This window comes from Rutilus rutilus (assembly GCF_951802725.1).
Source record: "Rutilus rutilus genome assembly, chromosome: 4".
Taxonomy (NCBI): domain Eukaryota; kingdom Metazoa; phylum Chordata; class Actinopteri; order Cypriniformes; family Leuciscidae; genus Rutilus; species Rutilus rutilus.
Genome location: NC_140212.1, coordinates 39,148,315 through 39,270,210, shown reverse-complemented (window position 1 = coordinate 39,270,210; position 121,896 = coordinate 39,148,315). Strand labels below are relative to the sequence as shown.

Sequence of the window (121,896 nt, the reverse complement as noted above, 5' to 3'; positions counted from 1 at the left end):
AATCAGTAACACTTTACAATAAGGTTATATTTATTACATAAATTATATAAAAAAGTACAGTTTGCTAACTCAAGCTTAAACTTCAAAAAAAAGAAAACCACTTGTTTTTTTAAAAAAAAAAAGCATATGACTACATTTTTCCACACAGTGCTATCAAGAATCGATAAGAGAATCGATAAAGAATTGGATCGATAATCAGAATCGTCAGTGGCATTATTATTGATAAAATCTTATCAATTCCCATCCCTATGTGAAGACCGTAAAATTATAATTAAACATTAAAGAACATACATGTTTTTTTTAAGAGTTTTTTTTTTTTAAGAGTTAAAAGATTAAAACATTTTGCTAACATGAGGTCTTATTGTGTCACTGTCAGTCTTTTTACATCAGTGCAAAACTAGGGTATGCAGATTAATTATTATTATTATTATACATTATTCATCAGCATGCATTGATTAATCCCATGGCATGTAGCAAAAAAAAAAACATGCCATACCTCCCCCCCCCCCCCCCCCACCCGCCGGCGACACTGTCACCTTTTTTAGTCTGAGGAGTTTGCAGGTCTGATAAAGTGCTTTGCTATAGCCTACTGAGATGAGTAAAAATTGACAAAAATATGTTGAAATAAAATGTATTTGTATAAGCAACGTATTAAACTGCAAATTAACATTTATATGCCCTAATATTTCATAAAAAATACGTTACAGTCAGGCGAAGTATGAAAGACAACATTTTGTTGACTAGATTTGGGTAGTTTTTACTGTAGAATATACTGCCACATCAAATAAGCTTTTGTTTAGCAATTTCTGCTCATATCTATATACATATATATATATATATATATATATATATATATATATATATATAAAATACTATTTTTGTCAAAAATAAAGTCATAGACTAAGATGTTAGATGTTCCAATGTTGGCTATATTCAAACTAATGAATACATATGATAAAATGTAGGCCTATAATCTTTTTTTTTTTTACAAAGAAAGAGTACACTTGAAATATTGTTGAAATTGTAATTATTGTTGTAATTGTAACCTTTTTAATAAAATAGCAAAACATATTTACAAGATAGATGTAAGCGAAATCTTAAATGGTCAATATAAGTCTTCTTCTAAATATATCTTTTGTCCTTGCATTGTGGCTCAGTCAGTGTCACACCTGAATGAATGGCTCATTACACATAGTGGGTCTCATTCATGAAACACGAGCAGAATGAATTTTTGTGTAAATCGTGTGTAAAGTGGTTCTGGCGTAAATTTTCGGATTCATTAAAATGTTCGTATTTTCCAAATGTTAGTTGGTACGAAAGAAATCTACACCTGCTCCCAGCCACGCGTAAATAGTGTGTTTAACATCCGAACGTTTTGCTCATTAATAAGGCTGCCTTTTAATTCACCGTAATCGGGTACATATTTACACAGCATTTTGAAAAAATATTATATATAGTAATTACATACGGTTTTTCTTTTTACTTTTATTACGAGAGCCAGTAATAGCATCTGCAAACGGAACACAAGTCCACAAGTCTTTTTATTTTATTTTTATTTATTTATAATATTCAAGCTGTTTATTCTTTTTTTTTTTTTTTTTACAAGTCCGCAAGTTACAAGTGTTGCAGTCAAGCTTCATGTCGAACCATTTTCTTTTCACTTCTGGGACTGTTCGATTAACAGATGAAACTCCATTGACTGCATCTGCTGCCAAGCATTTTTACCTAAAGCATTTAGGTAAAAGCATTATTACCTAAAAAATCCTTTTTTTAGGACCTGGTATGCCACTATATACGCTTGAAAATAAAATGTGGCATTTTGAATGAACTTCTGATAATAAAACTTCAATTTCTGCATCTGAGAAATTTCTCTTCTTCATTCGCTTTGAGAAGACATGTTGAAATCCTTTGTTTCGTGTCGTAATATGATGCCCATATATAGTTGTCAGTCGGTTTTAATGGGCGGGATTTATGGTAATTAAGAATGAGCGTGCACGCGCGTCCCATTTACGACTGATTGGAATTCATTAACCCACATACACATTTCACTATCAAATCTGACGTTTACGAAGTATTTGTGAATCAGGAGAAGAATTTTCGGGAATGTCTCTTTACGCGCAAATCACTCACATATTTACTTGTATATTTACGAATGTTTCATGAATGAGACCCAGTGGGTGGGACATTGTATTCTCAGGTGTAAACCACTCCTCCTTCACGCCCCCCTCGCATATTGGCTTTCCAAGCAAAACCTGTTTTACACCATTTAAATCAATGTATTTTTTTTTGTGAACGATAAAGCAAGACTATTTTCACATAATTTTGAAGCCAGAACTCGAAGCGACAACATCCATTAGTCAAAAGTCTTGTGGACACATATTTAATATGTGTTTTGTGGTCTTATTTCAGCAACTTTCATTTTTATTTTTTCCAATAACTAGGGTTTGGGAGAAGCAACAAATAAATAAGTAAATGATTTGGCTTTCCCTACTAAGCTCCCATCTCAGCTTTTTAGACCACACATTAATGTTTTTGTAACAACAGAAAAAATAGGCAAAATAAAAAGAACAAAAGTAAATGGTGCTCAACTCCTTATATCTTCCTCACAGTTAAAAAAGTCAAACCACAAGTAAGCTTTAAACAGTAAGATTAGCAAAGAGTCGTTACAACTTTTGGGCTTCAGTTCCAGTAAACTCTACCTCCAGCCAAGATTTCACAATCACAATACAATCATACAACATACAGAACACATGAATACATCAACTCAGTCTGGGGCAGAAGGGAGAAAGGCAGCTCAGTTAGAAAAATAAACAAACATATATAAAGTGAGAGTATTTTCTTTCAGTCCGGAATGTGGGATGCCTCTGTTGTTACTCATTGGCTTTTTTGTTACTTACTGACACAGAGACAATGAATCAAAAACAGTAAATCCAGCATAGAGAGACTCAGTGAATGCGTTGTTGAATGTGTGTAAGTGTGTGAGTGTGTGTGTGTTAGAGACACTGTAAAAGGACAGAATGCCAGCTGACACATCCACATATATTCCTACTCTCCGACAGGAGTGTGAAGGGAAACATATGCCAATTGAAATAAGATTGTGCCAGACGGTAAATTTGTCATTAAAGCATATCAGACTCCAGGAGTTTTTATTGTATCCAAATTCACAGGTACACCTTCCTCCTTTCCTGTTGATTCCTTTATATGTCACAGCTATAATAGCATTTCCACTCCATTCAGCCTCCCAGTAACAGCGTCCAGACAGACTCTCTTTACACAGAACCTGAGGACACCCATCAAATCTCTCTGGATGATCAGAATATGACTGATCCTCTTCTACATGTGTTGCCTTTCTGTTCTTCTCAGATAGAATGAGACGAGTGTGTGCTGTGTTTGGATCCAGTGTGAGATCACCAGCATCTGAACATAAAAAGAGAAACATAAAACAATCACAAAAGGCCTGTGTGTGTGTTCTTTTATACATGGTTTATGAGGACACATATGTGTATAATGACATGGATATTACAACATAAACAAGGTTTATGATAACACTCCCTGTGTCCTTGTATAGCAAATGGCTTAAAAATACTAAACAGTGTTTAGGGGTATGGTTAGTGTAGGAGAAGAGAATATACAGTCTGTACAGTATAAAAATCATTATGTCTATAGAGAGTCCATGTAAACCACATATACAAGTGTGTGTGTGTGTGTGTGTGTGTGTGTGTGTGTGTGTGTGTGTGTGTGTGTGTGTGTGTGTGTGTGTGTGTGTGGACATACATTTGTGTAGTCCTGCTGTAATCCTCAACTCTCCTCTATGATCCACACTGTAATACACAAATGTAAAACACATTCTGCAGATCTGATACATTCATGAAACACACACAAGCATACACAGTAGTGTCAACATACTTAAGTTTGTCTAGTGTGCAGCTTGAATTGTTCAGTCTATCAGAGAGCAGCTTGACTCCTGAATCTCCTGGGTGATTGTAGCTCAGATCCAGCTCTCTCAGGTGTGAGGGGTTTGAAATCAGAGCTGATGCCAGAGCAGCACAACCTTCCTCTGTCACCATACAGCCAGACAGTCTACAGACATACACAACAACAGTCCAATTTGTCAAATAAAAATCACTACTTATCACTACTTGCCTGGGGTGCATTTCCCAAAAGCATCGTTAGCCAACTATGGTCGAAAGTTCCATTGAACTCTATTGGTAACGACGGAACTTGCTACCATAGTTGGCCTTGGCATTTCACACAGGTTATATCCCACCCCCAGTGGGTTGCAACGGTATTGCAGGGGGGCCAGAAATTATTATTAATAAATATAAGTTTGCTAATATATGTAAAACTGTCATAATTAAATATCCTTATTCAATATATAATCAAATAATGATAAATGTTAAACATTTACTGTGCATTCACTATTCAAACTTGCTGATTGGTTGTGTTAACCTGTTAAGCTGCAACCCCACTTTTGAAAAATCCCCAGAAATGACATACCCAAACTGAAACAGATACAGTTCATGAACCATTTGTACTAAAAGCACAAGTATGATCTCATTTGAAAGCTGACACCTGGCAGTTTATTGTAAATGTAGAATTAATTATTGTCATAATGAAAATTTTTTTTATAAATAGCTTTAAAGTTTTGTAAAGTTATTAGAAATTTATTTTTATGAAACATCTTCATGAAAATAAAATTGAAGTTGACCCTGTAGCAATCTAGAAATGCACTACAGCCAGGGTTCGAATTACGGGGGAGCTAAGGGGAGCTCGGCTCCCCTGAAAAGGACCTGGGCTCCCCTGAAAGCCTACTTTGAGACATTTAGGGGGAGCTCTAAAACACTGTCCATTTTTTGTGTCGCATATAGATTTTGATTTTCTGTGAATTTCTTGTACATTCTGTACAAGGGAAAACTCCTTTTCTCGAGAATATTGAAGCAAACGAGAGCATCAGAGCTTGCGCGAGCGCGCTGATAGGCTGTGCTGAGGCAACTGCACAAACCAATGGCGAGAAAGCAGAAGCACGCGATCCAATAGGAGCGCTTGGCGCCCTGCCAGACTCTGCGCGCCAAATAGAAGAGTATAAATACAGAGAAAACTCGCCGTATGACCGATCTAATCGACTGAAGCGAAAACACCAGACGTGAGAGAAATAGCAAGGCAAGGCAACGCAGTACTCGTTCCCTTATCTCTAGTTTAAGGGAACCGAGGTTACGTAAGTAACCAAGTACGTTCTGTACTGTTTACTGTAAACCTATTGTTTTAAATGCCCGAACATGCACCAAAAGCGTTAAAGTCAGTCAGGGAGGATCGGAAAATAGGGCTCCCCCGAAAGCCACTTTGTAATTCGAACCCTGACTACAGCTAAAGCCATCTGTCTAAACATTTTATGTTTAAAATCTGAAGATGATAAGTCTAAAACTCTGTATTTAGTTAATTTTTTTTCAAGATAGAAGCACCTAGAGCTAGCTAGCATGTTAGCTTAGCACACCATCAATACATGACAATTTATGAGATTAAAACCATGTTTGTGCTCCAAACTTACTTTAAAACGCAAGTGAAGTGTTTTAAATAATCTTCTGTGATCTAATTTGACATCAGATAAAAAAAAATCAGACAGAAAATATACTATTTGATCATATTCTGCACAATGATGGTCTATAGATTAGCATTACATTATAAATATAATCTATTATTATGAAAATACCTGGCATGGCTTGAAAAACACAACTCAAATATCATTGCAATCATGTTTATTGTCTTCAAAATATCTGTATCTGCATGATACAGCGATCTCTTGTTAGCTTTGTGTGTATCAGTGACGTCCTGGAATGTCACATGATCATGGCTCTTCTTCATGTCCCATATATGGGTTATTATTGTGCATATAGCGCCCTCAGGCTATTGGTATGAATTGAAAACCCAGTAAATGAGAGTGCCAAACGCTCATAAAGATTACATCGACGCATTTGGGTATAAATTCAATAAATATTATTCCTGTCAATAGAAATCTGATGTAAACCTATGAGAATCTATCAATATTTCTCCAAATCTGCACAGTTTTGAGCTAAGTTGTTTTGTGTATCGCTGTCATGACGACAGCACGGAGTTTTTTTTATGAATGAAAGCGGCTGACGCGCATAATTCATATTAAAGGTATCGACTCATTTTTTCATTTCATAACTCCTGACAGAAATTAAGAAATAACTGTCGCTATAAGTTTCTCAGAATACAATAGTGGTCAAATACTGAAACTTGAGTATTATATCTTTTTAATGATGTATAGTTTGTCAAGGTATAACATTAAATCTGATAGTAAATTTGAACTAAATAAAAAAAAAAAAACGCTTCAGTGCGCGGGCGCACTGGCAACGGTTAACAGGTTAAAGGGATAGTTCACCCAAAAATGTTTTTTTTCTTCTTCCATAATTTACTCATCCTCACAAGAAAGATATATTGAAGAAAGTTGGTAACCAGACATTTGATGGACCCCACTGACTTTCATAGTAGCAAAGAAAACACTATTTAAGTAAATGGGGTCCATCAACTGTCTGGTTACCAACATTCTTCAAAGTATTTTTCTTTTGTGTTCAACAGAAGTAAGAAATTCATACAGGTTTGGAACAACATGAGGGTGAGTAAATTATGAAAAAAAATTCATTGTTTGGGTGAACTATCCCTTTAAGAATAATTCATCAATTTACTGACCAAACTTTTGTGACATACAGTAATTGTAGGCTACAATAGATTTAAACATGAATAATGGTTATAAACAGGGTCGTTGAACAGGAAAAATACATCTACAATCTACTCATTACAAGTAAGAATAAATCTTAAACAATGCCTGATATCGAAAAAGCTAAACTTAAAGCTAAACAGAAATTACAGTAGTGGCTAGTTTTCACATGTGTGGGAGTGGAGAACGAGCAGCTATCACAAAAATTAAGCTTGTCCACGTTATTTTATTGGAATAAGCTTCATGTCAAACATGATCTCCATTTGCAACTTTCTTTTCTTCAGCCTGACATGCTGCACTTAGTAAATGCAAAACAAGTACCTTCACAACCTGGATTGCGAGTTGAAAAAGGTTGGGAACTACTGATCTGGATAGGGTTAGGGTTAGACTGAAATGGTGAAAACAGAGCTTATTGAAAACACTCTCCCAGGGGGAGGGATGCTGGAGAAAACTTTCTCCAGGGAAAATGCTGTTTGCTGATGTAGTGTGGTCTGCAAAACTGGAGGTATTCAATAACAATGGCACATACTTAGTAATTTGATTTATATTGTTCATATAGGTCAGTGCTTCTCAAAGCCTTAGGTGAGATTTTAATCTGTGTTGATGTTCAGTTAAAAAGGCACTGCTAACAGCATTACTCCAGCATTTGAAGAAGTATGAATAAAATAAAGGCAGTGAAAAAAAAGCTGCAATGTATTCTGTATTTACTCACCGAAGTATACCATCATACCTCAAACCTCTCTAACATGCACTATTGGAGTTTCATGTTAGTTTAATGACATTTCAGGGTGTTCTTAATGAATGCATTTTGTCAAATGAAGTCAACAAACACCTGTGTATCTTAATCATTGAGACAAGCATGTTAATGACAGGATAAAAAACAAGCAGCCAGAGGGACCTTGCAATGCTCAGGCATCTTATATGTGGGTCTTTTACGTGGTGTACAGTATTGCTAGCCAAAGGATGTGAGGAAAGGAGCATTAGCACACAGAAACAAAAAAAAATAAGGCTAATTGCATTAATAATTTTTAATGCATTAAACAACAAATATTAGTCAGAAATTAAATGTTATTTTTGACAGCCCTATTATAAATATCACTTTGTTTATTAAACTAAACTTAGTAATCTGGTGCAATTCTTATCTCTTGTATCTTTTATAAATATCTAAAAAATAAGAGTCCAGAGTGCATTTTGATATCTGATGCTTAGGTGCTCAGTTGTAGCTCTGTTTTTGATTTCGATGAAATGCAACTCCACATGATTCTCAAATCATCAGTCTCCATATACTATGCATGAAAATATACTATATCTATACAGTTGACATGTAAGAGTACATCTAAATCTGTTAAATACCTCAGTATGTGCAGCTTACAGTGTGAGCTCTTCAGTCCAGTCGAGAGCCACTTCACTCCTAAATCCTGCAGGTCATTGTTACTCAGGTCCAGCTCTCTCAGGTGTGAGTTTGGTGATTGTAGAGCTGGAGACAAACTTTCACAGGACTGACCAGTGATATTGCAGGTGACCAATCTAAGCAAAACAATAAAGCAGTAAGAAACTCCTGTCACAATAACCATTAATGACACATTCTGACTGACATTTGCAGTGATCACTTCTACCTTAAAGGAGACCTATAATGTAAAATTCACTTTTACATGGTGTTTGAACTTAAACGTGTGTCCGCAGTGTGTAACCACAGAATAATTAGAAACAATGTCTCAAAACCAGCTTCCCAGTTTTTATGCCTACTGTGATGTTACAGTAGAGCAAGCCCCACCCACGACCGGAGACGATTTCTACCCTATTAGCATAGATCATGCTCTGAGTGAGCCGCACACAATTTCCCATGTTTATCTCCTTGTTAAAGCAGCTAGTGATATAATGTTTCAGCTACCTAAACATAACTGTTCTATTGTTGCCTGTAATAATGGACATAAGAGTCTCCACAAATCCCCGGTCTCTGAGCCACTGAGAACACAGCATATTACCACATTGTTCTAAATATATGACGACTGCATTGCTTGACCAAGGTCTGACATAGCTCTGCTGATGTGAATGTTCCAGTGGATAGCAGTTCATGTCTGTTTTGGCTATGGACTGTTGCATGAGACCTCTCCAGTGCTAAGTCAACTCAAGAGTACCTCTCATCATATGTGGAAATTCAGTCACTTATCCTGTTGATATAGTGCTGCTCTATAACAGCTGAACATGACCTTCTTGACAGTTTGTTAGTGGCAGACATCCCTTGGTCAGCAGATACCTAAGGGACACCAGATGGCTCAGGCCCTCTCACTTTGCTAATATCCCATTTTGGGACCTAGCACTGGAATCAATCACGGTATTGTCACATCTTTTTTATTTTGGCATAAATTAGTAACATTAATTTAGACATCATTAGCTTGTACTGCAGATAACTGCTTCAAATTTTCTGTAAATGAGTTGAATAACTTGACATTATGAGTAGTATCTAACTAGTTGGTTTCCTTGCGGTGAGCAAGAGCTTAGTTAAGGTAATGGAGTGGTGGGAGGCTTTGGTTCAAGTAAAGGAGGGTAGTCTGGTGACCATAAGTTCCCCTATGGTCCAGTGCATTAGGGTTGGCAACTTCCTTCAGCGGTGCTAGACTCCTTAGGGCTGCACTATATAGGAGGACTTGCAGCATGCCATTCTAGCCTATCAGTCACAATACATGCCCTTCTGGGAATTGGGTCCAGTGGCACAGCCAATTTGGCGTTGTTTTGTTGTTTTAAGTTTTTCTGGACAAATTTAGCTGATGAAATCATTATACCACCCCTGCCTCTGGGGAAAGGATGACAATCATTTTGTACAGGGTCCCTTGATCATTTCAGTCTGTAAATGTACAGTTCACTGCTGATTGTTTTGTAATTAACTGTCGCAATTCAAAGCAGCTTTGCAACAATTTTTTAACAATGAGCTTTTGAAAACACATTTCATTTTATTTAATAATGTAATGTTTGTACAGCGAACTACAGTTTGCAGCACTACAGGGAAGTTTTGGAAGCAGTTTGCAGATATGAGGGGACGAAATGCTGCATCAGTAGCTGAAGCTATGGGAAATCTGCCCAGAAGTGACCATCTCTGAAACCTGTCATAATGGGTTAAGGTAAATCCTGAGTACTTTTTTAAAGGGCAAAAGAGGTACTGTTAGTAAATCTGGCAAATAACATTTAAGAGATTTATTTTCCCTTCCAATTGCCTTACATGGGAATAATTTATTTAGTTTGGAATGCAGTGCATATTCAATATGCAAAAATCACTGAAGAACAGGTGGCCACACATGTACATGGCACATGTAAACAAGCACAGAAGATGTGGGGAAACAAGTGTGAACTCACAAACTGATCAGAACAAAAATCCAACATTTTGTGTGTTGCTTGTAGTGCATTTCTTTTTTCTTATTTTTTCTACTAGGCAGTTTTATGTTAAACATTACTTGCCTGCATACAACTGTATTATGTACATATATTAAAGTATATAATTGGATGGGTATACATAAAATATACTATATTTTATGTATACCCATCCAATTATATTCTTTATTATTTTATCGGAGCAGTAGTTTTTTTGGGTGATGCAAATTGATGTCATTAATAGCATTTCAGTTTGATTCTTCTTCCTCTGCTACAACCATGGGTGTCACAATTATTTTTTTAACTGAATTTGTTTTTTTACTCACAAGCTATTGTTTGTTAAAATCTCCCATTTAGAACTAAATGTGAAAGACAAACCTCAGTATGTTCAGTTGACAAAATGAACTCTTCAGACCAACAGAGAGCTGCCTCAGTCCTGAATCCTGCAGGCAATTGTTACTGAGGTCCAGCTCTCTCAGATGTGACTGTAGAGCTGAAGACAAACTTTCACAGCACTCACCAGTCAATCTACAACCTGTCAATCTGGAGAAAAACAAATTAATCAGTAATTATAACATGTGAGTACACCCAATAATTGGCAATTACAAAATCTGATATTAAATCTGTATTAACCCTCTGAGGTCGGCAAACGCGCCCGCACGTTTTGCTGGATTTTCTTCACATTGTAGAACTATAAACTTAAATTACTCCGTCATTTATGGTCATACAGAAAAAAGAAATATAAAAAAAGAATCTGTGATATTTCTACTTTTGTATATGTCCACTTACAATCAAATCAAAAATTGTGCTTTTGTAAAATAAAGAAAATAAACAGGGTGTGCGTTCTGCCTCTCCGTCACGGTGAACTTTTTTTTCTTGAGCACGTCTATAAACTGAAACAAAACTCAGCGAATACTTGTCACACATTTATGAGCCATATACCTTTTTAAACATTTAAGTGTGTACTTTTAAGTGATCGGATTCAAACTGAAAACAAATATTCTCTGTTTAAGTAATTTGTATAAAACCAACAAGATGTCCAGCTTCTCAAACGCTTCCTAATTACTTTTAATTTGAACACGCCTACTCGCGCAAAAGATATTCACATGCAAATCTCTACATGGAACGCGATCGCGCTCATTACCTCAAAAACAAAACACCAAAACACTTCACAAGTCTCTGCTTTTCGTCGAGTTTGAAAGGCGCACCGTGAGCTTACATTGGATTTAGGCTACCTCAGAAGAATGTAGCGACAATGCCTGACATGCGGTCACATGCTGTTCCAATTAGTAAAACCTTGTCTCCAAACACATCCTTCGCTGTCCATGGCGTCGCTAAGTCTGCTTGGACATGTCAAAGGTGCAACCTTGTTGCCCCCCCAGAGGGACATTTGAGTCACAAAGGAAACCCTGTTTTTAAGAATCCCCTCTAAAACCCCCCAGCTCAGCGTGGACCCCTAGTGATTTTATAGCCACGCAGCAATTTGCCAGCGCCGGTTTGGCTGGTGTTTCCCCCAACCTCACAGGCTCGTGACATTCCACGCACACACACACACACTCGTGGACTTTCAAACAGAAATCCACCACAGGAAAAAGACTTTTCACCAATAAAGTCGCTTTTAAATGTACTAAAATATATCCCTTTTTGTGTTAAGAAGTGTGTAAACCATAGGAACGCATATATGTCCTATTGTAACATTAATAGAACAAAAATGCCTATACTAATGCATAATGATGTATCTGTGCATTGCTACAACTGTTACATGTATGGTGTTTCTGAGTTCTGTTTCTGTGATCCGTTTTCCCCTGTTCTTTGTTGATTTTGGTCTAGTCCTTTGTTTCCATGGTTCTTGTAATCAGTTCATCTGCGTCACCTGTTCTGCCCTCGTTAGTCTAGTCAGCTGTGTCTTGTTTCCCTGATCTGTTCTCCTGTGTATTTAAGCCCTGTGTGTTTCAGTCTCCAGTGTCGGTTCTCGTTTATATTACGTTAATGTATAGTGTGTGTTCTGCCCGTTGTTCCTGTGTTTTGAGATCTTTTGAATTAAACTCCTTGTATTGAAGAGCTCTGTCGTCTTCACCTTCCTCCTGCACTACACTACCGTAACAGAAGAACCGACCCAAAACAGATCGACTAACATGGACCTAGCAGCGGGATGGAAGATTTTACGGCCACGCCTAATCCTGGTACCCAGGGTGGCCGCCTTAACATCGCCGGTGAGTTACCAACCAAGGAGGCGGCCACACCTAGTTCTTATCCCCAGGGTGGCCGCCTTCCCACCACCTGAGATTCTCCACGCCTGCCCGCCAGAGCCAGAGCCCGTCGCCTGCCCGCCAGAGCCAGAGCCCGTCGCCTGCCCGCCAGAGCCAGAGCCCGTCGCCTGCCCGCCAGAGCCAGAGCCCGTCGCCTGCCCGCCAGAGCCAGAGCCCGTCGCCTGCCCGCCAGAGCCAGAGCCCGTCGCCTGCCCGCCAGAGCCAGAGCCCGTCGCCTGCCCGCCAGAGCCAGAGCCCGTCGCCTGCCCGCCAGAGCCAGAGCCCGTCGCCTGCCTGCTAGAGCCAGAGCCTGTTGCCTGCCCGCTAGTGTCTGTGAACGTCGAGACAGAGCCTTCATCTCCGCTGGTCCCGTCCAGCATAGTGCTTCCATCTCCGCTGGTCCCGTCCAGCATAGTGACTTCTTCTCCGCTGGTCCCGTCCAGCATAGTGACTTCTTCTCCGCTGGTCCCGTCCAGCATAGTGACTTCATCTCCGCTGGTCCCGTCCAGCATAGTGCATTCTTCTCCGCTGGTCCCGTCCAGCACAGTGCCTTCATCTCCGCTGGTCCCGTCCAGCATAGGGCATTCTTCTCCGCTGGTTCCGTCCAGCACAGTGTCTTCATCTCCGCTGGTCCCGTCCAGCACAAAGCCTTCTCCGTTGGTCCCGTCCAGCACAGATTCTTCACCGCTGGTCCCGTCCAGCACAAAGCCTTCTCCGTTGGTCCCGTCCTGCACAGATCCTTCACCGCTGGTCCCGTCCAGCATAGAGACTTCTTCACCGCTGGTCCCGTCCAGCACAAAGCCTTCTCCGTTGGTCCCGTCCAGCACAGATCCTTCACCGCTGGTCCCGTCCAGCATAGAGACTTCTTCACCGCTGGTCCCGTCCAGCACAAAGCCTTCACCGCTGGTCCCGTCCAGCACAGATCCTTCACCGCTGGTCCCGTCCAGCATAGAGACTTCTTCGCCGCTGTTACTGCACAGCTCCGAGCCCTCTTCGCCGCTGTTCCTGCACAGCTCCGAGCCCTCTTCGCCGCTGTTACTGCACAGCTCCGAGCCCTCTTCGCCGCTGTTACTGCACAGCTCCGAGCCCTCTTCGCCGCTGTTACTGCACAGCTCCGAGCCCTCTTCGCCGCAGTTACTGCACAGCTCCGAGCCCTCCTCGCCGCTGTTCCTGCACAGCTCCGAGCCCTCTTCGCCGCTGTTACTGCACAGCTCCGAGCCCTCTTTGCCGCTGTTACTGCACAGCTCCGAGCCCTCTTCGCCGCTGTTCCTGCACAGCTCCGAGCCCTCTTCGCCGCTGTTACTGCGCAGCTCCGAGCCCTCTTCGCCGCTGTTCCTGCACAGCTCAGAGCCCTCATCGCTGCCCTGCACCGAGCCCTCTTTGACACCCGGGACTTTGCCCAAGTATTTTTTGGGGGGGGGCCATATACCTCTGTCCTGGCATTCTGAAAAAGATTCCCCGCCATGGCCGCCCGAGGGGGTTTCCCCGCCATGGCCGCCCGAAGGGGTTTCCCCGCCGTGGTCACACCCACAGCCTGCTCCGCCGTGGTCACACCCACAGCCTGCTCCGCCATGTCCACGCCCACAGCCTGCTCCACGCCCACAGCCTGCTCCACGCCCACAGCCTGCTCCACGCCCACAGCCTGCTCCACGCCCACAGCCTGCTCCACGCCCACAGCCTGCTCCACGCCCACAGCCTGCTCCACGCCCACAGTCTGCTCCACGCCCACAGCCTGCTCCGCCCTGGAGGCTTCCCACTGTGTCTCCCTTGCCTGGTCTCCCCTGTCAGCCTCCAGGGCGCCCACCCTCCCACCCCTTTGGATGTTATAGGCGCGAGGACGCGCCTTTGGGGAAGGGGGGAGTAATGTTACATGTATGGTGTTTCTGAGTTCTGTTTCTGTGATCCGTTTTCCCCTGTTCTTTGTTGATTTTGGTCTAGTCCTTTGTTTCCATGGTTCTTGTAATCAGTTCATCTGCGTCACCTGTTCTGCCCTCGTTAGTCTAGTCAGCTGTGTCTTGTTTCCCTGATCTGTTCTCCTGTGTATTTAAGCCCTGTGTGTTTCAGTCTCCAGTGTCGGTTCTCGTTTATATTACGTTAATGTATAGTGTGTGTTCTGCCCGTTGTTCCTGTGTTTTGAGATCTTTTGAATTAAACTCCTTGTATTGAAGAGCTCTGTCGTCTTCACCTTCCTCCTGCACTACACTACCGTAACAACAACGTCTATATTCTATTTTTGATATCTCTGTAATCCTCTCCATCTCACGGAGACGAATCTTGACTGCAAAGTACAATAATATGCATTTGTTCCAGGAAATATCATATTTCTAAGTATGAATCCTTTCTTTCATAAGACATATGGTCAAAGTAGGCGTGTCTTCTTCACACAAAGAAGACTTCTTCCCGCTACAGATCAGAAGATCTGATTGGCTGTTGTCACCGAAAACAGGGCGTAAACAGATGTCTTTAAAAAGCAAGAGACCCTGTTTCCTCCCTCTCTTCTCTCATCGATCCCGCTGATCCCACTTCCCACCTTGCCTTGGCCTCTGGGACGCAAACGCCCGCGTCATGTAGAGTTGCCTGCCGTCTTTTGCAACTAAGATCCGGCCTCTCCCATCCCGGGAGACGAATTGAACTTTCTCGGTAACGTTACATTTCAGTGAGCCTTTTTAAACTTCGCGGCACTGGAAGACCCAGCAGAAAGAAGACACCGTCCGCGCTGGCCGCTTCCTGCCTCAGCCTCAGCCTCACCCGAAAGAGCACAGAATTCTGAAAGTATATTGAGCTGATAAAAGCTGTTTCCAGGGGTCTCGTGAACAAAGGTTTCTGTATGTAATAATTACTAATTTTCCCTTCTCTCTATTTCTCTCTTTCTTTCATTTTGTTTCATTCTGATCACTTATGTTATTGTTTGGTTATATGTTTGTTTGTTTATTGTTTGCATTTTTACGTACGTTTATATTCGTAGCTCATATAATCTCTAGTTTTGCATTTATTAAAATTCATAAATACTTTTCACTGTCTCTGTGTTTGAAAATCCACCTTATAAGTCAATGAAACTTAAAAGATCCAATTATAAGCTACAAAGCTCGATATATAGACTACTTGAGTAGTTTTAATTAATAAACTCAGAAAGTTTGATGTCCGTGGCCAGAACATAAAATTTTCTTGGAGTTTGTGAATACCTCTTCTTAATTGTAATGATCTTACATTTATTTCGCTGGACGAATTAAATATTGGTCAGACCAGTTACAGAACAAGGTAATCTCGATAATTGATAAAATAAATGTACATGCGACTTATGAATCATGACCATGAGTCATAAATATTAATATTCCCAAAATTCCCCATATTCTTGAGCTAATTCATATTTACCCAGAGTCGTATATGCTACAAGAAGAAGAATGCGATTTGAAGACAAGAAAGATGTAAGGTAAGAAATTCTTACATATTAGTTTGTTATTGTTGCATAAATTTCACATTGCAGTTGAACTGTTGCTAGATATATGGTGAATATTATAATATTTAGACCCGTGTTTACTGTTACTGTGTTTGTGGATATCTGCTCAAACGTAGATATGTATATGGTAACCATAATGTTTTATATTTGAGCGCGATCGCATTTGAATGTATCATATTTGATACATTCGAAAAGCAAAACGCACCAAACGGCTTCATGTTTTTACTATTATCTCATTTCATATCATCATAACGAATGGAAACATTTGAAGTAACATGATAATCAATATATTTTTCTCTAGCTTAGTTGTTACTGAAATATTTTGGAAGATTTATAGGCTGCTATGGTTATTGTTATTATTATTTTATGCAGCACTGCGCATAGCTTATGCCTACAAGGCACAACAAACCTGGTGTTCATTATATTATTGTTGGAAACATTTGTGTGTGTGTGTGTGTGTGTGTATTCTGTGAATTTTAAAAAGCAATTTTAACCAGAAAAATCTAAAATGTATTCCCAAAATCGTGCAGGCCTTTCTCTTGATATCAGTATGTTCACTTTTTTTTTCTTTCAGGGCCCAGATGCCACTGAGTCCTGCTGACTTCAACATTCACATGAGTCTCTGTACATGAACATGGTAAAGTGAAAATCAAACACCTTAGAAATGAAAGGTATGTACAATGTTTTAAGGAATGGCACAAAGGTCTCTGTCTTTGGATCATTGTTTTCAATAAGTGCTTTTTTGTCATTTGTTTTGTATCTTTGGATTATGTTGTGTTGTAAATAAATCCAAACAATCAAAAAGCCATTCTTTTTTAAATCTCCTCATTCTTTGTGCAAGGTTGCTCAGAATGATAGGGCCTGATAGCTCCTAATAGGGCCGTTAGGGGAGGGTCTTTGTCTTTCTCAGGTGTGAAAAGCTTACGATTCCCAAAATCGTGCAGCCCTATATTTTCTCTATTGGCCCTATTCCACCTGATAGGGCCAATAAGGGAGGGTCTTTGTTTTTCTCAGGTGTGAAACACATCAATATTCATGATGATTCACATCAAGCTTTCTCTCATCAAGCTTTCTCACACAAAACACGTTGTACAAATTTTAAATCAATATATTGTCTTATCTGAATGAGCAGTCATGGCGATTTTCACATAGTTTTGGAGCAAATATTCTAGGCAACGTGATACAATTTTCAAAAGTCTTGTGAAGAAATAATCAGTATGGGTTTCATGGCCTTATTTCAGTGAGAATTATTTTTGTATTTTCACAAACCACGCATAAATGTCATTATCTCAAAACTACAAACTTTTACATACATGCTGCTGATATATTATTGTAGCAGAGTTTGTGCTGAATACAGTGTAATCAGACTTTAGCCATGAAAATGTCACAAGTAACAGAAATAAGCACAAATGTCAGAGCATGTCAGAACACCTCCAGGGCCCAGAAAACAGCTCAGACCCCAGAGGGTTAATATATTTCAACATGATGAATGAATCAATGTAAAACTCAAACCTCAGTATGTTCAGTTTACAGTCTGAAGCATCACTCCTGAATCCTGCAGGTTATTGTTATTCAGGTTCAGCTCTGTCAGACAGGAGTTTGATGATCGCAGAGCTGAAGACAAACTTTCACAGGACTGAATAGACAGGTGACATCCATCAAGTCTGTAGCGAAGGATAACAATGGAGTGAAAAAAAAAATACTAAAATTGATTGCATAACTAATATTCTGTCACATGGCATTAGCTCTAGTCTGAATATTAAGATGAGTCTATAAATAAATACTCACAGAGCTTTTCTGCAGTTAACCACAGCTGGTATCAGTCTCCTTCTTCCCACATCTGATGTGTTGTATTTCATGAGATCAAATTCATCCAGCACTTCCTCTGACATCTGAAGAATGTAGGTTATTGCTGAGCATTGACCAGGGGAGAGTTTATTATCTGAATGTTCACCTGATTTTACAAACTCCTGAATCTCTCTGTACAGAGTCCTATCATTTACTTCAAGAAGACAGAGGAACAGACTGATGGATCTGTCAGCTAAAAGACCATAACTTTCCTTTATTTTGTCTTTAATGTACTGTGTGGTTTCTCTGATGGCCTCTGAGCTTTTTTCTGTACGTGTCAGTAGATCCTCTATGAGACTCTGATTAGACTCCAGTGTGATGCCCAACAGGAACCGCAGAAAAAGATCCAGGTAACCATTTTTACTCTGAAGAGTTTTAGTAACTGCTGATTTTAGAAGCTCACACAAAGACTTTGGCTTAGACGTGTAGCTCTCTTTTCTTTTATCCAGAAAAAACTGCAATGACTCCATTTTCTTCATCAGATGGGAGTAAAAAACATATAAAGCAGCTAGAAACTCCTGAAAGCTCCGATGTATGAAGCAGTAGACTTTCCTGTGATGAATCACAGATTCCTCCTTAAAGATCTCAGTGCAAATCCCATAATACACTGATCCATCATTGATGTCTATGCCACACTCGCTTAGATCCTCCTCATAAAACATAACATTGCCCTTCATCAGCTGTTTGAAAGCCAGTTCAGCAAGTCTCAAAATCACTTCTTTGTTGGACTGCATTAGTTTCTTTGGATCTCTCCCTTCATACTTCTGATTCCTCATGTTAATCTGAATGAGCAGGAAGTGGATGTACATTTCAGTCAGAGTTTGAGGGATTTCTGCCTTGTCATCTTGTTTCAAGAGATTTTGAAGCACATTGGCTGAGATCCAGCAGAAGACAGGTATGTGGCACATGATGTGGAGGCTTCTTGATCTTCGAATGTGTGAGATGATTCTGACTTGATGCTCATCACAAATTTTTTTCCTGAAATATTCCTCCTTCTGAGGGTCACTGAATCCCTGAATTTCTGTCACACGGTTGATGTATTTGGGGGGGATCTGACTGGCTGCTGCTGGTCTGGAGGTGATCCAGATGTGAGCAGAGGGAAGCAGTTCTCCTTTCATGAGCTTTGACATCAACACACCCACGGATGAAGACTCATTTACATCAGAAACTTTCTCACTGTCTGAAAACATTAGTGTAATTCTGCTTTCATCCAGACCATCAAAGATGAACACAACTTCGCGCTCCTCATACATTTTTGAGTCAATATCTTGAAGTTCAGGATGAAAGTCCAGCAGAAGTCTGTGAAGACTGTACTGATGATCTTTAATCAAGTTCAGCTCTCGAAATGGAAGCACAAATATGAAATCTACATCCTGATTGGCATTTCCCTCGGCCCAGTCCAAAACGAACTTCTGCACAGAGACAGTTTTTCCAATTCCAGCGATGCCTTTAGTAAGAACAGTCTTGATTTGCTTTTTCTCCTCACATCCTGGTTCAGGCAATGGTTTAAAGATCTCATTGCAGTTGATTGGAGTGTCTTGTGAGTGTTGTGTTCTGGGAGTTCTCTCCATATGTAAAACCTCATGTTCTTCATTCACCCCTTCACTCTCTCCTTCTATGATGTACAGCTGTGTGTAGATCCTGTTTAGGAGAGTTTGATTCTCTTGTAGTTTGATTCCCTCAAATAACCTCTCATACTTTTTCTTCATGCTGGTTTTGTGTTGGTCTTTGACTTTCTGTTGTTCATCATATACTGGTAGGTGAGAATCCTGCAGTTCTCCAGCCTGATCATCTCTATCCACACAGCAGAAACAAGAAGAAAAACACAATGAATGAATGAGTGCACAAGCAACAAAATTTTCGAGTAAAGCCATGTGTGTCACTCTCAAAACCAACTGAGACACAACCCTGCTGAAAAATCCAGCATGAATTTCATGTTGGTCGAGGCTGGTTAGAGCTGTCATAATGCTGGTCTAGCTAGTGGACCAACACAGTCATGCTGTTCTCAGTCAAAACTGAGCAGATGTAGCTGATCCACCAGCACTCCCGCTTCCAATGCTGGTCCCAAATATATATATATGTATGTATATATATGTCATATATTGAAATTCCATCATAATCTATTATTATATACAACTGGAAGAAAACAAAACTAGACGTTTTTCGAATTTCGTGGAAAGAGAGAGCATGATTGCATACAGAAAAGTCTTAAAAATTGCTAGATCTTCTTATTTTTCGACTCTCTTAGAAGAAAACAAACACAACCCAAGGTATTTATTTGACACAGTGTCTAAATTAACAAGAAATAAAGCTTCTACTTCAGACGTTTCCAAAGAGCATAGCAGTAATGACTTTATGAACTTCTTTACTTACAATATTGATAATATTAGAGAGAAAATTATAACTATGCAACCAACTACTACAGTATTGCAGTGCATTGTAGTGTCCCTGAGGAAAAAATCCATTCATTAAACTCATAAAATCATCTAAATCAACATGTATGTTAGACCCTATACCGACTAAGCTACTGAAAGAAATGCTTCCAGAGCTCATAGATCCTCTTCTTAATATCATTAATTCATCTTTGTCTCTAGGATATGTACCGAAAACTTTTAAGCTGGCTATAATTAAACCTCTTATTTAAAAAAACACAACTTGATCCTAGAGAATTAGTCAATTACAGGCCGATCTCAAATCTACCCTTTTTGTCAAAAATACTAGGAAAAGCAGAATCCTAACAACTATGTTCCTTTTTGGAGAGAAATTGTATCTGCAAGGATTTCCAGTCAGGATGTATACCTTATCATAGTACTGAGACAGCTCTCATTAGAGTTACAAATGATTTGCTCTAATCATCCGATCATGGTTGTATGTCTCTATTAGTGTTACTTGATCTTAGTGCTGCATTTGATATATATATATATATATATATATATATTGTAATTTTTAAATAGCAATTTTAACCAGAAAAATCTAAAATGTATTCCCAAAATCGTGCAGCCCTATATTTTCTCTATTGGCCCTATTCCACCTGATAGGGCCAATAAGGGAGGGTCTTTGTTTTTCTCAGGTGTGAAACACATCAATATTCATGATGATTCACATCAAGCTTTCTCTCATCAAGCTTTCTTACACAAAACATGTCTTACAAATTTTAAATCAATATATCATTTTATCTGAATCAGTACGCAGGATGATTTTCACATAATTTTGAAGCAAATATTCTAGTCTACATGTACAATTTTCACAAGTCTTGTGAAGAAATAATCAGTATGGGTTTCATGACCTTATTTCAGTGACAATTTATTTGTATTTTTTTCACAAACCACGCATAAACGTCATTATCTCAAAACTACAAACTTTTACATACATGCTGCTAACATATTTTTGTATTTTTGCAGAGTTTTTGCTGAATACAGTGTAATCAGACTTTAGCCATGAAAATTTCACACGTAACAGAAATAATCACAAATGTCAAAGCATGTCAGAACACCTCCAGGGCCCAGAAAACACCTCAAACCTCAGAAAATTAAAGCAAGGGGAGTACAATTTTACGCTACCGGACTATAGAGGAGGCCTACTGTAAGGCCTACAGCTTCTACAACAGAGTCTCTAACATTAAATGCCTCACTTTTGGAGACATCTGATAGGGAGGACTGCAGATAGTGGCAGTAATCTCTCACAGACCGGACCATAGAGACGGGCATCCTGGAGAACAGATCTCAGCAGCGCTTTCTAACCCTTGCAAACGAGGGGAATAACTCTACTCGATCCTGGATCTACACAGTGCCTGTGAAGGCTGGGCACTCTAAAAAGGGTACCCTAATAAGGGGATCTCTAGAGTTTACATTGCCAAGAGGCAGTGTACTCAGCAGAAGTGCTATCGACCCTTTAAAGCAAGGGGAGTACAATCTTATGCTACCAGACTATCGAGGAGGCCTACTGTAAGGCCTACAGCTTTGAATGCCACAGGCGTCAGCCCGGGCAGTGCTTTGGCTCTAAGGGAGCATACTCAAACATCCTAACTGGCAGGGAGTAACTAATCTGTCTCTACCTGAGTCTGGGTGGTGAAGGATGATAACATACAAGCTATGGTTAGCAAAGTACTCTAATTAATGACCCTATCAGCATGACCCAGAGAAATGTATCAGGGTCAAGGCCTATTGTCTTGTATTTTTTACAAGACAGATTTTATATTCTCCACCAAACCCAAGGAAATGGAGGCCTTAGTAACTGGCCAACGGCATTCAACCTTGATTCTTTCATTCAAGGGGCTCAGGGGAAAAATAATTTTTCAACTTAAGGCCTTGCTGAATATACCAGCTACTATACTCGATGCTGTAAAGGGTTGAGGCCTGAGTATACTGCTTCTTACTTTCTAGAGAGAAAGGCCTGTCAACTCCCATGAGATATCAGCATGGGAGGCTTTCTGAAGATAGCCTGCAACCTATGCTGCTATCTACCCTGTAACACCACAAGCATTTTTCACCATGCATTTTTCAATGCAAAAGGCGGGCCTTGTCGGAAGTTCAAAGCTATACGCTAATTTCACGCAGCCGTTATTTTGAAAAGCGAGGCTCCGGTGGGAAGAAAACCGGAAGTGTCGCCTTTAATCACAGGAGAGTCGTGAATGCGATGGCGTATTGTTGTGTTTAATGATGTTGTGTCAATTCTAAAACTGTACATACTTTTCTTTCATACTTTAGACTATATACAGTGAAATTCATTTATAAATAAAATATTTTTTTTTATATAATTCAGAAAGTAAAAAAAGAAGCAGGAATGAACTATATACATATCCTATATTGGATATTAACATCCAAAAGTGTAAATCGCGGCAGCAGCTTCAGGTTGGTAGTCCAAAGGCATTGTTGTTTATCTTTACTTCCAGGGTTTTTCCCACCGGAGCCTCACTTTCGATTTCAAAATGGTGGCTGCGTGAAATGGGCGTATAATCTCAAAACGACTCTCTAAAGTGAGAGAACTACTGCTGTAGTATAAGGTGACTATCAAGGTGGCCCGACAAGGGCCAACGCTTGATTTTGTAGTTCTATCTGGAGCTTGACAGAGCGATGGCCTTAGTAGAATAACTCCGATAGGGAGGAAGCCATCTCACACAGAAATGTCTGTTTGATGCTCGGATGAACGCTGGCCTCACAAGAAATTTTCCATATAATAAAGCCAACCTGTTCACTACCACAGATTGGCACTACCCACTATGTAAACCTGACGACTCTAAATAAGAGGAGGCCTATGGGAAGGGTATGCATAGCCTACCTATATATGAGAACTTCAGGGCCCTATTTTTACCTATTCTATAAAAACCCTACCTAACACACCCCTAATACTTTTTAACAGGGTCTACTGTCCAACCTTACTAAAAACTCTTGTACAGGGAGGAGACCTGCATAGCTCAACCTGGTGCCTGTAGAACAATGGCCTAAACGACATTCAAAAAATGGATGCCTATCACCATTAGGAACTTGAAAGTGTGTACTTACTACCAAACCTGTCGCCAGACCTACGTTTTTCTGCACCCTTTTGATTGATAGGATATCGGCCCAGTCAGTCAATAAATGGGAGAAGAAACAAAATAACTCTGTTCAAGTAATTAGTAAATTAATATACTATTTTTAAATTTACAATAAAATATGTTATATATTTTATATATTTGAAAAAAGTACATAACGTACCCCCCAACACTGCTCACAACACTAGAAGTGTGACAGCTGGCTTTCTGTTCACACGCCTCAGAAAATTGCAAGTCAGAAGTTTAAACCAACAAGGTTTTAAAACCCATGCAAATAATAAACTTTAATGATGAAAAAGAACTGCGATGTTATGTGAGCACGAGCGCGATAGAGATGATAATCAAAAACAGACAGATGATTTGTTTGTTGTTACCGGCATATCTGAAGCTTGAGTACAGTACTGGTTATTGTCTTACCTGGGGTTGAAGATGTCTTTTCCATCACTGAAGGTGACAGGGAGTTTCATGGATTTATCACTCCTCATAGACACACAGCTGGGCTCTGGTGATGTTGCTCTCTGGTTCTGAACAACATCTCCCTCCTCTCTCTCCTCGTAGAGACTCGATGTTCTCCTAAAATTTAATCATGATTTTAAGCATTTTAGAAACACTGACATAGAGGTTTTCACAGTGAACCCGAGACTCGTCGACCCGGGACCCGACCCGGGACCTGTACAGGTTCAGGTCTATATTTTAAATGATCAGCCGGGTCCGGGTCGGGTCCGAATCTATTACTTCGGGTCCCGGGTCTGTTTAACATTGTGTGTATAATACCCGTGCAATCGGAGTCATCAGATCAGACTCGGAGAAAACCCGGCCGTGATTAGACACTGCTTGTGTTTTTTTTTGTAACTTGCAACTTGTAAAATTAGGACACTCAAAATAAATTGCTTTAAAAAGCATATTTTAGGTTGATCCAGCTAGCGTGCATGTGCAGTCTCAAGCGTGTGTCATGTTTCTATGGCAACCAGTTACCAGAGCTTCAGTGAGGGACCGCCAAACCGCGCTTTAGATTTTACAATATAAATTAACAACCGTCTTGTTTAATCTTAAATTTTAAGTGGTCAGATTCAGACTCGATGCAGAGCAGAGAGCACGGAGATGATAGCAAATAAATAACGTCAGCGGCCATGGCACTGAACGAGCAATCGTTATTATAACGTTAGTTCAGAAGGGCAAACAGTCAAAGTTATTATGCGAGTTAACTCGAGTCAGAATGTAAGTTACATTTGTCATCCGTCACCGTGCCATCAAGTGGACTTTTGAAGCTGAAATAATGAGTGGATTAAGCTTGGACTTGGAATAACGAGAGGAATAACATGAATAACTTTCTTGTCGGAGGATTGTAATCCATGATCACAGCCAGTCAGGTACGTTACAAGGAAGGGAGAGGAGACTACTAAGCTACCACGGCTTAAATTAGGCAAGACAAAAAGTTGTATTTTTCGCAACAGGTTTATTGACTTGTAATAGCAGTTTAAGGTGGAATATGTGACAATCGGGTCCAGTCGGGTCTGTGTCTTTCCGGCGGTTTCGGGTCCAGCTTTCAAATAATAGACGGGTCCAGGTCGGGTCCGTTTAGGCATTTCTCGGATCTGCACGGGTCCGGGTCCAGCTTTTGTAATAATAGACGGGTCCGGGTCGGTTCGGTTTAGCACATTACGGGTCTCTTTCGGGTTCGGGCACGAATTTTTGGACCCGTGAAGACCTCTACACTGACAACATTAATGATACATCAGTGGAAAATAATAAACAATTCTAATAAACAATATCATTCTTTAATGCCGAATTTCACACAATCAACAAGAAAAAAAGAAAATATATATTTTTCCCTTTTCTGGAAAAGGGGGTGAGAAGCAGCAGGTTATTTTTCATTTAACCCTTGTGCATTGTTCAAATTTACTACCTTTCGTTATGTTCGTGGCTGAAAACAGCCACTACTTTAAACTGCTTTAAAAATGTATCAGATAAATATTTTTTTCAATTTTTTTTGCATAAATCTATTAATCAACCTCCTGCTCAAAAATACTAAATGTTTAAACAAAAATTCAGGATTTTAACTCTTTAATTGCCAAATTCGTAAATGATGTCACTGATTTGGGAAAAAAAAAAACACACAAAATGACTCATTTTCAATATAAAATGTGATTGTGGACTGGATTTTTTTTACCTTTTATCACAGTCTTGGACATGTCAAAGATTAGAAACAACATTGGTTTTGATGCATTGTTAGTTTTTGTGCAGCATCAGATTTTAACTTTTTCTCCCTCATTTACTGTTTGTGGCTGTTTTTGCCCCATTGACTTCCATTATAACCACATTTTTTGATTGCAAAGCCATGACACCATATAATCATGCATTTTTGATTCTTGGTGGTTTTCCCTGTTGGGAAGAGGTAAAATTTGTAATTTTTACTGTTGATAACCAGGTGGAACCATTAACCCTTTAGATAGGCCTGTGCAAAAAAAAGCTTAGTTTCTGGCTTTTACATGGAGTTATATGGAGTTTATATGGAGTATAATAGTATAATAAAGTGTGTGTTTTAGTGTGTTTTAGTATATAGAACAAAAAGAGTTAAATAAATGTATCACTTCATCTAAAACAACAACATGTTTACTAGATCCTATACCAACTTATCTATTGAAAGAAGTGTTACCTGTAGTGGAAGAGCCTCTCCTCAATATTATTAACTCATCTTTATCTTTAGGTCATGTTCCAAGAACATTTAAACTGGCAGTTATAAAACCTCTCATTAAGAAACCACAATTAGATCCACATAATCTAGCAAATTATAGACCCATATCAAATCTACCTTTTATGTCTAAAATACTAGAAAAAGTTGTGTCCGCTCAACTGGGCTCTTTCTTGCAAGAAAATGACACCTATGAAAAGTTTCAGTCTGGATTCAGGCCGCACCATAGCACTGAAACTGCGCTCGTTAAAATCACAAATTATTTACTTTTAGCTTCTGACCAAGGCTGTATCTCAATATTAGTTTTACTTGATCTTAGTGCTGCGTTCGATACTATAGATCATACAATACTCTTAGATAGACTACAAAATTATACTGGTGTTCAAGGACAAGCATTAAGCTGGTTTAGATCGTATTTATCTGACCGCTACCATTTTGTTTATTTAAATGGAGAAAAATCGATCATAACTCCAGTAAACTATGGAGTGCCGCAGGGATCTGTGTTAGGCCCTCTGTTATTTTCAATATATATGCTGCCACTTGGAAATATTATAAGGAAACATGGAATTAGTTTCCATTGTTATGCTGATGACACTCAAATCTATATTTCATCACGGCCAGATGAAAACGCTAAATTATCCAAATTGACAGAGTGTGTTAAAGATATAAAAGATTGGATGACGCGCAATTTTCTTTTATTAAATCCAGACAAGACAGAGGTACTAATCATCGGTTCAAAAAACCACTCACAAAACAACTTTAACATAGTAGGATGTCCTGTTACTTTATCCTCTACAGTAAAAGACCTGGGTGTTATATTAGACTGCAACCTGTCTTTTGAAAATCATATTTCATATGTTACAAGAACAGCCTTTTTCCACCTTAGAAACATTGCTAAGCTACGTAACATGCTATCAGTTTCTGACGCAGAAAAGTTAGTTCATGCATTCATGACCTCGAGACTAGATTACTGTAATGCTTTATTAGCTGGTTGTCCTGCAACCTCAATAAACAAGCTACAGTTAGTCCAAAATGCCGCCGCTTGAGTTCTAACTAGATCAAGAAAATATAATCATATAACACCAATTTTATCATCACTACATTGGTTACCTATAAAGTTCCGTATTGATTACAAGGTATTGCTACTGACTTATAAAGCCCTGAACGGCTTAGCTCCAGTCTATTTAACCGATCTTCTATCGCCCTATAATCCATCGCGCTCTTTAAGGTCACTAGATTCGAGGATTTTGGTCATACCCATACCTTCTGACACCACAGACTCAGGAGAGTCAGATCCTGATTTGGATGTGGCACCCTCATCATCCTTTCTAGTTTCCACTGAAGGCGAGGAGGATTCGGAGGATCCTGGATCTGGGTGGATTGGGAGAAACGGCGAAGTGTGGTTTTCCACTAACGCGGAGACAACTGCCTTTCTTCAGCCTGCCAGAGGCGTGACTCCAGGGCCGACGCGCTATGCCATCACAAAGCATAGTCATACATGTTTGTATGACTGTAAAAACATGTATGTGTTGACGCAAGTCATGCTGACAATGAGGTCAATCATCTCCTCCGTAAAAAACAGATTGAACACGGAATCCATGTTCTGGACCCTTGCGAAGGCATAGCATGTCGGCCCTGGAGTCACGCCTCTGGCAGGCTGAAGAAAGGGAGTTGTCTCCGCGTTGGTGGAAAACCACACTTCGCCGTTTCTCCCAATCCACCCAGATCCAGGATCCTCCGAATCCTCCTCGCCTTCAGTAGAAGCTAGAGAGGATGATGAGGGTGCCACATCCAAATCAGGATCTGACTCTCCTGAGTCTGTGGTGTCAGAGGGAGAAGACAATACATCCTGCAGCTCGCTGGAAGGGTCAGGCTGCATAATCATCTCTAAAACTTCACTACAAGTCAAGCCCTTTCTCATGTTGCTTGCTGCTCTTCTCACCATCAAATGACCAGCAGGCTTGCATGCACGCATTTAAATCCACTTGCTTTGTTTTTGTTTAGTCTGCATTTCTCACCATCAAAAGGCAGCAGATGCATAAATACACTTACTTTGTTTTTGTTTACTCCACGTAGTTCTGACAGCTGAGGTGCATATTTTGATTTTCTCAGACGCATCAAGGTGAGTTCACACACACACACACACACACACACACACACACACACACACACACACACACACACTTTATTATGCTATTATACTCCATATAAACTCCATATAACTCCATGTAAAAGCCAGAAACTAAGCTTTTTTTTGAACAGGCCTATCTAAAGGGTTAATGGTGCCACCTGGTTATCAACAGTAAAAATTACAAATTTTACCTCTTCCCAACAGGGAAAACCAACAACAATCAAAAATGCATGATTATATGGTGTCATGACTTTGCAATCAAAAAATGTGGTTATAATGGAAGTCAATGGGGCAAAAAAAGCCACGAACAGTAAATGAGGGAGAAAAAGTTAAAATCTGATGCTGCACAAAAACTAACAATGCATCAAAACCAATGTTGTTTCTAATCTTTGACATGTCCAAGACTGTGATAAAAGGTAAAAAAAAATCCAGTCCACAATCACATTTTATATTGAAAATGAGTCATTTTGTGTGTGTTTTTTCCCAAATCAGTGACATCATTTACGAATTTGGCAATTAAAGAGTTAAAATCCAGAATTTTTTTTAAACATTTAGTATTTTTGAGCAGGACTGAGGTTGATTAATAGATTTATGCAAAAAAAAAATGAAAAAAATATTTATCTGATACATTTTTACAGCAGTTTAAAGTAGTGGCTGTTTTCAGCCACGAACATAACGAAAGGGTAGTAAATTTGCCCACAGTGTACTGTTGAGTTTTTGAAAAATTTCAAAGCATTTTCCCAAAATATGTGTCAAAATAAGATTTGTCACCAAAAATCATTCCATTTGCTGAAACACAGAGAAAGTTATGGCCAAATTAAGACTCAAAAATACCCCATAGTGGATGAAAACATCCCCAACAGCACATAAGGGTTAAAGAAACACTCAAGCACAAAAAGTCATGTGAGCATGAGCACGATAGAGATGATAATCAAAAACAGACAGATGATTTGTTTGTTGTTACCGGCGTATCTGAAGCTTGAGTACAGTACTGGTTATTGTCTTACCTGGGGTTGAAGATCTCTTTTCCATCACTGAAGGTGACAGGGAGTTTCATGGATTTATCACTCCTCATAGACACACAGCTGGGCTCTTGTATTGTTGCTCTTTGGTTCTGAACAACATCTCCCTCCTCTCTCTCCTCGTAGAGACTCGATGTTCTCCTACAATTTAATCATGATTTTAAGCCCTTTAGAAACACTGACAACATTAATGATACATCAGTGGAAAATAATAAACAATTCTAATAAACAATATCATTCTTTAATGCCGAATTTCACACAATCAACAAAAAAACAAGAAATTATATATTTTTTTCCTTTTCTGGAAAGAGGGGTGGGAAGCAGCAGGTTATTTTTGATTTAAAGAAACACTCAAGCACAAAAAGTGAATTTAGAACATGGTATAATAAGTGATTTGTGTCATATTTTGAGCTGAAGCTTCACATACACATTCTGGGGACAACTGAGACTTACATCTTGTAAAAAAAAAAGGCCATAGTAGTTCCTCTTTAACCTGTTAACCGTTGCCAGTGCACTGAAGCGTTTTTTATTTATTTAATTCAAAATTACTATCAGATTTAATGTTATACCTTGACAAACTATACATAATTAAAAAGATATAATACTCAAGTTTCAGTATTTGACCACTATTGTATTCTGAGAAACTCATAGTGACAGTTAAGTCTTAATTTGTGTCAGGAGTTATGAAATGAAAAAATGAGTCGATACCTTTAATATGAATTATGCGCGTCAGCCTCTCCCATTCATAAAAAACTCCATGCTGTCGTCATGACAGCGATACACAAAACAACGTTCCTCAGGGCTTTAGCTCAAAAATGTGCAGATTTGTAGAAATATTGATAGATTCTCATAGATTTACATCATATTTCTATAGACAGGAATAATATTTATTGAATTTATACCCAAATGCGTCGATGTAATCATTATGAGCGTTTGGTACTCTGATAATCTGTTTTCAATACCAATAGCCTGAGGGCGCTATATGCACAATAATAGTCCATATATAGAACATGAAGAAGAGCCATGATCATGTGACATTCCAGGACGTCACTGATACACACAAAGCTACAGAGATCGCGCTGTAACATGCAGATAAAGATGTTTTGAAGACAATAAACATGATTGCAATGATATTTGAGTTACATGTGTTTTTCAAGCCATGCCAGGTATTTTCATAATAATAGATTATATTTATAATGTAATGCTAATCTATATAGACTGTCATTGTGCAGAATACTATACCAATAGTATATTTTCTGTCTGATTTTTTTTTTATCTGAAGCCAAATTAGATCACAGAAGATTATTTAAAATACTGGACTTGCGTTATAAAGTAAGTTTGGAACACAAATATGGTTTTAATCTCATAAATTGTCGTGTATTGATGGTGTGCTAAGCTAACATGCTAGCTAGCCCTAGGTGCACCTGCCACTAGCAGTTATACTTTAATGATTTTTTGTATGCTTACTGAACTGTATCTTTATTCAAGAAATGCATTTGATACAGTTTAAAATGTGAGGTGAACTTTGAGAAAAGAAATTAGGGACTGAAACCCAATGAATAGCCTGTGAATAGCCAGTCGTTAGTAACTATAATGCAGACAAAAGAAATGCATATTTCGAGCCATAACCAGTCTGGAGAGGTGTGAATGTGTGCAGGGGGAGATTGAGACTGAATGGGGCTCGACTGCACCACAAAACAACAGAGACAATATACTGGATAGATGCTTAGAAGATGACAATAAACATCAGTAGCATTTTAACGTCAAATCAAAATAAAGTAATTTGACATGGTCTTGAAAAACATTTAACTAAATACAGAGTTTTGGACTTATTATCTTCAGATTATAAACATAAAATGTTTAGACGTGACTTTAGCTGTAGTGCATCTCTAGATTGCTACAGTGCCAACTTCAATTTTATTTTCATGAGGATGTTTCATAAAAAATAATTCATAATAACTTTACAAAACTTTGAAGCTATTTATAACAATTTTTGTCTTTATGAAAATAATTAATTCTACATTTACAATAAACTGCCAGGTGTCAGCTTTCAAATGAGATCATACTAGTGCTTTTAGTACAAAGGGTTCATGAACTGTATCTGTTTCAGTTTGGGTATGTCATTTCTGGGGATTTTTCAAAAGTGGGGTTGCAGCTTAACAGGTTAAAGGGATAGTACATCCAAAAATTTTAATTATCCCATAATTTACTCACCCACAAGCCATCCTAGGTGTACATGAATTTCTTCTTTCAGCCAAACACAATCAGAGTTATATAAAAAAATATCTTGTCTCTTCTAGGGTTGGGTACTGAAACCGGGCACCGATATAGAACCGGTATCTAAATAACCGGTATGTAACCGGACTGAATCAAAATGCAGATTTCAGTGCCACTTAATGCCTCAGCTGTCGGTTGAAATATCTGCCCTCTGGTTCTCCGAAACGGACGTAAGAAACATCATCATTGCATGTGATTACTAGTTAACCCTTTGACGCGTACGACTGTTCACACTGGTGTGCTTAATGTTCAGATCGCGTGATCATCAACTTCTAAATTCAAAACTGTGTTCGTGTGTTGGCTGGCGCTGAGCCAGAGACAGACACGCTCAGCATTGTGTCATGACAACTATTCAGTGTTTTCAACCACACAAGCTTTATTTTAGGTTTCAGACATTAAAATACACATAAGTACTACCAAAACAACATTTATAGTTCGTAAAATACATAGGCCTACTGATGTTTATGGAAGCGGCAATAACAATCCTTTAAATTATAAATTGATGACGTGTTTAGACATTGTGTAGGTAACTATAAAATTTACTCTATTCTTCTCACACTTCGCCAGCCACTTACTTTAATGTATTTTGGGAGTTTATTTGTTATCAGATTTTCAGGTGAGATTCTCAATTAATTCAGTTAACGTATGCTCTGAGGCAAAGTCCTCCTTAAACTTTTTAGAGTGGCGTACCCCCTTGGCGTGACATCCTTCTGCTTACCCCATTCTCTGCAGTCACACCTTTTTCAGTAATGGCGAGTTCACACTGCACAATTTTCAAAGTAGTTAGGTCACTGTTCTTTTCACACTGCACGACTATCTGGGGCAGCATTCAGTTGCTGCTGTGTTCACACTGCACGATTGATCGGCGACAGGAGGTTTCCCAATGCATGACTTTACAATAGAAAGAATCGCCGACAACTTGTGTCTTTTCCACAAACTACGTTTCACAACCAAACACACACAAGAAGTGATAAGGAAATAACGCAAGTTCATGGGTGTGTAAGACCGGAGTTCTCGCGCAAGACTGAAATTGTTATTAAAAATTATAGCTTGCAAGAAGTGTGCTGTGTGCTGATTTGTATCAAAAAGGATAAAAAGAAGAACAGATTATGCAGGAGGAAATGGTTGGGGAGACGAGGGGAACAAGGATTGTGTGTTCTGCAAAGAGAGTTGGGGGTAAATATATAAGTTTGCAATGTGCTGCTGTTGCTGCTGGTCAAGCAAATGTGTGTGCTTTGTTTCTCTTTGATATAATTGTAAATATATATATTAAAATATTGATATTCTGATCTATAGCTCCTCGCCGAACATCCTGCTGTCCTGTTTTTTGCTCTCTTATTGGCTGTAGATCATCGCCAATGTAGTTTTCAGTCAGAACAGCAGGATTTTGTTTCACCTACAGGTCCAGATATTTAGCATGGCAAATATCTCACAGGCGTCAGCAACTCGTCAACGATTCTTTCATATAGCGTCTTCGATAATGCACACTGCGTGATTGTCACTCGCGTGAACGAGCACCGATTTGCCTATGATTTTGGGTAGGTATGATTTACCTTTACAAATACCTCTATAAAATAAATAATGCTTTAAATAAATACAAAAATGTTCAATAGAGAAATAGGCAATGATGGTAAAAACAAAATTATGCTTTTAAATATTAAATTAAAACCGCCAGTAGGTGGTGGCAAGTCACTGTCTTTACGAGCGAGTCATCGAGTCATTCATTCATTAACGAAGCAAGTAGCTCTAATTATGAATGAATCATTGAATTATTGACTCACACGAATTGTTCAAAGCTGCAGATTCGTTCACAAACACTGCTGTGTGCTGCAGTTCTGCTGTGGCTTTCGTTTTGTGGTTTACTATTTTGTTGCAAAAAATACTGACAATACTGTGTTTAAAATGAACATTACTTAATATTAATACCTTTCGTTTGTTGAACTGTTGTATAAAATCAATGTCACATTTGCAGTCGTGTGGATATTCGTATAATGTGATCAACATTAAACAGAGGAACTCACACAGGGTATGTTTTTGTATTGAATAGAGATTGAATCTTAAATTGATCTCTATGCAGTCTGTGTCTATATTTGTTCTTTGTGTTAGTAAGTGCTAAATCCCCACTTTTACAAAGGTACACTTGTCGAGAACGGCAGTATAGTGCGATTTACCAAGGCAGCGTAATCTGCACGCAACCTATCATATGCAAGCTGCTTGTATGAATGCAGTCAGTTTTAATCGCAAAATATGAGGTAATTTGATCGGATGTCATGTATTCACAGCATTTTACCAAGAAATACATGCTCAGTTTTAATGTTAAAGTCGGGTAAAATTAAATGAATGGTAAAACTCTGCATTTTGTTCACATACCCCCTTCTGTCACCCCATGTACCCCAGTTTGAATGTAAAATGTATTTAATTGTACCGTACAATCATAACTTACAATATATACATTATTTTAATTTCATAATGGCCTTTAACATAACAATATTGTTGACCATACATGTAACGCTGTTACGTAATCAGGATACAAAAAAAGGTAACTGTAATTCGTTAGTTACTTCAAATAACAAAGTAATCAGATTACATTTACATTTTGTAAAAAATGGGAATGCTATCAGGATTACAATGGTTTTATTTAAAAAAAAATGTATTTTAACATAATAATGACATATTAAGCACCAGGGACGTAGCCAACCTTTTTAAAAGTTAGGGGGACAGAATGTCAAGCGTTATACTTATACCTTTGTTGACAGGTTTTTGCTTAATTGGCTTAATATGCTATTTATGTTTAAAGAAATAAAACAGAAAGAAAGAAAGAAATATGTTTTGTGCTATATATTGCACATAGTATTGTATATTGTACTATATTGTACTATGTATATTGTACTGTACTGTATTATACAAACTTCAAGCTTTTAAAACTACTTCAAACTTTCTGGTTAGGCTTTTTCAAGACAACTTAAAGTTTGTCTACAAACTTTTATATTTAATTGTAAAGTGATCAAATTATATATGGTAAACATCATGTAGGCTACACATTACAACACTGCCTGATTCAAGCAGATAAGATAGTGGCTGTTAATGCATGAAAACGTCCCCCGCGTAATCTACGCCCATGTTACGTACTGATTGATTATAGTTCCTGGTTCTGTGTAACCTTTCTAGCAGAAAATTAGATGGTAAATGTAGAAATTAACACGAGAGTCCCTACAAACAAAGGGGAACTCCCATCTCTAACGCCACAGGGTCAGTCAATGAAATTAATAAATTTCACGGCCATGTATTTTGAAATAGACTACTATGTAGATGGTGTAGAATTTTTTATGTTGTGTTTAAACTATAATTATTTTTTTCCTTGTACATTAAAGAAATAATAATTAAAAAAACATCTGTAATATAATACTGTAGCCACTAGATGTCTGTACAGCCTTTTATATAAATACATATACAGGGTTGTGTAATCTCTAGTTGGTGAAACAAGACACAGTTGCTTAGTTTTAATAGCCTAGTTTTTTATTAGTTTTATTTTAAAATTCATATTTAATAAAAGTACTTTGATGATATTGCTTTTTACTTGACTTTATTTACATATGTGACCTTAAAGGAATCCAAAAGTAATTACATCATATACCCAAATCTCCCAATCCTGCTCTTCATAGACACAGCTAGATACTGAACATGATGCATTCTGATAAATTCTAACATTCTAACAAAACATCATTCATTTCCAATGATCTCAATTTGGCACTGATATTTAATGAATAATTATTTCTCTTGTCTCCAGTACTGTCTCACTGTCTTATTGTCTCACCTGGTGTTGAAGATCTCTTTTCCATCACTGAAGGTGACAGGGAGTTTCATGGATTTATCACTCTTCATAGACATACAGCTGGGCATTGGAGATGTTGTTCTCTGGTTCTGAACAAAATCTCCCTCCTCTCTCTCCTCGTAGAGACTCATTTTAACAAACGGTGTTCTCCTACGATTTAATCATGGTTTTCAGCCCTTTAGAAACACTGAGAACATAAATGATACATAAGAAGAAAATTAAAAACAATTCTAATAAACAATATCTTTCTATTATGCAGGGTTCCTGAATCTCACATAATTAACAAGAAAACAAATAATACAAATAATAAAATAAATCAAGAAATCTGCTCATAGGATTTTCAAATTTCTTTGCACTTCGCAAAGTGACTACGACATAACTAGCTGTAAACAGTATCACATGCCAGGCAGGTGGTAATTTTGTTGTGGATTAGAAGAATATATCAACTGTGGCATGAAGAACCTCTGTCACTAACGTAACCCACTAAAAAATAATTCTAGGATTAATGGGTTATGTACCTTCATTTAATATTATTTTGGTTTTGTTATAGTATAGAAATTAGAGATGAAGTATTAATGGAATCTAAAGGAATGCGTATGCTACTTTATACATGCATTTGTTTTATTGCCGACAACATATGTAAAATATGGTTAGATTAAGTTAGATTTTTCTTTATTTTTATTGTTTTCTGAGTTCAAGTACCCTCACTCACCTGTCTATTGCGAAATTATAGTGGTTGTTTGGGGGAGAGTAGAGGAGAAGTGCAGCAGATCAGAGATGTGCCGAGAGATTTTGGTAATGAAGTTAATTTATTGTATTAAAACATTCAATTAAGTAAATAATGTCAATACCAACGCCGGCTATATATATACCAATATACCAAAATATATAAATATATAAATATATATAATATATATAAATACCAATATATATATTTTACAATGCTATAACTGCCTACATGCGCCGGAGGCAAGCTATTATTCGAGCGATCTGTGACAATTCCCGTGTGCAGCGGGACCGTACATGGAGCGTCGGTTTTGGGTTAACCCGTGAAGAACCAGCGCATGGTGGGATAATTTTTTCAATGAAGTTGTGTTTACACCGGCACGCGCATGCCCAGTGTTGGTGAATGGTCACGTGATCCGCGTTTTCAGTCGTTTTAATGTGGACGGAGATCAATTCTAATGCGCAGCTAAAACGCTGGTGTGGACGGAGATCGTATTCGTTTTAATTCTCCGTTTCTAAACTAAAACGCAGTAGTGTGGTACCCATGAACATTAATACATAGAGGCAGGAAGATGTACTTTAGAAACCAGCCTTTATTCATTTTTAAGAGATTGGGTTTGGGGCTGGGTCCGTGGGTTTCTGGGGGACGTGTCTGAGGGAAGAACAGGAGACAATGGTAAGGAGAATGCAGAAGACAAAAGGTAGGCAAAATAAAAAGTGAATCCCAGAAACAGTCCCACAGACCCATCCCCATCTCTGCAATAATAATTAATAAAGGCTGGTTTCTAAAGTACTTCTTCCTGCCTCTATGTATTAATGTTCATGGGTAGCCTAAATGGGTTCCATTCAGACCTTAACATTAAATATTTTACTGTTATTTCTTTCAAAAAGGAAACGTTGAAAATATACATTAAGATGTTTATTTTATTACATTTTGTTTACTTGCGGCAGTAAGTTTCTCCTGAATTTACCAAGAAGTTAGCATTCCAATGCGACATGCCGAGATCCGTCTGTTTACTGAAGTCTGTCATGACCGGCATCGCTGTAAAGCTCTGAGTCTCCTGCACAATACTATGTAAACCAAATATGGGCATTTGCTTTCTATCAGTAACAAATCGTGAATGTCCAAAGGGGGATTTAAAGTTAACGACGAAATCACATTTAGAACTGCCGTTTTCTCAAAATGAGTTTTTTTGTCATTCTCCAGTACAAACATCTCAGCCTATGTAGCACCTATGTCCGTGTACTTTTTGTTCACTTGATTTCCTGTTTGGAATGGAATAACGAGAAATGAAAACCAGCCCGTTTATTCGTTTTTTTTTTAGTTTAGTTTAATAAACGAAAAATGAGATTTTGGCTCGATTTTTCATTTTTCGTTTGTGGTTTACAAATCGGTTTATGAGTTCGATATTTCATTTGCACACGTGGGCGGCGCTGAAACGCCCCTTTCATCTGATTGGTCGAAACGCTCCGCCTTCAGTAAGCTACGAGCTTTTCTTTCTGTCAGGCAGAATAAGAGTCAGTACGAGTCAGAGCATGTGAGCGGAGTGGAGCGGGAGCGAGCGGGCGGATCTTGGACAGAGCGCAGAGCGGCAATTTCAAAAGGACGGAGCGTCGCATTTCCCGCTCCAATTTCGCTCCGCTCCGCTCACACCACGAGTCTGAAGCATGCTCAGTCAAGCCTGACCCTGAATCCATTTGTCTTGCACAGTCATCAACAGTAGACTATTTTCAGGCAAAACTCGGCTCAATAATGGAGTTCAAAAAGTAAAATGAGAATTCATACAGGTGTAGCCTATCAATATAAGTCGCTCCGGAGTAGCCTATAAGGCGCATCAGTCAAAAAATGCGCCATGAAGAAGAAAAAACATAGGCCTAGCCTCGCACTGGACTATAAGTCACATTTATTTAGAAATTTATACAAAAAAAAAAAAAAAAAATGTTATGGACGGGACAGTTCTCCGTTACGGACGTGAGCGCTCTGAAGGCGGCACTAAGACTGCTTTAAAACTTTCACTCAGACCTCAAACAGAAAGCACAAAGCCTGTCTTTAAAATTAATTTCGTTTTGTATTAATTGTATCTTAATTTTAATCAAGGTTTCATCAACCATTGTCTGGATTTAATATTATTAAATATTAGAAATATATTAGAAAATAGATAACCACGATACGAAGGCGCCGGCGTGAACCTGGAGTTTGTCTCATGAATGAACCGAAACTCAGCGTATAGCCAACTTGCCTCACACACCTGAGACATATATATAAAGCTTGAAATGTCTACTTTTAAACAGAACAATTCAAAACGAAAGAAAACAGACTGCTCTCCCGTATGAAATGTGCATTTCTCTCAGGCGCGTTCACTACTGCGAAGATCACGAGTCAGCATCTTTCCAGCCGACAGACATAAAAACAATTAAAATGTCTTCTGCTATATTTTACATATTCATAATCATTTTGCCGGTTCGTTGTGACAGCTTTTAGGTGCCCTTACATGTTACGTGAACGCATCAGCACTGAAAACATAGAGATTTTTTTTCTTTTGGGGGCATTTTGTTTGTTTTCAGACTTTCTCATTTGCCTGCGCGATGTTAGAGGACGCTGTTAATAAAATTGCGAGTAGGCCTACACATTGGATTCACGTTTATTATTATAGGATATTTAAAAAAATACCCCAGTTTTTATGCCAGTCGTATCATTTTAATCATTTTTGTTGTATTTATCCGCCACACACCTTGAAGGCCGGTCCGTGTCTGATATTGTCTGATTTTAAACCGGTCCGTGGCGCAAAAAAGGTTGGGGACCGCTACAAGTAATATAGCCTACATGTAGATTTTTTTTCCTTTTTTGGAGCGAGCGGGGGGTGATTTGAGTGGAGCGCGAAGCAAACTGGGTTGAGCGCTGAGCGAAAATGAGCGGAGCGGCCTGATGTAGCTTTGAGCGGGGGAGCGGAGGGGTGAACAGTTCAGTGAGCGATGAGCGGAGATTCTCACCGCTCCACTCCGCTCACATGCTCTGGTACGAGTGCGGCACTGACAAATGCACTTTAATAAGATAATGTCCGAAACCACCAATCACTGTTAACTATGCACAATAGTTATCTATTGCACAATACTGTATCGCACAATACTGTTATCTATAAGCTAGTGTGCACCAAAACAAGGGCAAAATTCTTATTTAGAAGACCAAACCCAACGTTGAAAATGAAAATCAGTTTCAAGTACAGATACTCAGAAAGTGTACTTAAGTACAGTACTCAAGTAAATGTTTTTGTACCTCTGTATGTTTTACAAAATTAGGATATATTCCCATTGGGTTGTTGGGTTTTCATGTTTAATGGGAACTTTAGACAATGATATACTGTACAAACTGTTATCCCCTAACTCTAATGTAACTGTTATGGCCGGGTAGGCTATGTCATCTACGGACATCTAATATTACGGACATATTATCATGGTACAGTTCAGCCTATTAGGCTTATTGATTTTGGGGATCATTCATTTAGTGATTTTTATTTCCACTTCCCTTTTATCCAAAAAGACGGATCTATTTGCACTGTATTTATCAATGGGAAATAGCCTACATTATGCTAAAATAATCTGTCATAGGCTATACTGTGGCTCACATTATTGGGGTTGCTTGCAGCAGCACGAATTACGTGACCAGCAACATATTTCTGCTTCAAATATTGTGCGTAGTTAACAGTGAGTGGTGGTTTCGGACATTATCTTATTAAAGTGCATTTGTCAGTGCCGCACTCGTACTGACTCTTATTCTGCCTGACAGAAAGAAAAGCTTGTAGCTTACTGAAGGCGGAGCGTTTCGACCAATCAGATGAAAGGGGCGTTTCAGCGCCGCCCACGTGTGCAAATGAAATATCGAACTCATAAACCGATTTGTAAACCACAAACGAAAAATGAAAAATCGAGCCAAAATCTCATCTTTCGTTTATTAAACTAAACTAAAAAAACGAATAAACGGGCTGGTTTTAATTTCTATATATTCAACAGGAAATCAAATGAACAAAAAGTACACGGACCCACCTACAACAAACTTTCCAGTTATACACTTAGCAGTATTCTGAAGATATTTTCAGAGGGATTTGTTAATAAATCATTCCTGACCTGATTTATGTGACATTTGAATAAAAAAAATATGAAAATCATATTTAATAAAAAACGAAAATCAATTTTTTAAGGCTATGGACAGTATTTAGATTTCCTAGGTATCCTGAAATCCCTCTGAATTTTTTTTCCCATCTTGTGTATAAACAAAATGAAAAAATAATTGTGCACCTGGCTTTATCATATGTTCAGATCTATCTACAGAAAATATATGCAAAATAGTGCATATTTAATGAGATAATGCCTAATTTGCATAATTAAACATACACATTTCTAAAACTTTTTTTAGTTTAGTTTTGATATACTTGTGTAAGTAGGCTAATCAACTGAGGAAGTTTCATGGTGATATCTATTATTTTAAAATTTTACCCTATTCACCTGTAGTGTCTCGCCTTAAAATGACTATAAGTCTGCTGTTTAAAACAAATAAAGAACCAATGTAGGAGAATGGTTATTATGCGCAAACAGCAGGAAAATCTATATTCACGCAGTGTGCGCATGTCAAAAATTCCGATTTGAAGCTTGTGACATATTAAACATGCACATCAACCCGATCACATGTTTAGCGTTCATGTAAACACTACATTCGGATTCATCATTTGGAATGAATTCAGTTTGATTGAAACAAAAGTTGTGCATGTAAACGTAGCCACTGAGGAAGAATGCCTGCCCAACAAGGCTGTATAACACTATAGGGGTGGTGCCGCTCTTCTCTCTAGTATAGAGCTGGTAAGTCCCGCCCCTTCCGTAAAACCCCGCTGGACCTCAAAGTTGAAAAACCGTCAATGCAAGTGAATGGGAGAAAATAATTATTTTCTGGTCCCGTTTGAATTGTGCCATGAATCTAACATATGTTGTCTGTGAATTTTTTATATAACTTTTCATGTTACGAGTTTGACAGTATATGGTATGATTCTTCAGCTAGCAGTTGTGGAAAAGACATAACGAGAAAGACTACATGTCGCCTATGTGACGTCACCCCATAAAGTTGACTTACCCGTGTTTTTCGCCAACCTCAACGATTTTGTCCTCTCCCTGAAAGAAGGCGGTGAAGTGCACCAAAGACACAGCCATGTTTAGCGGGATCCGTGAGCTAGTGTCCGTGTGCGAGTGGTGGAGACGTTTCAAACGCGTCGAAAGCAGCGAGAGTTGTAGTCCACAAAGTGCTCTCACACAAAGTCTAACCGTATCAAACTTCTACCCGCTAAATTCTAGCATTCTTTACACGAAAAGTTAAAATTCACAGACAACATATGTTCACATTCATGGCAAAATTCAAACGGGACCAGAAAATAATTATTTTCTCCCATTCACTTGCATTGACGATTTTTCAACCTAGAGGTCCAGTGGGGTTTTACGGAAGGGGCGGGACTTACCAGCTCTATATGGGAAGTAGTCTTGAACTTGAAACTTGACTGACAGGGGCCCAGGTAAAAACAAAAACAAAACAAAAAAACGGATAGACTGGCTAAACCAACTGCAGATACATAAAGAAAAAAGATAAAAAGTTAAAAAAGATAAAAAAAGATATCTTCTTTTTAAATGTGAAACAGGTTTTTGACTACACACCTGCACAAATAGGCCTGTAACAACACTTCAAAAAAACTTCAGTACACAGTAATTCAGTACACATTAATTTAAAGGGTCAACGATGGTTATGCAGAATGTAATGCAGAAATGAAATTACGCTTTTATTGTGATTCAAACTTTAAAAGTGCATTACAAATAAAAACAATAGGCAAAGTCATTGAATATGGAAACAATAGAAAATACATGAAATGTTGGAAGTAAGCCAAGGACAGAGCCATCTCTCTTGTCAATATCTTTGCGTTTTCTTCCAACGTTCCAAAGCAATGAACACTGATCGCAAAACAGAATAAACCGACATATGGCAGTTGAGTAAAGTTGGCAGTAAATTCACAGATTCGAACTTCCCGGGTCAATAACTCGTGAGCTAAACATTGTTACTGCACAAATATCACCTCTTTTTAATCGTAGTAATGTAGACAATCAGCTACAACCTAATTTTCCTCCAAACGAGCTTTCCCTCGCAGTGGTCAAAACACATTGATCTCTATGCGCAAGCGGCAGAGAGACAGATCCGAAGGGACCGTCTGCAAAGTGCAAAACCCGAAAAGCGTTACTACGAAAACAGTCAATAACTTCACTGTCACACAGTATACTGTCATCAAATTCAGTTCACACATCACTGCTGCCCTGATGGTTATACTACAACACTTATTTTGGGAAAAATATGTATTTTAATTGTATATACAATTGTAAATATATGATTTTTTTATGATTTTTATGAAAAATATTCAATAACTTCACTGTAATTTACTGTATTGTTGCCAAATTCAGTGCACACATCACTGCTGCCCAGATGGTTATACTACAACACTTATTTTGGGAAAAATATGTATTTTAAGTTGTATATACAATTGTAAATATATGATTTTTATGAAAAAAATTCAATAACTTCACTGTAATTTACTGTATTGTTGCCAAATTCAGTTCACACATCACTGCTGCCCTTATGGTTATACTACAACACTTATTTTGGGAAAAATATATATTTCAAATTGTATATACAATTGTAAATGTAGATTTTTTATGATTTTTATGAAAAATATTCAATAACTTCACTGTAATTTACTGTATTGTTGCCAAATTCAGTTCACACACCACTGCTGCCCGGATGGTTATACTACAACACTTATTTTGGGGAAAATATGTATTTTAAGTTGTATACAATTGTAAATATATGATTTTTATGAAAAAAAATCAATAACTTCACTGTAATTTACTGTATTGTTGCCAAATTCAGTTCACACATCACTACTGCCCTTATGGTTATACTACAACACTTATTTTGGGAAAAATATGTATTTTAAGTTGTATATACAATTGTAAATATATGATTTTTATGAAAAAAATTCTATAACTTCACTGTAATTTACTGTACTGTTGCCAAATTCAGTTCACACATCACTGCTGCCCTGGTGTTTATACTACAACACTTATTTTGGGAAAAAATATATATTTTAAATTGTATATACAATTGTAAATGTAGATTTTTTATGATTTTTATGAAAAATATTCAATAACTTCACTGTAATTTACTGTATTGTTGCCAGATTCAGTTCACACATCACTGCTGCCCTTATGGTTATACTACAACACTTATTTTGGGAAAAATATGTATTTTAAGTTGTATATACAATTGTAAATATATGATTTTTATGAAAAAAATTCTATAACTTCACTGTAATTTACTGTACTGTTGCCAAATTCAGTTCACACATCACTGCTGCCCTGATGTTTATACTACAACACTTATTTTGGGGAAAATATATATTTTAAATTGTATATACAATTGTAAATGTAGATTTTTTATGATTTTTATGAAAAATATTCAATAACTTCACTGTAATTTACTGTATTGTTGCCAGATTCAGTTCACACATCACTGCTGCCCTTATGGTTATACTACAACACTTATTTTGGGAAAAATATGTATTTTAAGTTGTATATACAATTGTAAATATATGATTTTTATGAAAAAAATTCAATAACTTCACTGTAATTTACTGTACGGTTGCCAAATTCAGTTCACTCATCACTGCTGCCCTGATGTTTATACTACAACACTTATTTTGGGAAAAATATATATTTCAAATTGTATATACAATTGTAAATGTAGAATTTTTATGATTTTTATGAAAAAATTTCAATAACTTCGCTGTACTTTACTGTACTGTTGCCAAATTCAGTTCACACATCACTGCTGCCCTGATGTTTATACTACAACACTTATTTTGGGGAAAATATATATTTTAAATTGTATATACAATTGTAAATGTAGATTTTTTATGATTTTTATGAAAAAAATTCAATAACTTCACTGTAATTTACTGTATTGTTGCCAAATTCAGTTCACACATCACTGCTGCCCTTATGGTTATACTACAACACTTATTTTGGGAAAAATATATATTTCAAATTGTATATACAATTGTAAATGTAGATTTTTTATGATTTTTATGAAAAATATTCAATAACTTCACTGTAATTTACTGTATTGTTGCCAAATTCAGTTCACACACCACTGCTGCCCGGATGGTTATACTACAACACTTATTTTGGGAAAAATATGTATTTTAAGTTGTATACAATTGTAAATATATGATTTTTATGATTTTTATGAAAAAAAAGCAATAACTTCACTGTAATTTACTGTATTGTTGCCAAATTCAGTTCACACATCACTGCTGCCCTTATGGTTATACTACAACACTTATTTTGGGAAAAATATATATTTCAAATTGTATATACAATTGTAAATGTAGATTTTTTATGATTTTTATGAAAAATATTCAATAACTTCACTGTAATTTACTGTATTGTTGCCAAATTCAGTTCACACACCACTGCTGCCCTTATGGTTATACTACAACACTTATTTTGGGAAAAATATATATTTTAAATTGTATATACAATTGTAAATGTAGATTTTTTATGATTTTTATGAAAAATATTCAATAACTTCACTGTAATTTACTGTATTGTTGCCAAATTCAGTTCACACATCACTGCTGCCCTTATGGTTATACTACAACACTTATTTTGGGAAAATATATATATTTTAAATTGTATATACAATTGTAAATGTAGAATTTTTATGATTTTTATGAAAAATTTTCAATAACTTCACTGTAATTTACTGTATTGTTGCCAAATTCAGTTCACACATCACTGCTGCCCTTATGGTTATACTACAACACTTATTTTGGGAAACATATATATTTTAAATTGTATATACAATTGTAAATGTAGATTTTTTATGATTTTTATGAAAAATATTCAATAACTTCACTGTAATTTACTGTATTGTTGCCAAATTCAGTTCACACATCACTGCTGCCCTTATGGTTATACTACAACACTTATTTTGGGAAAAATATGTATTTTAAGTTGTATATACAATTGTAAATGTAGAATTTTTATGATTTTTATGAAAAATATTCAATAACTTCGCTGTACTTTACTGTACTGTTGCCAAATTCAGTTCACACATCACTGCTGTCCTGATGGTTATACTACAACACTTATTTTGGGAAAAATATATATTTTAAATTGTATATACAATTGTAAATGTAGAATTTTTATGATTTTTATGAAAAAAATCAATAACTTCACTGTAATTTACTGTATTGTTGCCAAATTCAGTTCACACACCACTGCTGTCCTGATGGTTATACTACAACACTTATTTTGGGAAAAATATATATTTCAAATTGTATATACAATTGTAAATGTAGATTTTTTATGATTTTTATGAAAAATATTCAATAACTTCACTGTAATTTACTGTATTGTTGCCAAATTCAGTTCACACACCACTGCTGCCCGGATGGTTATACTACAACACTTATTTTGGGAAAAATATGTATTTTAAGTTGTATACAATTGTAAATATATGATTTTTATGATTTTTATGAAAAAAAAAGCAATAACTTCACTGTAATTTACTGTATTGTTGCCAAATTCAGTTCACACATCACTGCTGCCCTTATGGTTATACTACAACACTTATTTTGGGAAAAATATATATTTCAAATTGTATATACAATTGTAAATGTAGATTTTTTATGATTTTTATGAAAAATATTCAATAACTTCACTGTAATTTACTGTATTGTTGCCAAATTCAGTTCACACACCACTGCTGCCCTTATGGTTATACTACAACACTTATTTTGGGAAAAATATATATTTTAAATTGTATATACAATTGTAAATGTAGATTTTTTATGATTTTTATGAAAAATATTCAATAACTTCACTGTAATTTACTGTATTGTTGCCAAATTCAGTTCACACATCACTGCTGCCCTTATGGTTATACTACAACACTTATTTTGGGAAAAATATATATTTTAAATTGTATATACAATTGTAAATGTAGATTTTTTATGATTTTTATGAAAAATATTCAATAACTTCACTGTAATTTACTGTATTGTTGCCAAATTCAGTTCACACATCACTGCTGCCCTTATGGTTATACTACAACACTTATTTTGGGAAAAATATGTATTTTAAGTTGTATATACAATTGTAAATGTAGAATTTTTATGATTTTTATGAAAAATATTCAATAACTTCGCTGTACTTTACTGTACTGTTGCCAAATTCAGTTCACACATCACTGCTGTCCTGATGGTTATACTACAACACTTATTTTGGGAAAAATATATATTTTAAATTGTATATACAATTGTAAATGTAGAATTTTTATGATTTTTATGAAAAAAATCAATAACTTCACTGTAATTTACTGTATTGTTGCCAAATTCAGTTCACACACCACTGCTGTCCTGATGGTTATACTACAACACTTATTTTGGGAAAAATATGTATTTTAAATTGTATATACAATTGTAAATGTAGATTTTTTATGATTTTTATGAAAAATATTCAATAACTTCACTGTACTTTATTGTATTGTTGCCAAATTCAGTTCACACATCACTGCTGCCCTTATGGTTATACTACAACACTTATTTTGGGAAAAATATATATTTCAAATTGTATATACAATTGTAAATGTAGAATTTTTATGATTTTTATGAAAAAAATTCAATAACTTCACTGTAATTTACTGTATTGTTGCCAAATTCAGTGCACACGTCACTGCTGACCTTATGGTTATACTACAACACTTACTTTGGGAAAGATATGTATTTTAAGTTGTATATACAATTGTAAATATATGATTTTTATGAAAACAATTCAATAACTTCACTGTAATTTACTGTACTGTTGCCAAATTCAGTGCACTCATCACTGCTGCCCTGATGTTTATACTACAACACTTATTTTGGGAAAAATATATATTTTAAATTGTATATACAATTGTAAATGTAGAATTTTTATGATTTTTATGAAAAATATTCAATAACTTCACTGTAATTCACTGTATTGTTGCCAAATTCAGTTCACACATCACTGCTGCCCTTATGGTTATACTACAACACTTATTTTGGGAAAAATATATATTTTAAATTGTATATACAATTGTAAATGTAGATTTTTTATGATTTTTATGAAAAAATATTCAATAACTTCACTGTAATTTACTGTATTGTTGCCAAATTCAGTTCACACACCACTGCTGCCCGGATGGTTATACTACAACACTTATTTTGGGAAAAAAATGTATTTTAAGTTGTATATACAATTGTAAATGTAGAATTTTTATGATTTTTATGAAAAATATTCAATAACTTCGCTGTACTTTACTGTACTGTTGCCAAATTCAGTTCACACATCACTGCTGTCCTGATGGTTATACTACAACACTTATTTTGGGAAAAATATATATTTTAAATTGTATATACAATTGTAAATGTAGAATTTTTATGATTTTTATGAAAAAAATCAATAACTTCACTGTAATTTACTGTATTGTTGCCAAATTCAGTTCACACACCACTGCTGTCCTGATGGTTATACTACAACACTTATTTTGGGAAAAATATATATTTTAAATTGTATATACAATTGTAAATGTAGAATTTTTATGATTTTTATGAAAAATTTTCAATAACTTCACTGTAATTTACTGTATTGTTGCCAAATTCAGTTCACACACCACTGCTGCCCGGATGGTTATACTACAACACTTATTTTGGGAAAAATATGTATTTTAAGTTGTATATACAATTGTAAATGTAGAATTTTTATGATTTTTATGAAAAATATTCAATAACTTCACTGTAATTTACTGTATTGTTGCCAGATTCAGTGCACACACCACTGCTGCCCTGATGGTTATACTACAACACTTATTTTGGGAAAAATATGTATTTTAAATTGTATATACAATTGTAAATGTAGATTTTTTATGATTTTTATGAAAAATATTCAATAACTTCACTGTACTTTACTGTTTTGTTGCCAGATTCAGTGCACACACCACTGCTGCCCTGATGGTTATACTACAACACTTATTTTGGGAAAAATATATATTTTAATTGTATATACAATTGTAAATGTAGAATTTTTATGATTTTTATGAAAGATATTCAATAACTTCACTGTAATTTACTGTATTGTTGCCAGATTCAGTGCACACACCACTGCTGCCCTGATGGTTATACTACAACACTTATTTTGGGAAAAATATGTATTTTAAATTGTATATACAATTGTAAATGTAGAATTTTTATGATTTTTATGAAATATATTCAATAACTTCACTGTAATGTTGCCAAATTCAGTTCACACATCACTGCTGCCCTTATGGTTATACTACAACACTTATTTTGGGAAAAATATATATTTCCAATTGTATATACAATTGGAAATGTATAATTTTTATGAAAAATATTCAGTAACTTCACTGTAATTTATTTTTGGGAAAATGTTTTATTATGAAAAATAACAAAGATGAAAAAAAAAATTAACAAAGATTTTACTGTGATAGAAACTTACAACCTTTGTACAACCTTTGCATAATCCTGGGAGATTTTCTATAGAGCCAAATATAGTCAATGACAAGAGATATTGTCAAACTCTCCTATGGCCTCTTAACTTGCTTTGCACATAGCACAATACCAAGGGATAGCTTTGCGTGGTATTTGTGCTGCTAACAAAGATTTTACTGTGATAGAAACTTACAACCTTTGTACAACCTTTGCATAATCCTGGGAGATTTTCTATAGAGCCAAATATAGTCAATGACAAGACATATTGTCAAACTCTCCTACGGCCTCTTAACTTGCTTTGCACATAGCACAATACCAAGGGATAGCTTTGCGTGGTATTTGTGCTGCTGTCATTCCAAGACATCGTATGTGAAACCATCTCGCACAAGCTCCACACTGAATCTATAAGGGGATAAATAATTATATCAATTATATGCTTTAGGAATCCTATGCATAAAAGTGTTACAATAATGAAAGATTTTAAAATAATCCATGGAATTTCACTCCAGATGTTTTACATAATCCACTACATTATCTACTGTACATTTTAAAACAATTAAAGTATAAATCTCACCCAAACAGCATCCACAGTTTTTGGCAGGTCTTTATTTCCACAGAAGGAACAGAAGTCAATGTTTGGAACTGAAATACATTTTATACATACACATGAACTGTTAAGTTTGTAATAAGTATACATAATTGTAATATATATGATACCTGATCCTTTTAGAATGTCGTCAGCCATGTCTCTTCTTAGATTTTGAAGAGCTTGCTTTGATGAGTCAATCTCAAACATCCGTGGAATGTTTGGAAACTCCATCACTGTCATCTTGGCCATCTGTACGGATGGCATAAGTACATGTATTGTGTCTTATACAGTAAAAATACAGTATGTGTTATCACATCTATCCTAATATTAATATGTTTCATAGAATTACCTGCATCACAAAGACCCCACAATTGGTACCATCTTTTTGGAAGGTGTGGGTTATCTTTCCAGGCTTCCACTTGATGTTAACCCAGTCCTCCTTTCCAAGTCTATTCCGTCGCATCTTGAAATACTCTCTAAAAAGTAAAGGTTTAGTGTTTTTTATTTCCATTTTTAATAACTTTCCCAATAGTTTCCATAATCCATCTTATATTACCCAAATTTGTAGCAGGCTTTTTTGGAGTCCTTCACTTCGTTTGACCCTTGCATAGGGTCAACCACAAAAATGTGTTTTGAAAGGGCATGAAGATACTGTTGAAAAAAAAAAGCATATAATTTTACCATTCCATTAAGACTCAAATCTTTACATGAATAGGGACCAGTAATCCAATGGTGTCAAGGCCACCTCATTACTGATTTTCTACAGCTCAAGACAAACTGTCAACACAACATGTAATAATTTCTTTCTTAAAATGTCTGTACATTTTAAATGTAAAACTGTAACAATTTTCACTGTTATCCTACTTTTTTTTTAACAGAACATACATGTATGTTTAACATTTGTTAAACATGATAAATGATACATTTAACATTTTAATTATTACTTCATCCATAAAAGTACCTTGAAAAGGAATTAATTAAAAAAATTGGTCCTTTTAACATTGTAAAGGACTCACATACTGTCAAGTTTTGCTAATTTTGGCCTCCATACACATAACTGTTTTCACATAAATTGATAAGACATACTGATAGCAATATAAAATAAATATATTATTTGTGATATATAAAATATTTAATAATAATAATAATAATAATACAAAATATATGTATTTGTAGTTGAATTTACTTCACTATATTCATATAAATATTTATAGCATTGTAAGGCTGATGGGCTTTAAATACACAAACCATGAACTGTGCAGAAATGCTGTTAATAATAATAATTTTGAAAGACGAATGATATGTTAGCCACAAATTATTACACGATGAGCTCTATACTCACCACAAACTTCCAGTGTACTTTTGCTGTGTTGACAAATCCAATGGCTCCATCATAGTCATCAAATGTGACCTGATACAATGTGTGAAAATGAAAAAAGAACAACTGCATTTTGTATACAGAAACAATAGAGACATGCTTGCAATGAGTTGTGAATTCCTTTCAATTGTTTGTCGTTGTTAGATATTTAATATCAAACGCGATTAATCACGATTCATCCTTTGACAGCGCAACAAAATACATATTAAATAAGTACAGAGGTTCTTACATTTCTTAACCCTTGCCTGGCCATTTCTTCTCTCGATTTGTGTAAAATGACATCGATGGTGTAGTGATTCAGGTGGTATAGCCGGCCAGCAGTACTTGTTGAATTAAGGATGGCTCCAATGTAACATTCAATCGCCTAAAATATTGTACAGAAGATTAATGATTCAAAATCGTCAACAAATAGATTAAAGTGGTACAACAGTTTTAATGAGAAACTTGCCTCGCCTACAATGAACTCATCCGGCCTTAAAGTATGGAACTCTTTGTGCCGCAGGGTGAAATTCAGGCTCTGTTCATGCCTTATAACCGCAACAACTATTTCAGTTGGTTTGCATTTCCAAAGGGCATCAACCTACAAGGATATGAAGAAGAGAACTGTAATTACTTCACACAGTATTTGAAAATTCCATATTAATTAATTACATATTAATTAATTACATTTTAAATGTTAGCTACTCTGACAGCACATTCTACTGTCCTTGTACAGACAACTGTCATTAAACTAACCCATTTCATTTGGTGTATGAATATGAATGAATATTTTTCATATTTTTTAAATGAGAAAAAATTAGAAGATAAGATAAAAATACTATTTGTATAGCTCCTTATAGTGCTATAGGTGGCTTTAGGCTCTACAAATTACCATGAGTTGATTTTAGTAATTTAAATGATCATACCTCTGTGGTAGTCTCTGACATTTTACATTTGAAGTCAATACTACTGTTATTGACATCTTTGCTTTTTTTCTTGGTTGCCTTTGTTTTCTTTGGAATTGGAACAGTGAGTGGAGGAGTGTAAAATTTGGAGTTGGCGGTTTGAGGCTTTGAACCATCTCTCTTTGCCCAACCTTCCTGAGATTGAGTTATGTCTTTTCTTGAGATGGGTCTAAGTAGCAAATGTTCAGAGAAGTTATGAGCCATGATGTGTTCTCTGTACCTCCCCTGTAAAGAGCCATACATTTTTCTGACAAATGCTCCTGGTCTCAATCGCCTTTGTTTTTTCAGAATTGAGTGTTTCACGATTCCGAACCATCGCTCAACATGGCAATTTGTGTCCCTTGTTTTACTTGGCATGGAGCTGTCATCTTCTTTGCCATCTGCATACCTTTTCAAATCCCCTAACAGCAGACCACTCCAAAGTGGAAAAATGCCAAGATAGTTGTCAAAAAGGACATCAACAATGCCAGGGCAGAAGTACACATTTTCTTCATCATTTGTAGTCTTTGACTCCTCTTTTCCAAGCTCTTCCTGTACCTCCTTCAAGACCTTCTTGAATTCGTATGTGAAGGGAGATCTGCCAACAATTGTGCGGGCATTTGCTCTGTCCACATCATTTTCTTCCTGAGTTAAGGGGCTGTTCTGTAAGTTGTCAGTCTCTTCCATGTCGGGAATCTTGCCTTCTTTTATTAAGTCCTGGATGGCCTTCAGATTAATCCTGACAGTACTGGTGCTGTATTTCCCCATTAATACAGTGCACAGTGAGCGGAAGATTTTGAGGGCTGTGGTCATTGAGGTAGTGTTTTGCAACCTGGCAAATGCAAATGTTGCAAAATCCTTCAAACCTTTGTCTGCCGTTTTTCTCCCAAATGACTGAGAGACAGCTTTGAGCACATGTGCAGAACATATATGTAGCACTGTAAATGCTCCGATATCCTTCCATGTCTTCAGTTTTGAACAAATGTCAAAAGCCCTGTCCAAGTAGCTGACAATGCTCTCCCTGTTGAATGCCAGAAGAACACTTTGGAGTAGTGCCCAGCTATAGTCTGTTTCTATCTGATGAATTCTTAGTTTTGTATACTGTGATAGTTTTCGGAGGAACTGCATCATCCAGAATGTGATTGGTGGTATAGAGTGTTCATTTGTCAGCATTTCACAGACGGGGAGGGGAGGTGCATTTTGACCACATCCAGGCAGAGTGAGAGAGTAGTAAAGGACTCTTTTGGTCTGACCAGGAACTTTTGATGCAACATTTCCTGTAGCATCTAGGTATAAGGCCAGTGGAGTCTTTTTTCTTAGGTGTTGCACCACTATGCTTACTCCTGTTTCAGTGTACATGTGCACACCGAAGGGGTCCACTTGAAAGTGCTGTATGTACCCAGGCATTTTGTGAAATTTGATGTCACATTCCTTCATGATATTTTGAGTGAGGTACATCTCAATGAACATGTCGTCATGAATTCTTTTACTCTTTCTAATTTCTGAACTTATCACTTTTAGAACATTTTTGTTCAGACTTCGGGTTATGTTTCCTGAAATTAGTTCAGGAACGGGTGTTTGTTTTAGTTTTCTGTAGAAGAATTGGCTAACTCCTTTGTGTAGGGCTCTTGCAATTCTCCCTCTTCTTGTGTTTGATGCTGGTCTGAATTTTCTTTCACTTTTTTTGTGTGCAATTTTTCCTCTTTGTAGCACAGATATCTTCACTGGGTTGTCTCCCACTGGCTCCTTTTTCTTTTTAAAGAAGTATTTTGCACTGCAGGAAGGAAATGTACAAACTGCTGTAATATTTAAATATGGACTATTAATTTTCCGGCTGTGAGGAGTTTTAATATGCTGGCTCTTGAAGGCAAGGGTACAACAGGGGTTTTTCTGTCTGAAACTGTTGTAGAATATATGGGTCCACGGTTGTCTTAGTTTCGTTGAACCACGCCGTGGAACAATTGTTTGCCATTTCTTTCTGTTCACTGTAATTATGAACCTTTTTGAAACCACTGTCATCTTTCTCCATTGTTTTTTGTTCCCTGTTTCTCCACGTTCAGATGGGACTCTGCTCTCCAATGACACATTCTCCGGTTCACCTTCTGTGTCAGTTTTGTCTGATACTTCAACAACATCAGTGATCACTTCCTCCACTTGAACTATACTATTTAATGACACATTCTCCTGTTCATCTTCTGTGTCAGTTCTGTCTGATACTTCAACAACATCAGTGATCACTTCCTCCACTTGAACTATACTATCCAATGACACATTCTCCTGTTCATCTTCTGTGTCAGTTCTGTCTGATACTTCAACAACATCAGTGATCACTTCCTCCACTTGAACTATACTATTTAATGACACATTCTCCTGTTCATCTTCTGTGTCAGTTCTGTCTGATACTTCAACAACATCAGTGATCACTTCCTCCACTTGAACTATACTATCCAATGACACATTCTCGTGTTCATCTTCTGGTTCAGTTCTGTCTGATACTTCAACAACCTCAGTGACAACTTCCTTCCTTCCTTCTTCTGTCCCACTGTCTTTAGTACATGCTTCTGTAACATGTCTCTCTTCATTAGTTTTGTCTGTGTTGCATACTGATGTCTCCTCAGTTTTACAATCAGTTGTTTTTTTATCCATTACCTGAGCATCATTCATCTGTGTGTTACAAACCAAATCTCTTACTCCATTTCGATTTGTGGTCCACATGACCCATAGCCAATGACGGTTTTTATTATGATCTTGACCAAACAGAGTCTGAGAGAGTTCAGACCAGATTTCTGAGGAATATCCTGTATCTCTCTTTGTAATGTTAATACTCTTCATTGTTCTGACCAAAGCATCCATTCCACCAGTCATTGCACACAAGTTTTTCCTCTGAACTCTCTGTCCTTTTTTAACTCTACCCATATTGTTTCAAATTGCCTTTCGAAGCTAGGACAAAGGGAACAGACAAATCTTTTCATCAAGATACAGTCAGTTTGTGTAGTAAAATATTTTGTCAATAAGACAAGTAGGCCCATGTATGTAAGGATACAGTAGGCACTTTTAAAAAAACTGATTTAGGGCTGCCCATCAATTTAAATCATTCATCAGATTAATTGCATATCTTTTTTATTAATTCATGTTGATTTTTCACAAGTAATCAACATGATTGCATGAATAAAATTGCATTCATATTTGCTGAAAGAACATCCCAAAGTATGATACATCACCTTATTGTTACAGAGAGAATCATTTAGATGCCATAAAAAAGCCTATTAATAAGTTAATGTAAATGTAATAATAATAAATCATAACTGTGCAGGGAACTGTTCATCCATAGGGTAATCATATGTCCCTTTTTATATACATATAAATGCACGTGTATTTATCAATATGTAGAGCAAAAAAAATTGTGATTCATTTTGAGAATCCAGTAATTTATTTATATTTTGAAAATGCATTTTCAACATTAAATTACACTATTTAATCATTCATGCATTTTTAACGGTTTTGTTTGCTTTTTTGTATTATTTTTGATGTTTTAAATTTCTCATTTATTAAATCATTTTAAATTTACTCTTTTTATTATCCATTAAAATGTCCAGACAATTACTTTGTCACTTAGTAAATTAATGTTTAGTAAATTTACTAGTCAACACCTTTTAAATTCCTATTTTTATTGTATAATTAGTTATTTATGAAATGCCTATTTACGAGACACTGCCTCACAATTTTTTTTTCTTTTTGTTTTCCTTTATTTGTCAACAAAACAAATGCGCGGCAGGAATTTACATGTTATGCTAAGGTTGCTGTCCCTGTTCACGAAGTGCTGAAATGTCAATCAATTCATGATACTCCTTTTCACGAAGTGCCAGTGCCAATGTCAATGAAAATGTCGATCACTCTTCATTAACTTGTTAAAAGTGTGCAAATGACAATCGATCATTTCCCTTTAAATATAATATCAGACCTCCCTCAGAATTGGTTAAACACATTCATTTCTGATTTAGTTCATTTTGCTATTTTGTTACTAACTTAACATTAGATGGACAGCCCAGATTCAAGTATATAATTTGATTAATAACTTAATATATGATAGGTTAGACAAGGTATATATATATATGTGTATATATATATATATATATATATATATATACATACATAATTACAGTCTGAACAGGTAAGAATCATTCAACTAACTACATTATAGGCCACAAAAACAAAATATTACTTACATGTAACGATGGAACTTGACTGAAGAAAAAAATGTCAGACGATTCAAAATGTATGAAAAGATTCTTTTCCGAAAGTAGTTCTTACAGACAAAAACAAAAAATCTAGCTCTACCAGACTTCACTAGCCAATCAGGAGCAATTTTAATGTGTGCATGCAGTGATACAGGTAGTGATTAATTGAAAGTTGCTACTGACTGGCTACTGATTTAGTCACACTCTGCAACTATCATTTGATTGGCTTATGGGCAAAAGCCATGAGACAAGCATGCACCCCTTTTTTTTTTTTTTTTTTTACAATTATGGAAAATGTAGAAAAATAAAGAAAATGTAACGTTTTGTCTTCATAGATTTTCATGTTTGTATAAAGAATAAATAAACATTACTGAAAAATTAGGCTCTTTTATCATGCATTTGAAAAACAAAACAAAAAACTATTTGTTTAGTTTTGTACTTTGTCTCAAACAAAGTACTGCGCATCAGTGATGTATTTAAAAAAGGATGACCCCAAACTTTTAAAGAGCGATTGGGGGTTAAGCTTGTTCCAAGTAGCATATGTGACATTTTTCAGATTTATGCCAGTTTAGTTGATTTTATTTTCCAATTTCTATAAAAATTGTCTCTGTTGCAGTGACATACGTGTGTGTGTGTATGTGTGTGTGTGTGTATGTGTGTGTGTGTATGTGTGTGTGTGTGTGTGAGATAGAAAGTTCGTTCCACTTTGGGTTTATGCTCTAGGACCAGACCTTGATTTAAATGTAATTTTTTTTAGATTTATGCCAGTTTTGTTTATTTTATTTGCCAATTTCTGTAAAAATGCTCTCTGTTGCAGTCACATTCATGTCTGTGTGTGTGTGTGTGTGTGTGAGTGTGTGTGTGTGTGTGTGTGTGTGTGTGTGTGTGTGTGTGTGTGTGTGTGTGTGTGTGTGTGTGTGTGTGATAGAAAGTTCGTTCTACTTTTTATTTATGCTCTAGAACCAGACCTTGGTTTATTTGTAGAAATTTTCATATGTATAATGGATTTACTTTTATTCTTTTGACAAACAAAATTAAAAAAAGTCATTTTTTTCATTTTCCCATTTAGTTTCAATGTGGGGTCATTTTGACCCCAAACACGTTAAGTGGTAAAAAAAAATGTACACACCTTTAGAACAACCAAATCAAGCCCAGTTTTTTTTGTGCATGTTTAGATAGATTATTTAGGAAAAGGCACAGAGTTTTATGCCCCTGAGATGAAGGTAACACTGTTAAAAAATGAAGGAAAAGTCCAATGGGGTCATTTTGACCCCCAACAGTGAATAAGGGTTAAATGAGGCATTAATGCAGTATGTAAAAGTAAAGTTATTGAATATTTGTAATAATAAAAAAATCATAAGATTATACAAAAATATTTTCCCCAAAAAAGTGTTGTAATATAACCACCTGTAAAAAGTGAACAGTTGGATCAACTTAAAAAAATTACTTCAATTGGTAACACCTAAAGAAATTAAGTTTTCTCAACTTAAATTATCACGTTTTTTCACGATAAAATGTGATAATTTACAGTATTTACAGTAAATTACAGTGAAGTTATTGAATATTTTTCATAAAAATCATAAAAAATCTACATTTACAATTGTATATACAATTTAAAATACATATTTTTCCCAAAATAAATGTTGTAGTATAACCATCAGGGCAGCAGTGGTGTGTGCACTGAATCTGGCAACAATACAGTAAATTACAGTGAAGTTATTGAATATTTTTCATAAAAATCATAAAAATTCTACATTTACAATTGTATATACAATTTAAAATATATATTTTTCCCAAAATAAGTGTTGTAGTATAACCATCAGGACAGCAGTGGTGTGTGCACTGAATCTGGCAACAATACAGTAAATTACAGTGAAGTTATTGAATATTTTTCATAAAAATCATAAAAAATCTACAGTTACAATTGTATATACAATTTAAAATACATATTTTTCCCAAAATAAGTGTTGTAGTATAACCATCAGGGCAGCAGTGGTGTGTGAACTGAATTTGGCAACATTACAGTAAATTACAGTGAAGTTATTGAATATTTTTCATAAAAATCATAACAATTCTACATTTACAATTGTATATACAACTTAAAATACATATTTTCCCCAAATAAGTGTTGTAGTATAACCATAAGGGCAGCAGTGATGTGTGAACTGAATTTGGCAACAATACAGTAAATTACAGTGAAGTTATTGAATATTTTTCATAAAAATCATAAAAATCATATTTTTACAATTGTATACAACTTAAAATACATATTTTCCCCAAAATAAGTGTTGTAGTATAACCATCCGGGCAGCAGTGGTGTGTGAACTGAATTTGGCAACAATACAGTAAATTACAGTGAAGTTATTGAAAATTTTTCATAAAAATCATAAAAAATCTACAGTTACAATTGTATATACAATTTAAAATACATATTTTTCCCAAAATAAGTGTTGTAGTATAACCATCAGGGCAGCAGTGGTGTGTGAACTGAATTTGGCAACATTACAGTAAATTACAGTGAAGTTATTGAATATTTTTCATAAAAATCATAACAATTCTACATTTACAATTGTATATACAACTTAAAATACATATTTTCCCCAAAATAAGTGTTGTAGTATAACCATAAGGGCAGCAGTGATGTGTGAACTGAATTTGGCAACAATACAGTAAATTACAGTGAAGTTATTGAATATTTTTCATAAAAATCATAAAAATCATATTTTTACAATTGTATACAACTTAAAATACATATTTTCCCCAAAATAAGTGTTGTAGTATAACCATCCGGGCAGCAGTGGTGTGTGAACTGAATTTGGCAACAATACAGTAAATTACAGTGAAGTTATTGAAAATTTTTCATAAAAATCATAAAAATTCTACATTTACAATTGTATATACAATTTAAAATATATATATTTTCCCAAAATAAGTGTTGTAGTATAACCATAAGGGCAGCAGTGATGTGTGAACTGAATTTGGCAACAATACAGTAAATTACAGTGAAGTTATTGAATATTTTTCATAAAAATCATAAAAAATCTACATTTACAATTGTATATACAATTTAAAATATATATTTTTCCCAAAATAAGTGTTGTAGTATAACCATAAGGGCAGCAGTGATGTGTGAACTGAATTTGGCAACAATACAGTAAATTACAGTGAAGTTATTGAATTTTTTCATAAAAATCATAAAAATTCTACATTTACAATTGTATATACAATTTAAAATATATATTTTTCCCAAAATAAGTGTTGTAGTATAACCATCAGGGCAGCAGTGATGAGTGAACTGAATTTGGCAACAGTACAGTAAATTACAGTGAAGTTATTTAATTTTTTTCATAAAAATCATATATTAACAATTGTATATACAATTTGAAATATATATTTTTCCCAAAATAAGTGTTGTAGTATAATCATAAGGGCAGCAATGATGTGTGAACTGAATATGGCAACAATACAGTAAATTACAGTGAAGTTATTGAATTTTTTCATAAAAATCATAAAAATCATATATTTACAATTGTATATACAATTTGAAATATATATTTTTCCCAAAATAAGTGTTGTAGTATAACCATAAGGGCAGCAGTGATGCGTGAACTGAATTTGGCAACAATACAGTAAATTACAGTCAAGTTATTGAATTTTTTTCATAAAAATCATAAAAATTCTACATTTACAATTGTATATACAATTTAAAATATATATTTTTCCCAAAATAAGTGTTGTAGTATAACCATCAGGACAGCAGTGATGTGTGAACTGAATTTGGCAACAGTACAGTAAAGTACAGCGAAGTTATTGAATATTTTTCATAAAAATCATAAAAATTCTACATTTACAATTGTATATACAACTTAAAATACATATTTTTCCCAAAATAAGTGTTGTAGTATAACCATCCGGGCAGCAGTGGTGTGTGAACTGAATTTGGCAACAATACAGTAAATTACAGTGAAGTTATTGAAAATTTTTCATAAAAATCATAAAAATTCTACATTTACAATTGTATATACAATTTAAAATATATATATTTTCCCAAAGTAAGTGTTGTAGTATAACCATAAGGTCAGCAGTGACGTGTGCACTGAATTTGGCAACAATACAGTAAATTACAGTGAAGTTATTGAATTTTTTTCATAAAAATCATAAAAATTCTACATTTACAATTGTATATACAATTTGAAATATATATTTTTCCCAAAATAAGTGTTGTAGTATAACCATAAGGGCAGCAGTGATGTGTGAACTGAATTTGGCAACAATACAGTAAATTACAGTGAAGTTATTGAATTTTTTCATAAAAATCATAAAAATTCTACATTTACAATTGTATATACAATTTAAAATATATATTTTTCCCAAAATAAGTGTTGTAGTATAACCATCAGGGCAGCAGTGATGAGTGAACTGAATTTGGCAACAGTACAGTAAATTACAGTGAAGTTATTTAATTTTTTTCATAAAAATCATATATTAACAATTGTATATACAATTTGAAATATATATTTTTCCCAAAATAAGTGTTGTAGTATAATCATAAGGGCAGCAATGATGTGTGAACTGAATTTGGCAACAATACAGTAAATTACAGTGAAGTTATTGAATTTTTTCATAAAAATCATAAAAATCATATATTTACAATTGTATATACAATTTGAAATATATATTTTCCCCAAAATAAGTGTTGTAGTATAACCATAAGGGCAGCAGTGATGCGTGAACTGAATTTGGCAACAATACAGTAAATTACAGTCAAGTTATTGAATTTTTTTCATAAAAATCATAAAAATTCTACATTTACAATTGTATATACAATTTAAAATATATATTTTTCCCAAAATAAGTGTTGTAGTATAACCATAAGGTCAGCAGTGACGTGTGCACTGAATTTGGCAACAGTACAGTAAATTACAGTGAAGTTATTGAATTGTTTTCATAAAAATCATATATTTACTATTATATATACAACTTAAAATACATATTTTTCCCAAAATAAGTGTTGTAGTATAACCATAAGGTCAGCAGTGACGTGTGCACTGAATTTGGCAACAATACAGTAAATTACAGTGAAGTTATTGAATATTTTTTGTAAAAATCATTAAAAAATCATATATTTACAATTGTATATACAACTTAAAATACATATTTTTCCCAAAATAAGTGTTGTAGTATAACCATCCGGGCAGCAGTGGTGTGTGAACTGAATTTGGCAACAATACAGTAAATTACAGTGAAGTTATTAAATATTTTTCATAAAAATTCTACATTTACAATTGTATATGCAACTTAAAATACATATTTTTCCCAAAATAAGTGTTGTAGTATAACCATCCGGGCAGCAGTGGTGTGTGAACTGAATTTGGCAACAATACAGTAAATTACAGTGAAGTTATTGAAATTTTTTCATAAAAATCATAAAAATTCTACATTTACAATACAATTTGAAATATATATTTTTCCCAAAATAAGTGTTGTAGTATAACCATAAGGGCAGCAGTGATGTGTGAACTGAATTTGGCAACAATACAGTAAATTACAGTGAAGTTATTGAATATTTTTTATAAAAATCATAAAAAATCTACATTTACAATTGTATATACAATTTGAAATATATATTTTTCCCAAAATAAGTGTTGTAGTATAACCATAAGGGCAGCAGTGATGTGTGAACTGAATTTGGCAACAATACAGTAAATTACAGTGAAGTTATTGAATTTTTTTCATAAAAATCATAAAAATTCTACATTTACAATTGTATATACAATTTGAAATATATATTTTTCCCAAAATAAGTGTTGTAGTATAACCATAAGGGCAGCAGTGATGTGTGAACTGAATTTGGCAACAATACAGTAAATTACAGTGAAGTTATTGAAATTTTTTCATAAAAATCATAAAAATTCTACATTTACAATACAATTTGAAATATATATTTTTCCCAAAATAAGTGTTGTAGTATAACCATAAGGGCAGCAGTGATGTGTGAACTGAATTTGGCAACAATACAGTAAATTACAGTGAAGTTATTGAATATTTTTCATAAAAATCATAAAAAATCTACATTTACAATTGTATATACAATTTGAAATATATATTTTTCCCAAAATAAGTGTTGTAGTATAACCATAAGGGCAGCAGTGATGTGTGAACTGAATTTGGCAACAATACAGTAAATTACAGTGAAGTTATTGAAATTTTTTCATAAAAATCATAAAAATTCTACATTTACAATACAATTTGAAATATATATTTTTCCCAAAATAAGTGTTGTAGTATAACCATAAGGGCAGCAGTGATGTGTGAACTGAATTTGGCAACAATACAGTAAATTACAGTGAAGTTATTGAATATTTTTCATAAAAATCATAAAAAATCTACATTTACAATTGTATATACAATTTGAAATATATATTTTTCCCAAAATAAGTGTTGTAGTATAACCATAAGGGCAGCAGTGATGTGTGAACTGAATTTGGCAACAATACAGTAAATTACAGTGAAGTTATTGAATTTTTTTCATAAAAATCATAAAAATTCTACATTTACAATTGTATATACAATTTGAAATATATATTTTTCCCAAAATAAGTGTTGTAGTATAACCATAAGGGCAGCAGTGATGTGTGAACTGAATTTGGCAACAATACAGTAAATTACAGTGAAGTTATTGAAATTTTTTCATAAAAATCATAAAAATTCTACATTTACAATACAATTTGAAATATATATTTTTCCCAAAATAAGTGTTGTAGTATAACCATAAGGGCAGCAGTGATGTGTGAACTGAATTTGGCAACAATACAGTAAATTACAGTGAAGTTATTGAATATTTTTCATAAAAATCATAAAAAATCTACATTTACAATTGTATATACAATTTGAAATATATATTTTTCCCAAAATAAGTGTTGTAGTATAACCATAAGGGCAGCAGTGATGTGTGAACTGAATTTGGCAACAATACAGTAAATTACAGTGAAGTTATTGAATTTTTTTCATAAAAATCATAAAAATTCTACATTTACAATTGTATATACAATTTGAAATATATATTTTTCCCAAAATAAGTGTTGTAGTATAACCATAAGGGCAGCAGTGATGTGTGAACTGAATTTGGCAACAATACAGTAAATTACAGTGAAGTTATTGAATTTTTTTCATAAAAATCATATATTTACAATTGTATATACAACTTAAAATACATATTTTTCCCAAAAATAAGTGTTGTAGTATAACCATCTGGGCAGCAGTGATGTGTGCACTGAATTTGGCAACAATACAGTAAATTACAGTGAAGTTATTGAATATTTTTCATAAAAATCATAAAAAAATCATATATTTACAATTGTATATACAACTTAAAATACATATTTTTCCCAAAATAAGTGTTGTAGTATAACCATCAGGGCAGCAGTGATGTGTGAACTGAATTTGATGACAGTATACTGTGTGACAGTGAAGTTATTGACTGTTTTCGTAGTAACGCTTTTCGGGTTTTGCACTTTGCAGACGGTCCCTTCGGATCTGTCTCTCTGCCGCTTGCGCATAGAGATCAATGTGTTTTGACCACTGCGAGGGAAAGCTCGTTTGGAGGAAAATTAGGTTGTAGCTGATTGTCTACATTACTACGATTAAAAAGAGGTGATATTTGTGCAGTAACAATGTTTAGCTCACGAGTTATTGACCCGGGAAGTTCGAATCTGTGAATTTACTGCCAACTTTACTCAACTACATATGGCTTAATTAATGGGCTCTCACGTACCTCTCTTATTCAGCACGAATCCAAATGTTTCCATGGTGACGATGTAGCATGGTAACAGCAAACAATTAAAGAATGGAAGCACGTTTCCTCGGAAGGCCCAACCCGAACATGTGGCTACACTGAGGGAAATAGAAAACAAACGTTGACCTCGATGTGAATGTTGAGAAAACCTGGACTGATTCATGTTTTGCAGAAATGTACTATGATTAACGTTCTCTTTTGCCTCATGCCTCGAGTATACCCTGCAGTAAACTCTCAATCGAGTTTTATCATAAATAAAAATACCACACGCACAAGCATGCACACACACGTCAAGATATGTATATGAAAACTTCTTGGAAGTTATGAGAAGGACATTACTGGACTTACCAAGAAATATGATAGAACTTGTAGTCGTTGGTGCAGCAGTCTAAAATGGCGCTTTACCAAATACTTTTGGTTTCGATTTCTAAGCTGTGACTGAAGGATCAAATAACAAGTATTATCATGACTGTGACTGGTCTATCCTGACAGCAGAGGGCTGTGATTGGCCGATAGTAGGTACATGAGACTGCCACTCATCCTTTTCCTGTAACCTTCTATTTTTTGGAGTTAAACATATGATCTGTCCAAGCATACTTACACTTTACATAAACGCCAATCAGACATTGGCCTCAAGTTTTATATCGTAGAGTTATAAAAAGTCATGAAATGTTCTATTTGGGTTGGATTAGGGAATCCCTCAAAACATTACCACTGAGCAAATGGGTCTTACATAATTATCCATGAATGACAAAACGTGTTTGAATCTGTCAAAAAAATGATTGAGCAAAAGTTCCCTTCACATTATGTCAGTAGTAGTAGTAGTAGTAGTAGTAGTAATAATAATAATAATAATAATAATAATAGCATTTTGCTGAAACAACAACAACATAAAATTACACATGACTTTTAATCCAAAATATATGTCCTGTTACTAAATCATATATATATATATATTTAAAATATATAGTTTTCCATCTCAATTTCAAAGTATGGGCATATATATATATATATATATATATATATATATATATATTTGGGCCTTGTTACTGGTTCCTGGAAGAACATTTTGACGTGGGTTTTATTGTTAAAAGTGATGCGGAACATACGCTATTACATCCTAGAACAGACATCAATGGTATCAAATGAAATGGACGTAGGGGGCTGTTTAAACTGTCATGAGCCTGCACAACGACAGGAAATAAAAACACAGAACAATATGGTTGACAAATTATTTCAACACACACTGCAACGGTCTCACTATAACATCTCACTTTGCGAGTATGTTTTAAAAAACATAATTATAACACTTAAATAACACTTTAACATATAAATAACATGTATTAATAGCACACTTAAAACATTACATGTGTTGAGAACAACACTTTTAAATGTATTAATTTTACGCACATTTTGCCAATCTTGAAAATTACAGTAATATAACATTTGTCTATATTCTTTAAAAAATATCAATGAATATTAGCTGGTTATTTAAAATGATTAGAAAATAATTCAGTATTCAGGGATTAACTTGATAGCTAGTGTTGAACCTACTGTATTGTTCATGCCTACCCTAGTATACAAACAATATATTAAATTATATATATATTATTTAAATCATACCCTCATTGGGGGCTGAGCTCCCCTAATATTGAAATCCTAAAATTGCCTCTAGGATCGCTGCGTCAATGTATCAACACTGTCACCTTTTAAGTTATCTTCATTAATAGTTGTTAATACATATGCAACTGTTCATTATTAGTTCATGTTAGCCCAAAACAGGTATATTAACTAACTAACATTAAGATTTAACTAATGTTAACAAGTGGAATCTTCTTGTAAAGAGTAGATTTGAAAGAAGCAAATCATTTCTTCATGATTTTCATGTGATAGTCTATGAATTTAGAATTGCCTGCGTTGCCAATGTCCTTTGCACCTTAGGGCCACTTCTTAAGTATATTCCACAGAATGTACAAGTATCTGATGAAAGTTGCCACTACATCAGCCTCCAGTGCAGTTGACACTAACTCAGCCTCTAATGGGAAGTTTGCCAAACGATGGGCTGCATCTGACTCCCAGCATTACATATAAGTAGGGGTGTAACGATATTCAAACCAAACCGAAAAAATGCAATACACCACCCACGGTAAGAACCGCGATACTTAAGGGGGCCGCACACCGGACAGCTCAGCACCGCGCCGCGCCACGTCTAGGACAACTCTCACCTGAAAATCCGATAACATCAGCAATTTTCTGATTTCTGTAAATAAATATAAAACTAAATTTATATTGCAGCACAGGGTTAAGTCCGTATATACATTAACTACGATTTGAGACACATAAATGTAAATTTAATATAAAACTATGTAAATGGCTCTCTGTGGCGCGGCAGGATTTTGAACACTGTCCGCGGCAGGACAGACGGCGAAAGGCGCCGCCGGTGTGTGTACTCTCATAGAGAATAATGTGTTCGAATTTAAAAGACGTGGCGCTGCGCAGCGCGGCGCCGAGCTGCGCGTCCGGTGTGCGACCCCCTTCATGTCGAACCGAACGCGCCCTGCTCACCCAGCTCTCACTTCACCTTATGGCACAAAAACTATTTTTATCTTCCTTGACATTGGATTAAATAGTAATTAGTACACTTCTAACCACTAATAAGAGCTGTATTTTTACTAAATATTATAATAATAATATTTACAACATTTTTGTCTTCCAACCAAGTGCATGTCATGTGATTTGGGTGATCGATCACGCTCGGCAGTTTATATACACACTGCAGGATGGCAACTCTGCGTCATAATGAGATTACAGACCCTCCAGTCACATTTACATTTCTTGTGTGGGCACATTTTGGTTTTCCAGTGGAGTACAATAAGGTAAATTGTGTCATAGACAAAACGCATGTCGTCTGTCGTGTCACAAAAGTTACTCATAGAACGGGAAACACTTCTAACATGCATGTGCATTTCCAGAGACATCATCCCGACATTGATATCAGCAGCACATGTAAGAGACCTCGAAAACAGGAAACTCTTCCCACTGCATTTAGAATTAAGCTACAGGCTGACTCTGGCCGTACTCAAGCAATTACCATGGCAATTGGTGATTTCATTGGAAATGGATATGGGCCCATTTTCAGTTTTTGAGAACAACGGATTCACGCATTTGCTACGTGTGTTAGAGCCCAGAGGAGGTGCAGCGTTACAAGGAAGTCCGACTCTTCCAGTGGAGTCAAATCCACTTGCATGGTGGAAGGACAAAGAGAGCCAGTTTCCCCATTTAGCCAGGTTGGCTAAATGCTACCTTGGAGTTCCAGCAACGTCGGTCCCCAGTGAGTGGGTGTTCAATACAGCAGGGGACATTGTTACAGCACAGAGAGCAAGCCTCTCACCTTAGAATGTGGACATGATGGTGTTTTTGAAGAAGAACTTAAACCTTAATTTTACATTTTAGATGTATGTTAAAATTAGTAGATAAACCAGTTTATTTCTGACTTGTCTACAGTGGAGGCATTTATTTAAGTTTAGTTTACTCAAGTGTGCTAACTGCTCTAAAGAAAACATGAAGCCAGTGTATAAAGGTAATAAAGATAAATTCAATAAGTTAAATTATTGTTGTTGTTTTTATTAAGTTAAAAGTGAATCTAGTGTTATTATTGCTGGTGCCCTGCCATGAACCCTGTATCGTTACACCCCTACATATAAGTTACCAAATGTTTTTTTTTTTTTTTTTTTTTTTACCAAGGGTCTTTATTCACATCAGCAGAGTTTGTGCACCAAATTTAAAGGTGGGGTTAACAATATTTCAAAAACGCTGTTGGATATTGTTGATTGTGGCGAGCAGGACGACGTCGACGGCCGTGGGAGGACGGCGCGAGGTCGGTGGCGTGATTGATAATGAGCGACACCAGCGCGACGCACCGGTCTCGTATCTCTCACGGAGGAGCGGAAGAATAAAGGAGGAGCGACGACAGTGAAGATCGAGAGTGGCCAGGCCTTGATTTATGTTGTGTTTATTTTGCTATATGTGACAGCAGTTGTCCGTGAGGGGCTGCTGTCTTTTACTTTGGGTTTGTATTTGTATTATTTTATTATGAAAGTCTTTAAATGTTTGCGGGTTCCCAGCTCCTTCTTCCCACAACATTGATAATTGAAACTGACCCAAACAAACACAATCCTCTCTTCATTGCTCCACCTCCAAAACTCATTCTTCAATCCTAACAGCCCTGCTCCAAGTCGGTCTCGAACCCCGATCCCCCAGGAAGCGAAGCGATTGCACTAACAATGACGCTAAACACTGTGTTCACTAACAGTCATCAGTGTGACTCTCACTAGCTGACCTCCGTTCGCACACAATCCAAGAGTGGATGCCTGTTTATCTGTTTTCAGGCCTTCCCGCTTCTCCCTCTCCAGCGCTGGAAAGCTTTTCTAATATTAAAGCGAGTCCTAAAACTCTTGCCCAGTCATATAACCCTTCATTTTCCAGTGATTTCCTCTGAACTTTTCTCTTTTGTATTGTGTCTCATCTCTATTTCTGCAGTCTACAGCGTTTTTCAAATATCGCTTACCTTTAATGCTGGGTACACACCAAAAGATAATCGGGCTGATTTTGGGCCGATTTCCCCCCTTCTGACAATCCTAGCTATGTCCCGATTATGTCGATGGTTCAACAGATTATCTTATCAGATTTTCTCTTGGTGTGAGGTGTGTTAAGAGTGTCAGGACCTACTCGGAAGAACGTCGGAGCCGCCCAGATCGCGAATCGTAAATATTCAACATGTTTAAAGGTCCCCTATTATGCAAAATTCACTTTTGCATGCTGTTTGGACATAAATGTGTGTTGGCAGTGTGTGTACACAACCAGCCAATAGTGATAAAAATCCACTCACTCCTTTTTTATTAATCCCCATAAATCATCAGCAGTGTCTCCCAACGACCTGTTTTCAGAATGCTGTTTTAGTGACGTCACTAAAGCCACAGGCCCCGCCCACGAGTGTTGACAGACACTGCCGTTTCAACATAGACCCGCCCTGATCGAGTTCACAGCTGCTGAAGCGTTGTAGGTGTTGTGTGGCTGGATGTATTAATCCACATAGCTCTCTCTATTTACTCCCGAAATCTGAGGCAGCCGCTGAAGACGAGGTGGAATTATTTAGTTTTTAAAGAATATGCTCCCTCAACTCTACCGAAATTCGTTTATGTACTTGCGCACTTCTTATAACTTACTGTGTTTACTCAGCTCTTACGGTGATTTTCTGAAGTAAAACTGACGCTTCATCTTTTGTGTGATGTACAATCAACTTTATTAAACTCATCAGTATATGTTTGATCATCATTCGGACCTGGTCCGAAACAGCAGACTTGTAGGCTATTAATGGATACATACAAGCAGATGACAAATACGTTATAACCGTAATTAAACTACTAAACTATACCTGTTCCATCTCTATACAGCACTCTGACTCTGCATTATTGTCCGACTCGAAATGAACACCGTTACTGAGAGTTTCTGATATTATCATCATTCCGTGAGATGAAATTGTCCTGAGAGACTGAGCGCGAGCTCATGAAGCTCCGCCCCCTGTGCCGTGCAGCAGCAGCTTATTTGCATTTAAAGGGCCCAAAAAATGTAAATTTAAACATGCTGTAAAAAATTATCTGTTGGGTATTTTGAGCTAAAACTTCACATACACACTCTGGGGACATCAGAGACTTATTTTACATCTTGTGAAAAGGGGCATAATAGGTCCCCTTTAATATTTACAATCAGAAATCCTGATGTGTGGGGGGAACCCCGAGGACAAACGCAGGCACATTCTGGAGATTATCACATGAAACAAAACAATATCCAATCAGAAAGCGAGATGATGGAAGACACGGCCACTCTCAAGCTGAGTGTTAAGGGTTCAGTGAGGTTCTATAGAGGGATTAAATAACTTTTTCCAAAGAGACAATAAATCCAATGAAAAGAATAACTAAAGACAATAAAGAATGAATATATTTCTGTATAAAAGGTTATAATGGTGGGTACAATGTTTTTTTTTCACATGAATTTTCTGTGAAAATCATTCCAAACACTATCATCGCAATTTCTTCCTGCATATCATCCGCCATGCTTATTCTGAAGTCTCGCAAGATTTTGCGAGATTTCCTGTGTTCACAGTCGAGACTCTGGTTGAAAATCTGTGGTGTGCTGTCTTTGTCACATCTTGGCACACCACACACTATAGGAGCAAAACGCTTAAATCTAGGATTTTTTGTCCTCATGTTTGTGGTCTATCACATTTTGAAAATCTTATAAAATGTAAAAAATCTTTTGGTGTGTACCCAGCATAAGGCTGTAGATCGTAATTGATGTGACCTGTGCTAGGGCTGTGCCGGTAAACTTGATAATCCGCACCCGTGGTGGTATGTAAAACAATTTTTTTGTATGTGTATCTGTTTTACGTGAATATTATAACACGAGTGAAGCACAAAACTTTGTTTACAAAAGAAATAATAGGTTAGCAATTAAATGTTACATCGCAGCCATGGAAACATTTGGATTCATGCCAAATAAGAGATGTACGTCACGTGAGCCCATAAATTTAAGCTTTGTCAGCTTTGTGTTCTGTTTTGCGATCTGGTCACCCGATTATCAGCGAATTTAACAGTATTCCATTAGGCTAGTTATTTCACTGGACATGAAATCCTTTCTTTTTCCATATCTTCACTCACATCTCACCTATTTCCGTAGCGGATTATAAACGTTTCTCCCTTTTGGTTCACGTCTAATTACGCCAATTATATTCGCATTCTTTACTGTGGTAAAGTAGGACAGATACATTTTCGCTTGCACATCAAATTCTATTTAAAAGGTTTGTGCTTGTTAGACATGGCGTCAAGTTTATTTGTATAGCGCATTTCACACACAATGGTGATTTTAGTTTCAGTTTAGTTTAGCTTTCTATGGCAGCACAAAATCAAACATAGCCTAAATGTGCAGAAGATAAAATTCAGACTTCAGACCTTTTACTTCAAGTGTCAGTTGCTTGGAACATCAGGAGAAAACATGAAGATATTAGAAAACTTAGAGATGGTCTTTACTGCTCGTGTCCCACATCCCTCTCAAAGCGCTTCTTATGGGGAAATATAAAACAAATGTTTTTTAAATAATCTTATTTTATTTAGATTACCATTATTTACTTATATTTATTTCAAGGTTTTACAGGCCGTAGTATGTTGTTTCACTGACGGAAGTGCTAAAATACATTATGAAATGGATGATTGAGCCTTGCTGGTTTTTAAAAATATTTTTCAAAACATATTTAATTGAGGTATATATAATAGAGTGACCATATTTTTGTTAGGTTTCTGGTTGCAGCAATAAGGAAACAGGATTGAATGGATGAATGCATCAAAAAATACTTGACAAATGCATTCACAACCTTGCAACTATACATAAAGTAATACATCCTTTCCATTCAACATTTGGCCTGCAACAATAGGATAATATAGAGAAACAATAATAATAGTTTAGCTTTTAATACCTTTTACATGACACTCTTTCTTTTCATGGCCATGGGTTAAAATGAAATAAAATATCTACTACACTATTTCAGTAACAAATAATTTAAATCCTCCTGATCTCCTGATTTCCGCCGTAACCCTAACCCTCTTGTATACTTTCCTTATGTGGGCTTCTAGGTCGCTAGCACCTTTATTTGACACTGACACGTACGTGCCAGCTTTGCAGGTCATGCATTCTGCTTTACACGGATCCTGACCGAAACGAAAACACCAGAATTTTCTCTGTAAATCATCTGTGAATTTACATTTTGGCTTTTTTTTTTTACGCTGTTCAGGAGCCATGTGCCACTGTTGATAAGCAAGCACTGCTCTGTCTCTCTCTTGTGCTCTCTGCTGAGGGTAATGACTGAGATACAGTTTGACCAATGTTTGCATTACGTACATGACCGACCGACCAATGGTGGCGTGCAAGAAGGAGGGACCTAAAGCAATGCAAAAATGGCGACTGTAGAAAGCAAAAGCCAAATCCCGGACATTTAGGTTCATCTAGAAATCCCAGCTGGACGCATTTTTTTAGTTCCAAAAAGAGGACATGTCCGGGAAAAATATGACGTATGGGAACCCTAATATATACATTACTGTCATGTTTCCTGTCTTGTGTTCCTTCCTGTCTTGTCATGTTTTGTACTTCTTTGTAGTTTTTCATGTTGAATAGTCTCCCCAGGTGTATCATGTTTCCTAATTACCTTGTTAAAGGGGTGGTTGAGTATGATTTCACGTTTCTAACTTTAGTTAGTGTGTAATGTTGCTTTTTGAGCTTAAACAAACAAAATCTGCAAAGTTACAATGCCCAAAGTTCAAAGCAAAGGGAGATATTTGTTTTTAAAGAAATTGTTTTTTAAGGACTACAACAAACGGCTGGTATGGACTACACAACACTGTAACATGAGCATGAGCTTAACGTCTTACCTTACGCAAAGCCTCATTGATGTGACATTTTTCTATTGCAATTTTTATGTTGAGATGTTTTCATTATTTATTAAAGAAAATTATGCAAATAATAACAACCTACTGTAAGCCTATTTAATTCTTAATTAATCCAAAAACACAAATGCTACCGACTAACATCGGTTAGCAAGTCCTGACAATGTTTTAATTTTACGATCATTTATTTTATTTATTTCACTGTTTATTTATTTCAAAGGGCAGCAAATACACATCCCCAATTTGCCGCCGCAGGAACGGCAAGAAGTATTATTCTGGTCGAGTACCAACTGTAGCAAACACTCAATATGACTCAAGGAAGAAATGTAAGAAAATGAATCGTAAACGGATTTGTCTGTCTTCGTCAAAATAGCCTATTAGAAAGATTACGCAAAATGCGCATAGGCTTATTGCCTATTGCCCAGCCAGCAATGACACGTGGGGCCCAGATGGGTTAACTACGGGTTCCATGGGTACTGTGTGGGCATGGGCTTTGGCTGGGTGAAATCAGCGGGTCCCATGTAGGTTTTGTAGTACGAGTCCCACATAGGAAGCCCATATGAGCTGATTACATGGGCCCCATAAGGGACAGGCATGGGCCAAGTGGGCATGGGTTTGATCTGGGATCACATATATGGGTCTTGCATGACATATTTATGGGCCAAGTGGGCATGGGTTTGATCTGGGAACACATATATGGGTCTTGAATGGCATATTTATGGGCCAAGTGGGCATGGGTTTGAACTGGGAATGCACATGTGGGTCCTGCATAGAATTTTTATGGGCCAAGTGGGCATGGGTTTGAACTGGGAACACATATATGGGTCTTGCATGACATATTTATGGGCCAAGTGGGCATGGGTTTGAAATGGGAATGCACATGTGGGTCCTGCATAGAATTTTTATGGGCCAAGTGGGCATGGGTTTGAACTGGGAACACATATATGGGTCTTGCATGACATATTTATGGGCCAAGTGGGCATGGGTTTGATCTGGGAACACATATATTAAGCTACGTAAAATGCTATCTGTTTCTGAGGCAGAAAAATTAGTTCATGCATTCATGACCTCGAGACTGGATTACTGTAATGCTTTATTAGCTGGTTGTCCTGCATCCTCAATAAACAAGCTACAGTTAGTGCAAAATGCAGCCGCTAGAGTTCTTACTAGATCAAGAAAATATGATCATATAACACCAATTCTATCATCTCTACACTGGTTACCTATAAAGTTCCGTATCAATTACAAAGTATTACTACTGACCTATAAAGCCCTAAATGGTTTAGCTCCTGGGTATTTAACGGAACTTCTATCGCCCTACAATCCATCGCGCTCTTTAAGATCACTAAATTCGAGGCTTCTGGTCATTCCTAGGATATCTAAGTCCACTAAAGGAGGGAGGGCGTTTTCACATTTAGCTCCTAAACTCTGGAATAGTCTTCCTGATATTGTTCGAGTCTCAGATTCGCTGTCCCAGTTTAAAACTAGATTAAAGACGCATCTCTTTAGCCAAGCATTCACATAATAATTACCTTTTATACTACAGTTGAATCAGATTGAATGCATTAATATTATGAACAGCAGCTACGCTAATTATTTCCCATCTGCTTTTCTGTTGTTATCTCGGGACGCTAGTCCCGAGGTAAATACAGATCGTCAGCTCCAGTTTGTATCCAGCCTCCCATGGAAACTACAGATGCCCCAACACCCGTGAAGAGACGACTCGACGCCCGCGAAGAGACGACTCGACGCCCGCGAAGAGACGACTCGACGCCCGCGAAGAGACGACTCGACGCCCGCGAAGAGACGACTCGACGCCCGCGAAGAGACGACTCGACGCCCGTGAAGAGACGACTCGACGCTGGCGATATGTTTATGCCCTAAATCAATACATGATTAACTAACTGTATTTCTCTATGTACATTTCTGAAATTCTGGGAATGCACATATGGGTCCTGCATAGAATTTTTATGGGCCAAGTGGGCATGGGTTTGAACTGGGAACACATATATGGGTCTTGCATGACATACAGGCCTGATAGCACTCCGGCACCACGCCGGATTTCCGGCGTACAGACGTGTCTGCAAAAAAAAAAAAAAAAATTCAGTTTAGCATTCGCGTGATCTGACAATTATCCCAAGATCTGAGAGGCGCTTTCACTAAACCACACCAGACCAGTAAGCCTACTTCAGCCAATCGGTAATAGGGTAGGGGCTGGTCTTGGGTTTTGGCCAATCAGATTGATACAGCAGTCACTCCACGTGCGAATTTGTTTGTTTTTCCCATACACTACGATTGTGTTTCCCTCACTGGCAGCGCGAAACGTAGCCAAAGTCATGGAGTGCAACTTTATGAAGCCAGGGGAAGATGCCAAACTTGTCGATAAAGGCATAAAGAATAAATGGTCTTGGATAGAGGTGGTGGGTAGAGACGAAGTTTCTGCACTTTGTGCGCAAGGAAAATATTATGGAACTAGCGGGAAAAAAGTGCTGCCACGGCGCGAGTTAGACCCTGGTCATCAAGCAGCTGTAGCTCGTAGCCTGATTTGAGGTCGCTCGCCAACAGGCCGTTCACATATCGCGTCTTTTGCGCGCTCAAATTCATTCAAATGTAGGCGCGCGGTAAGCGCGCTCATAATTGAAGCGACGCGCTCGTTTTTTTCCAGGCGGTTTTCGGTGGTGGAAATCCATTAACCACTGAAACTTTGTTGTCATTGTGGAGAGCGCAGTGCATGGTTGCATAGCAGGGTAAATCTGACCTAATTTTACTATTAATAATAAAAGATAAGCTAAAGTTCATTGTAAATGTCAATAATTTATCTTTTTTTGACTCATTCTTTTTATAAAAATAATTTAAAGTCTGAAATATGTGAGGTTTATCTTTTTATAAACTTTTTTGTCAAAACTTTATTTGAACTTGTACATGTTAGTAGGCTATATAACATGTTGCAAGACACTTTTAAAATCCGGCTATCATTAATGGTAGGCTATTATTTTAATGTTTATGTAAACAAAAAGGGCATATTGATGCTTATTTTATTTGTTATTTGCTGGTTTTTGACATAAAACTTGGTGAATTGATTTCATTGTGTAGTATTAGGCCTAGTACTTTTTGAACAGGATTCTGTGATAACCGTGATAATTTTTGTCACTATAATCATGAAATGAAATGTTCATGCCATTTCATCTCTAGTTATGATCAACTAATTATGTGTTTTTTACAGTATAATATGCAAAGCACAATGTTCTATAAAGAAAATGATATCTGATTCTGTTCTTTTCTCTGACACGCGTTGTTGGGTGTGGAAGGTTACTAATGTGATTGCTTAATCTGTAAATTAAATTAATGCTTTTTCAATTACTGAATTCATTGAAATAAAATGAATTCTTTGATTTGAATATTTTTGGGCAATATGTCGTGTAGGTCTTAAATTTCAATCTTTATGGTCTTAAAATGTCTTAAAAAGGTCTTAAATTTGACTTACTGAAACCTGCTACTGTAATATATAGGCTTGTATTGGGTTTGTTCATCTCATGTCTGAATGATGTCCATTTATATCCACAAAAGTCACCAGAATCTATCATTTAAGGGACTATTTATCAAAATGTTCTCATAGGGGAGCACACCCCTGGATCCCGCTTGACAATTATGTTGATCAGGGCATATATCTTGGCTTACCTCCCAGGGAAAAAAGTTCAGGCTCAGGATTTTTTTCTACTATCACCCCTGGACATATTTATGGGCCGAGTGGGCATGGGTTTGATCTGGGAACACATATATGGGTCTTGAATGGCATATTTATGGGCCAAGTGGACATGGGTTTGAAATGGGAATGCACATATGGGTCCTGCATATAATTTTTATGGGCCAAGTGGGCATGGGTTTGAACTGGGAACACATATATGGGTCTTGAATGGCATATTTATGGGTCAAGTGGGCATGGGTTTGAACTGGGAATGCACATATGGGTCCTGCATAGAATTTTTATGGGTCAAGAGGGCATGGGTTTGAACTGGGAAAACATATATGAGTCTTGCATGATATATTTATGGGCCAAGTTGGCATGGGTTTGAACTGGGAACACATATATGGGTCTTGCATGACATATTTATGGGCCAAGTGGGCATGGGTTTGATCTGGGAACACATATATGGGTCTTGAATGGCATATTTATGGGCCAAGTGGGCATGGGTTTGAACTGTGTACATATAAACCGGTCCTGCATGGCATATTTATGGGCCGAATGGGCATGGCTTTGATCTGGGAACACATATATGGGTCCTGCATGGCATATTTATTGGCCAAGTGGCCATGGGTTTGGGTGATTGGTTCAGGTCCAGCAATATTATGTAAAGCTCATCTACAAACAAGCATCAAAAATTAAATAAAATCAAATCAAATAAGCTTAACTTAGGATATCAAGGGGAGCCTTATCATTCAAGCTCCTCTTGGCAAAGCAAAATCTGCTCGTCACAACATGGCAGACAAAGCATCATTCTGCTTGCTTCGATGCTGGACAGGACAAGAGGAGGCCTCATCATCAATCTGTCTGCCACGTCTGTGTTGTTAGATGTCCTTGGACCAAGGAGTAGCATGTGTTTCTATCAAGGTGTAGCTCATACACCAACAATGACTGATGTGTTGGCTGTAAAAGGTACAGTAGATCTGTTTGGTTAGGCTATCTGAAGATCTTCAGGATGCATTGACATATACATGGTTTATGGTTTAAGACGGTAAAGGGAGGGGCTGAGGTAGTTAAAGAAGTAGGCCTGTAAGGACAGAGGCCCTTTCAATTTAAGTAAAAGAATAAAGCTGCAGAAAGCCTTCCGACAGTGCATGGAACATTCACATAAACTCTTTCATTGGTGCAGTGACCCAGATTGGGACAGATTTATGGGGATAAGTGTAAAGGAGACAGCATTGCTACTGCTGGCATTTGAATATTTACAATATTTATATTGTATGAATATTTTGCTAACTTAACATAAGTTGCTTATAACATATAGTTGCCTGTAGAATGTTGGGTAAATCCCTCCCTGATGCCTCATAGGACCCATTTTGCTACCCGATTGGCTTTTGGTCAGTTTGCACATCCATCTACCACGCCGGATACCCAGATTCAAGACCCGCTTGGGGAGTGGTTTCTGGTATCAGAGGTGGAAGTCATTAATTACAAATACTCAGATTACTGTAATTAAGTAGTTTTTTGGGGTACTTGTACTTTTATGAGTAGATTTTCAAGCCTGTACTTTTACTTGTAATTAAGTATTCATTAATCCATGTAATCTACTAAATTAGTTAGCTAAGTCAGTTGAGTACTGAGTACAATTTTAATTCATATCCAAACCTTTTATCTGCATTTTTGTAGCCAGTAAGGTGATTTGATAGCAAACAAGCCGATGAAAACCGGGTCATGACGGAAAACAAAACAAAACAAAAAAAGGACGTTAATGATTGATCTTTCATTGATTCTGAATGAAGAATTTAACCAGTTAAAAATTCATGGATATTTAATCAATAGTCGTGGCTCCTCATGTAATTTAGTTTTTTGTCTGCCGGAGACATTTGCTTAATAAGGAAATAAAAACTTAAATGAGGGAAAAACACTTGTTTTGCATCTTATCAATTATTAATGATTAATAGATTGTTGGCATGTTAACTTCTGGTAAAGGAAAACACACAATTTCCAGCCCTAGTCTGGAGAAGTGACGGTGACATCAGTGGTTAAAAGTAACTAATACTCTGCATTTTTTTTTTTTTTTTTTACAAACTGTACTTTTACTTGAGTATTTCTCTAACACCGGTACTTTTACTCGTAATTGAGTAATATTTTAGCAATGCACTTAATTGTACTTGACTACAGATTTTCAGTACTCTCCACCACTGCCTGTTATGCACAACAACACCTAATTAGGCTCATTCATAATGAAGCCAGCGAAGCAGTTAAGTCGTTTGTTAATTCTCTCACATATCCTTTAATTTACAAATTTTACTGTATTATGTAGTTATTTGGTCAGGCAGTTCGGACATCTCTGGGGCCTGTATGCAAAGACCGTTTGTTTCGCGCTCAAAACGTTAACAGTCCATTCGGAAAGCAAGCTGGCTGTGACTTGGAGGTGAAGTGCATATTTCTTCCGACCAACGCCGAATTTCCATAAAATTAAGGTAAATTTAAATATTATGTTGCCATAAAAATAACACTGCAGATTGTACAGTAGTCTGTATTTTTGGTTTGTGCTGTTTAATCTGATGTAGAATCTAACCAAAATGAAAAACAGCAGGTTTGGTTTAGCTATAGGGCTGGACAATAATTCAGTATCAATATATCACAATATACTTTTATTCAATAACGGTGATATGATATAAAATATATTCATCATTATTTCACTTCAAATTCATCTGAGTCAATATCAGATTCAGAGTTTGGTTCCCTCCCGAACCCTTCCTCATGCTTTAAACATAAAAACATATTGCACATATTGCATAACACATACTTCAACATATTGCACTGTCCCCACCTTTTGCTCTAATAATAAATTGGAACAAATCAAATCAAACTAAATGTGTAAGCAAACAGTCTCAAATGTTTTGGGCTTGTAAACATCATAATGTTTGTTATACAGTAACTCCTCATTAACAGTGTCCCTTTCTGCATTTTCTGGAGGCAAAATCATCAATAATGTCGTCATGATATTTGCTTCCCAACATCACGGTTGATGCTCATGATGCCAAACCACTCAGATGTTCCTGGGAGTCATAAGGCTGATATTAATTCAGCTCTCCATCAAATTGGCTGTGCTTGTTTTACTTTCATATACTTAAAATGTAGGTAATTATATTATTATTATACAATTATCATTTATTTAGCTCCTTTGTCAGAATATTTTACGAGTTTGAATAATTCTTATATTTTTATAATAAGATATCTGCAGCTATATTTGCTCTTTGGGTTATGGAAGCAAACAAAATTCAACCTTAGTCAATATTTATCCTTCATTTTGTATTAGTGCAGTTGTAACTGCAACACTACAACTAACGATAGAAGCCAGCAAGATGCACAGGGAGACTTTTTATGTAGGTAAAACATGGCAGAGAGGGGAGAGATAGGCCGATTCATACAAAAAGTAAATAAAAATGTAAATCTAAAACCAATTAGGCACAGTGTTCGGTCAGTATAGACATAAATCCATAAACAAATAAACATATCCATTTTTTAAGGACAGGCTAATGTGTTTTATAAAAAAATAAATAATAAATTAAAATCAAGTGAACATGTTTTCCTGTAAACCAAGAGCAGGCACATAGCAGCAGTTAAACAGTGAACACAACAAATATTAAGTGAATTTTGTGAAGTACATTCAGTGGACAACTGCACAGTCTGTTGCAAAAGAACTTTACAATTCTCACCAGTCTGAAATTATTCACTGTATCCAGGCTAAAAAGCTCTCAAACTTTAGCTGCTGTATAGGACACCGCCATTACTGTACGCTACCGCTCGGCAGAGATGCTATTGTGCATGTGCAACTCACGGCAGAGATTGTAGTGAGATGCCTCACTCCGTTGGAAAAACATATCTGGCGACAATTGTCCACAATGGAATTCATTGTCGACTATTTCTATTATCGATTTTTGTCGAAAACGTTGACGAATCGTTGCAACCCTAAACTACGCATATTGCTGAGTGACACGTGAGCCTTGCTTATCGTGGACGCTTGCACACACTAATGTCCCTGTGTGCTCTGCACGCATACACATGCACACAGACACACGCACACACACACACTTAGTGTCATGTAAGCTGGTTATTTGATGTTAAATGGTTACTTATCTTTTTATTGAAAGCTCCTGTTGAACACTGATTTGCTCAATTTTTGTCTAATTTCATTAAGGTCTTGCCAGCCAGGAGACAGGAGCCAACCAGACAGGAGCCAGCCAGACAGGAGGAGGTGTACCCTGTTGTTCATAAATATGGCGTAAGTTTCCATACATCGACCTTAAAGTTTCCTTTAAATGCTCCTGATATGTTACAAGACGTTGACAAATTATGTTAATTTCAAATGCTTATGACTTATATCACAGTAGTTTAACCAGGATATTCTCATTTCAAAAGCAGAGGTGCAGCCCACAACTGATATTGTTTACATTTGATATTTGATGAAAGTTCCCAATCAGGGAGAGGAGGGCTCTAAAGTATTCAGAATTTGGGTGGATATTTTATTTAACCCATTTTGCCCATTTTTATCAATTTCTTACATGAAGGGTTTTTCCTCCATAGAGATTTCGGTGGCGGCCGCCACCACATTATTTCTTGCCACCACCGCCTCACGATGAGGAAATCCAAAAATAAATACTTCAAGCGCTGTCTGTCGGGTGCGCTGGTTTTTCTTATTCTGCGCGACCCATGCTATTTCTGGATCTTACAGTTACGCTAGCACCCCCCCACCGTTGTAGCTATGATCGCACCATGCCGCGTGCTCCGCGAGGGGTTACCGCCACTCTCCTTTTTTGGCCAAGGAAAAACCCTGATATTGCTCAATTAAACATGATTGTAGTATCAGTTCTGGCCACAATCTTACATATGACTCCTTTAAACAGACCATCACAGTTTAGGGATGTGTCACGATCTTTGGATATTGGAATATATTATCTCTGAGCCTCAATCAATTTCACACACACATGTGTGTGACAGTCAGCAGGTCTTTAACTTAAACACCTCAATATGTCTGTCGGTTTTATATAGTACAAAAGCTTTGTCTGTTACAGATCAAAAAGAAAAATGGATTATGATGACAGTCGTTGGACTAAACGAAGACGTGTTAAAATGAAAGTACAGGAGCACTTGAAGGTTTTGGAAGACTGCCATAATGACGAGGACATTGTGCCAACCAATATGGATTTCATTGCATCAGAGGAAGAGTTGGAGTCTCATGGAAGTAACAATTCAAATGACAGACAGATCTGTGGACATCATAGTGAAGAGTTGGGGTCTCAAAGTGATGAATCACATTCTGAAGTTGTTTCCAAACACAGTTTTGAAGCCACAAATGATCAGACTGATTCGGAAAGCACAGGTGACAAATCAGACCCTTGTAGGAAATTGGGAGACTGGGCAGTAAATCACAATATTTCACATAGTGCCCTGTCAGAGTTGTTGCACTTATTAGTGCAGTGTGGCTTAGAGTTACCAAAAGATCCAAGAACTCTTTTGTCAACCTCAACAACCTATGAAATCAAAGACATCGGAACTGGATGCTACTACCATATTGGAGTGTCTAACTTAATCATTTCAGCGCTGTCAAAGGAAGCACATTCCTCAGTAGACACTATAACACTGCGCATTAACATTGATGGTATACCCCTCTCAGGCAGCTCTAAACAGGAGTTATGGCCTATTCTGGCTAAGATCAAGGAACTTCCCAGAGCTAATGTTGGTGTCATTGGTCTGTTTGCAGGCCCAACAAAGCCTCAATCGTTTCATGAATACCTAAAGGATTTCATTGAGGAGTTGAAGCTATTAATGCGTGATGGTCTAGAATACAATGAAAGACATTACAATGTTGCTCTTCCATATGCATTTATTTGTGATGCACCTGCTCGTGCCTACTTGAAATGCATCAAAGGTCACACTGGCTACAGCTCCTGTGAGCGATGTACTGAGTATGGGGTTCATTTAGGTACCGTTGTGTTTCCAGAATTGTCTGCACCGCTTCGGACAGACTTGACCTTTGATCAGCAGCTTGATAGTGAACATCACCATAATGATATAGTCTCACCACTACAAGAGCTTGGCATTACAATGGTCTCAAGCTTTGTCCTTGACTATATGCATTTGGTATGCTTAGGACATGTTAGAAGAATTGTACATCTTTGGACCAAGGGACCTTTAAGTAGTCGTCTTTCTGCTTCCACAATCAACATGATTTCTGATCACTTGGAATCAATCAGAGCAAATCTCCCACAGAATTTTTCACGTAAGCCAAGGTCACTTCGAGAATACAGAAATTGGAAGGCCACTGAATGTCGGCAGTTTCTGTTGTACACAGGTCCTGTGGTACTGAAAGGACGCCTACCAACAAGGCTGTACAAAAACTTTATGCTACTCTCAGTTGCAATGAGGATACTTCTCAGTCCAGCCTTGTGCTCTAAGCACTGTGAATATGCAGACAAGCTACTGAAATGTTATGTGACAAATTTTGGACAGATATATGGATCAGAGCAGCTAGTCTATAACACTCACTCACTCATCCATCTTGTTGATGATGCCAGAAACTTTGGTGCCCTAGACAACGTGTCATGTTTCCCTTTCAAAAACCATCTGGGGACTATGAAGCGGCTAGTGAGACGGCCCCAAGGCGCAGTTCAACAACTCGTAAGACGTCTCAGTGAAAAGCAGCGTTCACTCTCCCTTAAAAGTGGAAAAGAGAGGGCAAATAAGCCTCTACAACCACATTTCTCAGGTCCAACTCTCCCTGATGTTCCTGTCCACATGCAGTACATGAAGTACAGACATGAGGGCAATATCATTTCTCGTCGTGAAGGCAGCAATTGTTTTAATGTTAAGGGCAAAGTTGCTGTGGTGCGGAACATTGTTGAGTTGGTATCAGGGGGTATGTACGCAGTCTGTCAGTTTTATGAAAAAGAAGGCAGCTTTTACAACTACCCTATTGAGTCAACGTGTGTGGGGATTAGAACAGTGACACGGCTGTCTCACCAGCTGCACGGTGTGTCAGTCACAGATTTAACTGAGAGACTAATACTTCTGCCATTGCAGGATGGAGCTGTTGCATTTGTCCAATTACACAATCAGTAACCATTATGAACTTTGCAGCATGCCCCTGTTCTGTGTTGTCGAGTTTATTGACGAGACCTACGATGGCCAATCTGTGGTGGATATAATTCCAACATGTTGGATGACCGAAGAACAAAATGAGTGTTTCTGGCCATCAGGCCGTAATGTAACCAAGGCTGTGAAGGACCGACAGAAGCCAGAGGAATCGTGGCCGAAATACTCCATCAGGGTACTTGGATGGGCAGGTAAGAGGTTCTTTTCTGAATTTGACAAATACTCTGTCTGTCATCTATCTAGCTCAATGTCAATAAGGCATCAATTTCTATAAGTGCCAAAAATTTAGGCTGTAAAATTGTGATTTCTATATTCAATTGTCTTTTTCTGAACCAACATCAGTCATCATAAATGGTAAACAATATTTTTTCATGTTTACTCAACTCCAGGCATTTGAGATTATTTATAGGTGCAAATACCAAAATGATTTTTTTATCACGGTCAGTATAGATTGCATACTAATACCCTTTTTCCTTTTGTTATTAAGACACTTTCGAGGCTGCTCGCAAAAAATGTAAAAAAGCGGAGGCAACATCTGACTTACAGACAGATGGTGATGATTTGCCTGCAAGGCGAAAAAGGAGGTAATGTAATACACAGAATATATAATGTTATATAATTAACGTTGCAGAATTTCTGGCATTAAAGGAAAAGTACTGTTTTTTAACCTGTACTGTTTTTTTAAACCTTGTTTCTAGCATGTTTCTTTCATAAACTTACCTGGGGAAGTTTGGAGTGACTTTTTGTCCTTCTGGAGATATTTAGATCCATGTCATTCCAGCAAAACGGTAGAGGTTGGGGCCAGTAACATTTCAGCCTAAATAAAACATTATCAGTGACAAAACATCTTCTTTTCACCAGTATGTAGTTATGCATTGCTAGTGCTATCTCTCGATGACTTCAGAACAGCTTGTTTGTCATCCAGGCATTTAAAAAAAGATTTGTCAATACGAGCCGATGACGTCATTGCCGTTTGCCACCACATGATTATTTTATTTCAGCCTTCTACACTACATCCAATGGCCTGCTAACTTGCTACTGCTAGTACAATATAGCAGAATATCCGATTTTGAGGATATGTTGGACATCTTCATTGTGCACAATTTTGTGGAAGTGACGTCATCGACGTCTTCTGTCAACCCAAAGCTATCTAGAACTAACCTTAGGCTTGTTTGCTGAATTTTTTAAAAAGCCCTGGAAGACAACCAAGCTGCTCCAAAGTCAACGAGGGATAGCACTAGCAATGTATAACTACATATTGGTGAAAAGAAGACGTGTTGTTACTGATAATGTTTTATTTAGGCTGTAATGTTACTGGCCCTGACCTCTACCGTTTTGCTGTAATAGCACTCACTGAGATGGATGTAAATTTCTCGCGAACAACATCAGGTTACTCCAAACTTCTCCGGCTGAGTTTATGAACTTATTTCGTGCTAGAAATAAGGTCCAGGTTCAAAAAAACGTTTCCTTTCCCTTTAATTTCCATTTTTCATTTACGTCAAATATGGCAGTTGTTAGAAAAATTCCTTGAGCCACGTATAAAAAACTCCTTTCGGTGGGAATAAATCATAAAAAGCAATATTGATGCCAATATTTTAGAGTCCAAAACTAGATCAGTATGCCTCTAATGCCGCTTTTCCACTGCAACACAGTACAGCACGGTACGGCACGGCACGGCACGGTATGGCACGGTACAGCACCACACGCTTTGGACAACCAGGACGGTTTTTGTTTCCATACAGAAGGTAGTGTCGTTACGACCTGGAAGTGGGTGTAGTTGGCGTGGCGACACTGCTGTGACATCGTTTTTATTAGACGGCATATGTACTGTCACACCGTGGTCAGTAAAGTTAACACAACAATGGAGGCATTAGAGGCGTTACTGCTGCTGTTGTTTGCTCTGTGGCTTGTAGTCAGCAAAAACGCCAAAAGACAGAGCCAGGAACATTTAGAAGAGGCGAGGCTGTTGTGTTGTGTGTTCTGTTGTGTTTTACACATATGGCGCGCTTGCTAAAAATCACGCTCGATCTGCTGCCCCCCTGTTTACACCAGACACGTATTTCTCCGCGACGGTCGGCAAGCGCTTCTGATCAGCTGTTGTCCTTGTAGAACATGTGCTGGGGATCATACAACTCCCTGTACTTCTCCACTTCTAAGATTAATTTTACACCGCTCATCTGGACTTGTCATCAACTCCTCTGCCTCTCTCTCACTTCCTTGTTTGTGTGTTTAACCCCACCCCCCCAGTGGAAAATGGGCATAACAAACACCTCTAACTGCTTTTTTCAGTGTATTCTATTGTAAAAGTTTAAATGTATGCTTTTAACTGAATATAGAGCACCAAAACCTCTGCTGGCTTCCAGTGAGGAGGAAACGGACATTGAGGGAGATATCTTGCCACCTACTCCTCCCGAGGCGTTTGTGTCTAAGAAAATGTGTGGTGCAGGTGAAGCCCGGACAAAAAACAGGGTTAGTGATTAAGTGTGTGAAGTGATTAAGTGAAACAAGACCTTCAATAGGTATATTGGCCTACAAAAGGAGAAGTGAAAATGTCCCTCCTTCAATGAGAAATGTAGATATACTAGGCTATATGGTCAGGATTTAATTTATTTTTAATTTAATTGATGCACTGACCCATCCATTGACTTTCGAGTGATTGCCCGCATATCGCCTAGCCAGTGGTTCTTAAAACTTTTTTGTCAGAGAATAGCTTATCCATTCACAAATTAAGGTGAATCTGCAGCATTCTGTCACAGAGGGGAAATATCACATGCTGAAAACGTCGCCTACGATAAGATAAATTGTCTCTTTGCATTCGATTGTTTGTAGTGTTTCGTTCTGTTTCGTTCATTCAGTAGGCTATATTGTAAGACATTAATATTTTAAGACACCTTATTCAAATCTTCATTTTCTCTTGCTCTTTTCTCAACAATATACATGGGAGAGCATCTCGCGACCCATCGGAAACGTCTTGCAACCCCCTTGGGGGTCGCAATCCCTAGGATAAGAACCATTGGCCTAGGCTACGTTTTGTCGCCCAATGATAAAGATCCTTAGCTCTGGTAAAAGGCAAGCTCGATTTCAGTAGCCTAATCTTCCAATGAAAGCCGATAGTTATTGAAATGTGAATCTGCAGACTTGTATGATTTAATTAAAGCAACCTACACGATGGCTAAATTGCTGCAATTTGTATTTTGACAATGTAGCCTATATTTCTGCAGAATCATAAAGCTCCTTAACTTCTAGCGCTGCAACAGCCTTTGGTGACATGTAAAAAAGTAGGCTAGTCTAAGTATCCTAAGCTGAGACGGAACAATGTTCTGCAGCACAGAAGTCAGCATCAATCCTATCTTAGATTAGATTAGACTATCTAGATTTAGCCAATCTAGCCGCAAACCCTGCAAATCACCATTAACCACTGACATTGCGCTACAAGACCCCGGTCTTTGACCTATGATGTGTTGGTCTAGTTATTTAATGGTAGTGTTGTGTTTTTAATTTGCTGCAGTGTTACCGGTATTTCTTCCTCTTAGGATATTGAAATGGTGTTAATGCTGTACTTCTGCTTTCATATTGTGCAGAGGAGAAGCCGCAGCCCTCATGTGTCCCAGAGGGGAAGCCGCAGCCCTCATGTGTCCCAGAGGGGAGACCGCAGCCCTTGTGTGTCCCAGAGAAGAAGCCGCAGCCCTCGTGTGTCCCAGAGGGGAAGCCGCAGCCCTCGTGTGTCCCAGAGAGGACTCAGCAGCCCTCATGTGTCCCAGAGGGGAAGCCGCAGCCCTCGTGTGTCCCAGAGAAGAAGCCGCAGCCCTCGTGTGTCCCAGAGAAGTCGTCGCAGCCCTCGTGTGTCCCAGAAGGGGACTCAGCAGCCCTCATGTGTCCCAGAGGGGAAGCCGCAGCCCTTGTGTGTCCCAGAGGGGACTCAGCAGCCCTCACGTGTCCAGGTGGCGGAGCAGGTCCCAGGGATCCCGCAGCCCCAACGTTTCTGGGAGGGTGAGCGAGTTCACAACGCCTGATGTTACAATGCATTATGAGCTTGTAGATCTGCCATTTCAGTATTTGTATTAGTTTTTTTGTTTTCGTTTAGAGGTATTGAAATGTTCCTTAAAGTCAAAGTTTCTGCTTCCAAATTGTATAGGTAACCAGGGTCAGGCCAGCAAGACAGAGTCTGACCCCGAGAAACCCCTGTGGGTCCCCCACAAGTGACCTCAGCATGAGCCTACTTGGCGGCAGCCCCACCCCGTCTCCTGGCCACAGAGCAGCCCAGTTACTGCGTGGCCAAAGTTTAGCCCCCCAAAACATTGATGGAGCAATGTTCATCACACTAGTGACATTGCTAGAAGAAGGACACACTGAAGCTGCATGGGCAGATGCTAAACACACTGCTCAAAAAAGATTCCATGCCAGTCATGGCGATACCGGATGGTGCTGTTTTCCCCATGGCCAACGTTGAGGACGTTATCGCCATGAATGAGAAGCTCTCAGACCCTGAATTCATGTCTGCAGTGGTAAGTTTTTGGGGGCCAGATCCTGTTGTTTTCCTGTGTTTTCTTTTTCTTTCTTCTGACAAAATCCTTCCCATGCATAATGAATCACTAAACTTTGCAGAGTTCAAGTCCCATGCCAGGTTGCTTCAAATCAACCATGTCTGCTACAACTTAACATTTTTCACCTACATGTAGTCCCAATACGGAAGAGACTTAAGTATACTTGAACATCAGTTCACTGCTGCATTGACTAATCTTAATTTCAAATCTGATGGTAATTGTCTTCAGCCAAACAGTCCTTAGCTAAATAGACAAGTTATTAAGACCCTTATACTTGTATAGCTACAGTCGGAAAAATTGGATACGCCTCAACAGCCTTGCTCCCGCCCCCGCCACGTGCACCATATTGGGGAAAACAATGCTGATTTGCCCATTGACTCCCGTGTTATAATAGGCATTTTTCCGAACGCAGGATTGAGGACCCACGGTGATATTTTCACTCAGCAACCCACCCCCTCAATAACCGGATAACCCCAACAACAATATTGTCGTCGCTGACTGGTAATCCTCCGATTTCCACCAATTTGACTGGTGTAAAAGAAGTGTGGTAGGCACTAGGTAGGGATCACAAACAATATAGTCGTACAAGACTTCAACATTACATGACTACTGATTGAAATCGCCATAGCGTTTGGCGGGGTGCACAATTTTGACCTAATTGCAGTTTTTCTGACAAATATTGCGATGCGATTTTCGATTTTTATATTCAATACTTTTAAGTGCATAAAACTAAAATTATGAATGAAATATTATATCATTACTTACAAAACACAGTCTTGTACAACTTGACACACATGAGAACAATATACAATAACCTAAAAAATATTTATGTGGCCAGCACCCTCTTCTGGCTTTTGTCTGCTGTTGAACCTGAAAAATCTCTAATATAAACTACGTAGTGATTGAGGTAATGAGATTGTTGGTTCCACCTGTTATTTTTGCTCCGCGTGTTTGTCATATAGGCTATTCATGGTCGATTATCCAGAGTTTAAGAATCTTAATCGAATCGTCACGTGTCGTATCAAGATCTTTATCGACTTTTTGGCACACCCCTACTGGAAAGTGCCAAAATAACTTCCAGTCAAAAATATTGAGGGTGGACTTCTACACAAAATTATGCTTGATGGAAAATGTCTTCATTTCCCCATGGACATAATCATGGTCATTCTGTAGTAGATCACCCCCTTGAGGCAGTTTGGCTGTGAAGCTCTATGCTGAAAAGGGAAGACTGGCATTGTGAATATGGCCTATAGACTACGGTCTATAGGCCATATTCACAATGCCAATCTTGTAGGTTTTAGGGAACTGGTATTTTATGCTATCAAGCACATAATTGGTTTAACACTTTATTATTATTATTATTATTATTATTATTATTGACATGCCAAAAATAAGGATGCCAGGTTTAAAGCGGGGTGTTTGGCTATGTAATGGGGACAGAGAATATTTTATGATATTTACTGACTTAATATGGTGTTTTCTGATCCTGTGACTTTAAATGTACTGTGCTCTATTACTGTATACTCTTAAGGTTGCCATGGTTGCAGACATAGGGGGTTCCTCACTTGAAGATGCCACCAGGAGGATAAAGTTCCTGATGGTGCCAGAACTGCAACGGCAGTACAACGTGACCGGACGGATGGGCAAGCTGTGCTTCAAAGATCTGCGTCTTTTTGAAGTTTTCTATGGTAAATTCAGTTTTTTAATTGCTCAATGAAACTTGTCTTTGGCCTTTCTTTTATTTATCCAAAGTTAAATGATACAGTAGTTTGTCAAAACACAATTTAGTTGGAGATTATCAACATTTTAACATAACATTAAGGACAATTTCAGCCTTATAACCACTGGTCTGTTCCACATGCAACTCTCTAACCACTCGCCCAATCGATCTCAAATTTGGTAGGTTTCGTTCTACTGGCATGAGTGTAGTGGCCATTTTCGTGTCTTGTCAAAATATACCAAATTTATGACTTGAATTATTACATTAATTTGCCTTAATGGCCGAAAAATCAACTTCAAGAATTGTTCTCTCCGCAGAATCAGGATTCTTCTCTGCAAAATCCACACTTTAACAGTTAGTCTTATCTTTGAAGTATACTACAACTTTTCTCCAATACACTGTGTTTAAAAAATTCAAAAATGTGTAAGTGAACTGAACTAATCCAGTGATACTTTAATTGTTTCTAAGGGGGGCCCGTCAACACTTTAGCAACATTGTGTAGGCCTATACTGTGTGCAGGTCTCCTACCTAAATCACTGGCGAATAAAATGTAGGCCTATAGACCCATTTTGGACCTACGTCATTGTGACGTTCCGATGGCATTTAGTAACGGAAGTAAGAGCCCCTCCATAGACTCTCGATAAGATTAGTTTAAGACTAAGGCAGTCAAAATCAAAAATGTTAACTTTTTAAAACAACATTCATGGTCTTGGAGAGATAAGATAAGAAAAACTTTATTGTCTGTCACAAGTGACAGAAATTTGTCTTCAACAGGCTCAACAATATATAGATTTGAAAAAAAGAGAAAACAAATACACTCACTATAATAGCCACACAGTGGTACACAGTAACAAACAACAATAACCAGACAACAACAACAATGAACACAGGTCGGAGTTAAGGTGCTGGTTTCAGAATATTCAACTTAGTGATGGCCGTGGGAATGAAGGACTTCTTATAAACATTTTTACGGGCTAGTGGGACCTTGTAACGGCGACCTGATGGCAGTAACTGAAAGGATTGGTGAAGAGGGTGGGTGGGGTCTTGTGTGATGGTGGTGGCTTTCCTAAGTACTGAGTGAGTGTAAATATCTGATAGGGGGGTTTAGGGGGAGCCAATTATTTTGCCAGCCTGTGTTATTATTCGTGTGAGGTTTGTTTTGTATTTAGTGGTGAGTGCATTGTACCAAGAAGAGATGTTAAATGTGAGAGTGGATTCTATCAATGATGTGTAGACTGTGGTTAAAATGTCCTTGCTGACATTAAAAGTCCTGAGCTTTCTCGGGTGGAGGCGCTGCTGGGCCTTCTTGTACACATATTCTGTGTGTTCGGAGAAAGAGAGGGATCCGTCTATTTCTGTTCCGAGGTATCTAAAAGATTTGACCTGTTCTACAGGTTGGCCATAAATGCTGATTGACTGGAAAAGCTGTGTTTGTGTCGTGGCAAGTGTTCCTCTGCTACCACAACACAGTTCCTTGGTCTTTCCAATGTTGAGCTCGAGGAAACTTGCCTTAAAAGTCCTGGCCAGATTGCTAACTGCCTGATGGTAGTCAGACAGCGCATTGGCACCTGTCAGATGGGCTACTAAGGCCATGTCGTCTGCATATTTAAAGAGTCATTCCTTCAATGCTGCAAGAGATGGACAGAGAAGAGAATGGGAGATAAAACACAACCTTGTGGGAGTCCTGAGTTTAAAAACAGATTACTGGATTTAAAACCATTTACTAAAACCTGCTATTCTGTAAAAAAACCTTAATCCATAAAATCAGTGCTGGATGGACCTGAAGCTCCACCAGACGGTGCAATAGTGTGTCTGTGTGTACAGTATTAAAAGCAGAGGAAAAGTCCATAAATAAAATCCTGGTGTGAGGGTGCACTGAATCCAGCTGCCTGGTCACCCTGTCCAAAAGAGTACTGAAGGGTAAGAGTACTCACAATCACAGGTCTACTAAAATCTGCGTTCTTGTGAAGTTTCACAAACCTGAAGTTGTCACCAAATATGAATGTCAAGCAGAATATTTTAAAATATTTCATTTTCAACTGCTACCTATTATGCCTGAACACAGTGGGATTGCATTTAGCCTACACAACAGTGGAATTCTCACATTTGAAACAGTTTCCCTGTATTTGAAATAGCCTAGTCAAGTGTAGGAATGTAAATGCAATTAAGTAACGAGCATTCTATCTTGCGCCGCAGCGGTTTAGCATTTCTTGTGACACATCCGATGAAAAAATGGCTGCAACACGTCCTTTTCTCCCTCGTTGTCATGGTGAATCGCTGTATCCGAGCTCCATTGATGATAGCTTTCCTTAGGCTGCGGACACAAGAACAACCTAGGGTTTTTGTTTGCAGGGTAAATCAGCTCAGAGATCGGGGTTGGTTTTACAATTTGTTAAACCTTCTACTTGGAATGGGGCCCAGGACTTTTGACTGATTATGTGTAAGGTTTATATAGGTAGTATGTTATTCATTCTGTTTTATTGTTGTGATTCTACAGCAAGGGAATAATAGAATTTAATCAGAACATAAAACGATTTATAACACACCATTTACATATTTTGGGCTCCTGTGAGTTTTACTTGCACACAGACATCAAGAATCAGCATATGAATCTCAACAATGGTGACATGCTTCAATGGTGCAATGCATTCTGGGAGCCATGGATAAGTTTCGTATGATGCACTCAGAATGCATTGCACCATGAAGCATGTCACCATTGTTGAGATTCATATGCTGATTCTTGATGTCTGTGTGCGAGTAAAACTCACAGGAGCCCAAAATATGTAAATGGTGTGTTATAAATCGTTTGATGTTCTGATTAAATTCTATTATTCTCTTGCTGTAGAATCACAACAATAAAACAGAATTAATATAAGTCACTTTTGATCAATGTAATGCATTCTTGCTGAATAAAAGTAATGTCTCTTTTTTAATCTGATCACAAATGTATGAATGGTATCATTATTTCCACAAAAAATGTTATGCAGCCAAACAGTTTTCAATAATGATATTAATCATAAATGTTTCTTGAGCATCAAATCATCATATTAGAATGATTTCTGAAGGATCATGTGACACTGAAGACTAGAGTAATTGTCACCGCTAGGGCCGAGGACAACCACCACTCCGGGGGAGCTACACCAAGGAACACCAACGAGGCGAGACAACGACGTGAGTTAAAAAGATTGATTTCTTTATTGAGTATAAAACACTTTAAGGCAATGTCACTGACACAAGACTTCTCGTTGGGGCCGCTTCAATCCGCACCCGGTTGGACAGATATCTCACTCCTCGAACGGATGCAGTCCGTCCGAACAAGGTGAACGCTTGGACCTCTCTTTGCTCTAGAGTCTAGAACATCCCTAAGGGACCAGAATGTATCAGTCTGCAGGTGAATAGCTCAGTTTCTTCGTCCTCCAGGACACAGCGATTGGGGACCAGGACACAGCAATTCTCACGGAAGGACACTCGGGACAGTGGGAATACCTTCGCCGTCCTCGCGTTTCCCAGCACTGGACCACTGTCTCCTAATCGTCACTCACGCTTTGATCGCGATTGCCTTGTTGTGCATCCTCAAGCCGCTACTTTTAAATCCCCTATTGGAGACACACGCTCCAATGGCTGCTTGATTAATCCGCTGCAGCTGCCGCTTGTCAACACGGTCAGCCATGACATGCCGCCGGAACCGGCCTGGTGCCACGCCGGAAGTGTCTCCCCAGGGAAATTCGTTCCGCTTTCGTAGTTCCCTCTTTTTTCACCCGGTGACATAATGATGCTGAAAATTACAGGAATAAATTACACTTTGTGTATATTCACATAGAAAACAGCTGATTTAAACTGTAATAATATTTTCACAATATTACTGTTTGTACTTTATTTTTGATAAAATAAATGCAGCCTTGGTGAGCAGAAGAGAGTTTCAAAAACACTAAAACTTTTTCAAACGTTTCACAGACTGTATGTTTCTATGAGCAACTTTTATCATTTTGACTAAATTGATATCTCCTTCAACGTGTGTAACCTTTGTTGCTAACTTTCTGACAGTCATCTCCCTTTCAATATCCATTCATTTGTCTGGCCATAGATCTGGGTCATCGACCAGAATGTAGATTACTATAGTAATTATAGTAGTAATATAGTATATTACTTATTTACTGAAGAACTTGGGCATACATGTGTGCTTCTGTAACAAATGTTACAACAGAAATAAACTTATCAATGTATACATGAATATATTCCACAAACATAAACATCCATTTAAATAATTAAAGAGTATTCAGTCTACATATTTATATCCACCAATACTGCCGCCTCAGCGCTGATGACGTCACAGTAATAGAGCACTCTGGTTGGCCGGGATCATTCGGGATCTAAACACAACCAGGCCTATGTTGTTCCAAACCCGTAAGACTTTTATTCATCTTCAGAACACAAATGAAGATCTTTTTGATGAAATCTGAGATTTCTGAAATATCTTAATTTGTGTTGTGAAGACGAGCGAAAGTCTCACGGGTTCGGGACGACATGAGGGCGAGTATTTAATGACAGAACTTTCATTTTGGGTGAACCAACCCTTTAACTTTTGGGAACTTGCAAATCATAAAAGTGTGTTTTATAGTTTGAGTTTTCCGATATGTCAATGTTAAACGCTTCATCTGTAAATTAACTCTCTACTTGCTACAGGTGGGAATTTCAGTGTTGTGATTGACAGCGCTCTTGATAAATGTCCACAGGCCGACTCTCATCACTTAATTCAGAATATAAACCATTCCTGGAGAGACTTGATGTGACTGATGTCTGGAGATGGACGGGGTTTATTTGTTGTTGATATCTGAGGTAAAGCTGTGGTAAAGTATGCAAACATCACGTGAGCTTCACTACGGGACGCAGAAAGTGTCTTCAGACTTCACGTCTCTGTTTTCAGCGACTCTCGCTGATTGGTTACATCAGCCGATGTCCAACACACCTAACATGACACATTCACAAGAGGAGCACATGGCAAGAACACATGAGGGAAAAGGGAATCACATGACAGGAACCTTGACTATAGGTAAATTACAAAATTAAACACATGAAATGTTGAAAGTGAAAACAGAACCCAAACCAGCGTGGCTTTTTTTCCCTTCTATTATCTACAGTCTTCTGCAATGCCCTCCAAATCTCGTGAAGCCTGACAGTGCACTTGGAGAACCAAATAAGAGACACAGAGACCAGATTGCTGCTCAGTTGTTTCTCAGTTTAATACAGTTGGACAGAGGATACATGCGTCAATACATGAGTTAGCCTGTTTTCTGCTTGCGTCAAAGTTGCAGGCAGGAAAACCACAGACAGGAAGTGTAGACAGCGCACAGATTGCAAACTCAAACAGGGTGACAGAGAGCCGAAACATATTTTACACTGGCACAAATATCACATCACGGTAAGTCTTCAGGAATTAATCTTCAGGATTATAATGATATCGAGCTCTAGGGATTCTGCTTTTAGTTTAGATTTATTTACTGACTCTTTACAATCTGAAATATAGAGATGTGGAAAGTAAACATGTAAATGTTCAACACTTCCGCTCTTCTGTAGGCCAGGTGTTGATTCACAGACGATCAGCTTTAGTGAGAAGATCGATTATGACAAACAGATGTATTTTTCAGTGGCGTGCACAGGAGGGGGGCCGTGCTCAAGCCCCTGCCTCTTTTGTCTCTTAATGTATTGTGCCCCTCTCTGATAATTGTAAATAATAACTAGAAAAATGCATTTCCGGAGGAACTGCAAAGTGTGCTTCATCGGGTGCAGTGCACTAACGTTAGCAGGTAGTGGATAGATGCGAGATGCGAGAAAAAATGCGAGAATGCGAGAAAAAAGATGTAAAACTCTTTTATTTTTGAATTTATTTCCTCAATCAGCGCTGGACCGGCATTTTCTGTCTTCTGCTGAGCCCTGGCCGTAGACAGATCATATGTTTTACCCTGTCAATGCAGTGGTCTGCGTTGCGCTGATCTTATTCACACTATCGAGTGTAGGTGCAGCATTCTAACATTGAGTCATAATGAGCTGTTTGTGAAGAAATTATCCGCTTCCAAATTATGTCATTTTAATCACGAAATTGAAACATTAAAAAACAATTTGCTCTTTATGGTGTGCGAGTGATAGAGCGCGGCAGCAACGAACCATCAGCTTGCAGCGTAACAACATTGAATGCTCGGCCGAACAGCTGATCATAGCTGTACAGGGCGCCTTATTATTTTCCATCTCCATAAATATATCTAGTAGTAAAGCTAATGCAAGGGCTAGAAATCTATTAATCTTTTACTGATACTTCCTTAGCTGTGTCTGAAACCGCTCACTCGTTCACTAATCCCTACATAGTGAATGGCAGTTGAGTGCACTACATCAGCAAAGAATTCGGACGCGCCGGAGAGCTCAGACAATTTGTCATAAACATTACCTACCCATCTTTAATATTTCCTTTTTTTGGCTGTATGAATTGTATGTAACAATTGTATGTATGTATTTTTCACGTTTATTGCGTTATTTGAATAAAAAAAAAAGATAATAAAAACACTTGCTTGTCATATTTATTTACTTTTTACATTTATATGTGAAAATTAAAGAGAACAAAACACTACACAACACATTTGTTTATTCAAATATAGATATAACGGTATAGATAAATAAATAACCATCAAAGAAAGTCAACGACGGAGTCGCGCAGATTATCATATAACAAATATATATAGGACTACATTCATATTTTATTTTTTATATATTTACAATTATATTGCACTATTTTACAACTACCTAAAATAAAATCACTTTACCTCACAAACTAGCTAAGCTGGCTGCATTCACTGAGGTAAATTATAATCATCAAAAATAGTATATGTAATATTCACAACAATAACCGTTAAAAATACAGTATTTGTATAACAATGGCGAAATGAATACTTACACACATACGTAAACTCCTCCATCGTTAGTTATGACCGTTCTGACTGGTGATGACGTGATGCGCGAAATGACAGTTGGGTAATCATCGCTCTCCACTTCCTGTGAAGTGATGTATCGATGTTCCCTTATTCCCTATGCCGTGTGCAGTGTCCTTCGAACTAAACATGTTCGCTCCCTTCGGATTAGAATCTAACTTAAGATGGCGGAAAACCCTGTGAAGTCCACTTCGCAGTCCACTTATGGTCAAATGGAACGCACCTGTTGATTGTTTGAGCATGTGACTGCGCGTTTCTCCTTGTTTTCTTTTGTTATGCGCAGCATATTTCCCATGCGCACAAACACAGCCACAGACAATTAATTGTTTGTTCGGTTAGCGAAGAAGAGCATGATGTATCTTGTATAAAGTTTTTTTTTTGTTATTAACTGCTTTGAGAACTGGAAATGCACAATTCATGCATACAATTCTGTATATATTAATATACAGATGATGATTAAATTAGACCAATGCAAAAAACGAAATTCATGCCTGCATTTATTAAGACAAACCTAGTAAAAACGAATGCAGTATATACACTGACTTGGCAGCTCTGTGAAATGTAATACAACAGTGCCACCTACTGTCTAAATGCATTAACATTAAAAGTGTGAGGTGAAACTCTTGCATAGACATAGGTAAATGGGTTTGTCTATTAGCCTGAAATAAAAAAAGAATAAAAAAAAATCAGATCTTGTGCTTCCTCACATTGGAGTCTTGAGTTAATGTACAAAGTTTGGTTTCGATACGTGATAGAGTTCCTGAAATATGAACTACTTCCTGTTTTGGCGACTACGCCGCTGATTTCATTTGGCTGTGACGGGCAAACGCTTCCGAAAATCAAAAATCCTTCTAGTAACTTTTGTGAGGCTTGGTCCAAGGATCATGTACGTCCAGTTTCGTGAAGTTCGGACTAAATTTGTGACCTGTGAAAATTTAGTTTCGCTTTCTGTTCAATCCAGTGTGGCGGACAAACGACATGGACTCGTGATGTTTTAAAGTTGGAACGGTGTCTCTGTCTCAAAGGGCCTAGGCGCAGGAGCTGGCCAAAATTTTTCTCCCGGGAATAATAATAATAATAAGAAGAAGAAAACTTAAGAAGAACAGTAAGTGTGCTGCTTTCAGCAAGCACACTTAATAATAAGAAAACTTAAGAAGAACTATTAAGTGTGCTGCTTTCAGCAAGCACACTTAATAATAATAATAATAATAATAAGAAAACTTAAGAAGAACTATAAGTGTGCTGCTTTCAGCAAGCACACTTAATAATAATAATAATAATAATAAGAAAACTTAAGAAGAACTATAAGTGTGCTGCTTTCAGCAAGCACACTTAATAATAATAATAAGAAAACTTAAGAAGAACTATAAGTGTGCTGCTTTCAGCAAGCACACTTAATAATAATTATTATAAATATTATAATAGATAACAATACACTTACAGTGAGGAAAATAAGTATTTGAACACCCTGCTATTTTGCAAGTTCTCCCACTTGGAAATCATGGAGGGGTCTGAAATTGTCATCGTAGGTGCATGTCATTGTCCACTGTGAGAGACATAATCTAAAAATAAAAAAAATCCAGAAATCACAATATATGATTTTTAAACTATTTATTTGTATGATACAGCTGCAAATAAGTATTTGAACACCTGTCTATCAGCTAGAATTCTGACCCTCAAAGACCTGTTAGTCTGACTTTAAAATGTCCACCTCCACTCCATTTATTATCCTAAATTAGATGCACCTGTTTGAGGTCGTTAGCTGCATAAAGACACCTGTCCACCCCATACAATCAGTAAGAATCCAACTACTAACATGGCCAAGACCAAAGAGCTGTCCAAAGACACTAGAGACAAAATTGTACACTTCCACAAGGCTGGAAAGGGCTACGGGGAAATTGCCAAGCAGCTTGGTGAAAAAAGGTCCACTGTTGGAGCAATCATTAGAAAATGGAAGAAGCTAAACATGACTGTCAATCTCCCTCGGACTGGGGCTCCATGCAAGATCTCACCTCGTGGGGTCTCAATGATCCTAAGAAAGGTGAGAAATCAGCCCAGAACTACACGGGAGCAGCTGGTCAATGACCTGAAAAGAGCTGGGACCACCGTTTCCAAGGTTACTGTTGGTAATACACTAAGACGTCATGGTTTGAAATCATGCATGGCACGGAAGGTTCCCCTGCTTAAACCAGCACAGGCCCGTCTTAAGTTTGCCAATGACCATTTGGATGATCCAGAGGAGTCATGGGAGAAAGTCATGTGGTCAGATGAGACCAAAATAGAATTTTTTGGTCATAATTCCACTAAACATGTTTGGAGGAAGAAGAATGATGAGTACCATCCCAAGAACACCATCCCTACTGTGAAGCATGGGGGTGGTAGCATCATGCTTTGGGGGGGGGTTTCTGCACATAGGGCGACTGCACTGTATTAAGGAGAGGATGACCGGGGCCATATATTGCGAGATTTTGGGGAACAACCTCCTTCCCTCAGTTAGAGCATTGAAGATGGGTCGAGGCTGGGTCTTCCAACATGACAATGACCCGAAGCACACAGCCAGGATAACCAAGGAGTGGCTCTGTAAGAAGCATATCAAGGTTCTGGCGTGGCCTATTTGCATATGCCAGCCCATGTTCAAGGCCAGGCGGAACTGCGCAGCCGAATCATCGTCCGAATCATTTTTCTTCGAGAGACATCATGGCTTGCAACTGAGTGAACGAAGCATGGCAGTTGCTCAGTGTTTGGATGTACAAATGAACACAAAGGTATTTTTTTAGTTCCTTCATCCGAGCCTCTGAAGAACCAGTGGGTTATGGGAATGTCTGATGTGTAATTGTTCAAGTTCAGACAGATAATCTTTCTCTCAAAGTCGTTCAATACTGTTTATGCATCAGTAAATCAAGCCAGTGACTAAACGATCAACTTCACGTCGTTTCTCATAGTAGGATGAAAATAATCTTACTTAAACTGTGATTAATATACAGATAGCGATCAAAGAACTTTTTTCAGTTTTCAACCCTTTCCAATCGCCCAAGCTGTCAATCACGCAGCGTGAGTTTATCTGGACGCTTTCCAAAACGATAAATGACGCTGTTACACTGCACAACAAAGCTCTTACTGTACTTACCTTATGTTTGCATTGGTGAAATCATTAGTGAGTGCAGAAACTGTGTTGCAATGATAAGATCTTCATTCACGCGATCAACAGGCTTACATTGAAGTCTCACAGCAGCCAATCACAGCAGTGGGCGTTTACACTGAAGTCTCACAGCAGACACGCCCCTTCAAACAGAGCGTTCAAATCAGAGGCTAAAATCAGGCTAGGAAAAATGCCTTTTATTTCTAAATTATAACAAATTTTGATCTAAAAAACATACTAACAGTATAAGGGAACCCCAGGAAACATTCTAAAATAATAAAATAATCCATGCAATGTCACCTTTAAAACGTCTCAGATACTAACGTAACCTCGGTTCCCTGAGAGTAGGGAACGAGTATTCGTTCGTTAGTTCGTAATTTGTAAGTTAGCTTACGCTATGGGAAAACCCCTTTTCTCGAAAATATATAGAGGCCACAATTTTTAAAACGCAGTGCAGCTGTACAGCAGACATATAGCTGAGCGTCTTAGCGTGCTCATTGGCTGTCCCGCGGCAACTGCTCGAACCTATGGCGAGGTGGCTCAGGCATGCAAACCAATCGGGATGCTTCGCACCCATGGCGCGTCAGAGCCTGCCAGTATGGGTGTGGCTTATAGCTATATAAGCCCCCATTCTCACCATAGAATTCAGGTTAAATCGACTGAAGCGATCCCGATAGAAGCACAGTAGCACGGCGGTTTACGCAATAATCATTCCCTAATCTCAGGGAACCGAGATTATTTTAGTAACCGAGATGTTCCCTTTCGAGAGGTCTCTCGTATTGAGTAAGTTAGCTTACGCTATGGGAACCCACTTCAAAACGCTGTGCGTGCTTAAAACTTCGCTCCATACTATTGCCTAGGGCAAACGCCAGAGGCTCATAGAAGAGTAAAGTTATGAGTCCCAATAAGGCCAGATCAGTGATGAGCCTCGTATAGGAAAAAAAATATGGAATGGCCCTATAAGGCCCAAACTCCTTATATATAGTATATAGAACTGTAGTTCAAGTTCACCCAGAACCAGACAGATGTCAGGCCTCATAGTTTGTGGAGAATTTACACATACATGCAATATATAGCATCTGCCAGGGCTCTTAGTCCAATGGTGCGCATATTTGGAGAAATAATGATTATCATCACATGTTTATAAAATATTTTGTCATACAGAATAACTGGTTTAGATCGTACTTATCAGACCGTTACCATTTTGTCTGCGTAAATGGGGAAAAATCGAAGATAACGTCAGTAAACTACGGTGTACCGCAAGGATCTGTGTTAGGCCCTCTGCTATTCTCAATATATATGCTGCCACTTGGTAATATTATAAGAAAACATGGAATTAATTTCCACTGTTATGCTGATGACACTCAAATATATATTTCATCACGACCAGATGAAAACGCTAAATTATCTAAATTAACAGAGTGTGTTAAAGATATAAAATACTGGATGACATGTAATTTTCTGCTATTAAATTCAGATAAAACGGAGGTATTACTTATTAGTCCAAAAAACTGCCCACAAAACCTCTTACAATACAACTTTAATTTAGAAGGGTGTCCTGTTACTTTATCCTCTACAGTAAAAGACCTGGGTGTTATATTAGACCGCAACTTGTCTTTTGAAAATCATATTTCATATGTTACAAGAACAGCCTTTTTCCACCTTAGAAACATTGCTAAGCTACGTAACATGCTATCTGTTTCTGATGCAGAAAAGTTAGTTCATGCATTCATGACCTCGAGACTAGATTACTGTAATGCTTTATTAGCTGGTTGTCCTGCATCCTCAATAAACAAGCTACAGTTAGTCCAAAATGCCGCCGCTAGAGTTCTTACTAGATCAAGAAAATACGATCATATAACACCAATTCTGTCGTCTCTACATTGGTTACCTATAAAGTTCCGTATCAATTACAAAGTATTGCTACTGACCTATAAAGCCCTAAATGGTTTAGCTCCCGTGTATTTAACGGAACTTCTATCGCCCTACAATCCATCGCGCTCTTTAAGATCACTAAATTCGAGGCTTCTGGTCATTCCTAGGATATCTAAGTCCACTAAAGGAGGGAGAGCTTTTTCACATTTAGCTCCTAAACTGTGGAATGGCCTTCCTGATATTGTTCGAGGCTCAGACTCGCTGTCCCAGTTTAAAACTAGATTAAAGACGCATCTCTTCAGCCAGGCATTCACATAATACTTACATTTTATACTACAGTTGAATCAGATTGAATGCATTAATATTGCGAACAGCAGCTACGCTAATTATTTCCCATATGCTTTTCTGTTGTTATCTCGGGACGCTAGTCCCGAGGTAAATACAGATCGTCAGCTCCAGTTTGTATCCAGCCTCTCATGGAAACTACAGATTCTCCAACACCCGTGCAGAGACGACTCGGCGCCTATGAAGAGACGACTCGACGCGGGCGATGTTTATGCCCTAAATCAATACATGATTAACTAACTGTATTTCTCTATGTACATTTCTGAAATGCACTTTCTGTAAAGCTGCTTTGAAACAATATGTATTGTGAAAAGCGCTATACAAATAAATTTGAATTGAATTGAATTGAATAACATTTCTATTAATTTTACACTGAATTATGCGATCTGAAGAGCTCAAACAGCGAGCTGTCTCTCCTCTTCCTGATTTGCATCAGTTATGATCTCAGCGCTCTCATTCGCTGTACAGCTGTCAGTCATCTCACGTGATCCAACGTGACAATAATCCTGCCCTTCTGCATGACGCGGTCCTGTGTACACATCCTCATTCTGACAAAACTAAAGACACATCTCTTCATCTGAAACAAGAAGCTAATAAATGCACAATTTCGAGTACATGTGGTTTGTGTGAAAGTTTTGTGCGATTTGGGGTATTTTCATGTGAATAAAGAATGTTTGCAGTATACATGCTAAACAAGGTGTAGCCATTAGCTGCATATAAAATGCTAAATATAACATATTTCAGCATCTTTTTTTTTTACTTAAAACCAATTTAAACGCGACAGGAATATGATACAAATACTCAATAGTGGTTTAAAGTGAGCTTTAAGTAAAAGTGTAATATTAATCTTTTAAATTGTGTCACGTAGCTTGATGCTACTTGTTGCTCACATACTAAAAAAAAGCTAAACCTTCACATACACACTCAGAGACATATTTTACATATATTAAATATGTGTCCACAAGACTTTTGCAGTTTATTCTTTCACACACAGACGCGCGATTCATATTTAGGCTAAACAGTCTTTACAAATATGTACCCTTCATTCAGCTCACAGAAAGGCGAGTCATATTATAGAAATGCGATTCATCTTTTTGCGGTTTGCATAGGCCTACACTAACGTTATTCCATAACGTTATTCCACATCAACACTTGAGAAAAGAAAACAGCCTACCTCACTCCTCAGCGGGATCTGCTCCTCATATCAGGAGATATTGCTCCTCATATCAGCACTGTTCTGAGGAATCTTTTCTCCATAAGGTAGGCTATATTATGTCTCACTCGCGACGCTTTGTTTACAGCTGATGTGGGCGTTTCACAGACTGAAATGGTTCTCAGAATTTGCATTTGAATAGCATGCGCTCTCCGGGGAGTGGTCACATTACTTTTGAATGGCTCCTAATGAGCTCGACTGGAGTCGCTCTCTTTTTATACAGATTACAGAAACTGAGAATATTTGTTTTTTATATGAATTACTTCATTTAAAAGATGCGATCTCAAGCTTTATGCCCGTGGGTCTGTTTGACTGAATTTTCGCGGAGTTATAGATCATTTTCGAACGCGTTTCAAATGGGAGTTTACTGACAGAGAGAAGGCAGAAATCGCATCATGTTCATTTTTCTTTATTTGTCAAAAAGCAAAACACTTTATTTTTATTGTGAGTATACAGAAAAAAAATTGAAACTGAACAGGATCGATTGATGTATTACACGAAAATGAAAGATCAAAATTAACAGAGCATTAAGTGTTTATTTTTCATTGCTAAAAAAAAAAACGAGCAAAACGCGCAGGCGCGTTTTTGGTCCCCAGAGGGTTAAAAGAGCCCCCCCAGCACTAACGAAATAACTGGTCAATGCTAGCTTTGTTGCTGAGCACTGATTGGTTAAGAGAATGACAGAGACCAAGGTCCCACGAGAGAGATACAAAACAGACCATCTTCTTCTTAAGGACCTCTAAATGACCTTAGGGTGTAAAATCTTTTCAAACCACAGAACTGAGATTTGACCTATAACTATACATAAAATCATTCAAGGACAATTTTCAATGGACTTATAATCAAACATCATGCAACTACATCATTCTATGTTGTTTCTACAATATATGTGTGTATCTAATATACTTAGATGCCATATATTTCATGTAATTGTTATAACTATTGGGTGTGTGAATGAAAGTGTGTCGTGCTTCCTGTCAGCATGATCGTATGTTCTTAATTCAAAAGATGGCTGGAATTAAATCTGTGTAAAATGTTTTGTATTCTGATAATTAGAAATCATGCCTAAACTGTTGCATCTGGTCTCCAATTAAAGCTAGAGAACCGACACCCCCAGGGAAGACATGATTTACGACTTTGAAAACAAAGCAGCAGTCAGAACTCCCCTTTGTAGTTGGAACAAACCTTTTCTTGTTTTAAAAAACCAGTGCCGGCCCGAGCCTTTTGGGGGCCCTAAGCAGAATTTGATTTGGGGGCCCCCTCCCACCACGCGGAGTCACCTGTGCTTGACGATTATTGACACAATGTCACTCTATAATGTTAAATTATAAATTAATACAATGAGGTTATGTATTAATACAAAATAAATAGCCTACTTAATAAAAAATAGATACTTAAATAAAAATGTTTTAACTTTTTCTTTACTCTTTTACTAACTCTTTGAAACTTCTGAAAACAAACTGTCAAAAAACATATTAAAAAAAAATTATTTGCAAAATATCCTCCAACGTTTTGCAACCCTTTGCAGTTTGAATGATGTCTTATATGAACATGACGGAGTATGTGTTTATGTTTCCACTGTTCGATCGCGTCCGCGCCTCACACACACACACACACACACACACACACACACAACATAGGCTATTCCAGCACTGCAATCTTGACATCGCAGCCTGTTCGTTATAGCCGTAATAAAAAATAATAATAAAATAGTCAAACTAACATATAAAAATTACACTGCTCTTTTTAAATAGTCAGTAGTAGCCTACAATTCGTACCATTCAGTGCTGCGAAGCCTAAGCACCGCTCCACTGTGATGTTTCCAAGCACATTTTTGCGCATGTGAAGAGAATGATTTTTTTCCCTCGATATTGGATTTCAAGCACATTTTTGCGCTTGTGAAGAGGATGATTTTTTCCCTCGATATTGGAACGTGGGTGAAGTACAAAGAAGCCTATAATAAATAATAGTTTACCATCCAAATCCATCGCGAATGTTGAAACATTTTGATTCTAATGAGAGAGATCCGCTTTCACTTTCGCTTTAAATTATTTCGTTTTGGCTTGTTTATAGTTATTTTTTTATTCTTGTTCTGTTCTGAATATCATTAAATGTAAAGGATAAATCATTGATCAAATCAAATTTGTGTGAAATGGCTTAACATTAGGCTACCGTGACTTTGCGCACGAATTTTCTATGCACGCGAGTTTATGCGCATATGACTCAAACACTGGCAGACACAGCAGCAGTTGTAGGTAGGCAGGTATATTGATCATGAAATCAGAATTTTCTTGTCTTGAATTATTAATCCATTCATTAATTTATGTCACTTGTTTAATTTAATTAGGCCTAATATGTAAAAAAAAAAAAAAAAAAAAAACTCGCTTGGGGGCCCCCTGGTGGCCAGGGGGCCCCAAGCAGCCGCTTAGTTCGCTTATGCCTCGGGCCGGCCCTGTAAAAAACCTTTAAAAACCAGCGCTAGTTAAGTTGTTAGTTAAAACTTGTTAGTTAAGTTGCGCAGAACAACGAGTCGAGTGGAGACGGCAGACGATGGTTATAGTAACCATGTAACAGACGAGCAGACCAACCCAAATTAAGATCAGATGGGTTAGATTAATTTCCAGTCATCTAACTACTTTCTGTATCTCATTTTCTTTCTTTCTTTGTGTTATTCTTCTTTTCCGATTGAAAGTCTCGGTCTTAAGTTAAGTTTTGCTGCAAAGTTTCGGTCCACGATTCACGTCTGCAACGCACGCTTTCAACTTCAAAGACGCTTCAACCATCCGCCAGCACACCACGTGACTGGTTCTCCCTGAACTCTATCCAAGCACGAGGAGATCAACCAACGGACCCCGAAAAACACCCTTTTACCCGACAAAAGGGTATCCTCAAACGGAACGCAGAAACGCAAGTAACCTCTAGACTCTTAACTGAACTGGTGTATTGTATTGATTTAATAACCCGCCTAAGAAGGGTTAAATTAATGATTGATGGTTCGTTCAGGTCATGTCTTGAGTGCATATAGAAATTCAGGATTTCTTCCTCTTACCCTTAAACTCATTCTTTCCAAACTCTTTCTTTCTTTCTTTCTGTAACTTGAATGTGTGTGTATATGCGTGTGCATGTGTTTGTGTTAGGTACTTTCATGTGTGTTAGCATATAATCAATAAAGTATTGTTTGTATTTGAAAAGAGAAGTATTACTTGTGTTATGTGCTTACGAATTTATTGTCTTGAACTTCGATCTAAGTTACCTATGCTTTTACCCTTGATTTATTTCTTAATTTACTGTTAGCTGAGGATTATTCTTTCTTGGCCAGGAAGATATTATATTTCCTAGAGTTAATAATTGTTTATGCTTTCGGTTCATTGGATGAACTGATAAAATGATCATACTATTGATTCTGCTACAGTAAATTCTGAAAATAATTAAAATATTAATTATTGATCATAATCCGTTATGAATAATAATTAATTATATTTATACGGGCGTATAAATGCAAAAAAAAAAAAAGATGGCTATTTTAAAGATTGATTGACACTCAGTTCCATCACCCTTCTTTGAATTAAGTTTTAATCATAAATATGTCTGTATTTCCTCCAGGAGATGGATATTCTCCTGACAGGCTGTTGTTGTAAATACAAATTAATTCTTAAGTGAATTGCCTGATTAAAAAAAAAATAAAAAATGAAAGAACAAAAAAAGAGAGACACGAATAAGCCTTTTTTTATTATTATTATGAATACTTTATTCTTACTGATTATACTGTATTAAGCAATTAGTTGTTCAAAACAATCTATCCAGTTTCACTGATGATTTGGCAAATTTCCTGACTCAACCAAAGAAAGAAAATTGTAAAATAGTGTCTATTCTTGAATAGTTATCGTTTACACATTTGTGAGTTAAAAATCTGTAATTATTATCTGATCAAGTGATTTTCCTTTGCTGTCATGTTCTCTTTTTTAATGAAAAAATAATGATAAAGAGATAATGGACAGGAAATCACTGGGAAAACCCTTGTGTCCCACCTGAACTCCTTCACCTCTGTTTTAATATTTATACTTTAAATTCACTGTATTGTGGAGGATTTTCTGCAGGAAGGAGATGCATGGCAGGGTCGCTGACCACAGGTATCTAAAAGAAAAAAAAAGCTATCTGATCAGCTTCCTTGCTTACAGATGACTTATTTATTGATAATATTAAACAATGAATGCACCCATTCCAGTTCATATATAGTGACACTAAATTCAAATGATTAATTGTTTTGTGGAATTTGTTTTCTGAGTACTATTTTAGTCAAAGTCTAATTAAACTGGGGTTACAAGCTTCTCTTACCTCCGAGTTGTTAAGATCATGGAAGTGATTGTGCCCAAAACAACAGGGTTGTGGAACAACTTGTGGAACAAACGGCACCTTTGGAAAAATACACATGTAGAGTTTTATGTCTTCTTACTGTGAAATGCCACATATGCAAAGACACTGACAGACAGTTTCAGTATTACAAGTTTATAGACAATGTATTTCAAATAGAGTAGAAAAAGCGAAAATCCTTCTGAAATGTCCTGGTGTGGAACCATATGCTTTCATTTAGAAAAAGAAACTGAAAAACTACATGATATCCTCATGGTAATGTTGCTGTTTTTGAAGCAGTTAAACTTTACGTTTTTTAAGTTTTGCTATTTGTAGAGATGTTGCTGCTGAACACTGTTGAGAGACACACAGACTCGGGTAATTCATACTCGCTTAATCTCTGCATAGCTATGTCTAAAACCTCTATTACTAGCTTTCAAATTATGTTTTGGAATGAGTAGTTGCAAGAAATGGTGCTTTAAGGACAATAAAGACTAAGTAGGGAAAAATGTACTCCATTGAATTAGTAGTTGCAGTGAAAAGCTGTACTGTGATCATGTACGTGTGATGTGTGCAGCTTATAATACCACATTTTTAGAGCAGCTCGGTTCACAGTAAATGTTGATTCTCCCAAACTCCATCTCTGCAAGTGCTTCGAGTTTAAAGGGGTCATCGGATGCCCATTTTCACAGGTTGGTATGATTCTTTAGGGTCTTCATGTAAAGTTTGTAACACACTTTGGTTAAAATTCCTCAATGGTAGTGTAAAACATCACACTTTTTACCTCCTCAAAAACAGCTCTGTTCACAGTGACCCATTTTGGTGATTGTCTCTTTAAATGATAATGAGCAACTGCTCACCCTGCCCCTCTCTTCCAAGTGGGATGTTGACAGAAGACATGTAAAGTGCTGCCTTGACAACCTGCCTTGGCGGACAGTATACAAATGGCTGAGGGCGTAAATATTCTAATTTCTGTCAGTGGTCGTGGGCGGAGCATGAGCAATTTGACAACAGGTTGCTCAGAAAAGTCAAACGGCTTGATTATTGAGGTGTTTAAGCTTTTTGAGGATTAAAAAAAAGGAGTGAATGGATTTTTTCATTGTATGATTGTTGTGTCCACAGACTGCAAAGACACATTTATATGCAAACACCAAATAAAAGTGAATTTTGCATCCGATGACCCCTTTAAAATTTGGTAATGGTAATGCAATGTGTGTTAAGTTCACTTTACATTCACGTAATTTCCAACATTTTTGTGGACAAAAGTATAAAATGGAAATGAAGCAGTCATTCAAGTTTACATTTAGTAAACTCATTTCCAATAAAAAATATATTTAACAAACACGATAAATGTAACCATTTTTAAGAAAAAAGTATGTTTTATTATAGCTTTTGGAGCAAGGGCACCGCCATCTTGCAATACCACAGCGTGTGACATCACAGGGTTTGTTGTGTTGCCTGAGGTAAATAGAGAAAGTAGGGAAACTAAAGAAATGTTATGGTTTTCAGCATTATTTGGTGTCCATCCAAAATCAAACTGAAGTTTTGATAGTGGTATCCCAAACATTGTTTTCATAACGAGAGGTGTAACCTGATGTAAACAAACAATGCTTCATACAATAACATTCATTTGGCATTTTATTGTTACGTCAGACCTTTCAGATAAGTTGACATTACAATGGCTCGTTCACCAGTAGTGGCATGTAACATTTTATGTTCACCTTACAATACAATTATCTTACCTGCTGTTAACAGGACGCTCCAATCTTTCTGCTTGGACATCTTTAAGAGAAAAGAGTCCACCACCCCGACATAGTATGCTAAATGTATATGCACCATGGCAGACATCCCAACCTGCAAAAAGTCATTTCAGGGAGGTATCCCGAACCCCTCCCGAAAATTTGCTCTGGTTTCACATCGTCTTGGTTCTCTGGATTGACCACTGACAGATTTGTCAAGATTTGGTCTCTCATTGGGAACTTTTCTTTTACTTTTTGAAAGCTTCTGACATAGAATGCTCTGGCATCTTTGAAGAATTGCTTCGTCTTGTGAGTGGAGAGTGCGTCCTCACTTAGCAAATGCCTCCTCGCCAAGAACCCAACAAAAAGTTCTTCATCTGGACAGTGAATTTCAGGGTTGCTCACATCTATCTCCTGCAATTTCAGCTCTCTCAAAACCTTTGGCACAGTAAATCCGCTTGCTATGTCATGCAGGAGTTGTTTTTACCAATCATGACATTGCAGTTGTCACTGCTGAATCCTACACAATTAGACCATTCAAGGCCTTTGTCATGCATGGATGATGCAATGCAGTTGAATATGTTGGCAGCTTTGGCATCATTGCACACTGGCATGTCTACAAATCCAACTGTCACCTTATCCTGTGCTTCACTGTAGTAGCTGACTAAAATAGCACACTCCTTCTCACACATGATGTCATTGCTTTCATCAACCATAATACTGTATGGCCTTTTTTCTGTCCGGATTAACCTGTACAAATCCTCTGAACACTCAGGTTCCAGTGCCAGGTTTATCATAGCTGCCGTCTTAGTGGAAGAGCAGGCATAATTTTTTGCAATCTCAGAGTCAGGAAACATTTTCTTAAAAAACTTTCCTGTGTGCCTACACACCTGGAATGGCAGGTTATGTTCCACAATAAAAGATGTGAAATACATCTCAGCTGTAGTCACCTTCTCAGTAAGACTTTGCCTATCTGAATGGAAGAACTGAGATATATTGGAGCAGCCTTTCCTGCGCTTAGCCTCCCTAACATGTTGTGGTCCCTAAAAGATATAAAAGCATAATATATTATTTCTATAAGCTATAGGCATATGCAATTATTTTTAAATATGTAGATTACATTTACTATTTATATAAGTTGCTTATACTATTTATGTAAACTGCTTTTATTTATTATCCATTGCAACAAACAGGTCTAAGGTGTTTATTGTTTTCATGTAGCCTCGGCAACTAACCGGCCTGAATAATATGCACACATGAAATGAAACTTGTTGAACTCACCTCAACATGCCTTTTGCAATCATTTAACCCACCATGGGCAATGCTGAAGTCGCTGTTACAAATAGTGCAGCGTGCAAGACTGTCATTTTGTTTGACACTTATAAGACAGGGGTACACTTTCGTGTAGTCTGCCGTAAAATGTGTCTTATACTTTTATTTTTTGGGCCACTCTCCCTCTGCCATAGCGCTCCTGTGTCTAGATAGACTTAACTGATTCATTTGGTTCTGGAGAAGAGATATAAAGCCCGCCCACACTGACAATTGATTGGTTAATTTGCTGAAACAGGCCAATCATGATGCTCTCTGTCTTACACGCGCCTTTGCTCGCTCGCTCTAGATTCCGGGAGATTTTAACTCATTTGCGGGCATCAGGGAGCCGCTATCAATATGCGGGAGACTCACGGAACTTCCGGGAGACTTGGGATGTCTGCCATGGTGATGCAGGAGTGACCAAGCAATACATGGTCCAAATCAGCCTCCTGACAGCAGATGGACTCTGACACGGTGGGCATCGGTGTACACCATCCCCCAGGTACCACCACCAGGTAGTGTTTCCGACCCACTCTTCACCCCAAACCAGAGGGTTCCCGACTCCTTCCCGACGGTAGTACTGCTCAGTCCCCTCAAATGCATAAGCAATATGACTTATTATGGGCTCAACAGTCCTTTCAAGTTCATCTTCCTCCATTTCACAAGGCCCGCTTGGGCACCCTAGAATTCGGATCCAAATGTTGTTTAATCATTGCATTTTTGATGCCACAGGAAGTTCACAGCTGCGTCACACCGTCTGTGGCTGACCACCCTCACCGTTGGCTCGATCGAATAAATCGTCGGTTTCCGGCCGACACCACCTGAAGGTGGTGATGGGATTTCGCTGGCCAAATAATGCAAACTTGACTGACTGCTTTATTTAAACTGTATGTTAAAAGCTTGAGAATTTGAACATTTGAAAATGAAGAATTTACTTTTACTATTGTAACTTTGTATTGTAGTATTTGTTGGTTCCTGTAAAGCATGAACCCAAGTGTGAACACCCTTAAAAGAAACCATTTCCATTGCTGACAAAAAAAAAAAAAGTTTGGTAACTTGGCACATCGCTCACCTGTGCAGAACAGTAGCAGGCGACTTTACAGGCAAATGCTGACAGAGAGATGGAGATGATAAACTGAAGGAAGGCGAATATCAATGATACACCACTGATTCCCCAGAAGAGAGTCTGAGAGAGAATTCAACATTAGCACAAATAATAATGACAAAATAATTGATGATTAGCACTCACATCAGTACACAGGCTGTTCAGAAGTTCAGAATCTATCATCCTTGAGGTTCATATAGTAATACAACATATTTATAGGTCAAACTGGACTGAGTTTAAAATGAACGTATAATGCCTTCTTGCATTGTAAATGATCAGTAATAGCAAGAGATCTATAAACTACTTCTGAAATGTTTTTAAAAAGTGTATTGACCAGACAGTGAACTTAATTGTAATTACTACATAAATGTGAATTGAAAAGTTGGTGACATACCATATACTTTCCATTACAACCATCATAATAATGGTTGCAATTATAAGTTATTGGCGCTGAAGCCAAATCCAATGAAATCATGATAATGGAAAAGCCTGCAGTTGTAGCACTGCAAATGTTCATTCCAAGTGAACCTTTCACCTGTAGGTAGAAAAAACAACATAAAAAACTAGATAAATAATTTAGCAAGAACTTTAGCTTGTTAACATAGATGGAAAAGTATATGGAATATGATTAATACACTGCTTGACATCAGGGTCCAATGACGCAGTCCAATGGCTCATGTAGATGAGTAAAGGATACAATTGAAATGTATCTTTTAAAGGGGTGGTATAATACACTTTTCGAAAGATGTAAAATAAGTCTCTGATGTCCCCAGAGTGTGTATGTGAAGTTTTAGCTCAAAATACCCCATAGATATTTTTATATAGCATGTTACAATTGTCACTTTTTGAGGGTGAGCAAAAACACATTGTTTTTGTGTCTGTCCCTTTAAATACAAATGAGCTGCTGCTCCCAGCACAGGGGGCAGAGCTACAACAGCTTGTGTCCTTTTACCTCACACAGACATGCACTCAAAATGTCAAAAACTTTTAGCCTTTTATGTTCAAACCAAAGTCAGAACGATGGAGAGACTAGAGCTTAGATTCTCTGCCCGAGCCCGGACTCGACCCGGCCCGAGGACAGTGGCGTCAAACAGTGGCGGGAAATAGTCGGGCCCTTGATAAAGCACGCCACGTGTCATGCGCAGGCAGCGTCTCGTCCACTCGCACTCGCAGTCTCGCACGCGTGACGCATCACTCCTGCTGTGAATGTTGTGCTTGTTCAATTTAATCAAATTAAAGCTTTAATTGTGATAATTAAAATAATTGAATATTTAATATTGTGTGTTGGTCAATTTTTGCTCATTTATTAATAGTATTTTTATAATAATATAGGCCTATATAACTGCGCAGCTGCCCCCTGTAGCCTAAATGATGGCACATTAAAAAAAATTATTATTCTGGCGCCGCCCCTGGTTATAACGGCCCACATATTAAAAATGGTCGGTTTTAAATCGGGCTCGGGCTCATAATTACAGTGAACGTGTCGGGCCGGGCCGGGCTCAGACATAATGGGCTCGGGCTCCGGTAGGGTCGGGCTTGATTTGTTGGGCCCGATCTAAGCTCTAGGAGAGACTCAAGAAGAAGTGACAACATGTAGACAACATTTATGAATGGTTAGTTGGTGAATTTATGTAGCTGAAATGTAGTTATCATTTAGTCATTAATTAGCATATTCTATCTTGATAATCTATAAATCGTGTTCCGGGGTTTATAGGATGAGTCTTAGTTTATGTAAATGTTAGGGTTGGTGATGTTACTAATCTGGGAGGAATGTGGTGTAGTCCCTACCAGCCGTTTGTTGTAGTCCTTATAAAGTGATTTCTTTTAAATAAAATATCTCTCGTTGCTTTGAACTTTTAGTGTCATAACTTTGCAGATGTTGTTTATGCTCAAACAGCACTAACTAAAGTTACAAAAGTGAAATCATATTCAACCACCCCTTTAAAATTTTATTTAGTTTTAAAGCAAACAATACACAATTTGGTGTGAATTCTAAAAATGTCCTCTGGTCTATGTCTATTAAGTTTCATTATTTTGGGTGTTGCATTTTTTAAAGATAGTACAATTTTGTGAAAAATGAGCATTGTCATTCCTGACAAATTTTGGTTTACTGTGAATTATGGTCACTGATGCCCATACACTTTTATGGTGGAAAAAGAAGAAATCAGTACAAACACAATTAGGTTCCAGTACCTCTGGTGCTTAAACCCCTAATAATAAGAAGTGTTGTGTACATACCAAACACAAACTGGAGGGTGAATTCAGTTTGTTTTCTGCAGCAATGCAGAGTGAGCCGGCGGAAATGTACTGAGAGCAGAGAGGAAGACAACAATCAAGGCTTCTGCTGGAATACGTAACTTGCATTAAAAAGACACAACACTTAATTGTATAATTGTCTCTTACGATGAGAGATCCCCAGTAAGGAAAACCAATTAAGACAAAGATGGATTCTGCATGAATTGAAGACACGATTCCCAACAGGAGAGTCAACAGACCAATCATTATCTGGACAGTCTGTGAAGGACAAGAAAGTCTTTTATAAAGTAAAACAGTATAAAATTTTGGGGAACAACATTACATGAACAGTATACATTTATAACAGTTGTAGTTATGGATTTATGATTGTACTACAAAAATATTTAAGTACTCTCATTGCTTAAATTCACATACTGATTTTCAGATAAAGCAAAACATTTTTTGATAGTTTGCAACTCTGAAAAAAATTATGAACTGAACAGGCTCCGAGACACGGAGGTTGAGGATCCAAAAGCAGTATTTATTAAAAGGGTAATCCACATCCAAGTAAAAGGTCATACACAAATAAACAATGATTGACATAAAGGTAGAGGTAAACTGAGAAATTCAAAAGGCAAGGCAGAGAATCAAAGAACAAGAAATGGGAAAACCAGGATACAAGGTTCAGAGATGCAGTATTAACAGACCTGCAAGATCTAGCAAGGAGTGACTGATAAACCAGGCTTTATATAGCCAGGGATAACAAGATGTGACAGCTGAATGCAATCATGGATGATTAGATCGGGGGTCTGTACTATGATGGATGTTGAACAAACTCAAGGTTACAGGATTAGTTTCGAGTTGACAAAACCAAACCAACCCAACCAGGCTTTGTTGGTACCATGATGCTGATCATCAACTTTCTCTGTCAACTCAGGCTTTGATCCTGAGGTTAAGAGTTTAGGTGTGACATCAGTAGCGAACAGCCAATCACATGATGAGAAGCTGTGATTCACTTCTCTCTTCTCCAGAATATATATTGAGATTGAAAAATATTAAGAATTTAAACAAATTTACACAGGACTGTATAAACTAACTTCACAACTATTACTTGCACTGATATAGCAAGACCTTTTCTTTTAGTTATGAAGTTAGTTTATACAGTTGATAAAGGTATAGAGAATTGAACACATTTATAGCTTTATCTATTTATTCTAAAACGTATTTATATTACCTTTATATATTTAATCATTTAAACTGTGCTTAATAATAACGGATAAACTAAAATTGTACACGTGTGGCCGATTAAGGGTTTAATAATTACATAAATAATATCTATATCATACAAAATTATTATCCTAAATAAGCATTAGGCTACTAAAAGCCAGATGATTTTGTCTTTAAAAATCATTTGCTATGTAGTGACCTTGAATTTGGAGTAGAAACAAGGTGGAGTGACTTTATCGCATCAGACACGTGTCACTTTTCTTATTGGTCCAAGTTTGGTTTGCAACCTCTTACCTGGAACATAACCTGCCCCGGACCAGGTTAGCCTTGGAGAGTAAGTTACTATGGCGATGAACACTGCTAAAAGCCAAACAACATTCATGGTGCGTAAAAAACCCAGAGTTGGCGCAAGCTAAACTGAAACATACCTGGCTATACTCCTAAACCAGGCCCGGGGCAGTGAGTTATTAGTAATGAAGTATCAATAGGCTGGTGGCATTCACAGGCACTCTAACCGGTGGCTGTGACTGACTGATACACTTTACATTTTTAATACTTTACTCTGAAAATAATAAACCTTCTCTTATATTGCTGTCTTTCCTGCATTGTCACCAAGACATTGAGCCACATTAATCAATAAAAAATGTGTATGCTTTGTTCATGCGTACCACTTAAATTTTTTTTTTATTTTTTTTTTTATGTACTTTACTTACTTCACACTGACAAACTCACATAAAAATTATACAATTATTTGGGTTTATGAACAATTTCTCACCCCAAGGGCTTTTGGTTGGCCTTTCAGAAAAGGCTGAAGTCCATGAAGAGGTGAAACTCCAGCTAGCTGTTGTCCATAAACAGGCACAGGAACATTTGTCCCAGTTTGTGTTGGTGGTTGAAACTGGATGACAACCGTCGAAGAGTTCACGGGTATGACAGTGTGAGACATTCTTCTTTCTGAATCTGAAATTGACCTGTACAAAATCATTGAAAATCGAGAGTAGATATGATTTTAAAATTGATTTTCTATTCATTCAAATATTTTTTATTTATTATAAAGTGGTTTTCATTTTATTAAAACGCTTATGAATGCTGTTGTCAATAGTAGTTATTATAATTGGTTAAATTATTGTCATCAAATTGAATTAGACCTGACACTTACAAAAGTGCCCTACCAACCATTATATATTATTACCAAATAAAATAAATCCAATCATTATTAAAAATAAATAAATGCAGAAAATGCAAAAGTGGTCAGATCGTCAGTGTAAGTATAGAATTTGTTGTTTTACCGGAAAGAAATCTTCTCTTCAGTTGGTTTACCGCACTTTGCTCTGTAGTTCAGTTCACTCTCCTGAGATAAGCCGATGTAAGTAAGATGTCATAAGAGTAACGGCTTATACTGTTTCCCAGAATAAAAAGGGAAGCAGGTGGAGCTCAGGTGGTTATGAGGGGCAGTAACACTGGCCCTTTAATAAGATAATAAAACCACAAAAGACAATAATTAACTAAAGTATTCATGAATTTGTTTATGTTGTTTTGTATAGCAAATAATTTGCAATGTGGTTTGGAGGCATATATATGTAGAACAAAATGTCATACAAATAATGATGATCAGCACATCATGATTTAAAGGTACAATATGCAAGAATTTTGCATTAAAATATCCCATAATCTCAAGGCCAGTGTTATATATTTTGTTAAGTTGATTACTTACAATATCCCAAATGTTTCCAACTATTTTTAAATCGTGAGAAAATTGCGATTTTAACCAAGGAAACGGGGCGTTAGAGCAGGGGGGAGCTGGGAGTCGCCAGTCAATTGCGTCATATCCGCGTTACCCTCGGTTTCCGCTCGTACTGCGTGGAGTCCTGGACAAATGCGGAAGTTGTAGTTCTAGCGTCTATCAAGCAACAAACGTTAGCTTGTTTCTTGCAGTCGTTATGGAACACAATTATTCTTTACCGATTGCAGCTGGTTCTGTCGACAAAGCATGCTTAATTTTATATTTTCCAAATTTAGCATTCGGTAATAGTTATGTTTATGTAAGGGAAGTATTATTGCTTTAGATTTGTGTTTAGTTTATTGACATTGTTTATCACGTCTGGTGTTTATGGCCATGTAAATAAATATAGCATGTGTTATACATAAAGATTAATCAGTATTTTGGCAAATGATGTGGGTATGTTCGAATGTACTTTTACAACAATTGTTAAGAACACATAAAACTGCGAAGCGTTATCACAACAATGAATTCGACATACAGTAACATCTATGATAATCAATATAGTATTAGCTAAACCTTACTTTTCTTGCGGTTAATTCATTTTGATGAAATAAAAGTGTGATGAGGTTCAAGAGTCAGGAAGGAAGAAGACGGGTCGGCGTGACTGGGACTCGTACTTTATTAAAATAAAACAAAACAAACAAAAGTCGCACACAACGCGCATTCACCGTGGCAACCGCGACGGCACAAAACAGTTCAAAAATGAGAGCTCGGATCCACCGGTTTTCTTTCTCTGCGTCCAATTTTCTCTCCAGTCTCTCTCTCGTTCCAGCGCGCGGCTTAAAAGCGGTCTCTCCACGCCGATCACAGCAATAAGACACAGGTGTTCGTCATTTGCACTTGACCTACTTGCTCGTCTCTTCTCTCTCCCATTACAGACCGCGCTGAACCACGCCCCCCTCGCCACAAAAAGCATGTCATTATGAAAAAAGAACTTAGCCTCATCCATGAACATGATTTTTCGATTCCCGTCTGACTGATTTACATCCACGGTGGAGTTTAAAACGACAGTTCCCATCATTCCACGCTCCTTCACATCGTCATCAAGCTACGCCGTTGTTGTTGTTTGGAATGTAGCGCCCGCTAGCGGCCAAAAATTCTTGCATTTTGTAGCTTTAAAATGCCATAGAGAAAGCAGGCAACACTCTTTAGTATAAGCAGACAGACAGTCTATTGGGCTTCATGGTTTCCATTATCCCATTATCCTGTTGGGTTTTCTGTTAATGTTTACAGTAGCGATAACTACTGACAGGTTGACTTCGAGGGCTACATTACAGTCATGGCACATTTGATTTACACACTTGAACAAACATAGCCACAGTTTTAATTAGTTCGGCTATACTAGAGTGGCAGCTTGAAAGGACTCATCACAATATTGCTGTCGTAAAGTAATAAAAAAAAAAAAAAAAAAATGTATAGAGCAAGTTTAAATTAAGCTTACACTGACCAAAGTGCGATTGTCTAAGCAACTAGCTATAGCGTTTCTGGTTTTGGAGGGACCAAAGATAATCACCTCAGTTTTCCCATTGTTAAGCTGGAGGAAATGATATGCCATCCAGCATTTAATATCCTTCAGTTAGTCCATGAGAGGTTACAGAGAGTCTCTAGATTTTAATGGTAGTTACAGCTGAGAATCATCTGCTTGAAACTGAAAATCAATTTTATATTTCCTAATTATATTGCAGAGTTCATGTAAAGATTGAAGAGCAATGGACCCAAAATGGACCCTTGAGGAACCCCACAGGAGAGAGAAACAGATGATAGAGAGAAACTGGCCAATAGCCACTGAGAATGTCCTAGATTTAAGATATGACTCAAACCGGAGTAGTGCTGAATCCTTAATGATACCCACTGTTCAAGGCATGACAGAAGGATATTGTTATCTACCGTGTCAAAAGCGGCGCAAAGATCCAGTAAAATCAAAACTGCATTTTCACCAGAATCAACTGCAACTAACAAATCATGCATCACTTAACAAAGCTGTTTCAGTACTGAGGTGAGTTGCAAAACAACAACGAGGTGATTGAAATGGTTCAGGTACCTCAGTCGAATTTAAATAGGACTTTTGTCTAGATAGATGGATAGGACTTTTTAAACAACTTTTGAAAGAAATGGCAATTTTGAAATAGCACTATAGTTTGGGCTATCAGCATTGGGCTTTTTAAGCAACGTCTGTTGTAGTTTTGAGTTCTGTGTCTGTGTTTTCAGTGTTTCTGTGATCATTTTCCCCTGTCTTCTGTTGATTTTGGTTCTGTCCTGTTTTTCCCGGTCTGTTTAATTATTTCATCTGCGTCACCTGTTCTACCCTCATTAGTCTTGTCAGCTGTGTCTTGTTTCCCTGATCTGTTCTCCTGTGTATTTAAGCCCTGAGTGTTTCAGTCTTCAGTGTCGGTTCTACGTTGTTGTATAGTGTATGTACTACCCGTTTTTCCCGTGTCTGGATTTCTTTTGAATTAAACCCTTGAACTAAAGTGCTCTGTCGTTCTCGCCTCCTTCTACCTGCACCACACCGTAACAACGTCTGGACAACTTGCTTTAAAACACAGGGACAGTGCCAGAGACTAAGCAGGAATGTATTATTACTTCAATGCTAAAACCAATAGTATCAAAAGAACCTTTAGTGATGTCAGAGGGAACAACATCGTGGGGTGAAGTTGTAGATTTCATCTGCATGAAATCTACATCACCTCTTCAGCTGGGTCTCGGTCAAGTCACCTTTATATAGCGCTTTTTACAATACAGATTATATTAAAGCAGCTTCACAGTGATGACATGAAAATAATACAACGAAGTGTGTTTCTAGAAGAAAATTGCATCATTGTCCACCTTAAGGCGTGCATGAGATACTGTTCATTTTTTCATATTTGAAGTACAACAAATACATTTTGTTTTTGCATGAAGCCATGATAGTTGATGTACCCTTACCATAAATTGTTACTAATTCCTTTTCAAATTGAGGGTCTAAGGACAGAGGGTGTACAGATTAAAGCCTCCTGACACAAATTGTGAGTATGGGGTATATAACATTCGACTAGACAAAAGCATCCAATTGCAATCAGCTGCTTAAGACATAACATTCATTATTATTGTAGGTTTGAACAATTAGTGTATATTTTATCTTCAGCTAGAGTGTAATGATGGTTGATCATAATTTTATCATCAACTGCCAGTATTCTGAGTGCTCAGAAACCACAATGCTTAAACATTAACCTTACATATTTCTTGCAGAAAGTACAGAAAAAGTTATAGAATTTCATGTTGAAGCACTACTTTTTCTCAAATTTGCATTCTAGGTAGTAGTCCTTTTCTTCTGCTTTCCTTTCTTACCAAGGCTAACATTAAAATGAAGCTCGATTTATAGAATACAATATGTATTTCTAATCAACATATGTACAGTATGAGTGAGTCTGTTTGAATACTTCAACCAAAATTGATAGACATGCAAGAGTAAGTTGCAACAGTACATGTGCAATATATGTAGTATTCTAAGATGCAAGGTAACCAAGTTATTTTTTAAAATAATTTAGGTACCAAAGCCCGTAGAATGTTCACTAAACAAAACTAAAAGCTCAAGGCCAGCTATTAGAATGTAACTTTATAGCTGCAAGAAGATTAACATTTTTCATGTGGTTTTATTAGATCTTGTACTTGGATGCTGCAACAAATAACAAAGCATCAACTGCATTCTCATTCTTCCTGAGATCAACCCAGATTCATGGCTTACCATCAAGGTATTTTTGCCATGACAAAACACACATCTGGAGAAGTGGCAGTTTTTTATATTGCAGATTTTTTTATTAACTTGAAATTATAACTTCATATTCTAAAGTAAAAGTAAACCTTGTTGAATGTCATTTAAATGTGTTTTTTATCTTAGAGTAAGGGGGGATCAGGGTGTTGAGAACATGGACATCGCACACTTTATGTTCGCCACACGGGGAACAGGAAGAGCCAGCTTTATCTCGGGAAAGAGTGTCCACAATCAGAGGTAAGTTGTGTTTTCAGTCTTTATATTTTTGACTGCATAAATACTTCTTGCAGTTTAATTGTTTAAATAAAGTACAAATTGCTTTATAAATCCAAGTCAACCAATTAAAATGTCATTCGCGACTTTGGCGGGATGTCTGGGTTGCAGTCACTAGCAAGTACCACGATGTTCTTCACTCTCTGGAGGAAGACGGTCTGCTTGATATCTCTGATGAGGTTTCTCTCTTTGGTGTCCACTACATCTTTGTCCCTCGACTCCGAGCAGACCTTAATACCTTCACTGGAGGATGGAATAATCATCCTCTACGGACAGAGGGAGGTCTCAGTCCTGAACAGCTGTGGTATATGGGACATCAACAAGATCTAGACGAAGGGGAGAGTCTTGAGGTACACAAATATAAAAAGGACAGGTCACAAAATGTATATATATAAAAAGTTAAGTTGCAAAAATTTGGCAGACAGATATGTCTTGTTTCATGACAAAAATGTCAATTGGACTTTAGAGCATATTTGCCAAAAAAAGACTGTCATTTTTGTGTAAATGCTGCGGTTAAATATAGTTTATCTACAAATGCCTTTAAATACACTGAGAAATATATAAAATCCTTGGCAACAGCCATCTGTTCAAGTACCAGCAGTTTTTATTTCTAAATTTAATGTTTTTAATGAACATTTGCACCTTTTTTGTAATTTTTTTAAATTATTTTAAATAGACAGAAAACATCAGAAAAATGTTTTAAGGTTCAAAGTCTTAATTTATTTGAATTGTTTTCTGGCTTTGTAGGATCTTCAAGATCAAGGGATTGAATGGGAGAGTGCAATGATGCAAGGAGACACCAACGGTACAGTTGTGGTTCCCGAAATTGTGTGCCCACTGGATGATGAAGCCCTGGAAGAACTTCAGAGAACTCTTGATCCTATGGAACATTCTCAGTCACATGGTCGTGACTTGTACACACGATTCTTGCAACTAGTATCCAACCAACAATGACATTTAAACCTGAACTTCTTAGCTGGTTACAATATTGCACTTGGCAAAAACATCCCATTATGTTTACTAATGAACCAGCAAAAAAAAAAAAAAGGCACTTAAGGAGTGGCACCCTTTGGGTGTTATGAGTTTTATCTAGCTCTAAAAAAAGAAACACTAAAGATGTTATACAATTACAGGTGGCAAAAGTAAAAGTGCTGAGTTCACCCATTTTGGGAAATCCCAAAATAAAACCCAAATTAACAGGTAATGGTAGTTTACTTCTACATATTTACCACAATAATTGGTTTATAATTTGTATTAATTTCATAGATCACTGATTTTTTTTTATGAACTATTTTTTACCAGTCTTTCGTCTGAATTAGGAACTTCCCAAAACTTGTAAACTCAGCAGCACCCAGAAGAGTACTTTTTACTTTTGCCACCCTCTGTATGTACAATATTCTAATAAAAATCAGTAAACAATGATTGCTTAGTTATTGCTTTGATTTGAGTAGATCTCGTTGTGTTAAACTCTGTGGAATCCACCACCATATTTTACTGCTTCACTCATGATTCTTCTAAAGTCAATGTAAGTGCTAAGATGCTATACTGGAAAAGTCACAGTCTGAGTGCAT

General features: G+C 37.2%; 3 protein-coding genes across 4 annotated transcripts; 1 reads left to right on the top strand and 2 right to left on the bottom strand.

Annotated features, from left to right (window-relative positions):
• Positions 1-2,574: 2,574 nt before the first annotated feature.
• Positions 2,575-63,827, bottom strand: LOC311289077 (NACHT, LRR and PYD domains-containing protein 12-like). Its single transcript, XM_084406836.1, has 13 exons — positions 63,752-63,827; positions 63,383-63,501; positions 35,123-35,327; positions 29,017-29,172; positions 23,604-23,759; positions 17,597-19,450; positions 17,340-17,472; positions 14,109-14,194; positions 10,481-10,645; positions 8,090-8,263; positions 3,907-4,080; positions 3,775-3,821; positions 2,575-3,417 (listed from the first exon to the last, which is right to left on the bottom strand). The coding sequence occupies exons 3-13, from the start codon at positions 35,269-35,271 to the stop codon at positions 2,894-2,896; spliced, it is 3,618 nt and encodes a 1,205-aa protein (XP_084262962.1). The 5' UTR covers positions 35,272-35,327; positions 63,383-63,501; positions 63,752-63,827; the 3' UTR covers positions 2,575-2,893.
• LOC311289205 (uncharacterized protein) lies at positions 48,411-59,531 on the bottom strand. Of its 2 annotated transcripts, XM_084407017.1 has the most exons (9): positions 51,353-59,531; positions 50,896-51,027; positions 50,677-50,811; positions 50,412-50,480; positions 49,626-49,720; positions 49,419-49,545; positions 49,198-49,318; positions 49,055-49,122; positions 48,411-48,882 (listed from the first exon to the last, which is right to left on the bottom strand). In XM_084407017.1, exons 1-9 carry the CDS (start codon positions 54,284-54,286, stop codon positions 48,769-48,771), a joined length of 3,795 nt encoding a protein of 1,264 aa, XP_084263143.1. In that variant the 5' UTR covers positions 54,287-59,531; the 3' UTR covers positions 48,411-48,768. The 2 variants fall into 2 exon arrangements, with proteins under 2 accessions (XP_084263143.1, XP_084263142.1); XM_084407016.1 differs by having other exon boundaries at positions 49,055-49,318.
• Positions 63,828-77,904: 14,077 nt separating the features above from the next.
• LOC311289076 (uncharacterized protein) lies at positions 77,905-86,941 on the top strand (the record flags this gene model as incomplete). The annotated part of the gene is made up of 7 exons (XM_084406835.1): positions 77,905-78,060; positions 79,785-79,868; positions 82,724-82,929; positions 83,226-83,322; positions 85,075-85,207; positions 86,350-86,728; positions 86,874-86,941. Exons 2-7 carry the CDS (start codon positions 79,864-79,866, stop codon positions 86,939-86,941), a joined length of 888 nt encoding a protein of 295 aa, XP_084262961.1. The 5' UTR covers positions 77,905-78,060; positions 79,785-79,863.
• Positions 86,942-121,896: the final 34,955 nt, after the last annotated feature.

Coding starts and splice junctions, on each gene's coding strand:
- LOC311289205 (XM_084407016.1), bottom strand. CDS start 54,286: ATGGGTAGAGTTAAAAAAGGACAGAGAGTTCAGAGGAAAAACTTGTGT. Junction 49,546..49,625: donor AAAGCCTGCTACAAATTTGG/GTAATATAAGAT, acceptor TTTACTTTTTAG/AGAGTATTTCAAGATGCGAC. Junction 48,883..49,054: donor AAACTGTGGATGCTGTTTGG/GTGAGATTTATA, acceptor ATCCCCTTATAG/ATTCAGTGTGGAGCTTGTGC.
- LOC311289077 (XM_084406836.1), bottom strand. CDS start 35,271: ATGAGTCTCTACGAGGAGAGAGAGGAGGGAGATTTTGTTCAGAACCAG. Junction 10,646..14,108: donor GACCAGGCAAGGGAGACACA/GTGGGAAGCCTC, acceptor GTTTTTCTCCAG/ATTGACAGGTTGTAGATTGA. Junction 3,418..3,774: donor TACAGCAGGACTACACAAAT/GTATGTCCACAC, acceptor TTTTATGTTCAG/ATGCTGGTGATCTCACACTG.